The sequence below is a fragment of the Dipteris shenzhenensis genome, chromosome 9 (assembly GCF_047967505.1).
Source record: "Dipteris shenzhenensis isolate YYH24624 ecotype China chromosome 9, Dip_SZ_1.0, whole genome shotgun sequence".
Lineage (NCBI taxonomy): Eukaryota > Viridiplantae > Streptophyta > Polypodiopsida > Gleicheniales > Dipteridaceae > Dipteris > Dipteris shenzhenensis.
The window spans coordinates 2,159,768-2,303,946 of record NC_141604.1 but is presented as its reverse complement, the minus strand read 5'-3'; the positions used below and the strand labels follow the sequence as shown (position 1 = coordinate 2,303,946).

Genomic DNA, 144,179 nt, shown 5'->3' with positions numbered 1-144,179 from the left:
AAACAGGAATTACCTATCTACCCAAATGTAACTATGATGTTCTAACACCTAGTTTGTTTGGTTGGTGGTAGTAAGTGGACCCTGACCTTGAAACCTAGACTATCTGAGCATTCGATGTCTTTTTTCAATATTATGTTTGTCAAACTCAATATTATTAAAAAATCTTAATTTTGATCAAATTTTTGCAAACTCTAGTTGTTGCATTTTTCAAGTTAAATGTCTCAAACATTTTTCCCTTATATGTTTTCCTTTTTTTTACTTTTTATCCGATTGATGGAATTAATTGTATGGCTCAATTATTGATGGAACTTTTTAATCTAAACACAAACACACATGCGCATGCGTGCACACAAAATAAATAAAGCATGAGGTAATAGTTACTAATGCTCACAAGAATTCATGCTCTTTTGTTGTTTCCTTTCTTAGTCCTATGAAGAGCATTGACATGAGTGGCATCAAATGAAAATGATCTCAAGCCCTTAATGATAGGAAAAGGGGCCTTGAGGGCTTTAAGACTGCATGGGAGCTTTCAGAATTTAAAGGGATCTATGCTTACTTGTCAAATGGCACAAAGTTCATGCTTATCAACCACTAAAAAGATCCAAGAATGTCCTCTATGAGAAGGTCCAAACTACGTGCAACATTGGGAGTCCATGAAATCTATAGATAGTCACGCTCTAATAGTGTGCTTGTGTGATGACCATTGCTCTCATTGTCTATGACAACCTTTCAAGATGCAAGAGGGTGACTCCATTACAAATCATCTTACAAAGCTAAAAGATCTCAGAGATCAGATTTTGAACATAGATGAAACCATCTTAGATTACCATTTATTCAGCATTACTCTAAATTCTTTGTCCTCATTATGTTGTTTTTTTCCTTGTTCACTTAGTATCTCCTTGAGTGGGGGTAGACAAAATGCTTTCTTGGGCAAGTATAGAGGCAAAATGATTATAAATAAGGGAAGTGTTTGCCTATCAAGAAAATTAGGCTTGCCTAGGGACTTTTTTTAAACATGTTAGTATGCCCTATTTTTGGGTAGGCACCTAGGGAAGGAATCTTTGTTTTGTTATTTTATGAGGGCTATTACGTCGCCCTAAATTGGAGTAGTAGTTTTTAAAGATGCTATTATGCCCTGTTTTTTAAAGATGTTTTTAAAAAACCTTTTTTAAAGATGTTATTATGTGGTGTTTTTGGGTAGGCACCTAGAGAAGGAATCCTTGTTTTGTTATTTTGTGAGGGCTATTAGGCCCTAAATTGGAGAATCATGAGCTATAGGATACATTGTGCTTTACTATTTAGGCACATAGCATTGTGACATAAAAAGGAAATCTGGCCTCTCGTGAAGCCACGTGTCATTTCTTGAAACGATGTGTTGTTTATTTTATACATTGGTAAGAAATTCTTTCAACGTAATTCCAATCTAACTTCCTCGTTCTCTTCTTCTTGCCTTTCCTCATTGTAGATCAGTCCTTTCAATCTAAGTGCCCTTTCTTTTGAGATTTTCATCATCGATTGCTTTCTCTTAGTACCTTCATCGATTCCTTGAGATCGATAATCTACGTGCCCTTTTCTTGAGAGTTTCCTCTTCGATTCCTTTCTATTCATCCCCTCATCAACTCCTTGAGATCAACAAATCTGAGTGCCTTTTGTTTTAGATTTTCCTCATCGATTCCAGTTTCTTCGTGCCCTCATCGATTCCTTCTTCGAGAAGGGTGTTCCACACATCTGAAATTATTTCATATGCTACTCATGAAAATCTTTGCAAACCACCGTCGTGCAATCATTTTTTGCTCGTGAAAACCTTTGCAGACCATCGTGCAATCATTTTGTAAGAAGGACAGGATTTGGCAATTTGTGAACAACAAATTCTAGTGCAAATCTTTACAAGTACTAGATTGTTGTAAGCTCATCTCCTCCCTTTCCCCATTGTCTTGGGTACAACTATAGACTTCTTCTTGTTCTAGTGAAATTGTGTGCTTCATGTTGTGGTATTCATATTCTTGTGTTGTCTTTTAGCTGATGTAGCAAGTTTACAAGCCAACGGCTTAAGGCATAGGCTTCAAACATGGATAGTTTGCACTGCTAGCTCTATCATAAGGCCTAATTGCAAATTGTTTTTGCACTTGTGGCTATCTGACCACCCAAAATGGCTATCACCCTTTCTGGACACTCCCAGACCCTTGCACTTTCCTTTTTTTTTTGAGGGTCGCCTAGGAAATGTTTGCACATACGAGTTCCTAAACCTGTATACTCTTCGTGGCAGATATTACATCTCCACTTTGCGGTAGTTTACGAGCGTAACATAGTCTCGAGCTTTTGCAAAGATTCGGCCTCGTTTCTTTGGAGACATGCTCACATACTCTGTATGCACATACTAATAGATCAATAATGTGCAAAATTGTCAATTCCCATGTATAAAAATATTTCTACAATCTTGAACAAATTTATTTCCCGAATATGTGTTGCATGGAGAAATCATTTCACTCATTCTTATTCTGCCAACATTCAGTAAGTGCACTAGACCTCGAGACGGAGCAACCATCCAATCGTCTTGCCCCCTCCCGACATAATCGGATGGTTATAGACATGGTAATCCTGCCTAGGGACATAGGCATGGAATGGCAAATCGCCTTTTCCTACATCTCGCTCTTTCTCAAGTAGGCATCTATTTGCACTATGATCTTTCATGACATCATGCTCTGTACACAAAAGTTGGTATTTCACACATGCTAGTGCAGTAGCTAGCACTGCTTACATGCATGTGGCGGCCCTCGGGTCTTCCTCTCTCACCTTCTACTTTTCAATCTTAACCATTCGACACAATTATTCAAAGGATTTAAATGCATTCGTTCATGCTACAAGCTATCTAAAATATCTGGACTCAAAATATGCAAGGAACCAGCAATTGATCGATTAAGAACATCCATGGTCTGAATCATTGTTAAATTCCATTAAAATAGTTCCACATAGTAAATGTTCACTCATTTACATCTTCAGCTTGTACACGGGTGATTCAACTTTCTGCATTGTTAATGCCTTGCAAGATGCCAGCAACGGATTCGACACTTGGTCCCTCACATCTCTTTATTAGTTTATCTTCATTGCCAATCAAATGTTTTCTTATCCTCATGGCTGATCCTATAAGAACTTGGTTGCAGAAGTTGCACTTCCACTTTTGATGCCCTAACATTGTAACAAAATCCTGCAACACTTTGGCCTCTTCCTTGACTCTCATTTGGTGGTTGACGTTGGCCTACCCTAACCTCTCTGTCCGCCATGGTTGCTGTACATGTAAAAGAGAAAAACTATCTCAATTATTGATATGTTTTCAGCAACTTAAGACAATGTCACTAATATGTCATCAAAAACAAATGTACGTCTGCTAGACCTCAAGAGAGAGCAACCATCCAATTGTTTTACCCCCTCCCAACATAAATGGATGGTTATAGACATGGTAATCTGCATATAGAAATAGGTGTGCGATGGCAAGCTGCCTTTTCCCATGTCCCGCTCTTTCTCAAGTAAGCATCTATCTACACTATGATCATTCGCATCATCATGCTCTGTATGCAAATGTCAGTATTTCACACACACTAGTGCAGTAGCCAACAATACCTACATGTGCACTTATCAAGACCCTTTGTTTGAATCTACAAAGTGAAGGATGCTACCTAGGTTAGACATATCTAATGTAAGTTTATACATACATTTCATACCTATATAAGTGATGTTGCAACTCTTTGGATTCTCATTGTGTAATATGATAACATTGCTTTCTTGCCTTTATAAGCTTATAGTGAGATCTGTTCTGGGTTCTATCCATGCACACACACACACACACACACACACACACACACATGCTCACACACGCACGTCACAATAGATAGATATCAATTTTATCTTATTTCAAGTTGAAAGGACGGTGAATCTATCCATAGTTATCACACTAGCTACGTTATATTCTTTTGTCCATTAAAGGGAGCATACACTTTTTGTTTGTAGTTGCAAGTGCCATGGCTAGTCCAAAAGAATTAGCATTCTACTCAACTTCAAGGAAATGGATTGCTAGGGACTTTTTTTATAACAAAAAGGATGCAAAACAAGTTGGCGTTTATTCGACTATTGATTGCTCTATCCACACTGCAGAAAATAGTCATGTGCTTAGTCAAGGCCCCTAAAGGGACATCTTTCTTAGATTTCTTATTGCATGACGGCTTCATCAAGAGTCCAACCATAAGAAACCTTTATACTAGGAGGAGGAGCGGTTCAATTGTTAGTATCCTAATTATCAAATATGTGTGTTATTTAATAGCCCACAACAATCAAACAATTGTATGAGCTCTGATATCAACTCAAAAACCAAATTGAAGGGTTGAGAGATTATGATAACTCACACAAGTTCTTGAACATTACAGTGCGACGGTCTAATGAAGGTAGACATGCCCAGATCATGCCCAATGATGACATAGAAGCCTTTGTTCGGTCTTTGGATCTGGATGGTGTAAAAAGTAAACATTATATAGCTGCATTGGAGAAGCTGACATGGTTGGGTTTTCTATGTAGGCCTGATTTACTATATTATGCCTTTTTACTTATGAGATTTAAGGATGTGCCTACAGCAAAACACTGGGTTATTGCACGCCATGCAATCTTTTACCTCCAGAAAACAAGTAAGCTTGGATTGACATATGATGGGTCTACTATAGCTATAGAAATATATAGCGGTGTTTTGTGGTTGGGAGACCCAATGTCATGCCATTCGTTGTTATTCTTGTACATTGGCTGGAGGTGGTTTTAGTTGGTTGTGTGGTTTACAAGAGGAGGTTGCAATTAATAAAATAGACTGCTACTTGCATGGCCTCTTAATGGCCTCCAAAAATGTTGGGTGGACAACTAATACGTTGTGGGTTTACAACAAGAAAGTCCAATACCAATCTATGGCATCGAGACCCAAAGTCGATTGAAAGTTGTTTCGAAATTAGTCAATGGGATCATGCATCAACAACGTTACCCATACATGAGTCCATTGGTTGATATTCTTTCCTTGTGAAAGGCACAACTGAAGCAAATAGGTGGAAATAATGCACTAGGTGCTACTATTTGTAGGGACAATAATGATGAGCAAGGCATGGAGCTCTGTAATGTGGATGTAACTATGGCCGCCGAAATGGAAAGACTCCTTACAATTGCAGCTTGGCAATTCGACATCCCTTGTCTCAAAAACTAAAGCCAAACACATAGCATTATACAAACCTTAAATACTCGCTCTTTACAGCTGCATTCTCTGGATATAAATGTAGACTACAACATCCAAGCCTCCGACTTGCTTTGCCTTAATAAAACCAGAACCGTAGACCTAGAACACTATATCGACACAGCAACATTCGCTACTATTATAGCATTTGCAATAATGGGTACATCACTTTTGTACAAATGCAAGATTTCTTTGGTTTCACATCAAACATTTACAATTCCCAGCCTCGAAATGATCATAGACCGAATCTGAGGCAAGTGATGTTTATAGTGGCAATATACTGTACCGAAGTATGCAGCCTCCGAAGTATCTTGGAACAAATAGCACGTGTGTTACACCAAAGGCCATCGCTCTATCCAAATTTTGTGCTAGGGGATTTCAACATTAATATGCTACAACCTAATCAAAAGCAACTGCGACTACAAAATATCGTGGAAGAAAATCACTTGCTATTACTGAACAAAACCTCCACAACAATTTATGGGTCTCAAATTGACCACATTTGGACAAATGCACCTTTGATGAGTAGCTTCTTCGAAACAACACAAGCGTGCTGTTCTGATCATGACTCGGTCTACATCGCATACCAATTCCTAGCGTGGTTGCCAATGTTCAAAGAAAAATAGCTCACAATTACTGTCCAATACTTACATTTCCTTTTTTTTTAACAAAAAAGAACCGGTTTTATTAGCCTTTTTTCATACCCTAATCAATTTGATTGGAACTACATGCCCTAATATGTCTTCCATGTGTCTAGAGACCCGTGGGGAAATAGACACGATTGTGAGACCATCAAAGGAACTCATAATTTGCACAGTATATAGGGCTTTTCAAACAACCACGTGCTCAAAACAAGAAAACTTTCTTAGAGCATCACGATGGCACATGATTGGTCAAACCTGCATCATCCATAGTGAATCCATGATATCATGGTAAGAAGTAGAATAGGTGTGGGCCAAGAATGATGGGACTCTGCTCTACCAAGGTCTAGGTGGTGTTTAGGACGTTCAACCATAGGAGGAAGACTCTCCCATAGATGGTGACCTCCTAAATGTGGTCATCTACTAGTGGTAAGCACACCTAGAGCCAATCCCACACTTGTCTCCTTGAGGTCATGAGACCCACGATCGTGCCCACTAGAGCTCTATTTTGGAGTGATTGAACTTGTGTTTCTTATCCTATGGAGAAATTAGAACCTTGATAGTAGTGGGAATTGAGGGTGTTGTGCTTAACATGCCTTTTTCTAGACAAAAGTCACCACCAACTTTCTTTCCTTCAAGGCAAAGCAAAACTATGTGCTATGAAAAAGGAAGGAGGGGTGGACAAGGAGAGATGGAAGAGTGAAAAGGGGGAAAAAGAGGGACCAAGATCCCCAAAAACTAGCCTCAAGCTTACTCTCACAAACCAACTCCAAGCACTGAGAGGATTGACAAAAGGTTAACTTGAAAGTATCCTTCTGAGCCAAATGAACGTTACATCATGAGTTTGTGAGTACAATCTTGAGACACTAATAAAACAGCCCAAAAACATTGTTCCTAGCTAACCTAAAAGGCCGAGAGCCACGGACCTAGAAAGTGCACAAAAGGCAGTTTCCAAGCTATCCAAGGACTACGAACCAAGAAAACTTATAGATAATATTAACAACTAGCGAGGTGCTAAAAGAGGATCCTTGGAACAAAATCAAAGAATGGGGGAGCTTGTAGCAAGAAGGACCTTGGCATACATACCAAGAAATGCCAATTGAGCCCCCAAAAAGCCTATAATAAGAGGTTGACAAACCTTGAATATAATTCTTTGGCTCACTTAGGAAAATACGGGGCTCAAGGAACTATAAAAATCACTATGACTCGTAGAAAATTTACTCCAAGTACCCTCAAGTCCAAGAAACCTCCAAGCAACCACACACGAGTGGAACTACGGTGCCAAGGAACCAACCAAGCTATAAAGTGGTACTACACACTGACCTTCAATCAGGCTTGCTTCCAAGAGCCATCCCAAGTGACCCAAGGCTAGTGTAGCAACTTGCAAGGCCTACTATAGGAGAACAAATAGGGTCTTTGACCCTCATGTGAAGTCCACAGTCTAATGTAGCAACCAAGGGGGACTGCAATGTACTCTTGTGTAAATGTAGCAATAGAATCGGGAGGCCTTGTTGAGACTAAAGAGGCTAGAAGTGCCATGCTAGTCCATAGAACACGGAGGTGCTATCAAGGCTAGTGAGGCCATAAAAATTAGGGGGAAAGAGGTGAAATAGAGGGGCAAAGAAGGGTCAGAGGGAGACATGGTGGAAGCAAGAGTGATAGGGGGAAGGGGGGTAGCAAAGGAGCTCAAAGTTTAACATGTTGTGTTGTTTTCTTTAACTCTACTACATAATGCACTCATGGGGCCACTAACCATGTCCAGAGGGGGGTACAAGAGATAACCCTCATGGGCATGTGCCCTCTTATCATACATTATACCTTCCACATCCTATTGCATGAATTTAAATAATCAAATATTGTCAACTACATTTGATTAATTACATCCGTCACCCCCCCTACAAAAAAAACCACAACACTTCTCCCAAATTTTTAGTGGTCACTTTTGATTGATTACATTCCCCCAATAGCCATTGCATTTCTCCAAGATTTGGGATGCACAACATTGCAAGCTCTCACAAGCTTGGAGAAATCATGGAAAGGCTTGACTAGAACAATGTCCGTGAGTTATGGATTTTGCCCTTGCATCCTAGAAAAAATTCCTAGTATTGATCTGTGGCATACTTTTGTTGACTTAAAAGAGTCATAAAGCCTAGAGATTGCATCAAGTCAGTCCTCTATGTCTCAAAAGGAAGGACCTCCAACTTATCTTTCCCATTTGTGGAGGAGAATCAAGAAAGCACTTCAAAACATCTTTCCAGATGCTTTTTGCAAACATTAATCCATATTATATTGCCCATCAAGCAAGGGTCAGAATCCATAAAATCAAGAGGTGAAAGATATGTGAGGAGAGATCCTTCAATGGTTAGAGAAAGATACCACAAGGAGAAGAGAGGAACGGCAAAAGTTAAGAATACAATTGATAAGGGATTAGTTCCCTACATTATATTGAAAGGAAATATTTATTACCCCGTACTTTCCACCTCTTCAATTTAAGAAACCACAAGGGAATGAGAGTAAATTTTGAAGAAGAGAAAAGACACCATGTCATGGTGATCGAACCCCAACAATCACAACAAAATGGTTGTTGATTCACAAGTCAAGGGACAAAATGATCCAAGCAATGGAGCAAAAGCTTTGCGTGTCTCAACCACAACCTCTAGTATATCCAAGGCAATAAAATGTATGGTGTTTGCATTGTATGGTAAACTGTATAGCAAATGAGTGTCCAATTGTGAGGTCACGGATAAATGCACAATCAAATCCACCTCCTAGTCTATGGTGTCATATTTGTGTAGTCGATGGGTGTGATGAGAGCAATTGCATATTTAACATGTGAAACAACCCACCGGAATATCAACTAGCACCCATTGTAACATACAATCAACCAACATTTGCCCAAGCATTGCCAGCTCCAAGACTGAATCTTGTTCCTAGCTCCATAACTGCTCAGAATTCCAAATCCATAGCAATACACAAGAGCACCAAATCCCCCTCCTCTAGTAGTTTCACTACAACAACTTCTAGCCAAGGAAGTGGATCCACAATTTGAATATGACGCTAAGTACCCAATGTATTATGTGGATCCACAATTTGAATATGAGGCTAATTACCCAATGTATTATGTGGAAGGATCAGAAGGATTGATACTTGTCTATATGAATCAAGTTTGACCAAACACATATTGAGCATGCTACAGTTGTGGAGAGAATCACCAAACCACAAAGTGCTCCCATCATGGTAGCCATAATACTTTCCAACCACTCTGTTGAGATTGTGGCATCGGCCATGCATGTATTTTCCCCTCAAGTCCAATCTCCCACAATAAAATGAGGCTAAGACTAATGTTCCAATAGGCATCATTGGGGTTGATCAACAAAGTGTAGGACCCAAAAGCATTGTGTCACAAACTAGTAAATGTCCTCATGCAGCAACAAAAAGAGGCAACCAAATAATCAGTTCTTATTCAAGCAAAAAAACTTCTCTAAAAGAAAACACAAGCACAGATTCCTCCACCAAGTAAAGAAACATTGAGTATATCAACCTCTAGTTTGGATCAACTTATCAAAGAAGCTCCATACCCTAACACTAAATTGGAGAAGGCTCGATTTCAAGCACTCCAACAATGGGTAGAAAAGGAACAAGACCAATTCGAAGCTGGAAAAAAAATCACAAGATCCACTTTCTTGATGCTACAATTCCGATGCTTATGGTCAACCTTGAATGGGATAGTGACCTTGAAGAGACTATCATTGACAATGATGGGGATGGACCATGGGACCTGGAGACACAGACTCCAAATGCTCAACTGGAAGATCATATGTGTGACAATCATTTAGCCATTCTATATGCCCTCATGACTATTAAGTTGTCCAAAGTCAAACCTCAAAAGTTACATAACAATAGGAGATCCCAAAAGAAGGCCAAAGGTGGGAAACAACGCAAAGTCAAGGTTGGAGCACTACAATGAGTTTGAAAGAATGCAAAATAGGATTGCGGAGTTGTACCTCACCAAGCCAAACCAACAAACAACCGGAATCTCCTCAACTTTAATGGGACCCAGATGGTCTTGAAGAAGTGTGCCAAAAGATGAACCATTACTTGGGATATTTTGCTCTTGGAAAACTTACCCCACAATTCCCAATGTAAAAGGTTTTGAGAATTCAAGCCATATGTGAGAATGAAAATTGATCCCAACACTACCGCAGAAGAAATTGCCCAAGATACTAGAAGGATTGATGATGATACTATGCCCCCAATGATTATACCATGTGTTCAATCAGCTCAAAATAATTAGAGGTGGATATTCATGAAGTACCAGATTGCTTTAAGACTATAAAAGTGGTAGTGTCCCCATAGCAATGCCAAGACCACTACGGAAATTAGAAGTACTAGTATCAATATCCTGGCCCTTGAAGGGGAGGAAAAAAGTTAGTGCTCATTGGGAAACAACTCACCCAAGAAGAAGAAACAAAACTCAAGTCACTCCTAATGGAATATCGAGATTTCTTAGCTTGGTCATAGAAAGAGATGAAAGGAATTTCACCAGAAGTTGCAGTACATGCCATACCTATTAGAGAAGGTGCCCATCGTAAGGTATGTCAACCATATAGAACAAACCCCAAATATGGCACCATGGTGTATGATGAATTAGAGAAGCTCTTAGACGTAGGTTTCATCTATGGCATAGAGTACAACCATTGGGTTTCTCCCATTGTGATTGTTCTTAAGCATAACAAGAAGCACAGATATGTGTGAACTTAAAGAGTGTGAATGTTGCCACCAAGGGATAGTGATCCCTTGCCCCTAATAGAAACACTATTAGAAAAAAGTGGCAGGATCGGATATATAGAGCTACAACCAAGTGCAAATAGCTCCTAATCAATTTAAAACAACATTTGCAACATAATGGGGAATCTTTGCCTACAGAGTCATGCCATTCAAATTATGTAATGCCTCTGCCACATTCCAAAGAGTCATGTTCACTGCTTTCAAGTTATGCAATGCCCTTGCCACATTCCAAAGAGTCATGTTCACCGCTTTCAAGTCGTTATTCCAATAAGTTTCTACAAGTCTTCTTGAATGACTTGTGCATCCATTCCAACAAGAAAGACCACCTATAGTGCCTTGAAGAAATTCTCATCAAGTGCAAGGAGTATGGTATTTCCCTAATCCAACAAAATGCAAGTTCATCATCACCCCACGGAGTTGTTTTGGGACACATCACCTTTCAACATGGAATTGAAACTGACATGGACAAAATCAAAATCAACATGGAATTACGACCTCCATAGAATTCAAAAGGAGTGCAAATCTTAATGGGACATGCCAGCTCTACCAAAGATTCATCTTGTGGTATAGCATGATAGCCTGCCCTCTATACAAATTGTTGGTGGAATTCTTTTGGATGGTGGAGTGTGGCCAAGCCTTTGAGCTTCTAAAATGGTGCCTAATCTAACCCTCATAGCTCCCAGTTGGGATATTGACTTTCATGTCCACATTGATGTCTCCAAGTATGCAATTGGGAGCATACTTTGCCAATTTGGTGATCACAAGAAGGATTACCCAATTTACTTTGCCAGTCAACAATTCAATGATGCAAAAATCAACTACACAACCATAGAAAGAAAAGCACTGGCAATGGTTTATGGTGTTAAGAAATTTCAACACCATTTATTGGCAAATGATTTTGTATTCTACACTGACCATCAAGCACTACTATATCTTGTGAATCATCTGTGTACTACAGGAAGAATAACTAGATGGCATCTTTTGCTTAAAGAATTCAACCTCAAAATAGTGGTCCACAAATGTGATCAACACTATGTTGCCGATCAGTTATCCCATGTCATATCTAGAGAAGAACCCATTTGAGTTAAATCTGACTTGTCTAATGCCACATTGTTCCAAATCAAGGCTATCCTATAATGGTCTACTAACATCATTGAATACTTAAGGATGGGAAAACCCCCACCAGAGTTGCAACCAATGGAAGCCAACAAACTCATACTCAAAGCTGCACCATATCAACTCGTAGCGGGCCAATTATACAAAATAGGTACAGATTAGATCCTATGCAAATGTGTCATGCCACATGAAATCTCGCTCGTCATTCATGAAGTGCATGAAGGCATTGTAGGAGGAAACTCTGCTCGCTACCAAATTTTAAGAAATACAACATCTCCTCTCCAAGGGCACCAAGTTCCATAGGGATGGAATCATTCTTCATACAATCATAGACCCTAGACTCAAGGAAGCAGCTACATTCCTATCCACAATCTTGGGTGTCAAGTGTGGAAAGAATAAACCACTTCCACTCCACATATTTGTTTTGTTTAGTAGAAGCTAAAAAATATTGGATCCAGCATATGGTCATCTTTTGCACAAAGAAAATCCATGGTGCGTTTGGCCAAAAATGTAAAAGTCCCAACTTATTGGCAGTAATCATCAATAAAGAGATTCAAGGAAAGGAAATGGCTCTAGTATTGTCGCCAAAACCTCTTGAGGATCTCGACATTTTCATGTCACCCATGTGGGAACGATCCCGATCACCTTCTCGAGCCACATTGCCCAATGAGGATGCCTAGAGGAAAAACTACCTCTAATGGAGGTAGGGAATGAGGAATTGCCATAGGAGATGCTACATCTCAGTGCACAATTGCACCCAATAGGTCTCCATCCAGAGCAACAAGAGGCATTTAGTGAGCCACAAGGGGATCTATTGTAAGATCAACAACAAGAGTAATGCATCCAAGTGTCAGAAGTACTGATGGAGCAACCATACCCAACACTATAGGGTCGTCAGAGTGGATGCATGGGCACCTCATGTATCAACAATTTTGACAAACCTCATCATTGTCATCCATCTTCCAACATCAAGCCAACTAGATGCTCCAAATGTCAAAATATTCACTAGCTTGGCCAAGGAGGAGCATACCCAAGAATTGGAATGACAAACTATAGAAGACATCCAAGACCAACTCCACAAAATCAAGATAGAGGTCACATCACTTCGGGCCAAAATAACCAAGAAAAAGGTTGAAAAAGTGTGGATTAACCACTCTCTCTAAACTTAGGAGAAAGCAATGCTTCACATGAACACCACCCTCTAGCAGAGCCAAATACAACTGTTTGTAGAAATTCATACTATGACAATCCTATAGACTGCCAATGACCACTTCACTTTATTCCATGCTCAATAAATGGAGGAACTTGTACAAGCTAGGCTCATACTATTCCAAACAGTAGAAGAACTCTAGGATTTTCTTGTAGAGATACAATAGCCTTTGGTGGCATGCAGTTTTTGCATTGAGGAGCTCACAAGGGAATGGATTCTATTCAAAGAACAACTTGCCAACAATTTACAGGAAACCTATGCTCAAGCCTAAGTCTTGGAGCAATGGTCAAGTACTAATGAAGTCATTCCTCAACAAGAATAGGTCAACTTATCGAGGAAAAGCATAAGGGTTCATATACATCAGTCTATCATAAGTATAAGGAGAAGTCTGATGAGCTGCATTACCAAAAGGTTGCAATCTCAAAGCTTGAACTCCAATTGCTAGTGCAAACCGATGATGCAATGGATGACACAATAAATTAAGTCCCACTACAATGTAGGACTGTGCCTTACCAAGAGCTTGTGGTCGCTCTACAAGTAGAAGATCATCTCAGAGGATGTGCACTAATCCAATGGAAGTAACTCCAACTTAAGATCCTATTTGCTCATCCACACATAACATGGGAATGTTCCGTACGAGCAAAAACTTTGCACAAAAGTTGTCAAGACTTGTCAAAAGATTTTAAAAAAATATTTTGCATGTCCATCCATGCAAGGTTTACTACACTCAATTCAGATGCTTTCACTGCATATGTATGCCTCATGGGCAAACCTCCCCTCAGTTTCATAGGTGGTCTAATGCCCCTACTACAAAAGCTCTCAATCTTATTTACAACCATCTACTTTTGCAGCAAGAGATGATCCCATCTCACCAAGAAAAAGAAGTGTCAGAGGGTGACTTTGCCAATCTCACATCTAACTTGACCTCTCTCACCACTTCCTATGCCAATCTCATAACCATACTCCCCCTTGTTGCTACCACTCCTTAACCGCTCCAATAAAAACTCTATTTCTTGCACTACCTCTTTTCTCATGCCTCTCACCTCTTCCAACTCACCCAACAGTCTCAAACTTTCCAACCCCTCACTCCTAAATTTTTCTCTAATATTGCTAATCCCACCATCAAGGATTACCAAGTTGCTTAATCCATTTGCCAAAATTTCCCCCACTCCCCTCATATACCCTTCCCACTTATAAGACCCTTCCATATTGTTCCCCCATGTCCCCTAATCTCTCCATGCACCATCATCACCTCTGACACCAATTGAGATTACATCAACAGTCATGGACATGATCTTTGATTTTGAATATCATCATACTCCCATGTCGGATTCCAATGATAAAAATGATTATGATGTAATACCACTTCCAAGTAACCCCATCAAGGACCTTGAAAACAACTACTTGGATATGAAAACTCATGGCAGATGGACCCTTAACAACTTCCCAGTCAACATTCACAAGCATCAAATTATTTAAGCTTGGATCTGCAAGTTGGATCCCCAACCTAACAGAAGACAACCCAAGCTCTTTGATGTGGCCTTCTTGATGAATACCTCCGTGCACCTCCTTGTCTTAGAACCCATGCCAAGTTCTATGCAGTACCGTAATGACACTGTTGGGATGCCAACATACACACTTTGGGTGAGGATTGTACTATTAATTGGTTAATCTGCCATTGATCGAGCCACACTCTGGAGTAGTATGGAACATCCTAAGCACATCAATGATGGCATTCAACAATAGGTTGCACGCATGCAATGCAACATTGACCGCATCCTGTGACAAAGTGCTATCTTTTGCAAAACCATGAAATACATTCTTCAGGCTCCCATTTACATTGACCGCCATCTACTTATACTCTGTTTGAATCCCAATGGTTGGATCGATGCTCACACTACAAGCAGACTCTATTAAAGATTCATCTCCTTAGAAGCATGCCACACATCTCTTTTTAAACAGAGGGTGGATACAAGCTTCCTGAGAATTGAGTAGAAATTGTATGGTGTGAAGGCATTGGAACATGATCAACTAGCATGCCTCAAATTCCACATCCACTCAGTTACATGCATAAAATCCCAACTTTGTGATCACAATAGGCCATCGCGCGAGGATGGGTAATAAAAATGGTATGTTACCTATGTGTCAACATGGACTCAAGGAGCACAAAATGTGTGTTTCAAGTAGTGGCAAAGCTTCACTTGTACTTACATAAGGCTAGGAATGATCTCTCTTAGGACTCCTACATGTGCATCTTACATGCTATTCCTACATGTGTGTTGTAGATGCAGCATCTACATGTGCATCCTACATGAAAGTTCTATATGCCATTCCTATATGCACATCCTAGATGCAACTTCTACATGTAGAGAGAGAAAGTCCTATAATTCCTATATGCAGAGCGTGAAGCTCTGGAAACTTGTATAAATATCTCATGTTGGGATGAAGCCCACACTCTTTATGGAATTCTGTTGAGTTCTACTGTTGTGTTCTATGCAATTGTACCCATTGTCCATTCTCCCTTGCACCCTCACATCCAAAAGCATGTCCTACCCTTGTCTCCTACTCCCCCCTTCTCTAACCTTGCAACTCCTCCCTCCCCTCCCCTCTCTCTCCCCCAACCCCTTTGCTCTTACATCTTCTTTCTCACCCACTCCTACTCTTTCCCTAAACCCTTACGCTCTTTGATTAGTGCCTCAACCCTTGTCCTCCAAGATCTATGAGGGAGACAAGTTGTCCCACCATGTACTCTATTGTAAACCCTAGATCCCCTTTCTAACCTTGAATGTCCTTCTAAAACTTAAACCCCCAATGGAGACAAAATCCTTCATTACCTCAACCATGTTGCTGAGTGTTCCTTCCATGCAAGCATGTGCAATGGTTGCTTTCCACACTTGAGCCTACATCTCTCTCCGAAATACAACCCGTGGTTCTAAGATACATGTGTATACTACAACAACAATGACACCGATATATGTGTAGGAGACAAAAAGCCTCAGAACCCGGCACACCTCACATCCTATGAATGTTATGGAGAAGGGGCAACATTAATTGTGGAACTAATGGTAGATAGGCATTCACTATTTTTACAATAACTTTTGATCCGTAACGTAGATTTAGGAGCTTTTTTTGTTGTTGCTCTACAACTCTTTAGAAGAAGTTGGGGACTAAATTCGTAGAAAATTGGATAGAAAATGAAGAATATAATAGGAGGCTTGTTTTGTGTTAACAAGCTATTCTTCTATTGTATTAAAGATTGGACTTGTGGCAGAAGTGCTCCCTAGCATCAGCATTGATCCTCTTGTCAGATGTTAGCTATGCTTGTATTTACTGAAAATCAACTTTTGCAAATCCTAAGCTATTGTCTACAAGATGACACAAGGATATGGTTTCAGAGTTTTGTTTAAGGTGTTTCGAAAACCCAAAATCAGGATATTGAATATATAGGAGGTAAGAACTACATTTTGGTCCAATATTCATATGAACAGGATCGCAATCAAATTTTAAAGGAGATGCATCACCATCAACAAGCACCCAATCAATAAGTAGACCACTACCTAAACTGCTTTGCTAAGATATGGCAAGAATGGAAGGCTTCTTTGCATTTTGAAGTCCCACTCAAAGTACTGAAGATCGACAAATTTGTTGTTGGGCTCATGCTAAGTCTTAGGTTGAAGGTGGAATTGAAGAATCCTCATGTTTGATGAAGCTGTTGAAATTGCATGTGCTAAGCAAAATGCATCGGTTGCGTTTGATCAATGCGCTCAATTTATAAGGGAAGTGGTCTTATGCATCAAAGCTTATAAATCCTTCTTTGGATGTGTATGTGTTGCCTTATATGCCAAGCAACCGATGTATCACTCTCACAAATTGGTAATCTTACAAATATATCTTTCCAAAACATGTGTAATAAAGGAATCTTGGATGACCAGGTAAAGGTAGCATGTGATGTTTTGCCACATGACTCAATGCATGATGCATGTTATGGAGAGTTCCCAAATAGGGACATGTATGCACAAACCATTGAAAATTGGGAGCAAAGAGATTAAAAAATGGGCTACACTGTAGTTATCATTGATGATAGTGAAAATGACATTCTCTTCATGTCTAGCCTATCGGTAGAGTTTCTTACCACTTTAGATGACGCATATTCCCAGGATTGGATTTTGAATTCTGCTGCTTCATTCCATGTTACTCCCCATAGGGAATGGTTCTCCACTTATGACAATGGAAAGACAGGTTGCATGTATCTTGGAAATAAGTATGCATGTGACATAGTGGGAGCAGGTGACATAAAGTTTTCTTTTGCAAATGGGTCTTCTTTTGTTTTGAAAAATGTGAGACATGTGCCTAAGCTAACCAAGAGTCTCATTTCAGTGGGTTAGCTAGATGATGCTGGTTTTCAAACCACCTCTGGCTTTCAAAGTTGGAAAATTCAGAAGGGCTCTATGGTGTTAGCAAGAGGTGTCAAGTGTGGGACATTGTGTCCCTTACATGTGTCAGGGGTGTCTGATCATGTTGCTGCAATAACCGAGCACCCAAGTACTTATTTGTCACATTATCGATTGGGACACATGAGCCAGAATGAAATGACACTATTATGTCATTCGGGTTATGTATCGCGTTTGAGTTTTTTTGACTTTGAATTTTGTGAGCATTGTCTCTATGGGAAGTAGACTAAATCAGCCCATAAAAGAAGGGGAAAGAAAGAGCTTAAAAGGCTTGATTTGGTGCATTCAAATGTATGTGGGCCCATGCCTACACGATCATTAGGCGGGGTTGAATACTATGTGACATTAAGGCCAAGTGTGGGCTTATGCTATAGCTTGAAAGAGAGACATGTTCCAAGTATTTCAGAAATGGTTGTCTTTGGTTGAAAATCAATCAAGTAAAATGCTTAAATGCCTACGGACTAAAAATGGTGGAGAGTATCTCTCTCATGCCTTTCAACATTTTTGTGATACACGTGGGATCAAGAGGGAGCTCACGTCTCCTTGTACTTGAGCAAAATCCAATTGCAAAATAGGTGAACCACACCATTCAAGAAATGTTGCAATGTATTCTTTTCAATGCAAGTCTTTCTAGTGACACAACGAAGCTAATCCTAAGTCTAGGAAATGCATCTTTTTGGGTTATGGTGAAAGTGGAGAGTTGTCTATAGGATCTAGAAGAAAAGAAGATCATGCGAAGCCATGATGTGGTCTTCAATGAGAAGAAGATGCATAGGAAACCCATGAGGAATGTGGAAATGAAGAGAATCACTTTCCAGGATGTGAATCCACCTGCATATGTTGATAGAAAGTAATCTTTCCACGCACTGAATGTGCAGGAAATGGTGCCACTAGGTACTCCCATAGGTACACAATCAAGGGCAGATTATGGATCATCTATTGGTGGAAACGATGAGCCAAATGTGGCTAATATGCTGGCAGGATAGCAAGTTGAAATGCCCTCAAGAAGATTAGCTAGAGTGTCTAGACCGCCCAGGGTAGACTATCTGATGATTACTGATTGCGGGGAGCCTTCTCGCTTACTACAAAGAGGCTATGATGAACATAGATCAGTGCAAGTGGGAATATGCTATGCAATCAGAGATGAGTTCACTCGTGAAGAATAAGTCTTGGGACTTGGTTTCTTTGCCACATGGAATCAAAGATGCATTCACTCATGAAGAATAAGACTTGGGACTTGGTTTTTTTGCCACATGGAAAGAAAGCATTGCCACGTAAATGGGTCTACAAGATGAAGGTCACAGGCGATGATGTGCCTAAGTACAAGGCCCATTTGGTTATGATATTGGCTAGCAAGAACACTTATGAGCTGGATGCATTGAAGGCCAAGTTGCATGAGGCCTTTGATGACATGAAGGATTTGGGACTTGCAGGTCATATTCCTGGTATGTGCATCATGCATGATCGGAGTAGGAAATTTCTTTGGCTTTCACAGAAGGAGTATGTTACAAAAGTGTTGCAACATTTCAATATGGAGGGGGGGAAGGCATTACGTACTCCATTGCCTCCATATGTGAAACTGAGTCAGGCAAATAGTTCCCAATTAGATGAAGAGAGGGCCATGATGGCCAAGGTTCCTTATGCATCAGCAGTTGGGAGTCTTATATATGCTATGATAGCTACTAACTAGACATTGCATTTGCACTGGGAGTTGTCAGCCCCGGTATATGGCTAATCCAAGAAAGAGGCATTAGGAGGCAGTTAAGTACATCATAAGGTACATGAAGGGTACCAAAGAGATGTGGATCTACTTTGGCGGAGGAGAGATGTGTGTACTTGGGTACATAGATTCAAACTATGTAGGGGATGTGGATAGCAAGAGATCCACTTCTGGTTGTGTTCACCTTTGTAGGTGGTGCAGTATTGTGGATGTCTTGCGCACAGAAGTGTGTTGCTTTGTCTACCACAGAGGCAGAGTATGTTGCAACCACAGAGGGTTGCAAGGAGGCTATATGGCTTGATCGGTTGCACAGAAGTGTGTTGCTTTGTCTACCATAGAGGTCGAGTATGTTGCAGCAACAGAGGGTTGCCACTACTCAAGCCTAAGTCTTGGAGCAATGGTCAAGTACTAATGAATCCATTCCTTTATAAGAACAGGTCACCTTACAGATGAAAAAGCTTAAGGGTGCATAGACATTAATCTACCATAAGTATGAGGAGAAGTCTGATGAGCTACACTTCCACAAGGTTACAATATCAAAGCTTGAACTTCAATTGCTAGTGTAGACCAATGATGCAATGGATGCATGAAGTCCCACTACAATGCTCGACCATGCTTTAGCTTGTGGCTGCTCTACAAGTAGAGGATCATCTCAAAGGACGTGCACTAATCCAATGGAAGTACCTCCAACTTAATATCCTATTTGCTAATCCACACATAACATGGGAATGTTCTGTAGGGGTAAAAGCTTTGCACAAAATTTGTCAAGAGACAAAAACAATATATTTTTCCTATCCATCCATGCACAGTTTACTACACTCAAGATAGCAGATGCTTTCACTGCATATGTATGCCTTATGGGCAGTCCTCCCCTCAATGTCATAGGTGGTCTACTACCACTACTACAAAAGCCCTCAATCTTATCTACAAGGAATGACATGTCCACCATCCCCTTGCACCAGCGGATGATCCCATCTCACCAAGAAAAAGAACTATCGCAGGATGAATTTGCCTATCTCAAATATAACTTGACCTATCTCACCACTCCCTATGCCAATCTCGTAACCTTACTCCCCCTTTCTACGTCCCTGTGTCGTTTGAGGAATGGCTTCATTAGTACTGGACCATTGCTCCAAGACTTAGGCTTGAGAATAGGTGGCATGTAAATTGTTGGCAAGCTATTCTTTGAATAGAAGGAATTTCCTTGTGAGCTCCTCAACACAAAAACTGCATGCCACCAGAGACTATTGCATCTTTACAAGATTTTCTTGGAAATCCTAGAGTTCTTCTTCTTTTTGGAATAGTATGATCCTAGCTTGTACAAGCTCTTCCATTTGCTGAGCATTGATTGAAGAGAAGTGGTCATTAGTGGCCTATAGGATTGTCATAGCATGAATTTCTACTGACACTTGTATTTGGCTCTGCTAGAGGGTGGAATTCATGTCAAGCACTTCTTTCTCCTGAGTTTGGAGAGGTTGGTTCAACCGCACTTCTTCAACCTCTTTCCTCCCTCTTTCTCGACTATTTTGGCCCAAAGTGTTGTGACCTCTATCTTGATTCCGTGGAATTGGACTTGGATGTCTCCTATAGTTTGTTGTTCCAATTCTTGGGTATGCTCCTCCTTTGCCAAGCTAGTGAATATTTCTAACATTTGGAGCATCTAGTTGGTTTGATGTTGGAAGATGGATGACGAGGATGAGGTTTGTCAAAATTGTTGATACATGAGGTGCCCATGCATCCACTCTAACGACCCTGTAGTGTTGGCTATGGTTGCTCCGTTAGTAGTTCTGACACTTGGGTGCATCACTCTTGTTGTTGATCTTGCAGTAGGTCCTCTTATAGGTCATTGAATGCCATGATGTTGCCACATTGTGCTTGTACTGATGTAGCCTTTGATTCTTGATGCTTCGAATGGAGATCTATTGGGTGAAATTGTGCACCAAGCTGTAGCATCTCCTATGGCAATTCCTCATTCCCTACCTCCATCAAAGGTAGTTTTTCCTCTGGGGCAACCTTATTGGGCAATGTGGCATGAGGAAGTGATCATGATTGCTCCCACATGGGTGACAGGAAAATGTCAAGATCCTTAAGAGGTCTTGGTGATAGTAGTAGAACCATTTCCTTTTCTTGAACCTCTTTATTGATGATTACTGCCAAGGGAGTAGGAGACAAGGGTAGCACAAGCTTTTGTACGTGAGAGTGCAAGGGAGCATGGACAATGGGGAGAATTGCATAGAACACAAAAGTAGAACTCAACACAATTCCCCAAAGAGTGTGGGCTTCATTCCATCATGAGATATTATACAAGTTTGGAGAGCTTCACTCTCTACATGTAGGAATTGTAGGACTTTCTCTCTCTACATGCAGAAGTTACATCTGGAATGCGCATATAGGAATGACGTATAAAAGTTGCATGTAGGATCTGCATGTAGAAATTTCATCTAGAACATGCATGTAGGAATCACATGTAGGATTCACATGTAAAAGTTGCATTTACAACATGCATGTAGGAATCACATGTAAGATGTGCATATAGGAGTCCTAAGAAAGATTAGTCCTAGCCTTATGTAAGTACAAGTGAAGCTTTGCCACTACTTTACACAAGAGACTCAAATATACTTGGATGTAGGTAGCTTGAGCCAATGTGACCAATATGGAAGGAAGGGTTTGTTTTCTTTTGACCTAGGAGGATGCACAAGGCAAAGCAAAAAGAATGCTGCTGAATATGAATGTCAGCAGCTGAGGGGCGGGCAAAAATGATAGATAGATTTCGAGGACCCCAATCTCAAACTGTTAGTGGTAGGAACTAGGTGGAACTGATACCATTGTACATCTTAAGTCATGTTTTGTATGCTAGGACTATCTGTTTATTTGCATGATGATAGCAAGTGCTTGTTGATTGTGGAACTAATGGTACATGGCCAATGGAGGCATGGGTAAAGAGCATGCAACTAAAATAAACAATCACATTTTTTGTGATAACTTTTGATTTATAACTCGGTTTTAGGAGCTCTTTTATTGTTACGAAGTTGAAATCGATCTCTACAACTCTTTAGAAGAACTTTGGGCCTAAATCCATTAAAAACAAAGTAAAAAATAGAGAATATGATAGGCGACTCGTTTGGTGTTGACAGGTTGCTTCTATCTTGAAGCAAAGATTGGGCCTATGGGAGGAAGCAGTGCGCTTGTCAGATGGGAAATCAACTTTGAAGGATTGCCTATATTACGTTTGTGAATATTATGTTTCCAGAGTTGCGCAGTCTAGAGAGCATGGGATGTTGCAAGCAGTTGAGAGGTTGATGAAATATATAGGTTCTGGGTTCCTATAGGATGCTCTTATTGTATTTGTCAGTCGAAGAGCTGTTACAGTGTGGTCACGTTGAGTCCCGTGGTTTCTCTTATCACGAGTACTTGATCGGTCTATGATGGGCTAGGGATCCACCTTTTAAAAACATACCGTCCTCTCTCTCCACTCTCTCTCTTTGCCACATGGAGCCCCCCTTTGCTTAGAACCTGACTATCCTCTAAGTGCCAAGTGGAACCTTCTCTATTAGAAAATATACGAGTAACATGATCCGTCTACGACGGGTTAGAGACCCGCTCTGCTGGGTCTCAAGGAGGGATCTTAGAACTATTTAATTTCAAGAAATTATATTTCAAGTATCAAGACCCCCTCCACCGTGGGAACTACTTGGCTGTAGATTGACAAGGTGTTGGAGGAGGGTTGTGGGATGTAGATTGTGGATAACGAACAGGGGAAACAAGCACAAAAGCACTTAAAAGTTACTATGTAGAAGCATTTGAAAGGGTGCTCAAGAATTGAAGCGAGCAAAGCATGGCTGTAGCTCAATCTCGCCACCTTTTCACAGACCCTTTGCCAATCTCCTCATCACTGCCTTGCACTCATTCTGCTGCCCATCTCGCCTCCTTTGCACCTTCTCAATCCTTCTCTTCCTTGGTCCTTCCCTGCTCTGCCCCTTCTCTCTCCCTTAGACCATCATCTTCTTTCTGGGTACGCTCTTTCAATCTCATTTTTTTGATCTCTGCCTGCTGCATTTTGATCCCCATTTTGGTAGCACGCTTTCAGGCGCTTCTTTTAGCTTCTTAACTCATTGGGCTTACCTGTCCTCGTTGTGTCAAAAGAGTAAAACATTACGCTCTGAGGATTTGGCAGAGCAAATGAAGGAAATGGCCGCAGCTGAGAAGCGTTGGCGGTCCCAGGTACGAAAGCTTTTGTTGACTGTCTTCATTTTTAAGCTGCGCATATTCTTATTGGTGTGTGTCTAGTTCTTGCGTTTTCGCATTTATAACATACTTAGCTATCTAAGATTTCTAGTGATTATGGTTACGTCCATAGTGTATGTATTGGTTTTCGCTCTTTGTAGTTCCTGAATTTAGTAAATTTTAACAGGTTCGTGATGGAAAAGTTAGAGCCATTTCACCGAAGCAAGCGGGTTATGTATTACAACTGTCGGACCATTGCCTTCTTGACGTTCGTCCTTCAACAGAGCGAAAAAAAGTAAGTCGATGTCACGTCATGATCCATACATAAATCTGAGCAAGGTGGTTACAAACGAGAATTTATATGCTTTAGAATATTACATCTCTGTCGAAGGTAAAATTCACATTATTCTTTGCAGGTATTTGAACAAGAAGCCTGTAAATGCTAGACTAAACTAATTTCATAAAACTCCGAATTGCAGACTGAAAGCAAATTAGATTACACGGGAAGGGGAAAAAAGGCCCGGTGCCTCATATATCTTACTTTGAAGGTACTACAACAGAGAGCTATAATGCTAGACTAAGCTAACCCATCCAGACAGTTCAAATTGCAGACGAACCAAGTAAGATTGCATGAAAGGAGAGACAATAATACTCTCTTCGACTTGAACTACAGAATGCTTGGAGGAGGTGTTGCTAGATCCTTGGAGCTGGAGTGAAGCCATTTATCATAGAGGGTCTAGTCCCATGCCTTTGCAATTAGGCTGGTCAATGATGGAGCTTGAAGCAGGCCTCGGGTTTCTCATCTTGAGGTGACTGGACCCAATTAGTCTCTCTACAACGTATGTGAGTGCAAGTCTCGAAGTTGATCAAATGAAAGCTCTATCATATGGACAATGCTGATTGGGACTGGGACATTGTAGCCCATCTGGAGAAGATTGTGGACGTGCGTAGGAGGTTCATCTATGAGTTTAGAGGAGAAGCTACCCTAGCACCATTTTGGTACTGCTGTGAGGAGTTATTTGTGCAAATGACAACTGGTTTAACATGGGTTTCCCTTCTTGACAATCTATCAACTGTGGCATTAACATTGCTGAGGTTACTGCCGTTGTAACCTGTTACCTACGCAGCAATCATGCGTGTGACGATTCCATTTTATTATCTTGTAAATTGATTAAACCTTGGTGAAGACTTGCCTGTGCGCTTGCTGTATTAAATTCTGTCACGCAACTTTAACTGCCAATTGTTGCATCTCTCTTGAATAAAATGTGAAATTCCTGAAGAAGTCCTACCTATGTGCACATGATGGTCATTACTATTATTGCAGGGTTCAGCCTGCACCCAAGGCTGCTCAGAGTCTTTGGAGTTACTGTAATTCTTCTATGTTGAGTATGATGAGAGTCCTCTACGGTGCAGAACAGAAGGCGGCAGTCTACATTATGCCCCCTAGGGAAATACTCGCTCAACTTTTTATCTTGTAGTCCTGTGAAAAGTTCCATATGTCTATCCACCCATGGAGCTTGATTTGCACCTCTGGAACCTGTTAAGCTACTATATTATGTACCCATATAAGGCTTCATGAAACAAAAGATTGGAGAAGTGCTACTTAGTCCTTGTGGCTATTTGCTTATTGTTCATGTCCCCCATCCTACCATAATCAAATACAACTGCTGCAATGTATTGAAAAGTTAACCAGGCTGGTGGTCCCCAGCATTAATATGCGGGAGGGTATTGCTGGGTTTGGCAGGGATAATGCCTTCTAGTTGGATATACAGTAACAGCCTTTAGCTCCTTGTGCGCCTGCACATGGCACATAGCTGAATAAAATTGTCCATGTTTCGGAGCTATCTGGCCCATTGCTGCCAAAATCAAATAAGACTTCTATAAGATCAAAAGCAAGCAAGTTGGTGGTGGCAAAATTATGATGCTGTGGGGCTTTAAAAGATGTAGTGGATATGACTAGCTAGTGACCATTGGGCAGCCGAGGGGCTGGTGGAATGGAGAGTCAGCACTACCAATAACTTCGGATCTTGTAGTTGATAGGTCTAGTAGTAATCTAATATCATTAGCGAAGATAAGGGTATGTGCATGAAGAGGTGTGCAGCCCTTGAGACGGGTATGATGCTTTATGTGGATTACATTGCGTCAAATAGAAGCTTTCTCTTCTCGAAAGAGTGCCTCTTGCATAAAGTTGTGGCTCTCATGAAGGTTTGTGCGTCATGGGAAATCTCCCATTGAAAGGGTATACCCTTTCACAAGTGTACATTAATGGAACCATCCTTTAATCAAAGGTTATCGCCACGAATCGTGACCTCCCCTCCCATTCAAAAGAAGAACATAATGGAAAGGATGTGTCACGATCTTGGATTCAGGATGCTCATGTGTGAGAATGATGCAGAACTTGAGAGAGATTGGCCCTCCAAATGGGGTGAAAGGAGTGCCCACGTGAGTGTATTTAACTAGACTCTCCTACATGCTCATTTCAAGCCACAATTCATATGCATGTAAATGCCCATACTCACACACCATGAGACCTAATGCATATGTGCATATTTTATTATATTCAATTGGCCAATTTACAATGTTACAATCATAGGGTAATCGCGAGATTCCTTAGAATGATCCACTAGGATCTAATACAAATAATCATATCATGACATGCCCGCAACTTGTAAAATTGTTGAAGAAGCTTAATCCACATATCTTTTGACTTCAGTGTAAGGATAGCATGACCTTTATAGTGCAAAATAGAAGCTGTCTTGGAGTCGTCATCATCCTGCTCATCATCATCCACCCATTCAATGTTGGGCAAGCTTGCTTTGATCTTTGTCAATATTTCACTATATGTGTCCTCCTCTTTGTACCAATCTTCTGGGAGTCCCCCTATTCTAATCTTCAGCACATTATCACATCTAGCTTCGTGTTCTTTAATCTCTGCTTGAATATTTGACTTATATGCTTTGGTGTCCACTTCCACAATCACTTCCTTCTTAGCAGTTTGTACTTCAGTGTGAACAAGATCTTTGACTGTAGAGACTAGCTGCAAGGTAGCGGGGGAATCCTTACAAGATTTTACAGCCTCATCAATTACTGCCTGCTTACCAGGCCCTTCTAGAATGTGAAGTTGAGCTTTTACTTCTGCCAGTTCCAATCGTAGCTCTCTCACTTCCCGCTGCAGATAAAAGATTTGATCGTGTTGCCCAAGGATGGGTTGTTTTGAGCCTTCTTGTTGGTAATTCCGTGCATATGGAGAGGGTGTCATGGCTGCAATTGTAGAGTACCGAGTCTTGATGGATGTTGAAGGAGTTGAGGGAGTTGAGGGGGACTTGGAGGAGAGGGTAGGCCAGTAGTCCATAGTTGGCTGTTTGTTTGAACCCCTTAGCTTAACCTAAACCCCAGGTTGGGTTGGGGGTTTAGCCCAACTCAGGGTTAGGGTGGGTTAGTTGCTTCTAATAGGTACGGAGCAAGAGGTATGAATGGAGAGGTACGGCTTCTGTTGACGGGCGGTACGGTACTGGTTGCCTGCTAACGGGCTGTACGGATGGGGGGGAGGTACGGATGGCGGGACTGTATGGTACTGGCTGCCTGCTAACGGGCTGTATGGACGACGAAGGTACGGAGGTATGGACGGGGTACGGATGAGGTATGGAGGTATGGATGAGGAAAGAAGAAGAATATATTATCGTCCTCTGAAGACCAAAAATCGGCCTATGGGACCTGAAACAATACAAAACCTTGACATACATAAAGACTCCTCCCTCAAAGGGGAGGGTAATAAGAGAAACTACCTTTATGTCTGGGTGAGTTTCTGTGCTTGAAAAGCTTAGATACAAATTTTCCTAAAGCTGAGGGTGACGCCTTATGTAGCAAATCAGCCAGTCTGTTATGTCCCTCAAGAAGAGAGCTGAACTTTTTCCTAATGTGTGCATAGTAAGGGCATATCATTACCATGTGTTCTTCTGTTTCTAGCATACCCTGGTCACATAATTGGCATATTCTGCTCTCTCTTGGCATGTCTTTCCATCCTCCTATTTCAATTTGCAGCTGATGTGATCAGGTGCGAAATGAAGCCAAAGCCCTCCGCTTATGCATTGCCATAGGTGTGCAAATGTACTTCTGCGTGGCTGACTCCTCTGCCGTATAAGTGGGCCAATATTGGGGGTTGATAAATGTGCAGTAGTACTTGAACTTATCTCTATTTTTAGCTATTTGCCATTTCCTGTGTAGTGCATTCAGCAGGTCACGATGAAAAGCATCTTCATCTACCTCCTCTGGTGAGTAGTTCAAGTACTCCTCTACCTCCCACTTCCTGAACCAATTTCTCAGATCTAGTGCCCATCCAGATGCCAAAATCTTGCTCTTGTTTGTCTTTTGGGGCTTTTGACTTTCTCCCCATGCCCTCTTTGGCAGCCTTTCAGCATCCATGCCTTTGACCTTTGTAATGTATCTAAGTATCTTCTTTAAAGCATGTAACTCTATGGGTAAGCATCCTGTCTCTAGAAGTAGCAGAGAGTAGGGTGTAGTAGCCTTGATGCCAAGGTGTCTCCTAATAAAAGATTTCTGCATTTTTTCCAAATCATTCCATTTCGAGGATGATATACTCCCACCCCACACCTCTACTTCATAGAGCACTGTCTGTATCACATATGCCCCACAAATCATGTTTCGTACATGCCATCTTCTTGTATTGCTATTACTGCAGTCATTTTCAAATTGGTAATACTTTCCCCATCCTGCATCAAGTCTCCGTTGCACACAGCTGCTCCATTTATTATTGGCTGGAATTTCAATGCCTAGGTATTTGAATGAGTGCACTGTATCAACTAGTTGACCCATGTATGAGATTGAGGGGGGGTTGCTTGGCTGTATAGTTTTGACTGTCATGAGTTTAGTTTTGGTAACATTAACAGCCAGCCCACTTTCCAAACGGAATATGCCGAGTATATCCATCATTTGTTGCATCTTGCTCTCACTATTAGTGAAAACAACCACATCATCTGCATAAAGAAGCAACCAGGAGCTCGTTCTATTGTTGCTGCAACAAGAAGCTCGGGAAAAGAAGTATGATGGAACGGATGATGAAGCCCTAGTAGCTCAGAACATGAGCAAAGGCAAGGGCAAGGGTAAGCCTGGCAAAGGCAAGCCCAAGAAGGACAAATTTGACGACGAAGCAGAATCTTCAGATGAAGAGAACAAGAAGAAGAGGAAAAAAGAGAAGAAATGTTTCTATTGTGATGAGCCAGGACGTTTTGTGAAGGTGTGCAAAAAGAAAAAGGCTGATCCGAAGAAGGGGACTAGCTCAGAGTTAGAGGAGTCAGCTCAGTTGGTAGTTAGAGAAGAACTTTTCTTGATGGCAATCTCCCAGTGCTCCTAAGATTAGGTATATGGACCCCAGTATTACTGTTAGGATGTCCGACATTGAGAGATGGTGAGAAGAGGCGTTAGAATCTTTTGTGAAGGTGATGAACAATGATGAGTGCCTAGATCCATCTGGATGCTTGGCTAGTGTTGCTGACACAGCTAGTGTTGCTGGCACACAGTGGGATTCTTCGACGGGACATGAGGACGCAGGGTCAGACGGAGGATGTGACTTAGAGAGGGACAACACAAAACCACACATGGGGCTTTACGGTTCAGGTAATCTAGATTTATGCCTGGGATGTAATGCTGTTTGGTTGCAGACCTAGCGAGATAGAGAACGGGTTGAAATGGACCCTGAGAGCATAGTGTCTAGAGGACTTCAAGCTATTCGCCTATCATGAGGGGGACAATAGGATGTTGGTACCTAGAGTGCTCAAGTTTGAAGGGGGGCTCATGACTGAAGGAGGTGGTGCCATCAAGTGCTACTAAGGATGGACCTATGTACCAGACTAGGTGCTGAAGTAGAGCCGGACATGGCGGAGCAAGAGCCATTGGATGAAAAGCCCGGAAGCTACATCGACACCGCAATGATCCAGAGGGCTACGACACAGGAGTTATTGGAGCATCTTCATCGATGGATGCCAATGTGGTTGGTGAGAGGGGTTGTTGAATTAGGGTTGGCACCTCCCCACGGACTTTCATTCCTAACAAGCAATCCATACTTCATTAATGTGATGAAACCCAGATGTCAGAGACCTGGAGGGGCGCATGCTTGGGCAACAAACTCACATCGGATGGGCACAATGGGATAGGGGACCGGCCAGATTCTTTGGGACATGGATACGACTTCCTAGAGAGACAGAGGCCCGCAGACAGGCCCTCTCCTACCTTTGAGGAGCAGGTATCAGGATGTAGGAGATTGAGAAGGTGATCCCAGACTCCTGGTGGGAGGGACTACGGAGCCCCTGGACCCCCCATTACTGGCCAGGATAGTTCTCGCAGACAGGGGTACCACTCCGGATTCGCTTTTTTTGGGAGTCTCTTGGCTCCCCCTCCCCCCAGTATCATTTCTATCGGGTGGGACTAGGAGGCTCTTTGTAGGACGAGTCAGAGTTGGAGGAGGAGATAGAGGTGGACTTGGAGTGGGAGCGGGTTAGGATTGTGGGTCGCTTGGCAAGACTTGGTACATCGATCCCTCCATCATCTTATTGACCCCAGAGGGAGCGGTTTAGCGCCTTTGGATTTGGGAGGGTAGACCCTTGTGCGACCTTCAGTGGGATCAAGGGAGTGGTTTTGGCCCGCCCACATAGGGCACTTAGACCGGATAGATAAGGTCTCCTTCTCGTATACCACTGGTCTCCTTCGAGGGGGAACCACTGGCTAGAGCAGGATGCCCCATGTGAGGTCAGAGGCTGATTTTGGCCCCGCCTATGGACGAGTTTGTGCCGCGGAAGATCTCTTACTTCTAGCTGTTGGCACACTGAGGTCTACCCATCGGCCCCTGGCTAGAGCAGAGGCGGATTGATGGCAGATGCTCTGTGGAGTTCTCCTGCACGCTGCACATAGAATTTGGTTGGCGGCCGTCAAGATTGTTGCTAGCATGTAGAGGATGAGCATGGATTTCACGTGGGGGATGGTGGCCTAGCTCACGGAGGGAGGCCACGCCTTTGTGATTGACCCTGTCACGCCGGCTAATAGGATACATGGACAGGAGGTTTCCCGGATTGAAATCCATGACGCAGTTCAGCCCACCCGCTCATGCCCACCAGCTCTCTCGGAGGATGGTTTTTGGGAGACTGTCTCTAGCATCACTGCCTGGAACGTATGGGTGGCCAGTTGTAGCAGGGTGATGGGGGGTCAGTCGATACCTCCGACGGCTACTCTAGTAGCCATCTGGCAGGATATCATCTTCACATTGCGCGCCATTTGGGAGTGTGGTACTCCAGGCTTGAGAGCGACTGTCAAGAGGCGGGAGCGTTTTTGCCAGACATGGCCGGCAGGAGTTTTCTACACCCTTTCCGCAAGGGGTATTTGTTGGGCATATAGACCGCTAGCATGGGTGCTAGCTCTTGTTTCGGACTCTCTCTAGGCGATGAGCCGTGAGATCCGAAAACGGATGGTTGTTATTGTAGCTGGCAACCAGGTCTTTTCTTTGTTTTCATCAACAGCTCCTACTGGAAGTTGGTTGTAGGGTTTTTTCAAGCATTAATATAATTTACTTCTTCTTGCCAAAAAAAAAAAAAGTGATGAAGGAGATTGCAGCATTTGGAACATCATACACTCCTCCCCGATGAATCATGGTTTTTCCATACGCGTATGGTATGGATACCAAATGTTTGCAAACATCTGGAAAAAAGATGTATTCATACTTGACAGAGAGAAAAAAATTTTGGGGGGGGGGGGGGGGTTGAGATTTTGATGATGATGATGATCAGGGAGAGAAAGAGGAAAAACTTTACTGTTGAGACTCTACAGCTAGCACACTGAAGCTAGAGTCTTGAATTTGTAGCCGCATTCCTTTTTTGCCGGATCATTTCTTTTTGCTAGGCTTTTAGACTTTTCAGCTTTGATGCTTGAAAGTTGGAAGTTGGAATTTTTTCCTAGACTGGTCTTTTAAAGTTTTAAGCCTCATGACTCTTCAATCCTTGATCATTCAATATCTGGCAATTGATGAATTATGAAGTGATGAGTCTTTCAATGTTTGTGAATCTATATTCTATAATTGTTTATGGTTTAAGATATGTTTTTGGATTGCGTAAGTAGTGGAAATTTGAAACTTGAACTTGTTAATAACATTTCCTATACCTTCTGTTTTGAAAGTATGAAAAATTTTAGGGCCGCGTATGGTTCAGCGAGGGGCATTTTGCCATACTCATTCCATCATTCCAAACCCGTATGTGTATGCCATATGGAAATGTATGGGAAAAAACTATGAACATAATGATAGTGTACCTCAATGTATTTCGTACACGCATGAAACATTGGATTACAGGCAATGGCCAAAGCACTCTGACTGTCAATGTAGATGATATTAGAAGTCTTATGGTTGACATGAAGATTTGAAAGCAACTTCTGTAGCCAAACACACTCTACGGCAGCTCTAAAGGTTACTTTGTACTCAGCTTCACAACTTAAAGTAGCAACTATAGGCTGCTTCTTGCTGAACCAAGAAATGCATGAGGAACCAAGCATGAAACTTGCCACTGTGCAACACATAGGTGTCATAACAACCTGCCCAATCACTGGGCATCATAACAACCTACCCAATCACTGTCCATGTAGGCATGCAATACTAGGAAAGATTGATCACATAGAACAATCCCAAATGTTGCGTGGCCTTCAAGTAACGAAAAACTTTCTTCACTGCTTGCCAATGCCGTGTGTTGGGCTTGTGCACGTACATGCTTAATTAGGAAACGGCATACTTGAGATAAGGCGAGGTATGACATAAGTATATAAGGCAGCCCACAGCCTGCTGGTAAAGAGTGGCCCATTTGGGGGCACTCCCAAGAAATGGAAGCCAGATTCTAATGGAGTAGAAACCGGCTTACAATCTTCGAATTGGAAGCACTGCAAGAGCTGTCCAATATATTTGGATTGACTCATCATTATGCCCCCCTCAACATTAGCAAACTGGATGCCCAAATAGTAGTGTAACCTGCCCATATCTGAACATTGCAAATGATTTCTGCAAATCAGCTTTCAAATCTGCAATTTTTGGTGTATCGGGCCCAGTAACAAGCATGTCATCCACATAGAGGATTAAAATCCGTTGCCAAAAACTGTTTTTAGCGTTTTTCTGCAGATTTCATCGTGAAAAACTACTGTAAATTTGTCTGTACAAGTGCAAATCATACCTGCGGCATTTTGACCCAAAAAATAAAATAAAATCCGTACGACCTGTCTATACGACAGTATGGAATCACTGTCAAACCTTGTCCATACTGTTGACTCAATCTCTGATACTTTCTCTGCCAGTTTCAGCTCCGTTTCAGCTGTTATTTTCTGCTCCATGCTCTTTTCCAGCTCAATTTTGCTGTTTGGAGCTTGCATTTGCAGGATAGCTGTATTGACTTTGGGGCCATCAGATCTGTCATGTTTTTTGGGGCTTTTGGTACATTTGCAGTCTATTACAGGGATATTTGGCATTGGGAGCATTTGCCCTCTTTTTGGTGCAATTTCCCTGTTGGTCTATTCACATACATGGAAAACGCACTATTGTTTGTGCTGATTCTGGCTAGCTATTTGAAGACAAGAAACATGGGTGTGGGTTTAGTTCTTGTCAGGTGTCTCTTGATTGCATAGACTTTAAATTTTAGGCACATGTTCATCTTTCGACTCTAAAATTACTGAAAAGCCAAAATTGTCTCACCTTTCTCCAATCCGTCCGTCTTTCGTTTCTTTGCTCTTTTACCAAACCGGTAAAAAACACTTTGGAGACTGTTGGGCAGCTCCAAAAATATGTGTAGAATAGTTGCAGCTCTTCCGGGGCTGTTCTTGTATAGGCAATGGGCCAATAAGAGTCAGCGGGACTACTGGCTAAAGGTTCGGAGCAGGCTGAAACATAGGTCAAGTTCAAAATTGAGCTGTAAACTGCAAAAACGAGCTGAAGAGTTGGATGGGAGCTGAGCTGAAGGTGAGCACGCGGGAAGGCAAGTAGGAGCAAGAGAAGCTGCTCTGATACCATTGTTGGGTGCGGGAAGCAATGGAACCAAGATGGAATGCAAGGGAGCAAACAACAATCCAAAGGAACTGAGTGTACTTGCAAAATGGATACTGAAGAAAGTACAAGAGTGGCCAATATATGGCCCTAAAGTCGACTAGTTGACTAAGGACAAAAATATCCTAAGTGAACTAGGTGTACGACGACTAAATCTCCTATCTAGCCTACAAGGCCATACCGGGACAATTCAATTTGTTTACAATGGTGAGTATTCCAATAGGGTAGCAAGGAAGATTCTTGAGGATAAGCACTCTTACATTACTTTCACTCCTTGCACAGTACATGGGCTGAATAATCTCTTGAAAGACCTTGGTAGTTGGATTGGGTGGAGCCTTCCATTGAGATGGGCAATCATGTTGTTGCTTTCATCACTTGCCACCACTATATTTTGGGAATTTTTTGCAAGCTATTCCCAAAAAACTCTTGAAGTATTCTAACACACGCTTTGCTTGTAATTTCATCATGTTGAAGCATCTTTTTAAGGTGAGACTTATTTTAAGGGGCTTGTTATTTCCCACAGTGCTTGTGGCAACTTCATCTTCCCCGTTCACCTCTATTGGCATATGTCCATGTATTTTGATGATGTGGCATTCCCATCCGGGTCCACGTTCCCCCAACCCAAAATGTTGTCGTTCTTGCATTGGACGCTTGTGTTCCTTGGTAACTATGATATGATTCACAATTTTGTAAGCATTTTTGAAGGTTTTTATGCATTTGTTAAGCTCATGTTAGGCCTCTCCAAATGATGTATTTATACGGGGTCTGGGGCTTGCTTTATTATCTCCCTCATATTCCCCTTCCCCCCTCTCAAATGCATTACTTCCATATTTTGAAGGCTCTAAACCATATTTTTTCACTATGGCTTCTTCTGCATGTTGTTATTTAAGCCTTTACTTTATCAATTCCACATGAAACCAATCCTTTTCTAAATTCTGATTCTTAGTGCTCTTGGGTTACATGACACGAACGGTATCGGCACTGTATTTTAATTAGCAATGTAATGTGTTGCAGGCTTGGGTCAAAGATTCCTTATGGATTCCAATATTTGAGGTGGAAAAGGGCTTTGATTCGGGAACATTGTTCAGAAAGCTCTCGAATTTTTCTATGGGTCTGTAATGCTCAGAGTATTTTCCTCGTAAAAATTCTTTATCTCAATCTCTTTTTGATCATTTAGTCCCAAATCTCAAGAGAATGGATCAATGGAATTTAAATGGGCAGTTAAAATGTCAAATTTCTTATCACAGTGGAAAGCATTTACTTTTGCAAAGAATTTGCGGGTTTATCGATGCCAATGTTCATCGTAGACTAATTTTTCTCGTGTTTCATAGAAAGCATACTTCTTGTCTTTGTAGCTATGTGCAATTACTAAGGGGTTGAGATGGCATTTTCAGCCTCAACCTTGATTGTTTTCTATTTCCTTCTGAGGAGGGTTTTCTCATGCATCTCGTGATACTTAATAGAAGTCTTCTTTATATAAAAAAACTAAACTAAACAGGAAGCTTTTTCAGTTTATCCTTCACCTCATAAGCATTGAGGAAGATGAGATGGGCATTATTGCATGTAATCCATATAATGAATGCTGCAGTCTAAAATTTTATGGCGCTAATAGGTCTTGTTGTGATAAAGATATAGTGCCTTTGGGCTGGTTTCAGATTTAATGCAAACATGATGACAAATTGGGTGTTGGCAGTTTACCTGTGAAGTCCAAAGATTTGGAGGTTTGATTTAAGTATCATTATGGACATTGATGATTTGAGAAGGGATATCGTATTGCCACAGGCTCTGGGTTTATCTCACAAAGTCAAGACAAAAACTGGTTTAAGTCAGTAATGACGTTTTGGAAATTAAATGCCAATCATTACGAAATTACCAATTAAAAGATCTTAGATCTTAGAGCTTTTGAATGTAATATGTTATATGTTACTGCTAAAAGTTAAATGTTCATGGTTTAAGCTTCATAAGCAAATATGGTACAGGCTGATTGTTTAGTTCTTTAGATTTTGTAGATAATCATATAAGTATAGGTCTATAAGGTAGAGTTTCAGCATTTGTCGCCAAATAATATGTATGATATATGTATAATTATTGGAGGGTGGTTTAAAAAGCAATGGCATGTACCTAATGTGCCAAAACATGTTGTGATGTACTCGTGCCATTCTGAACTTTCAATACTCAACCTACAACCATAGTGAGTGGTGTAATTATATATTTAATAATTGGAGGCGTGGTTTAAAAACCAATGGCATGTATCTAACGTGCCAAAACATGTTGTTAGGTACTCATGCCATACGGATTCCATACTCAACCTGCACTGTAGTGAGTGGTGTATTCTTGGTAAAGTGCCATCTATAGTAACTGCTATCAAAATATTGCAGCTTGTACACAATGGCATCTGTGGACCCATGAATATGTTACACCTGGGAGATCTCGATATTTCTACTTTTATTGATGACTTTCTGTTTCACATGGCCTTCACCTTTAAAAATAAGTCACTTCTAATCTGGAAACCAAATAGTTTGGAAGTGATATGGGATGAATATATGCCAGATGTTTTCAAAGCATATATAAAAGCACGTGCAATTAGGTATTAGGTGTCTATGCTTCATACTCACGACAAAATGGTGTTGCATGACTCCTTTTGGGGGAGGCTGTAGCTACAGTCACACTTATATACCAACAGAGGGCATTGGAGAGTATCATTTTGTCTTTAGGGTATACACCCAAGATCAGTCATCTAGCGTTTTGATTGGCAGCATATGCTCTGTTTCACAACAACACAGGTCGAACCTTGATGACAAGGGAACGAAATGCATTTTGGTTGGATATTTACACTATGGAATCTCAATATTGGATGAATTATCATTGATCTGGATGTTGTCTTCGGAGAGAGAGAGAATGCAGGCATCTCTCATGCTAGATTCTGCCATCATTCATGATTGAATTTGAGCTTAATCAGAAGCCACATAATGAGGTAGATGATCCTAATTGTTCTGGAATCTGAACGAACATTTACGTAACTATGCTTCTATGCTTGCATAAAACACATTGAAGCCTATCATCGATACATCTGGGTTTGTATTGATTATGGCTCATCTATTGTCCATTTGTAGACTATGTGGCAGATATTTTGACAAAGCACAGGTCTTTGAACAGGCTAATGGATGAGAGGTCTCAAGAGAGGAGTAATATGACATGCTTAATTTGTACTTTTTTAGTTTGGGTGACTCTCATAGATTGCTGGATCTCCATGAGAAGCTAGGTACCCTGGGAATTCTTGAGACATTACTATAATTGCTTCAGCCATATCGTTGAGAGGAGAATTAAAGGGTACAATTGAAATGGTACAATAATGTAAGCTACTCAACTAAATTTTGACCTCCTAGCATGAGGTTTGAGTTTTCTTTTGTAGTCCAAGACCCTTTGTATTTTTTGTTGTGTTGTCGAACACATTGTCGTGTCTTCCTTCTCCACTGTCATGCCCTCTTGTGTCTTCATTGGGAGAAGACCTTGTCATCGGAAGTAGGAATCAAAGTGGTATATCATGCCTTTAGTGCCTTCTTTGAATTGGATAATGATTTTTCAAGTTTGTATTTCAGATATTCATATTCTTTGACTTCAAAATCTTATTCATGTAGATTGTTCCATATCTCCATTCAAAAATGTGGGAGAAATGCAGACTTTACATCCATTCGATGGTTTAGCTTCATGTGTGCCAATGGTGAAACAGTTATCACTAAGTTTATTCTGGCACAGGTGCAAATTTTTTTGTCTTTACTTGTTCATGTGCATTACCTTCTGCAGCCAATTTGGCTTTGCATATTTTAATTATTTCATTAAGTTTGGTTTTGTAGGAATGGTGACTTCTTATGAATTTGTATTTTTTAATGGATCAAAAATCTAAAATTGTACGATTATATATATTCTAGTCTTACAAATGTATATATAAACAAATCCCATGTTTGTTAAAATGGTGTTATATTTTTCTTCTATTGCTTCAATTTGATGGTTTTCTCTAGTTGCTTTTGTATATGATGTCGGGTCTTTGACACTCCACAACAGACAATGTATGAAGCAGTGTTGTCTAGCCTGACATTCACAAGTCTCTTTGCCTAGTATGGCAAAGGTTTAGAAGATGTTAACTATTTACATCATTGTTGTACTTCCAAACCTTTTTGCACTGTAATGATGATTGACTGATAGATGGGTGGTCTAGCTAATCTCTTGTAGCTTAAAAATTTTTTTTGTAAGCCTCAGGAATATTTCTGGTAGATAAGATCCTACATGACATGGTGGGTGCTTTGGCATGCTATCTAACACTACATCTCTGCTAGTAACTATCTTCTTTGCTGGTGGGTCCCATACAACTGACATTAAGTACACAAACAGCTTACATGTGCATCATCAATGAATGTAATATAACATTCACTATGTCCATGATGATGCTGAGCATGTGCCCCGCAACACGCAACATCTTTGTGTCAACAACTAATATTTCTTTTGCTCTATTCAACCACCTGTTTGAAAACGTTGCCTATATTACTTTTTTATGTTGCATTTGACAATGCCCAAGTCTTTGATGCTCTATTACCCAAGTCCTTTGAGAAAGGTTTCTTGTATGCCTTTTTATAGACAGAAATGTCAATTTGTGATCTGTGGTAGATCATAGGTTATGTACTATTTCTCCAAAATCAACATTGTATCAAAATGACAATGTCCTTTTGATGTCATAAAAGTACCTCAAAATGAGCAACTATGCTAAATAATGATGTGATATGCTTGAGGCTACCCACTTCTTGCTCCCCCAACCCCACCACTCACTTGTTCATGTACAACCGTAATGAAGGTATTATTGCAGATACTCAAATTGATGTCCACTTGTTGCGCAGAACACAAGTAGTCAAGCAAGGACATGCTAATAGTGTGTCAGATAGTTGCAGATTTATGCATTCTCTGCTTGTATCTTTAAGGAATCTTGAATTTGTTTGTTTCTTTTTTCTGTTCATTTTTTTGAACTTAAATAGTATCCGTTGTCTTTAAATTGTTCAATTCAGGCATTTCCACGTGCATACTCTATTTAAGCGTGCAAGACAGTGTAGCTAATATAATTGAAAACCATGCCATTGTGTTTTGAAGAGTGTGAGAAGAATGGTTAGTATTCTATCTAATGAGTTGTTTAACATTTTGCAGGAGGTTGGTGGAGTGGAATGCCTGTGATGAAGTTCAATGAGTGAGTTTGGTTTATCTCGCATCCAGGCAGATGCCTTTTTTTGGGGGGAGGGGGAGGGATTCCACACAAGATTTAAAGAACACTCTTTTCAGATGTTTAAGCGCATGTGCTTACTATATTTTGCATGCGAGTGGAAAATTCATGAAAAGATATGTGTGCAGAGGTGAACATAAAAAGGATGAGCTTATAAGCAGATGCAATATTATGCTTGTTTGCAAGAATGGGGGGACTCATTTTCAGATTGGAAAAGCCTAAACCTATACATTGGTTTTCAAATAATGAACCTTTTTTCCTTTTAGTCAGATTTATGAAAGCAAGGCGTAGTTTGTTTATACTGGTTAGATTTGTATTGGAGATTTGTCCTTGTATTAGGAAGTCCCCATGCACAACCGTCACAGGAATTCAGCTACCCACATTCTCCTTAGCACAATAATTTCAAGATTCCTTATATTGTGGAAATTTGGGTAAGCATTCGGAAATATTAAATGGTTGTAGGATAGTGGCTATTTACTGCGGAAAGGTCAACTCTTCTACCAAGAGATCACAACGGCCTTTCCTTTGACAACCATGACATGTGGTGACCTGGTTAGTCCTTGGGGGCAATATATAGTCCTTACAGAGAGGCAAAATGGGCCATGCAGCGTTTCTGAACATATGAGAAAATTTTCTTAGATTTATGTTGAAGATGAAGATCTGATCTCAGGTTTTGAAATAAACCTTTGTAAGAGAAGGCATTTTCATCCCTTCTCCCTGAAAAAGCTAAAAAATATCACTTTCAAATTTATGTTGTGTACTATGAATTGATTGGGGAGAGTATTATCTTTATAAATGGAAGGATTGTGCTTAAAACAGTTGTTTGTTCCAGCCAGTTTATGCCTGAGGTGACAGAGAAGGTACCAAGGGACTCAAATGTCATTGTCGCTTGCCAAAAAGGTTTGAGGTAATTACTTTTTTCTTGGCTAAGGATGTAGGATTTCCTTAAGTAAATTTCCTTTCATTCAGTATGCTTTATCTTTGCAATTGTATGATGTGCATGTGTGTGTTCACACACAGACACTTTTTTTTTTTTTGGTGGAATCTTTGAGTCATTATATCATAAAAAAAGCTATCCCAGAAAGGGAGAGCTATAATACATCAAGAGAAAATCTCACTGTAGGACAAATATACATCATGATCAAAGACACAAGATTGCAAGCAATCAAAAAGCAATTGCTGCAAAGAGTGTCTGAAGAAAGAGAAAATGGAAAAAACAGGATCACCAAAGACCCTATGATTACGATCCTTCCAGAGAGTCCAGAGTGCCCAGTACCGAACTCAAACAAAAAAGAAATCAAACTCCTGTCTGGATGGATGTACACCAAAAAGCCAGAAGAACTTGCCAAAAGCAATCTAAGGAAACTGAGCTCTCAAAATCTGCCCAAGGAAGTCCAAGAAAGCACGAGAGGAAGGACAATGCCAAAAGAGATGAGGCACAGTCTCTTTCGGAGCCAGACATCTGCGACAAATAGAGGAAGCAATATATCGTCGTGCCAAGAGCTGTCCATGGGGAAGAACACCCAACAAAGCTCTCCACAAGAAAACCTGTTGACGGAGAAAGAAAGAAAGAAATTTTATTAGTGTCTTCGGAAGACCGATGGGTCTATGAGACTGAAAGAAAACCTAATACAAATCACAGTAAGGATGGAGCTACTGAAACGAGCATCATCACCCGTGCTGAACCCTAAGTCTGATCATATATAATCGAATACATCTGGGTGTAACAATGAAAAGAAAAGAAAAGGACTGGAGCAGAGCGGAAGCCTCTGTATGTCATGTCGCCCTGGCTGGTGCATAGCCGATGATGGGACACTGGCGCCCCCCGTCAAGGTGTGCCATGCGTCTCGGTCTCCTAGACGAGGCTCGACACAAGACCAGAGCCACCGTGGCTCCCATGAGACGCATCTCAGGTCTAAACAATGACAGGAGGTCCCCCACAGTGATCTGTGTCCCCCCTTGATGTCTCGCGTGTCGTGCTGCGGTCGTTAGGTCAGGGTCTCTGTCACGTCTGCGGCTAGAGACTAGACGATCAATGTCACTCGATGGGAAGAACTCTGTGATCCTGCTCTAAGAGGTGTCTGATGATGTGGCCAAGCCTCGTCACCTGAGTAAGTACTCTTTGTGTCGGACTTCCTCGTGAATGAAGGCTGCGAGGCATCTTTGACCTGGGTAGGCGAGGAATCTGGAAAGGAGCCCGGAGCCGTCTTTGAAGAGGCAGTGGTAGTGACCTCGGATCTCGTAGTACACTGGGCACCTGAAAATAAAATGCTCCTCCGACTCAACCTCATGACAGTCGCACAATATGTCCCCTCTGCTCTACCGCTCTCTATGCGGAGGCGGTGTGATGATACCCGAAACTATCCGATGGAGATCCGTAGTGAGTGAGGCATAGGAAGCTCAGTGTACCTCGGTGGTGTGATGAATCTCTCCTCCGAAATACGAAGACAGTAATCTTTATAGAAACTCAACTTCACTGGGAGCTCCCTCGGCTCCAACCAGGTCCTAAAGGTGTGTAGCTGCAGGAGATCCTCTTGAATGACTTGGTTGGTGTGTGGCTCAATTGGGATGGTGGGTGGGAGTATTGGAGGGGCTCAATTGGAATGGTGGGTGGGAGTATTGGAGGGGCATCTAAACTGTACTGAAAAGGAGGTATCCTATCGATGTGGAACCCTAGTCTCACAAACCATCTGTGAGTCCGTGCATACCAGCATCGCTCGTCTCCCTCTGCTGCCAACTTCATGGAGGAATCGAGAGCCAACCATGGCAATCTCTATCTCCCTAACGTGCAGTCCCCATATGATCTAACCCGGTGTAGATATGTGATGGTCTGAAAGGCTGCATCTAGCTGGACCAAACTCGGCCTGAATGATGTGATGTGGTATAGACGGTTTCCCCCGGATCATCCATGAGAGCATGAGGATCTGCAGGCGCTCCACCCGTGTCCACTCTATCTCTGACATGTCAGGCCCCCAACAAGGGCTGCCATACATACCGGCTGGTCGGACCAAGGAGTCGAAGAGAAGAGCCTTGGTCCGAGGGTCCTAGAAGTGGGAGTGAAAGCATTGTCTCTCTAGCCGAGCCAGTGAGGCGTATCCTCTGCTCAGTCTGGCCTGCATCGCTGGTCTCATTGTGAAGATCGGGCTGGAGAAGATGACCCCCAAGTAAGTGTATGAGGATACGAGCTCAACTGGTGACCCACCGAAAGTAGAAGTAACTTGCTTCCGTTGCATGTTTGCTCGAGAGGAATCTTAGAATGCCAAATTTGTCTCAAACGTTTCCGCCACCATTTCATAGGACGATCGCCACCATTTCATAGGACGATTAAGATGCCAAAGCTGATTTGCCTTTTGTGAGATAAATGGCGAAAGAAGTAGAACTTTATAAAGAGAAGAGACAGTAATATGTGCAAACTGCAGAGGACGGTATGACAAGCCCACAGAAGAAAGTGTCCAGTCTTGAAGACGATCCTGTAGATGCAATGGAGAAACCGGCTGAAAAGGCTGGAGCATCAAAGTAATCTTATGCCAAAGTGGGCAATAATGCATTCCAAAGGCCAAATTTGGCAGTAGCCAAAGGAAAAGTCAGTGGAGCAGTAGCCAAAGGAAAAGTCAGTGGAATTCCAGCATCATCAACAACATCCTGAACCAAGCAAATCCCCTTGAGACTCAAAAAATACGAATGTCGAGGCTCCTGCAAAGCCAAAGGAAGGGCGAACACTCTAGACCAATGTATACTTTCAGCTCTGAAAGAGTTGCCCTGCAAGGAATCACTGCCATGCCGATCCAAGTGAGAAAGGATATGTTTCCAATCCATTAGCAAATGGGAAACCAAAGGACAGCCGGGGATTTTGCTTGTCACAGAACCAAAAAGAAACTCCCACTAGGAAAGCTGCCAATGACCAAAAGCTGGAGATTCAACATGCAAGAGTAAATGACAAATCATGGCAGCCCATGGTTAAGAACCTTGTAAAAACTGCAACATGAGTTTCCCCTTATGAGCAAGAATGTGCAGATGGATATTAAGAATATTAAGACCTCCATGCATCTTTGGAGAAAAAGTTGCTGTATCGGAAGCAAACGCAGGCTTTTTTTGCCATGGTGAGAACACCATAAGATTTGAGCACCTCAGACATAAAAGAGGCAAGATCAGCCTTGCTGAACATAATAAGAGGCAAGTAGAATTGAATATACGCCATCGGAATAGATTGGACAATTTGAAGACGAACATGTAGAGGCCAAGTTGCCAATTTCTAGTACTCCAGCTTTTCATGTACGCACACAAAAACACACACACACACACACACACACACATAGAGAGAGAGAAAGAGAGAAAGGAAGGAAGAAAGAAAGTTTATCAAAGTATTTGGAAGACTGCTGGGTCTATGAGACTGTAAGAAAGCTAATACAACAAGCTGAAAGGGTGGAGCTACTGAAACGAGTAGAGAAAGAAAGAAAGAAAGATCTATTAACATCCGCAGAAAGCCTCACGGGCTTATGGGACAAAGTGCAAAACATAAATCCTTACATCATCTTGATAAACCAGAGAGGGTCGAGGAGTGCTTATGGCAACTCAGCTCGAGCTTATTAAAGCACAATTCTAAGTTGTAGTCCTATATCAGGAAGGCCTTCATTACATCAGTTTAAGACTGAGGGTCTTTAGGATTAGATTTGAAATCTCGGATTAATGCTATTCCATCTCGATAGACTGCCCATTTTCCAGCTTTACGTGCGTCCTTGACTTTGGTGAGTTCACTATTCCTTTATTTGAGCTGAGTCGGAGTGAGCTCCTTAGATATCCATATCTTTGTACCCTTCAGCTTATTTGTTTGTCGGAGGATATTGACTCTGTCTATCCTTTCATTGAAATAAACTTGCACTTGTGTTCCCTTTTGAGCGATGTAGCTAATGTGGTTTTCATTTACGTGCGTCCTTGACTTTGGTGAGTTCACTATTCCTTTGTTTGAGCTGAGTCGGAGTGAGCTCCTTAGATATCCATATCTTTGTACCCTTCAGCTTATTTGTTTGTCGGAGGATATTGACTCTCTCTATCCTTTCATTGAAATAAACTTGCACTTGTGTTCCCTTTTGAGTGATGTAGCTAATGTGGTTTTCATTTTATTCAATTTGAGGTATATTCTTCTTGAGGCATATTATTTTCTCAATTCTGTGAGAGCTACATCCTCACTAGAGCTGCCACAACAATCTTTGGGCAACGCCCCAATGCGTAGTATTTTCTTGTTATGTACTACTTACTGTTTCCTGCTCTTTAACTTCTGCATAGACATCTGCTTTATTAATTTTATTGCTGGCCACAATAGCCATCTCTTCCTTGGCTGAGCTAACATGAGACTTGATCATCTCTTTGACCGTAGAAATGAGTGTTGGTGTTGGTGGGGATGTGCTGCATTTTTCCATAACCTCTGCAATAATCTCTTGCTTGTCCTTGCTCTCCATCTCCTTCACTTTTCTTCCAAGAGCTGCAACCATAAGCATGAGCTCTCTAATTTCATGCTGTAGGTAGTAGATTTGTTTTTGTGGGTCTGATCCAATCCTTCTTTTGAATGTCAATGCATAGTGGCTGCAATGGAGGAGTACGAAGGCTTGTTGGTCGGGGTAGAGACGAACAACTTCGTCCTGGGAAACTCCATATTGATCTGCATCAATATGAGAAAACTCCTTTGTTGAAGCTAGCCCCTAAGCTAGGTTAGGGGTTCAGCCCAGCCTAGGGTTGTGTGAAAAGAAGGCGAGCTGCTCCTCAAACCGCTGCTGCTGCTACAAAAGAGGACGAGCGAGGGTGGAGTGGAGGCTGACTGAGGGCTAACGCAAGCTAGCGGAGCGCCAGTGGAGGGCTGACGGGGAGCTAGCGGAGGGCTAGCGGAGAGCGAGTGGGGGCTGACAAAGGGCTAATGGAGGTGGAGCAGGGGCTGACTGAGAAAGAAAGAAAGAAAGTTTATTAAAGTCTTCGGAAGACCGATGGGTCTATGAGACTGTGAAAAACCTGGTACAAACGAGCTGTGGTGGTGGAGCTACTAAACGAGCATCCACACCAATGCAAAATGCAAAAAATGCAGAATGGTGGTACTAAGTCTTAAGTACAAAACATTGCAATGAAGGGGACAAGGGCCAAATTTGGAGAAAGGGGGATAGACTAGCAGAAGGGGAGAGAGATAGGGGAAGAAGGCAGGAGAAAGGGTCGGAGAGAGAGAATGAGGTATGAAAGAGAGGGAGAGAATGAGAGGGAGTAGGGAAGAGAGAGAGAGAGTGAGTGAGCCTAGGCAAGCAGGAGGAAGGAAGAGTAGATAGGATTAGATGTCACATCAAAGTGTCCTTGTACATGAGAGGATGGTACTTATATAGTACCTCCTTAGCCCTTTAGACCCCTCTATCTTGCAAACACCCCAAATACTAATTATCCTATACTAACTTGACCCACTTTTGGCCTTCATTACAACCATCCCTCCTTTATTAAAAAAAAATTTGTCCTCAAAATTGCAGGTGATGGGCCCCCTACTGTAAAGAGGACATACGCCGTCATGCATACCTCCTGCACCTTGGGTGTTTTGGCACCTCCAGGGTCATGGGGATGGTAAGCCCTCCTGCCAGGATGACCATCATGAAACTCCATAATCACATAAGTTCCAGCTGTCCCCATGTTTTTTGTTCTGCACACCACATTGTGCTTTGCTGTGCACTTTTCTCCACATGTAAAGCATTGATTGCTTTGCCATATACCCTCAATGGTAGCTTCCATGAGCGCTTCAATGAGCTGTCTTTGCATTGTAGCTCTGGTTATGCTATCCTTGCCAAATGTCAAGAACTGAAAATCATCTTCATTATGGCTGCTGTATTTGGACTCATAAGCTTCTTCAATACATACCCCAACATGCCATGGATCTAGAATTCTGACAACACAGGCCTCCAATATTTGCATGCTAGTAGCATACATGTCTTTCAGACGGCTTCCGGGTGCATCTAGCCTGCGAACAGCCAAATAATATGAGAGAGACGAATTAGGGGTCATGAAGGCATGGTCCCACAATCTTTCCTTGTCATTGGATACACCAAAGTCCAACCCCATGACAAAAAAATATTCAAACATATTGTTTGAACCTAATGTGGTAGAACAAGGAGGCGGCATTGGATAAAACAAAGCAAATGTCAGATCCTGTGTGACCTCCGCTTGCTTCATGCTGAAAAGGGTCAGCTGTCCATGGTACTATTGTGGTTCGAAGACAGCATAAACATGCCCATCCCCCAAAAGCTATCAGCCATGTGCAACCCAAAGTGCATGTGGTGACCCATAGTCTTGAGTGTGCATGCCATATTGACTGCATCTGAGCACTATTGAGCAACTCATCTTTGCCATAATCTACTAACCAAGCTCCAGTCAAGCACTCTAATGAGTAGCCCTTCTTTCTTGACGGTGAGGCATGAAATTGCATATGTAGATATGCTGCAACCAAATCTGTAACAGAATTACGATTCCCTGGTCGCATGCTTCTGGCCCTTTTCCCAAACAACACCAGCAGGTTGCATGTAACATGAACATTAAGTTTGGACTGACAAGGCCTAGCCATACATTCTCGTGCAATCATTCTATTCCAAGTGGCTCCTTCAAGCTCAGTTAGTTCTTTTGCAAAGTTGCCTCTGCTTAAGCTCTCCATATAAGGGACAATTCCCAAGATTGATATCATGGTATGGTTTCCAATCAACTAATAAATGAGGTTCCATAAATCCTCGTTGTGAATGGACTGAAATAGTGACAATGCACATACGGCTGTGTAATGCATTACCCCATGAAAAGAATCGCATGAAAAATTTCAGATCCATAGCCACCATGCTCATATCTGGAAGTATAGTGGCTTCATTTCCGTCCAAGCTTGAAAGCATGTCTATCAAGCAGCCACTCATTTCAACAGCATGATTCCCGGGGCTGGACGGCTGTAATTTCCTTCTAACATGACACCCATGAGGTCTTTGAAAGATGCCCTTGTGTAGGGCTTCCAAGATGAAATCCTCATTGTCAACCAAGCGTGGGCATGGTGCATGCTATCATAAAGAATCTTGCCCTCATTATCCATTGGATAAAATCTGAAATCTCCTTCCAAAGCTGACAGCCATTCTTCCTGCTTATTAGGATTCTTGGTTCCTCCTTTGAATCTGTGGTCCGCCAAAATATATCTTGAGTGTCTACCACACACTGTCCGACCAAGTCGCTGCCATAATGTAAGAAAGACAAGTTAACCCTGACCTTACATGGTAACGCCCACATAGGCATGGTGTTGTTTTGACAAGGCAACATCAATGTCCCACTTGGCCTGCAAACTCATGTGCACCTTGGGCATGTGGCGTCCTTCCACATAAATCTGTCCAGACGGCATTCGCTGTCCAAGCTGCGTTTGATGTTTTTCCGACTCTATGTAAAGCCTCCTATCTGATTGAGATTGAGGCCAACTCCTCTCACAGGCATTGTGCTGACATAGAGCTGAGAAATAAGTCCTCAACTTCTGTTGTGGCAAGTCTGCCTCATTGCCAACTATAGACTTACCTTGGTCTCTTGCAATAGCGCTTCCATGTGCACCTTTTCCATCAAGTTGCATATCTGCATTACCTTGCTGGGGACACAAAGTATTTAGACCAATGTGGTTGTGCAAGGGCTGCCCATTTTCAAAACTGCCATAACAGCCATCTTCCTTTTTCTGTCCATTGTCTTCATAACTTTGGCTATCCTTTTCAGTTTGTACTGTGTACTTGCAGCACGTGTCATTCCTACTGGTCATGAACATATACCATCTAGGATTGTCACCCTTCTTGGCCTGGTTTTCATTCCCACCACTAAGTTCAGTTCTAGATGAATGCATCTCCGCAATTGCGTGCTTCATAGACATGTTATGTAAGTTGAAGAGTTCAAATTTTGATGGCCCTTTGAAAACTATGTCCCCAAATTTTGCAAGTGTCAATATATGGCAACAATAATTATGGCGTGCTGTACACTGCATGAGGACATCCTTACCTTGCTGTTCAACATCTGCATCTTGTTTTCTATCACATATGTTCTCAACATTGCTTTGCTCATCAACTATCTTTTCAACCATTAGGCCTACTTCATTGTCACTGTTATGTAGGCTTCTGCCATCATGTGGGCTGCTGTTTTTATTTTTTTTGCCGAAAAAACAGTGCTAATTATATTACTTCGAGAGCAAGATACAAAAGGTCAGCTTGTAGCTGACGGGCTGCGTTCACAAATCGGACACAGCCCTAAAAGGTAACAAAAATAAATCACTCTCTCACGGAGGGATAAGGCGAGTGTGAATGAACAGCCATCGGGGTGGTGAGTAGCGCCACCGAAGGCCCTGCGAAGTCTGCTCGAAGAAGAGGCCCTGTGTGTCCCAAGCCCGGAGGAAGCGTCTCCGCTTCTCCCGACCGGCCCGGGAATCTCCCTGAATCTGGTCCCACTGGCCTCTGAGGGTATGAATAATCTCCAGTCATGATCTGGGCAGTCGATAAGGAGGTGCCACCGAGGATTTGCGCGCAACGCGAGGTCCAAATGTGCCACCCTGCGATGCTGCTAATAATCTCCCAGACTAGCTGCCTCTCCTGAACTCCTGTATCAGCCTCTACTAGGTACTGCGGGATACCCTCGAGCGGCCCCCACGTCCCCTGTGTGATAAGGAAAGTGGGGTCCTGCTGGCATGCCTCGAATAAGTGATGAAGACCAGGTGCGGTGCTGCACCAACAGAACGCGCCCCAAGTGATCAAACCTAGCTCCGGTGCTGCGCGAGTAAGAATCTCGAAAGTCCACCTCCACACTTCCTGGGCGTGAGTGCAGCTCCACAGGCAGTGTTTTGGTGACTCCTCATCCTCATGGCAGATCTGACAGCGTCCGTCCTGGCCTATCTGCCGCAACCAGCTCCCCACTGGAAGACCTTTGTGGGCAAGAAGCCACAGGAAGTAGGAGATCTTCCGCGGCCACCAGCTCTCCCACAAGGCCTTCCAGAAGGCCTGCAAAAAGAACCTGGAAATACCCTGTGCATACCAGCTGGGCCGCTGGGTGGGGGGGCGGCTCTGCATCCTCCCAAGAACTCGCCTGCCCAAAGTCGTGCTGTAGGCAAAGAAGGAGGTCGGCCCTTGTCCTGTCACAATCTCTGGCCAACTCCACTCTCTTGGGTCCCAATCAAGCTTTGACAAGGCCTGCCCCTCCCAGAGCCAGAGTCGCCAAAGCTGCATCTGATCCCTCTCCATGCTAGGATCGGTACGCCAGACCTTCCCCAAAAGGCCTACGACCCGAACCCTCTGCCATGGGAGTAGGGGGTCGATGAGCGCATCCTCTCTTCTGAGTCGTCCATCCCCCATGACCGCGAAGAAGGAAATAGAGGAGTCGTCCATACGTCCTGCGACCACCAGTGGGATGCCACGGGGGGTGAACTGTCCCAGCCAACGGTCGTCACCAGGCATGAGGATCTGAGGCTCAGGTGGAACCAACCAATCAGCTGGGATCGCGTCGTCGATCTCCGTGCGTCTCGCCTGGGCTCCACGTGCACCTCCAGCTGCGTCTGCGAGATCAGCCGTCTCCAAATGTCTGTACGTGTCCCTCCAAACTCGAAGGGACCGGGCTGGCCCCCTCATCCAGCCATCCCACCTGATATGTGATCTCTCCCCCAACTGAAGGCCCTCGGCATCTCTGACCTGATCATTCCAGATAAGCGGCTGGCGATCGATCTCCTCCTGACAGCTAGGAGGGGACTGAATGAGACTGAGGCGGAGCCGCCTCCAAACCATGAGGCGGCTACGAACGAGTGGGGAACGGGGCTGAGTGAGCGGGGCAGAAGTGAAGATCCACCTGAGGGACGAGAGCCACTCTCCACCTCGGTGCGGGACACAAGAACCGACCCCCCGCTGAAGTAGCATCTTCCACGTCTGCCCCCCCGGGGTCAAACCGCGGATGACTAGCTTGCCTAACAAGGCCTGACTCTGAAGCTCTGGATCGATGACCCCTAGGCCACCCTCAGCCTGCGGAAGAATGATGTCTGCCAAGCAACCCTGGCTCTGGTATCTCTGAGGCCATCCTCCCCGGACCAAAGGAAGTTCCGAACCAGCCTCCTAAGCTGTGCCACGCTGGATCTCGAGAAACACCAACAGGAAGCCACATACCAAGCCGTGGCTAGGAGGACCTGGTTGACTACCAAGGCATGACCTGCAAGGGAAAGCTTAGCAGTGCTCCAGAAAGCCAGCTTCCGTCGGATGGAATCTAGCACCGGGAGAAACTGCTGAGCTGGCGTGATGTCCAGGCCGACCTGAAAACCAAGGTATCTAGCTGTCTGTCCCCGTGGGATCCACCTGAAACCCAAAAACCTCCCCCACTGAGAACACGCCCCGGGGTCTGTGAGAAAACCAACTGATTTGTTCCAGTTGATTTTCGCACCAGCAGCCGAACAGAAGACCTCCAGGGCCATCCTCACCCTCTCCAGCATCATCTCATCGTCTTGGACATACAGGGCTGTGTCATCCGCGTAATCCGAGTCCAAGAGCTCCGTGTCCTTCCGGAGTGGAAGGCGAACACCCCTGATCCCTGTAGACCTCGCCCGAAGGTAGTAAGTCATAGCCTCGGCGAAGAAGAGAAACAGGTAAGGAGCAAGGGGGCAGCCCTGACGCACTGATCTCTCCAAGCTAAAACGCTCACCCATCCTGCCTCCAATGATGACTCTACTAGAAGCTGTCCTGTACAAGGCTGAAATACCCTGAATCCAACCTGCTGGGAAACCTAGCAGAAAGGACCAGTCCACTCGATCGTAGGCCTTCTCAAAGTCGAGAAGTAGGATGGCAAGGTGTGATCCGCTGTGCTGAGCCCACTCCGCCGCCTCTGAAAAGGTGAAGACATTATCCAGGATACTGCGATCCTGGACAAAGCCTGTCTGAGTGTCATGAATGAGGTCTGGGAGTAGAGGCCGAACTCTGGCGCTGATCATCTTGCCGAGGATTTTGTAGGCAGTGGTAAGGAGAGTGATCGGGCGCCACTGACGGATCTCCTGTCTTTCTCCTCCCTTCGGGATGAGGCAAATCAGTCCCGAGGAGAGGCTCTCTGGCATATAACCGCTGCTGAAAATCCTCTGAAGAGCTGCTAGGAGGGGCTGATGGATCTGGTCCCAGAAGGAGGTGAAGAATGCCCGGGATAGCCCATCCTCACCTGGGCATTTCTGTCCGTCGATGGCCATCAAGGCCTCCAGCATCTCAACCGTGGTGAACGGTGCCAACAACGTCGCCTGCATGCTAGGCTGGACCAGGGATGGAATGTGCCTCCACACCTCCTCACGGGCACGTCGAGTACGGGGGGCAAGCGGCTCCTGCTGGAAAAGGGTCCTGTAGAAGTCGGTGGCCAACCCCAAGACCTCTCCCGGATCCGTAACGATGTGTCCCTCCGCTGTCCTGAGACTCCGAAGCTGATCACCTGCAGCTCTCTGGCCATGCGTCCTGAAGAACTCCCTGCACATCCGGTCACCCTTCCGACCCCAGAAGGAGAGAGAGGCGTGATAGGAAAACTCTGAGCGACGCTGGAGTGTCTCCTCAAGAAGGGCTCTGGCTCGAAGGGCCTGGATCCGAAGCTCCTCCGAGCCTGGGGATGCCTACTGGAGTCGCTGAATGGAGGCGAGGTCCCTCCAAAAAGCTCTCTCTCTACCCCACCAATCCTGTCGAACCTGTAGGGCTGCGAGCTAGCAGATCTGGCTGGACTCCTGCAAAGCCTGCCACCGAGCCAACTAGATCCACGCACTCGCCCCAGTCTCTGTCCCAAAGATTGCATATACTGCTGCGCACGTCCTCCCTCGAGAAAATGGAGTCGGGAATCCGGCATGAGCGGGGGGGAAGGGCCTGAGCTGCCGAGTCTAATGATAAGAGCACAGGCGCATGGTCGGAAAGTGTCGTCCCTGGAACTATACCCGCCTGACCGCCTCTGCTGATGGCCCAATCACTAGCATAAAATCTATCCAGCCTCTCCAGGAGTCTGCCTCCTTCCCTGCGGAAGCCCCAGGAGAAGTCCAAGCTCCCGTGCCAACGCCGGAAGGACGGGTCTCGCCAACTGTCCCTTCCTCCTGTCGCAAAGATAAAAGAGTCCCAAGCGGACTGCTCTGCCTGAGACATACCTGTAAACTCCGGTCCTCTGCCCTGCTGGTCCTCCAAGGTCTCCAGATTGTTGAAGTCACCTCCAACAATCCAGGAATCCATGTCTGGGAGAATCCCTGTAAGTGTCCTCCAGAAGGTGGCTCTACAACGGAGATCTGTGGGAGCATAAATGTTGAGGATTCCAACTCTGGAGCCCTCCAGTTCCAAGCCTACCCAAAGGGCACGGCCTGGTATCAACGTGCCATGACCGAAAACTCCCTGGGCTAGCTACTCGCCCACGGAAGTACAGACACCACCACTCCTCCCCAGTGCGCCGATCGAGGGCTCCCAATAAGTGTGGGAGCATCCAGGGAGAATCTTTTGGCATCTACGGGAGTGAGCCGCAGAAAGCTTGTGCTCCTGGAGCAGAAGTACATCCAAACGACCAATCACTGCTGGTTGAAGTTCCTGTCTCAAAATGAGCTTCCTAGGACCACGGGTGCCAGAAGAGTGAAACCCGTTCACATTCCAGGATACGAGGTGTAGGCTCATGGTGAGGACTGGGAGGGTGCGAACAACTGTCTGCTCGCGGTCGAAGTCGAAGAAGAAGCTGACATTTCGGAGTGGAGGCGCTAACGCTTATGGGAAGGTTTGGAGGGGGAAGCGGGGTCGTCCTGCCCGTCCTTCAACACCTTCAGCAAAGGCGAGAGGCCTTTGGTACCATGAACGAAAGCTTTCTCGAGCCAGCTCGAGATCTCTGAGGTGGACATCCCGTAGAAGGCACGGAGTTTCTGAGGAGTCCAGGCTCTGACATCTTGGGGGAGGGGCCAAGACAGGGGGGGCCTGAGGATCACAATCAGTCTGAAGCGTTTGGCGGCGCAACGCCACTGCAGGCGCACGTCACCCTCGGACCACTGAGTCTCGAGAAGCTGCCCACCGGACGGGCCTATCCAGGAGCAAACCTGAGCATGCGTCTGCTCCCTGAGAGCCTTCCAGACCGAGTCGTCTGTCCAGGTCTCGGTGCCGTCGCTAAGGAACGTGAAAGCAAAGCTAGGGCCATCCCTAGGGGCCAAGGCGGCTATCTTCCCATCCCCCCCTTTGCGGAGCAAGAAGATACTAATGTCGAGGCAAGCAGGGAAGGTCCCGAGGTCGGCCACATCCAAGTAGTCCCAGGGGCCAGATCTGTAAAAGTCGCGGGGGAGCTCTCTCTCTTGAAGCTGAGGCCCGTTAGAGTCTGCTACTGAGGGGCTAGCGGACAGAGAAGCCTGCTCCGGTGGTGGTGTAGACTCAGGGTGTCCTGCCAGCGGAGGGGGAGGGGGAGGAGGCTGGGGGATAGGCAACTCAGACTCCTCAGGGGCGACTAGCGGAGGAGGAGGAGGGGGAGCGGGGGCTGCCCTCGGCTGAGGAACCGTCGGTGCAGCTAGCTCTGCGGGAGAGCTGAAAGAGGCAGGGGGGGGAGGGATGGGGATGCATCTGGAACTGGGGCTGAGAAGGAGGGGGAGAAGACTGAGGAGGACGAGGAGGGGGCTGAAGCTGCGGGTCGGGAGATATGGGGTGCAGTTGGGGGATAGGCTGGGGCTGAATGGGAAGAGGCTGGGGAGAGGAAGAGAGGGGGACCTGAGGCTGTGGAGGGCGGGCTACCATCGAAGAAGATGCTCTCCCAGGTCCCTGGGGCGGCTGCCTGTCGGGTCTCTGAGGTGCAGCTGCAGGTTGGGTAACCTCTGCCTCCTTGCCTTTATCAGAAATCTTCTTGTTCTTTCCTCTTTTCCTTCTAACCTCAGTCCAGCCGCCAGCTAACTCTGGTCCGGGCTCCGGCTGCCTCTGCTCCTCCTGGCGTGGCTGCTCGGAGGGGGGGGGAGGGGGCGGAGAGGGAGGGGGCGGGGGAGGCCGAGAAGAGCTGGCGAAGCGTGGACAAACAGCCGCCAGGTGCCCAAAGCCGTGACACCTCAGACACTGTCCTGGCTGTCCGGTGACTACCATGCTCTGGGTGATGCTGCCGGCATCTATCACGATCTCGATCATTGCCGAGAGAGTCGCAGGATCCGCCACAGCCACACGGACTCGGGGGGCTCCTGCCGTAGTCACCGCATCGGCGAAAGTATCGTGCATAACCCAGCCAAAGTGGGAGCCCAGGTCCCTGACAATCGGCCGTAGCTCAGCAACAAGACCTGGAAAAACTAGCGTCACTGGATGGCGAGGTATATGGAACCGAGCATCAAAATCCGCTGCGCTGAATCCACGGTACCACGGGACTATCATGATAATCTTTCCATCCACTGACGTGGGGGAGCCAGCAATCAGGTTGCTCGCAGCTTTCGCATTGGAGAGTTTGAGCCAGAAGATGCCCCTTCCCATAAGTGCCACCTCCTCAATATGGCCGTCCTCTAGCATGAGAGTGGACTGGAGCCAGTCCCTGATGGCTGATCTGGAGGGGGAATGTCCAATGACTCTGCCATAAACAGAGGTAAGGGCAAAGTCATTGGCAACCTCCTGAACCTGAGATGATTGTTGCTCTATCAGGATGACGCGGTAGGCATCTGGAGAGGGAGGGTCCGTCTGGGCCTCCGGTTCCGGGCAGGGAGCCGCCATACCGCCAAGACAAACTGCGAGGCTTCCGATGAGGAAGAGGCTGCCACCCAAAAAAGGGGGGGAGTAGATGCGGGAGGGTGGAGCCTGGGTGTGGCGGGAAGGATGGAGGGCGGAGGGCGGAGGAAGCGGGATGGGAGGACAGGAAGCGGAGGTGGCGCGGGGTGGAGGAGTGGGGGCGGAGAGCGGGTGAGGTGGGGAGGTGGGAACGGAAGCGGGGGCGGGGGAGAGGCGGAGCGGGGCGAGAGGGCGGACGGGGAGCGGGGGGAAGGGGTGGGACGGAGGGGCGGGGTGGAGCGAAGGGGCGGGGGGGGGGGGCGGGGGCAGAGGGCGGGAGGGGAAGGCGGGGGTGGAGCGGAAGGGCGGAGAGGCGAGAGGGGGCGGGGGCGGAAGGCGAGGGGTGAGGGGGCGAAACGGGAGGCGGGGGGTGAGCGGAGTGGTGGCGGGGCGGGGTGGAGCGGAAGGGCAAGGGGAAAGGGGACGGAGCGGCGAGGGGGGTGAGCGTAGCGAGGGGGGGGGGAGCGAGGCGGGGGTGAGGCGGGGTGTGAGGGGTGAGGGCGGAGAGGCTGCGGTGAGGGGGGGGGGGTGAAGACGGAGGTGCGAGGGGGTGAGCGGAGGTGCGAGGGGGGGGTGAGGTCGGAGGGCAGGGGTGAGGCGGAGGTGAGGCGGGGGTGGCGAGGGAGGGCGCGGCGGGTGAGGGGAGGTGAGGGCGGAGAGGTAGGGGCGGGAGAGGTCGAGGCGAGGAGGAGGGGCTAGGGGGGGTAGAGGTACGGAGGGGGAGGGGGAAGCTCGCAGGAGCACCTTGGCTGCTGTTTTTATTTGAGTAGCTATTACCACAAAACCCTTCTGCATGTGCAGCTGTAACCGCCTGAAAACAACCAGAATCTTGTCCTGGTTACAGGGCAACTTCCATGGCTTTGAAGCATGACTTGGCTGTGTACTGGGGAGAGGCATAGCATGGATGGGCTGCATAGCTCCAAGAGACTCTTTGGGTGGATCAATATCCTTCCCATTCCCATCTTTTTGGTGCATAGGAGGAAGCATGGGCTGCTTTCCGATCATACTCTTGGGTGCTCCTGAAATGACAGCATTTGGTTCTTGATGTTCATAGCCATTTACGCTGCTATTTTCATTAGAACACTCCTCCCCACAATATCCTTTAGTATTTGCAGCTGGAATCACTTGACAAATACCATAGTTTTGTCCTGCATCCTAAGGCATCATCCATGTCTCTACAGCATTGTTAGGATGCATGTCAAGGAGTGGCATAACATGGCTGGACTGCTTTACAAGCATTGGCCTGACTGCATTCTCCCCAGATGTTGGGTGTCTACTTTTATAGGCTTGCATAGCCTTTGGCATCACTCCCCTCGGCATCGTAGCTCCAACAACTGGCTGCTCTATGGCATTTGTGTCACGACAGTTAGCATAGGACATCGTTGTCAAATCGAACAGCTGAATATGTAAGGTACAACCACCATCATATATATCCCGACCTTGCAAGCTGTTTCGTGCTTGCAATGCACTAGCTTGTGAGGCATAGTGTAGTTCAGCTTGCAGACCATTTAAACTCCGATGCATGACAATCTTCTGAATAAGCCCAAAAGGAGAAAATGCTCGGTGCAACACATCCAATGTAATGGGGTACAGCAGATTGTGGATTGTAATCAAGAGGATTCCATTAGGCTGTGAATCTCCCTCACGTTGAAGCTGCCCCAAGTTTTTTGCATGCTGGCCAAAGCCCTGCATAAGCTTCCCAAAACTAGAGGCATGTTGCCCCTTGTTCCATCCATAGGCATGTGGCTGTCCCATACTATGTAACAAAGCTTTGCTGCTGTCCCACTGTGCCAAATACATGCACATGTGCTCACTTTCTGCCTGTCTCAAAGCTCAAAATGTAATGGAGAGGCTAGGAAGAAAGTGCCAAAACACGCTTGAATGTCCATGGAGAAGGCTCGAGAAAGAGGTTGATGAAGAGGCTTCAAAATGGAGCTTGAATGGGCTGTGAAAGGCCTTGAGAAGAGGCTCGAAAAATTGACTTTCTTGCCCTTTTTTTTTTTCGGGGGGGGGGGGGGGAAGGGGGGTTCCCTGTCACCTAGGACTGTTAGGACAGCACTAACCTAAGACCTCTATGACAGTTAGTACACTGACTTAGTCTAACCCAACCTAGCCTACTAATTGAACCCTAGTTAGGTTGACCTAATTGACCAACTAACCTAACCTAGCTAACCATACCTAACTAACCTAACCCAAGTAACTAGCCCAACCAACTAACCGACTTAACCCTAGTATAGTCTAACCTAAGACTTAGGTTGCGACGAAACGTGATGGACCTCATGGCGGCGTGGCGTGGCGGGCGACTGCGACGGGTTGGCAGGGCGGCTTAACGGTTGAGTCAGCGGATTGTGGCAATGGTGTGGCGTCGACAGGAGATGCGTGGTAGATGTAGGTGATCACACAACAGGCGAGGCTGGACGGGTGATCACGCAGCAGGGATAAATGGGACGAAACGGTGCTCCTCTCTTCGAAGAATTGGATCTGGCGCTCCTCTCTTTGACGAACATGGATGATCTGGTATAAAATCATGTGCACATCAGGACCTAACGTATCCATGTAGTGGGCAAAGGGGGATAGTGGCTGAATTGGTGAAGGCCAGAGATGGCAGGAGAGGGGGAAGAGGAGAGGGGAGAAGGAGGAGAGAGAGAGATAGGAGGGAAAGGGGTAGAGGATACCCTTATGCAGAGCGTGTGGCTGTTGGCGTGGGCAGAGATGGGCGCCAATGTCATGACCAACATAGATTTGGGGTTCAGAGATTCATGACCAGGAGTTGACGCTGATTTGGTGAAGCTTGATTCACGTGGAGCTGATGCCAACGACTAGTAAGAGCCGTCTTCTTCCCAATAGCGTGGTTGTGGGAGCGCCAATACTCTAGGCATTTGTCTTATGGGTGGACAATTCTCTGCTTGTGAGCGTCGACGTCAGTTCGGTGAAGCTAAGTCAATGACAGAGATTCACTTCCAGCAAAGATTCAGGTTCGGTGTACTACTTTGCTTGTTGCAAGGGAAGAGAAGTAGGTGCCAAGAGCGATGCTCTGATACCAATGCAATGAAGGGGACAAGGGATAGATTTGGAGAAAGGGGGATAGACTAGCAGAAGGGGAGAGAGAGGGAGGCGAAGGGTTCAAAGAGAGAGAATGAGGTAGGAAAGAGAGGGAGAGAATGAGAGGGAGTAGGGAAGAGAGAGAGAGTGTGAGTGAGCATTGGCAGGCAAGAGGAAGGGAGAGTAGATAGGATTAGATGTCACATCAAAAGTGTCCTTGTACATGAGAGGATGGTACTTATATAGAGGTTGGAGAGAGAGAATGAGGTAGGAAAGAGAGGGCGAGAATGAGAGGGAGTAGGGAAGAGAGAGAGTGTGTGAGTGAGCGTAGGCAGGCAGGAGGAAGGGAGAGTAGATAGGATTAGATGTCACATCAAAAGTGTCCTTGTACACGAGAGGATGGTACTTATATAGTGCCTCCTTAGCCCTTTAGATCCCTCTCTCTTGCAAACACCCCAAATACTAATTATCCTAACCCCCACTAACTTGACCCACTTTTGGCCGTCATTACAAACATAGTCATGTCAGTGGTCGACTATATATCAATCCCATCATCATCATCATCATGTGGGCATCAGGGTGGATGAGGCAATGGGGGCATGAAGTCGGTGATAGAGTGTTGTCGACCACTCACAGGTGCAGCCCTGGCACGTGTCCTGGTCGTAGCAGGTGAGGGGGGGTTGAGGTAGAGAGGCTGAGCGGGTGTGTGTGTGTGTGAGAGAGAGAGGGTAGGCTAGGGAGAGAGAAGATAATACTCAAATGGAAACATAATGAAAGTGAAAGGAAATGGAAATGAGCAATAGACCAAAATGGAAAGACTCACATTGATAAAGCTTGATGTAGACTCCTTGAGAGAGAGATATAGAGAGAAAGGAAGAAAGAAAGAAAGAGAGAAAGAAACAACAACCTGAAAGGGTGGAGCTACTGAAACGAGCATAGAGAGAGAGAGAGAGAGAGAGAGAGAGAGAGAGAGTCATACTAACGTCCACGGTGGGAGGCCTCACAAACCTATGGGAAGAAATGTAAAATGTCAAGAAGACTTGCAACATCTAGATAAAACCAGAGTTGAGGAGTGCACATGGCATCTCAGCTGGAGGTTATTATAGCACACTTCTAAATTCTATTCCTATCATAAAATGGCCTTCATTATATGAGTTTAAGACTGAGGGTCTTTAGGTTTAGATTTGAAATCTCTAATTAATGCCAATCCATCTCGGTATATTGCTCGTTTTTTAGCTTTGCATGCATCTTCCACTTTAGTAAGTTCGATATTCCTTTGTTTGAGCTAAGTTGGAGTAAGCTCCTTAGATATCCATACCCATGTACCCTTCAACTTGTTTGTTTGGCGGAGGTAAAGATACTCTTTCTGCCCTCTCATTGAAATAGACTTGTAGCCGTTTTCCATTTTTGGAGATGCAACTAATGTCATTTGTATCCCACTCAACTTGTGCTATCTTCATCTTGAGGCATGTTGATTGTCTCTTCTTCATTGGTCCTCCATTATCTTCAAAGCAGCCAAGGCAATCTTCTGATAATGGCCTCTTGGTCTTTTACTCCTACATAAAGATCTTCTCTATTGATTTTGTTGTTGGCCACAATGGCCATCACTTGAACTCGTGCTCTGTTGTGCTGTACGGATGAAGTAAGTGTAAAGTGCTTTGCGTTGTAAGAGAGAATATACTTACGGCAGTTGGCTGTATGGAGCTATGACTAGATATATGGACGACGTCTGTACGGCAACGACCGTACAGAGCTGCAGACAAGGATTGTACGGAAGGTGCGTACAACTATACAAGGACGAGAGGTATGGGCGACGTATGAGAGCGAGAAAGACAGAAAGTCTATTAATGTCCCACGAAAGACCAGCATCAGCTTGAAGCTGCCAATAAATACATCCCATTTAATGTGCTGATCCAAGATCATCAGTTGTGTAAGGATATGTCTAAGGCTCTTGTGATCAGACTTAATGAGTAGCTAGAAGTCATAAGATAGTGCTTCTAGAGTTTAAGGGCATGAACTATGGTAGCTAATTCTTTTTTTTTGCCGAAAAAACAGTGCTAATTATATTACTTCGAGAACAAGATACAAAAGGTCAGCTTATAGCTGACGGGCTGCGTTCACAAATCGGACACAGCCCTAAAAGGTAGCAAAATAAATCATACTCTCACGGAGGGATAAGACGAGTGTGAATGAACAGCCATCGGGGTGGTGAGTAGTGCCACCGAAGGCCCTGCGTAGTCTGCTCGAAGAAGAGGCCCTGTGTGTCCCAAGCCCGGAGGAAGCGTCTCCACTTCTCCTGACCGGCCCGGGAGTCTCCCTGAATCTGGTCCCACTGGCCTCTGAGGGTATGAATAATCTCACTCCAAATCTCCGTCATGATCTGGGCAGTCGATAAGGAGGTGCCACCGAGGATCTGCGCGCAGCGCGAGGTCCAGATGTGCCACCCTGTAATGCTGCTAATAATCTCCCAGACTGGCTGCCTCTCCCGAACTCCTGTATCAGCCTCTGCTAGGTGCTGCGGGATACCCTCGAGCGGCCCCCACGTCCCCTGTGTGATAAGGAAAGTGGGGTCCTGCTGGCATGCCTCGAATAAGTGATGAAGACCAGGTGCGGTGCTGCACCAACAGAACGCGCCCCAAGTGATCAATCCTAGCTCTGGTGCTGCGCGAGTAAGAATCCCGAAAGTCCACCTCCACACTTCCTGGGCGCGAGTGCAGCTCCACAGGCAGTGTTTTGGTGACTCCTCATCCGCATGGCAAATCTGGCAGCATCCGTCCTGGCCTATCTGCCGCAACCAGCTCCCCACTGGAAGACCTTTGTGGACAAGAAGCCACAGGAAGTATGAGATCTTCCGCGGCCGCCAACTCTCCCACAAGGCCTTCCAGAATGCCTGCAAGAAGAACCTGGAAATACCCTGTGCGTACCAGCTGGGTCGCTGGGTGGGGGGGCGGCTTTGCATCCTCCCAAGAACTCGCCTGCCCAGAGTCGTGCTGTAGGCGAAGAAGGAAGTCGGCCCCTGTCCTGTCATAATCTCTGGCCACCACCACTCTCCTGGGTCCCAATCAAGCTCTGACAAGGCCCGCCCCTCCCAGAGCCAGAGACGCCAAAGCTGCATCTGGTCCTGCTCGATGCTAGGGTCGGTACGCCAGACCTTCCCCAAAAGGCCTACGACCCGAACCCTCTGCCATGGGAGTAGGGGGTCGATGAGCGCATCCTCTCTCCTGAGTCGTCCATCCCCAAAAACCGCGAAGAAGGAGATAGAGGAGTCATCCATACGTCCTGCGATCACCAGTGGGATGCCACGGGGGGTGAACTGTCCCAGCCAGCGGGCGTCACCAGGCATGAGGACCTGAGGCTCAGGTGGAACCAACCAAACAGCTGGGATCGCGCCGTCGATCTCCGTGCGTCTCGCCTGGGCTCCACGTGCACCTCCAGCTGCGTCTGCAAGATCAGCCGTCTCCAGATGTCCGTACGTATCCCTCCAAACTCGAAGGGACCGGGCTGGCCCCCTCATCCAGCCATCCCACCTGATATGTGATCTCTCCCCCAACTGAAGGCCCTCGGCATCTCTGACCTGACCGTTCCAGATAAGTGGCTGGCGATCGATCTCCTCCTGACAGCTAGGAGGGGACTGAATGAGACTGAGGCGGAGCCGCCTCCAAACCATGAGGAGGCTACGAACGAGTGGGGAACGGGGCTGAGTGAGCGGGGCGGAAGTAAAGATCCACCTGAGGGACGGTAGCCACTCTCCACCTCGGCGCGGGACACAAGAACCGACTCCCTGCTGGAGTAACATCTTCCACGTCTGCCCCCCGGGGTCAAACCGCGGATGACAAGCTTGCCTAACAAGGCCTGACTCTGAAGCTCTGGATCGATGACCCCCAGGCCACCCTCAGCCTGCGGAAGAATGACTATCTGCCAAGCAACCCTGGCTCTGGTATCTCTAGGACCATCCTCCCCGGACCAAAGGAAGTTTCGAACCAGCCTCCTGAGCTGTGCCACGCTGGATCTCGAGAAGCACCAGCAGGAAGCCACATACCAAGCCGTGGCTAGGAGGACCTGGTTAACTACCAGGGCACGACCTGCAAGAGAGAGCTTAGCAGTGCTCCAGAAAGCCAGCTTCCGTCGGATGGAGTCTAGCACCGGGAGAAACTGCTGAGCTGGCGTGATGTCTAGGCCAACCTGAAAGCCAAGGTATCTAGCTGTCTGTCCCCGTGGAATCCATCTGAAACCCAGAAATCGCCCCCACTGAGAACACGCCCCAGGGTCTGTGAGAAAACCAACTGATTTGTTCCAGTTGATTTTCGCACCAGCGGCCGAGCAGAAGACCTCCAGGGCCATCCGCACCCTCTCTAGCATCCTCTCATCGTCCTGGACATATAGGGCTGTATCATCTGCGTACTCCGAGTCCAAAAGCTCCGTGTCCTCCCGGAGTGGAAGGCGAACACCCCTGATCCCTGTGGACCTCGCCCGAAGGTAGTAAGTCATAGCCTCGGCGAAGAAGAGAAACAGGTAAGGAGCAAGGGGGCAGCCCTGACGCACTGATCTCTCCAAGCTAAAGCGCTCACCCATCCTGCCTCCAATGATGACCCTGCTAGACGCTGTCCTGTACAAAGCTGAGATACCCTGAATCCAACCTGCCGGGAAACCTAGCCGCTCCAGAGTCCCCTCCAAAAAGGACCAGTCCACTCGATCATAGGCCTTCTCGAAGTCGAGAAGTAGAATGGCAAGGTGTGATCCGCTGTGCTGAGCCCACTCCGCCGCCTCTGAAAAGGTGAAGACATTATCCAGGATACTGTGATCCTGGACAAAGCCTGTCTGAGTGTCATGGATGAGGTCTGGGAGTAGAGGCCGAACTCTGGCGCTGATCATCTTGGCGAGGATTTTGTAGGCAGTGGTAAGGAGAGTGATCGGACGCCACTGGCGGATCTCCTGTCTATCTCCTCCCTTCGGGATGAGGCAAATCAGTCCCGAGGAAAGGCTCTCTGGCATCTGACCGCTGCTGAAAATCCTCTGCAGAGCTGCAAGGAGGGGCTGATGGATCTGGTCCCAGAAGGAGGTGAAGAATGCCCGGGATAGCCCATCCTCACCTGGGCATTTCTGTCCGTCGATGGCCATCAAGGCCTCCAACATCTCATCCATGTTGAACGGTGCCAACAACGTCGCCTGCATGCTAGGCTGGACCAGGGATGGAATGTGCCTCCACACCTCCTCATGGGCACGACGAGTACGAGGGGCAAGCGGCTCCTGCTGGAAGAGGGTCCTGTAGAAGTCAGTGGCCGACCCCAGGACCTCCCCCGGATCCGTAACGATGTGACCATCCGCTGTCCTGAGACTCCGAAGCTGATCACCTGCAGCTCTCTGGCCATGCGTCCTGAAGAACTCCCTGCACATCCGGTCACCCTTCCGGGCCCAGAAGGAGAGAGAGGCGTGATAGGAAAACTCTGAGCGACGCTGGAGTGTCTCCTCCAAAAGGGCTCTGGCTCGAAGAGCCTGGATCCGAAGCTCCTCCGAGCCCGGGGAAGCCTGCTAGAGTCGCTGAATGGAGGCGAGGTCCCTCCGAAGAGCTCTCTCTCTGCCCCACCAATCCTGTCGAACCTGTAGGGCTGCGAGCTGGCAGATCTGGCTGGACTCCTGCAAAGCCTGCGCCACCGAGCCAACCAGATCCACGCACTCGCCCCAGTCTCTGTCCCAAAGACTGCAAATACTGCTGCGCACGTCCACCCTCGAGAAAATGGAGTCGGGAATCCTGCATGACCGGGGGGGAAGGGCCTGGGCTGCCGAATCTAATGATAGGAGCACAGGCGCATGGTCGGAAAGTGTCGTCCCTGGAACTATACCCGCCTGACCGCCTCTGCTGATGGCCCAATCACTGACATAAAATCTATCAAGCCTCTCCAGGAGTCTGCCTCCTTCCCTGCGGAAGCCCCATGAGAAGTCCAGGCTCCCGTGCCAACGCCGGAAGGACGGGTCTCTCCAACTGTCCCTCCCTCCTGTCGCGAAGATGAAAGAGTCCCAAGCTGACTGCTCTGCCTGAGCCATACCTGTAAACTTCGGACCTCTACCCTGCTGGTCCTCCAAGGTCTCCAGATTGTTGAAGTCACCTCCAACAATCCAGGAATCCATGTCTGGAAGAATTCCTGTAAGTGTCCTCCAGAAGGTGGCTCTGCATCGGAGGTCTGTGGGAGCATAAATGTTGAGGATTCCTATTTTGGATCCCTCCAATTTCAGGCCTACCCAAAGGGCCCGGCCTGGGATCAACGTGCCATGACCGAAAACTCCCTGGGCTAACTGCTCGCACACGGAGGTACAGACACCCCCACTCCTCCCCTGTGCGCCGATCGAGGGCTCCCAATAAGTGTGGGAACGTCCAGGGAGAACCTTCCCGCAGCTACGGGAATGAGCCGCAGAAAGCTTGTGCTCCTGGAGCAGAAGTACATCCAAACGACCAATCACTGCTGGCTGAAGTTCCTGTCGCAAAATGAGCTTCCTGGGACCACGGGTGCCAGAAGAGTGAAACCCGTTCACATTCCAGGATACGAGGTGTAGGCTCATGGAGAGGGATGGGAGGTTGCGAACAACTGTCTGCTCGCGGTCGAAGTCGATGAAGAAGCAGACATATCGGAATGGAGGCGCTGCCGCTTATGAGAAGGTTTGGAGGGGGAGACGGGGTCGTCCTGCCCGTTCTTCAACACCTTCAGCAAAGGCGAGAGGCCTTTGGTGCCATGAGCAAATGCTTTCTCGAGCCAGCTCGAGATCTCTGAAGTAGTCATCCCGTAGAAGGCTCGGAGTTTCTGAGGGGACCAAGCTCTGACATCCTGGGGGAGGGGCCATGACAGGGGAGGCCTGAGGATCACAATCAGTCGGAAGCGTTTGGCGGCGCAACGCCACCGCAGGCGCACATCGTCCTCGGACCACTGAGTCTCGAGAAGCTGCCCACCGGACGGGCCTATCCAGGAGCAAACCTGGGCGTGTGCTCTGCTCTCTGAGAGCCTCCCAAACCGAGTCGTCTGTCCAGGTCTCGGTGCCGTCGTTGAGGAACGTGAAAGCGAAGCTAGGGCCATCCCTAGGGGCCAAGGCGGCAATCTTCCCATCCGCATACTGATGTCGAGACAAGCCGGGAAGGTCCCAAGGTCGGCCACATCCAAGTAGTCCCAGGGGCCAGATCTGTAAAAGTCTCGAGGAAGCTCTCTCTCCTGAAGCTGAGACCCATCAGAGTCTGCCACTGAGGGGCTAGCGGACAGGGAAGCCTGCTCCAGTGGTGGTGTAGACTCCGGGTGTCCTGCCAGCGTAGGGGGAGGGGGAGGAGGCTGGGGGGTAGGCGACTCAGACTCCACGGCGGAGGCGACTAGCGGAGGAGGTGGAGGAGGAGGAGCGGGGGCTGCCCTCGGCTGGGAAGCCGACGGTGCAGCTAACTCTGTAGGAGAGTCGAGAGAGACGCGGGGGGGGGGGGATGGGGATGCATCTGGAACTGGGGCTGAGGGAGGAGGAGGAGACTGAGGAAGAAGAGGCGGGGGCTGAAGCTGCGGGTCGGGAGAAGGGGGGTGAAACTGGGGGAGGGGCTGGGACTGAGTGGAAAGGGGCGGGGGAGCGGGAGAGAGGGGGATCTGAGGCTGTGAAGGGCGGGCTACCGCCGAAGAAGAAGCTCTCCCAGGTCCCTGGGGCGGCTGCCTGTCAGGTCTCTGGGGTGCTGCTGCGGGAAGGGTAACCTCTGCCTCCTTGCCTTTATCCGAAATCTTCTTGTTCTTTCCTCTTTTCCTTCTAACCTCGGTCCAACCGCCCACTAACTCTGGACCGGACTCCGGCTGCCTCGGCTCCTCCTGACGTGGCTGTCTGGGGGGGGGGGCGGGGGCGGAGGGGGCGGGGGCGGGGGGGGTCGAGAAGAGCTGGCGAAACGTGGACAAGCAGCCGCCAAGTGCCCAAAGCCGTGGCACCTCAGGCACTGACATTGCTGTCCGGTGACTATCATGCTCTGGGTGATGCTGCCGGCATCTGTCACGATCTCGATCACTGCAGGGAGAGTCGCAGGATCTGCCACAGCCACCCGGACTCGGGGGGCTCCTGCCGTAGTCACCGCGTCGGCGAAAGTGTCGTGCATAACCCAGCCAAAGTGGGAGCCCAAGTCCCTGACAATCGGCCGCAGCTCAGCAGCAAGACCTGGAAAAACTAGCGTCACTGGGTGGCGAGGTATACGGAACCGAACATCAAAATCCGCTGCGCTGAATCCACGGTACCACGGGACTATCATGATAATCTTTCCATCCACCGATGTGGGGGAACCGGCAATCAGGTTGCTCGCAGCTTTCTCATTGGAGAGTTTGAGCCAGAAGATGCCCCTTCCCATAAGGGCCACCTCCTCAATATGGCCATCCTCTAGCATGAGAGTGGACTGGAGCCAGTCCCTGATGGCTGATCTGGAGGGAGAGTGTCCAATGACTCTGCCGTAAACAGAGGTACGGGCAAAGTCATTGGCAACCTCCTGAACACGAGATGATTGTTGCTCTGTCAGGATAACGCGGTAGGCCTCTGGAGAGGGAGGATCCGACTGGGCCTCCGGATCCGGGCAGGGAGCCGCCATACCGCCAAGACTAACTGCAAGCTTCCGATGAGGAAAAGGCTGCCACCCAAAAAGGGGGGTCGAAGCGGGAGGGTGGAGCCTGGGTGTGGAGAGGACGGTTGCGGAGGCGGAAGGTGGAGAGAATGGAGGGCGGAGGACGGAGGGGCGAAGCGGAAGGCCGGGAGGCGGGGGTGATGCGGGGGGGTTGGGGGAGTGGGGACGGAGAGTTGGTGAAGTGAGGAGGCGGCGGGAGCGGGGTGAGGCGGGGCGGGGCGGAAGGGTGGGGGTGGCGTGGTGGAGGAGTGGAGCGGAAGGGCGAGGCGAGGCGGAGTGAGGGGGCGGGGGGTTCGGGGGCGGGGGGGCGGGGTGAAGGGTGCGGGGTGCGGGGAAGACGGGGGGCGGAAGGGCGGGGGGGGCGGGGGGGAGGGGGGGTTGGTGTGGCGAGGGGGCGAAGAGGTGAAGCGGGGGGCGGGAAGAGCGGAATGGAGGCGGGGGGGGGCGGGTGAAGCGAGGGGGGACGGGAGGGTGAGGTTGAGCGGCGAGAGGGGGGGTGAGGTGAAGCGAGGGGGGGGTTGCGTGAGTCGAGGTGAGGCGGAGGGGGGCGGGGTGGAAGCCTGAAGGGAGCGGAGAGGCGAGGGGGCGGCTGAGACGAGGGGGGGGGTGAGAGCGGAGGCGAGGGAGAGGCGAGGTGGAGGGGAGCGGAGAGATGAGTGAGGAGGCGAGGGGCGGCGAGGGAGAGGCGGGTGAGGGGGAGGGGGGGCGGGGGGCGAGGGCGGAGGGGCAGGGGGTGGGGGTGGTCGAGGCAAGGGGAGGAGCAAGGGGGGGGGAGGTAGAGCTAGCGGTGGGGGGGGAGGGGAAGCTCGCAGGAGCAAAAATATCAAGCTTATGGTAGCTAATTCTTTGTCATACGTGGAATAGTTTAGCTCTACTTGTTTTAACTTATGTGACTCTAGTGCAATTGGATGGTTGTCTTCCATGGGCACATAATCGAAACATTGTCCAAAATCATGAATGACTATGATAAAGAAAGGTCTCATGAAGTCTAGCATGGTCAAAACTGTGTTTGGGTCATTGCCTCTTCAAGTCATTACAAAGAGAAAACATGAGTCTTATGCAGAAATTTGATCGATCGATGTGTCTTGTGCAATAATTTCTTAACAAGTTTAACAGAGAGGGTGTGTTGTTGAGGATTGCAAGAATAGCAATATAGTTATTGCAAAAGGATGCAAAGTTGGTAAATCAATCAATCACATTGTATTGTGACAATATGAGTAGCATTCAGTTGGCTAACTACCGGATGTATCATGCAAGGACAAAGCACATAGATTATGTGAGGGAGAAGGTTCTTTCCAGAGAGGTTGATTTGACGTATGTCAGGATAGATGTGGCTAACATGTTCACAAAGTCATTGGGTGCAAGGAAGCACCGAAAGGTTTTGAACATGTTGGGTGTGATAGAGTTTGGGTTGAGCTCGAGGGAAAGTGTTGAAATAGTGAGCTCACCACATGATCACCCACTTGTGTAGTGGGCCCTACATCCATTGGAGTGATAGTTTAGGTGGCTGCAGCATGATTGATGGTAGCCCTAAACCTAACAGCCAGCCGCATACTTAGTTGCCTCACCCTTGTTTGGTGTTCTGGGGGGAACTGTGTTGTTGTGTAGAGGCGGTGTATAATTGTGGAGCTATTGTGTGTGTAGAGGAGCCATTGTTGAGTAGTTGTATTGTGGCCAAAGGGCTGTGTATGCCTCCACCTCTCTTGTGAATGAGGAGCTCCTCTCTTGTGTGTATACTTATGAGATTGTAGAGCTCAAGCTCCCCCCTCTTTTGCTGCATCATCATTGTTTCTGTCTTGTTTTGTTTCTTGGTATTAGAGCTCCATGCATCTTTTTTACATGGTATTAGAGCTTTGCGATTTTTACATATATGGGCTACTAGCTAGTATTGGTAGTGGCTGGGATAGTGAATGAATAATTATATTTCAGAGGACTTCCTTTAGGAGGTTGTATACTACTCTAAATGTGAGTATTATAGTTCATTCATAGACTGAAGGGCCAAACTGAACATATCGATTAGGTCAATAAGAATGTGGTATGAGCTACGTAAACGGCAAACAGATTGGAATAGTATCTACCCATACCAAAATTTGTGTATAGTAGTAATGCAGACCATTCTACAATAGGTTTTAGTCCATTCACGGGAATGTATAAATTTCAACCTAGATTGTAGTGGAGCTTTAAAAGGTTCATACACCTAAAGATTTTCTTGAAGAAATGGATTGAATGCTTAAAATAGCTAAAGATAGTGTCAAAGGGCCCAAGATATAGAGCAAGAAGCTATATGCAGATCCATACCATTGAATGGTGCAAAGAAAGTTTATTTTAAAGTTCTTTGGAAACCCTTAAAGCAAGTGAATTCCCAAATTTGTCTCTAGGTATTGTGGATGATTAATAATACTTAGAGAATTGGAGAACTTGCCAAGCCTCAAGTTTTTCACTTTTTTGGATTTAAAGAAACTCGGTGACTTGATCTTTTTTTTAAAAAACTAGCTGATGATGATAGCGTGGTGCGAGAAGATGTCCTAGTTGAGCTTATTGAACCACCTTCTTTATCACACAAACCAGAATGAACTTTAGATAGAAAAGAAAATTGAATAAGACATATATATCTAGATTTATTTAAGTAGAAGATAGACTAGAGAGAGTTCGACATGGGAAAAGGTAAGCAAACACCAAAGAGGTTTACTGATTTTCTTTTCAACGATATAAACATTTTGGACTCATGGATCCGGTTGATTGATCCAGACTGGTGATGGGATATCTCAAGGTGTATACCTCAGGCACACCTTGGTTTCTATGTGTGAGTGCTAGAGGCACAGTTTGGTGGTGGAAAGCCACATAGGATGATTGAGAGAATCTAGGAGCAGATTGAGGAGATGATTGTGGAGCTCTGAAGTCATCAGTGATGTCAGTGAGCATGTATGAGGTACCTACTTAAGGACCTCACTCTTCTTCATTCCATAATGCAAGTATTCTGAGTTTGTGTCCACTCTTTGCTTTTCTTTCAGTTTAGCCAACATGGTATCAGAGCCCTTTGATCCCCCTTGAGCCCATTTCTGCCACATCATCTTCTTCTTCTTCATCTTCTTCTTCCTCATTTTCCTCCTTCTTCCCAAAATCTTTGAGAGCTTGGTTCTCTGCCTACAAACGACCATTGCCCAAACCCTCTGAGCTGCAAACTCCTCTAGTATGGGCGAACTTCCACCTGCAAGCAATTGAAAAAAAAACGTCTCTGTTGGCTGCCATTCTCCAAACAGCGCATTTTTTCGCCATTCTTCTATTGCACAATACTCCCTGCTTGCTGCGCCATTGCTTGAGCCCTCTTAGGAGTAGATGGGTGACCTCAAGACGAAGATTTTGAGTCATTTTTCAGCTCATTTGGTTCAGTAACGAAGGAGAAATTGTCAAAACTCAGGTTCAGCCTGCAGCAACTCCCCCGGGCAATAGCGCGCGCCATTTCGTCCAACCTCTGTGGTGGATCCTCTCTGGTATATGGGCTTTCTTTTGCTTCAGAAAGCCCTCTTTTCCTTGCTTTGAAGAGTGAGCTACAAGCCCTCCAAGTTCAGTCCTTTGGTTTTGACAAGTTTTGGAAGATGATGCTACATAAAATGCTACTCTAGCACTTCTAAGTTTTCGAAGTTTTCAATAGCATCAGTACAAGTGTGGCTTCAGTTTTTCTTTGAATTGCTAGACCTGGTTTTGATTGGAAAGTATTCATTTTAGCCACCTCTATGAAGCATGTAAGAAGAAGCATCATTGATTGAATATTGGTCACTAGTCTTTGCTACATCAAGTGCTTATATTTTGGAAGCCTTTCAGTTATTTTTTGCCTTGTAAGAGAGAAAGACACTGCCCAATATCTGGGTTAGACCCTCTCATGGCTACCCTATTGAATCTAGAGAAGTTCAATGGAAAGGGCTTCCACACATGGCAGATGAAGGTGAAATTTGCATTGATGAGGGAGAACCTCTGGGGACTTGTCAAACCGACTCCAACCGCTTCTTCTACAGCCTCCAATGCTGGAGAATCCTCAACTCCGACACGCCCGGCAAGGGATCCCGCTAGAGAGGAGAAAGCATATGGTATCATTGCTCTTGCTTTAGGAGATGATTATATTCATCACATCTCTGTCTCCTTCAGAAGCTTGGCAGAAGCTTGACATGATTTTTGGTGCTAGCTCTCACATCTCTAAATTATCACTTAAAATCTCTTTCTTTGAATTGAAGATGGTTAGTGGTACTACTTTGGCAGCTCATGTCAACTATATGCGGAGTCTTATGACTCAATTAGCTTCTATCAACTCTCCTATTACTCCAGATGATGCTATGGCAGTGTTACTTAAGAGTATGCCTGAAGATTATAATCACATAGTTACTACTTTGAAAAATCTTCCTAATCCTAATCTTGAAGGTATTATCTCTGCTCTCCAAGAAGAAGAAAGGCATATGGAGCTCAGGAAAGGCAATGACACTGTTTATGCTGTAAAAGTTCAGAAGGGCAAGTATGCCCCTTGCAATCACTGTGGAAAGACAAATCACCTTTCAAAGGACTGCTTCAAAATTAACCCATGCAAACACTCTGGCAAGAACAACCATCATGAGAAGTTTTGCAGAGTCAAAGCAAAGACTGAAAATGCAAATCTACTTTTCGTTGATGAGCCTCCACAAGATGAGGCATCCTTTGAAGATTATGCTTTTTAAATCATCTCTATGTATGCTCTAGATCTCTCTTTTTATGTCAAGGTACTCAGCCTGGATAGTCCTCCAAAATGAATGAAATAAACTATTGTGTTTTGTGTGTTTTGTAAACACCTCTGGTCACCTTATGATGTAGGCCATGTGTATGTTTTGCTCCATGGTACCTCCTGCAGACATTGTGTGCATGTACATGCGGGGGAGATAACCATTGGAAGGTCTTTTTGTATCCCTTTTGTTTACCTTACACCCATGGGAACCCTTGCTAGCATGAGAACCTAGCCATAGATTTATCCTTGACCACCATGAGATGGCATGAGAAACTATGAGACTAGATGTATCCTTGACATAGCCTGAGGCATTCCCTTGAGGGGGGGTTTGATGGGATATCTCAAGGTGTATGCCTCAGGCACACCTTGGTTTCTATGTGTGAGTGCTAGAGGCACAGTTAGGTGCCCACAAGCACAGTTAGGTGGTGAAGAGCCACATAGGATGATTGAGAGAATCTAGGAGCAGATTGAGGAGATGATTGTGGAGCTCTAAAGTCATCAGTGATGTCAGTGAGCATGTATGAGGTGCCTACTTAAGGACCTCACTCTTCTTCATTCCATAATGCAAGTATTCTGAATTTGTGTCCACTCTTTGCTTTTCTTTCAGTTTAGCCAACAACTGGGTGTTCCAAATTTCTGGACTATCGATCTGGACTAAAAGATTCGGGAAAATTGAGTGTACAGCAATTGGCATGGCAGATTTGCAGGTGTGTATTGCCAGGGTGGGGTATATGACAGCAGATGGGTGCAGCAGAGTTGCTGTACGTGGGTCATTGGAGAAAAGGGGGGGGAGGGGGGATGTTTTGCGGGTTGAATGGTACTGCTTGGCGCGGGTCTGCTGGAGGGGTTGTAGGCTTTGGGGTGCCCTTGAATGGGGTAGCCTTGGTGAAGGGTTGGGTATCATTTGGACTGCCCTTGTTTGCTTGCCACCCCTTCTTGAGAGAGAGGAAGGCTGCTGCTGCATGTGTATGCTCCTGGATGCCTTGGTGAAGAGGGCTTCAGTGGGATGTATAAACTAAGGCAAAATCCTCCCTTTTATAGGGCATTCCAGCCCTAAACCTGGCGGACCAGGTTCAGCCAACCAGCCAACCAGACCAAGCCGACCTGGTCAACCGATTTGGCCATTTGCGTTGACCCGACCATCTGCCCAAAGGAACAAATTTATGTGACAATGTGGCTAGGATAGAAGTTTTTAGAGCTGGCTTCAATGACACAGGAAAGCTTCCATACGGTTTTGTGTTGAGAAAACCATACTCAACAATCAAGGCTGTTTTCCATACGTCCTACCTGGAAAAATGCCCTTTTAGGGTAGAAAAGTGGACTTAATGATATGCTATATAGGTTGTGGAATTGGTGAGTCACATCTGGAATTACCGGAACTCCTTAATTTTTTAGAAGCCTAAATTTGCAGGATCACTTCAGGATGAAGTGCTACTGGATTTGACAAGATCTATTATAGCCAAAAAGCATCGGTCATTTAGTATACTTGCAAGAATGATGAAATGATGTTAGGCAGAGATTTATTCTCTGATGCTAGATCCTTATGATTTTGCCTTCCTGAATCAGGAGGCTGTATCCCCATCCTTTTTTGTAGCTGTTCTTCTTTTTAAGTAATATATTATTGTCTTTCCGCCAGATTTTTTTTAAAAAAAATCAAGGCTTTTTGTTTTTCTCATTATTGATTCCGTGTAACTTATGTTTGATTGGGCAGATCGTTGGCAGCATGTGAGCAGCTGTACAAGGCTGGCTACAAGAACCTGTTTTGGATTGAGGGTGGTTTAGATGCTTCACAGGAAGGAGTAGGTTTTGGTTCCTACCCTTTTCTGACATGCTTTTTCTGCTTAAAGATGCTCGTTGATTCACGGAAACAAATGTCATCCAGGTTGTTCCTAATGCTATTTTTTACTCGTCATTTTGCTATGCAGGATTTAATTAGGGAGGGGCCTCAGCCTTTCAAGTTTGCTGGTATCGGTGGAGTCTCAGAATTTCTAGGGTGAGAAATGTCATGGCTTTTCTTCTTGAAATATTGTGCTTACTCCTCCCCTGATTTGTTCTCTTTTTCTTCCTCTCGCTACCATCCTCACTTCTGTACTCATTACTTGAGATGAAATGGGCGTCCCCACCACATGGTTCACTAAGTACTTGGTCTGGAATGTGTGATCTTACAGTTCTTGATCTGTATTTCAGATGGACAGATGAGCAAAGAGCTGCAGGTGCAAAGGAAGGTTGGACTTATCGAGCAGTGTTTTTTGCCCGGCTGGTTTGTGTCTTTTTCCTTTTTTATGTCATGATTTACCGAACAGATTGCTGAACTTTTTGGTGGATGTGTAATGCTGAATGTAAGTTTGTTTTAAAACAAAAATTTAGAAGGGGGGGGGGAGGGGGGGTTGCTTGTGCTGAGAGAGAGAGAGAGAGAGAAAGAAAGAAAATTTATTAAAATTCTTTGGAAGATCAAAGGGTTTATGAGACTAGAAAGAAACTGATACAATGAGCTGAGAGAGGATCCACTCAACTCCGGAGGGAGGTGTCGATGTGCGGCGTGCGCGCCGATGTGATGGCGTGTAACTTGTGATAGGTTGCTGGCGAGTATCCACACGTGTGGTCCGCTGTGGTCTCCTAGCTATAGCCCTGCATTGGACAAGTGCCAAAGTCATTTGGGTCAGCCACCCAGTCCAATGAGCATGGAGGGAAGGTCCGATCTATGCCTCAGTGTGCTAGCGAGTCTGGTGTCGAATACAAATGAAAACCAAAAAGTCATGAACATAACGGCAATGGTATCTAGAAAGAGAAACTCTGAACTCTCGAAATGGGAGCTTGCAAGGGCATCAACTTTGGAGGGCGGCGTCGATGTGCGCGCTGATGTGATGGCATGCAACTTGTGATAGGTCGCTGGCGCAATGAATAGCTTCCACCTTCTCCTCCCTACTAGTTTAATGGGGTAGGCTCATCTAATCTACCCACGTGCTATACAATAGCTATTCACATTATCTACCTGGCAATGTTGCCTTCATGAATATTGCAAGGCAAGAAAAGTACACAAGGTGCAAACACAACTAATGCATATCATGCACTTTTCACCCTATCGCATCTCTATAGAGGAAAAGTCCACACGTGTGGTCCGTTGTGGTCTCCTAGCTATAGCCCTGCATCGGACAAGTGCCGAAGTCATTCCTATGGGTCAGCCACCCAGTCCAGTGAGCATGGAGGGAAGGTCCCCTAATGTGATTTGTGCCTCAATGTGCCACCGAGTCTGGCATATCTGGCTTGGGTCCTCTAGGTCACCGTGTGGGTCTTGCCTATCGGTGCTGTATGGCTAGAAAAACTCAGTGATCGTGCTCTAAGTGGGGTTTGGCTGTGTGTCCCGATCACCCATGCGTGGTCTGAGCAATCTCTCCGTGTGTCGGACAGACTCATAAATGAAGGCCATCAGGCATCTTTGGTTTGGATAGGATAGGAAACTTGATAGGGAGCCAAGATTATCTCTGAAAAGGCAGTAGTAGCAACCTCTGATCTCATAGTACACAGGGCATCTGAATGCAAAGTGCTCCTCTGACTCAATTTCTTGAGAATCACATAAAGTGCAGATGTGGCCCTCTCTGGGTACCCTCCGCTCGACCACTCTCAATACGAAGGCGATGTGACGAGACCTGGAATTGCCCTATCGATAGCCTCAAGGAGGGAGGGAGGTGAATCCGTGTATACCCAGGTGGGTCAACGAATCCCTCCGCCGAAATCCGTAGGCAATGGTCTCTGTTGAAGCCCAGCTTCACAGGAAGCTCATGAGGTGCTAAACACTGCAAGTCAGGGTCACGGTACTCTGAGTCTCATAGACCCCACCTCCCTATGCTGAGGGGACCCCCGATGCTCGTCAAGGACCTATCAAGGGCTGCTTGTCTCAAACTATTGCCCACTTCCCCTCATTTCAAGCGACATGCGGTTGCTACTATAGAAGGATACGCCTCTTCTGCACCTAGAGGGGTGTAAGATGCTCATCTAAGTGGATCTCTAGGCATGCAGTGTAAGATGCTCATCTAAGTGGATCTCTAGGCATGCACGTAAGGTTGAGCGTCTGCGTAGTGTCGCGAGGCAAGCCTGGGCGTTTGTGAAGCAAATGATGAGAGGCTATTCTTGTTTGGGGTCTCGTCGAACGCGCTAGTCCCCCTCAATCCTGTGCTCCTGAACTCCAAGAGTGGAGGTCACGAATTCAATTGCGTCATCCATGGCAATAGTAGCTATTCGTGGGATGCCACGTACTCTGACATTAAGAGCCTTGCTGACCCTCTATTGCTACTCTAAAATAGTGGTTAAAACGGTGGCCTTTGCGGGCTCCTGTTTAGCAATAGGGCTGCAAGGGCTAAGTACGAGGGCTTTCTTACAAGTGTTGAAAAGGCAAATGATTTCATCTTGGGGAGCTCCATAGTGGCATGCATAGATCTGAGTGGCCCATTGATGGACCTAACTTCTAGGTTAGGCCAGCTGTTCAGCCCAATCTGGAGTGACCTTACTATTCGTGAGCTAAACCTGCAACTTGGACTGAGAAAAATGAGCTGAGTTTTTGTGATTACATTTGGGATAAGGTACGGAATCAAGTAACTCATACAGACCACTGTGGGCCGGGGCAAAGGGCTCACTAAGGCCCTTGCTGAGTACTAAAATGCTACGCTAGTACAAAATAGCAAAAAAGCAGCAAAATAGCATGAGGGTGGCATGAAAATATCAAGTGCTCAGAGCTAGAGTCCCAAGTGCATGAACCGGCTCCACGTATCCAGGCTCCATGGTGGCTCTCTGATGAGATGCAAAGAGCTCATGTATCTGCATGTGTTGGGTTGTCTCCCCTAGTGATGGAGGGCGTGGTCTCCTCGATCTCTGGGTCCAATGGGCTATGTAAAGGGTGACGCTTCGCCTCGGTCGATCTCCCCTAAGGAGAGCTGAAATAGGTTGAATCTCGATTGTGTGTGCTCTAGTCGCCTGTCGCGTCGTGTACGGTCTCTGTGTCCCTTGTCCAGCAGTGCTGTGTCAGCACTCTCTTGTCCTCGAGATATTGAGGTCTAGTGATGAGCCCATCCTCCGATACTCTCAGAAAATGGTCATCGTAGAGCTGGGTCTTGGTGGGGAACTCCTAGTCCCCCCCCCAAGGGCGAGATGTGTGGAGCTGGAGGAGATCGAACCGTATGATGCAGTTAATCTCATCCCGTGGGATCAACTCGGGCGGTGCATCCATGTTGTACTGAAATGGGGGAAGCCTATCCACCAATCTGAATGCCGTGACTGGCAAACCATGCTGTACCTACCCCACTCTCTGCTAGTCGTATGGAAGACTCTAGTGCCAGCCTCAGATGTCTCTCGCAAGGTAGGTCCCAAACTCTGTGGAGGAATGTCATTGTCTGAAAAATGGCATCAACCTGGAGAGGGGTCATGGCAAACTGAAAGAGAGAGAGAGAGAGAGAGAGAGAGAGAGAGAGAGAGAGGCTGATATGTGACGACTTGGACAAACCTGCTCTGTTGCTGTACGGCTTGTACGGCCTTTGTTGTACGGGTTGTACGGTCTGTACAACGAAGGAAGACTGATATCCTCGGGGGGGGGGGGAGAGAGAGAGAGAGAGAGAGAAAGAGAGATCCACAAAAAGCCAAAAATTCCTACAAGACTCCAAGTTAGAAAAACATCATGAAATTAGTTCCTATGTATAGGAACTTGTTAAGCACATTCCTAGGATCTAAAGGAAACTGATGTTGAAATCGAGAAGGAAGGATACATGCTAAAAGTGTGTGTAGTGGCCCTTGGTGTTTCCTATCAACTACCAGTCATAAGTGAGCTAATATGAGCCTGGTTAGAATCTACCAAGAGTCCTAGTGTCTTTGAAACATATGGAAGATCAAGTAGTGTAGTCATCTATGCCACCTAGTAGGATGCACCTGTGAGCATTGTTGATAGGTAACCCAATGCCTCGAATGGGGAAATAGATGGAAAGGAGGGAGGGAGATCTATTGGCCATCCTTTTGAGACCAAAGTATGGCCTATGGACAATGGAACTAGTACAAGCACAATCAAGGAAACAAAATGCACCTATGTGCACTTATCTCTCATTATGGGCATGCTATGAGGTTTGCAAAACACTCCTCAAAGAAGACTTGTAGCTCCTTTACCACTACATTCAAGGGTACATCTAACTCAAGCACAAGTTGTTACTTTTTGAGTTAATCTCAGTTTGCAGATTGTGTGTGATGTAAGGACCAAGCTACAAGAGGTGATTCTGTATTGTATAGCAAGTGTATAAGGTGCTTAAAGCCATTTAGCAAATGGCGGTGCCTATTTTCACCTATTGACTAATTGAAGAGTTAGGAAAACTCAAACTATCCCTATGCCAAGGTTAGTTGTATAGTGACGCTTGTATAGTGATGCCTTAGGCACTCCAATTGCTAGTCTCCCCATGTAATCTTTGTGAATGATGTGAATTAACAGTATTGCACCTCTTACTTGTCCATATGTGCATTGACCTAAGTTTGTTCGTTCACTCTAAGGTGTGCTTGTCTTTTTTTGGTGTGGGAGTTCTAACACTCTATGCTAGTTACCATCTGGAGTATAGAGTAGGGTGTGGTATTGTCACCTTAAGAAAGACTTATGGTTTATTTCAATATCATCCCAAGTCTCTACAGTCCCAAACCCCCTGACCTGCAAAACAACTCCTCAAAAAGGCCTCATAGGTCATCTTGTACTACATCCAAGGGTACGTCTAATTCAAGCGCAAGGTGTTGCTTTTTGAGTCGGTATCAAGTGCAAATTTTGTGTGATGTATGAACCAAGCTACACGAGGCGATTTTGTATGTATAGCAAGTGTGTAAGGTGCCTGAAGACATTTAGCAAATGGAAGTGCCAATTTTGACCCACTGACTTATTAAAAAGTTGGGCAAATTCAAACCATCCCTAAGCCAGAATTAGCTGTAAAGTCGAGACTGTCTGGCTTTGGCAGCTATTGACAGACATGGGGCACTTGCAGAATGAACCAACAATGCTTCGGTGCGATAGGGAAAGCTGCATTGGTATTCCACACAACGTAGTATTCCATTATGCTACTATCGTAGGTACTGTGCTGAGATGGCTTCCACATCCACTATGAACTGTGGGACTGAGTTTGGATTAGCTTTTGAGAATGCTTCCTCCTCATCGTTATCCAGACCGCCGTCCACCATGTTAACTATTTCTACCAGCATTGGATGCATTGCCTCATCCAACAGGCATGCCACCGCCATTGGAGCACAAATCTTCGTCTTCCCTTTTCACATTGACAGGGTGTTCAGTTCCCAGTTCCATTTTACCAGAGCTTGCCGCAACCACATGGAATGCATATGCCTTTATTGTGCATCATCTAGTTACCATCTAAAGTGAGAGTAGGATGTGGTATTATCGCCTTAGAAAAGACTTTATGGTTTATTTCAATATCATAGCGAGTCTCTGTGGTCCCAAACCTTCATCGTATAGCAAGGTTTGCATAACAAGTACTACTCACAAATGCAATGGAATTATATCATCTTTCTTGCATCTATTTGTCATGTTTTTATTCTCCTATGAAATTTTTGTATGCACTTTTGATTGGGTGCGGTGACAAACCCAAGCTGCCTCCTTCCAGTTGTTGAGATTGAGTGATTATGATTCGGTTGATGGTTGGATGCCATGGCCATTGTCTTTGACAAGGTCCCCTTTGCTTTTTATCATGCTCAAAACTAAGATGCTTCATGATGTTGTTCGGAATCTAAAAGAATTATCCAAGGAATCATAACCATCTTTAGAGAAGCCAAAATGGTGACCTTTGGCCTTGGAGAATAAAGATGAATATCTTAGAGTGAACCTCATATTTTTGGCAAGGCTAAAGAAAGGTTATGTATACATTAAATAGACTAGTTGCTTGATTAACCCTTTTGAAGACCTTAGAGACGTCCTTCACCTTCGAAGTGCCATCAGAAACTCAGTACGAAGACCTTTGTATAAATGGATGCTGAAGTATGTGTGGGTGCATGGATTTGAATGTGAGAGCTTATGTTTATTCTATGGTCTACACCCACTGTTGCGTGCTAATGACGTGAGTGGGGATGTCGTAGTAGCTAGTTTCTACTATGCGTGATGGAGTTTATGGTTTCAATCTTATGAGTGACTATCATGATATTGAAATTGCACTGTGTATATTTTTAGAGGATGAGTTTAGGCATGTAGAGTTTATGGTTTCAACCTTATGAGTGACTATCATGAGATTGAAACTGTGCTATGGTTTCAATATTATGAGTGACTATCATGAGATTGAAACTGTACTATGTGTGTTTTCAGAGGATGAGTTAGGGCATGTTCCTAGATTCATCTAAATATATTGCCTAGAGAATCGCAGATATCTAGGTCTATTTGTGATATTTAATGGAGGTGTGGGGAGTCATGACATGAGTCAATCCATCATCATTCCAAATTGACGAGAAGTGTTGTCTTCTAGGTCCCCATCTATCAAGATTTATCTACATACATACATACATATTTGTATTTGTATTTATATTTACATTTATATTTATTTATTTATGTATACATACAATACATTCAATTAAAGATTGAGTGCCTTTTGATTTACCTATAGAATCATTCATGAGTGCACTTTTTTTTAAATATAGTACCTGATTGTCCTCCTCGGTGGCTGCTTTTACCTCACTACTTAAGTTATTTGTTGCTTCTCAATTTTGTGTGTGTGTGTGTGTGTGTGTGACATAGAGAGAGAGAGAGAGGTGATGATGATGATGATAAGGATGCATTTTTGCTTTCCTCAAACACCAAATTTGGACCAAAATGAACTTTATGTGGTGATTTAAAAAAAAACACAGATTCCAATGTCCATAAGAAGACTTATTGTTTTACATTAAATAAGGCATGAGAGGTTATGTCTAGTGTCTTGCAAAATTCTCAGTAGTGGCTTCAACTTCTTCTAGATTTTGTTGTTTCTGTTTTGGTGTGACGTTACGTTTTTCTACTATCCATAACTTCGTACCTTTTGACCTGTTTGATTTAACAAAGAATGACAATCATATCTTCCTTCGTCTTGAATTTGATGTATGCTTTTTTTTTCATCTCCCCAACCTTTCCTATCTCACCTACACGTTGTAGATCCCATTTGACTCTATAGGTACCGCTTTCCAACTTTGCTACCAATTGTAGGTCATCATTTTTCTCATTGTAACAATCTTCAAGGGGAAGAGAGAGAGAGAGAGAGAGGTCTTGCCAACATGTAGAAATTATAGGAATGACAAGTTGGGTCCTAGAATTTGGAAAGTGAGAAAATTTCTTGATGGATTTTTTAGGTGGGCATTGTACTTCTGGTGGATGCACTTTTCTTGGGAGCTCAACAAGTCGGACAATCTTTAAGACACTGATAAAAAATTATGTCCCAAAATGTATGTTTTAATTTAGGGACCAAGCGGTTTGATTTAAATTACGATGCATTGCGCCTTAGTAAAAGACTCTTGATACTTTAGGTAGTGTATGAAATCAATTAAAAACTTTGAAATTTGATAAATGTGAACGTTTGAGATTTTTTACATCATCGCTTATGCTTCAATGGTTGCTTTTTGCTTTTGCATAGCACGTCTCAAGTGAATGAAATTTACTTGCTGTAAGATTTGAAAGATTATCAAGGGAATTGAAGGCATCAACATTTGTTGCAACATACAATAAGACCTCTTAATATCTAATGCGCACACATTTCATAACCACAACCAAGATTTCACCAATCTCTTGCATAAGATTGATATTTCTTATATGAAGAAAGATGCATTTACAAGCATGTCCTCGTAACCATCTGAAGTTCAACATATTGTGTATTTCCTCCTAGTGGTACACATGTGGAAATTCGAAAGTGTAAGAAAAAATCATTCCACCGTGAATGAGAAATTGAGTAAATCTTGAGAATCCCATTTTCTTTTAACAATGCTTTGTTTTGGTTGTCTCATCCCTCGAAGATTAAAGAATTGCCTTTTTAAGATAAACATATCATTTTGGAGCAAATGTTTTCGATCTTCACACGTGGAAGTTTTATCGATAAAATTTTAAAATGAAAATACAAAATAGAAGAAATTAAGAGTTGTATACATTAATTACAGAGTGCTTCGTAGTGCTACTCTTGCACAATAATGAACTTACCATTGTCTAGGTAATTTTGTAATTGAGTCACTAAAACTTTTTTTAAAACAAAGTAGCCATGGCAAAAAAATAAGTTGAGCAAATGACAATAAGCTACTTTATAAATCTCTTGAACTTCAAGATGTGTACAATGTTGGGGTATTGAGGACATAAAATTTGTTGTCCTTCCCGCATGACCTTCAACATTGTGATGCAATGTTGTTATTTGATCCTTTTTGTTTAATTTGCTTAAGGGATCCTTTATAGTGACCAAATTCAAGATAGGATGGTTAAGGAAAGGCCCTTGCAACATGCTCGGTCAATGGATTTATTGACAAGTTAATAAAACGTCACCTTGAAGTGAGTTGAGTGCAACATTGCCTATTTTGGACTCATCTTAACAATACAAGTATGAAATATATATAATTGAGCATCACCAATGGCTAGCACTCTAGGCTTTGGGGCCATCTGAGTCCCTAGGCAACAAGTCCACAAACTTGAGTTCCATTTATTGCATGTCCTTCCTCTATTAGTTACATTTTTGCCATCTAGATGAGTAGTGTTATTGAATCTCTCATGCAGGTAATCATACATGCATGTCTATGTCCCCTTAGCATGATGGGACATTAGGAAGCGTTGAATAAACATGCCTAAGGTGCTCAAGAATTAAGAATTCTACTTCTTGTTGAGCATGCTATGTTATAAAAATTAACTAGGAATGACCAAAGCCATTAGATTGGGGATGGATTTATGTGAGTCTAAAGAGAGATGGGTTGAGGATCACACCAATGCAATGGAATGTTTGTTGGCCCATCTTGCTAATGACCGCCGATATGAAAATGGAAAGGGTGTAATTTTGGCTTGAAATGCAACAATATTGAAGCATGGTTGAGTCAAGATGGACAAAATTCAAGAAAATGCAACATAGAGTAGCATGTTCCATAATGGGGAGTCAAAGACAAGAGCCACAAAATAGGCACGAGAAGGCTTGGTAAGGCTTAGAATATGGAACATAGTGTGACCTCCCAACAAGCCTCTTCTAGCCTGTGAGTGATATTGTGGTGATTGAGACAAGTTTGCGAAAGGATAGAGGAATCTTGGGAGGGATGATAGAGAACGTCACAAAATCTCAATAGCTTGCAGAGAATAGCCCTACAGATAATGAAGTAGGTAGTCTAGTGGTTGTAAAGGAACACAAGAAGGCTAGACAAGGGCTTAGGCAAGGGAAGAGATCTTGCCAAAAAAAGAAGAGAAGCTCAACTATAGTGAAACTTGATGTGTAATTGGATGAGTTAGAAATTGGAGTACATGAAAGGGAAATGGAGAAAAGTGCATGACACAAGAGCCTTTCAACACCAAAGGCAATGCAAGATTCACCAAAATATCGTCATCACCAATAATAAAAGTGAAGTTTTAGGTGTACCAAGGGTTGGAGATTGAGAATTTATTTAGTCGTGTTCAAAGCCTTTACCAAGTATGCATTATGAACATATTCAACATGAAAAACATGAGCTACCTTAACATGCTCAAAAAATAGATGAAAGCAACATGATAAGTCTTGCCTACTTAAAGGATACTTATTTGAAAACACTATGAGAGGAGAGAGAAACCTAAAGAATGAGAAAGAAAACCATGAATGAGAAAGGTCTTCAGCTGATTTCAAATGGAGCTACAAGGGGAGGCAGGAGCTCGGACTTGGAAGATAAAAACATGTGAAATGGAGGGAAACTCAATGAGACCTAGTAGGCTTCTGTACCAAAAGGTTCAACTACAAGGAGAACATGAGCATGGTTCTAGTTTGGGGACGTTTTAGGGGTGAGGATAATGAGGAGGACTGACAAGGTTAGGTCGGTTACATCAATTTTTTATTGTGAAGAGCCAATGAGATTTTTATACATTTTTTGTAAATAAACCTAATTTCTCCTAGAAATAGGGAGCCTCTACTATTATAGAGGTGGCTACATGGCTGAATCATAAAAAAATAAAAACTAATCATTGGTTGCACCTTCTATTGACATTCCAAATCAAAATCTCATCTCTAAGATCTTATTCTTAAAAAAATGAATGAAACCAAAATCCATAGATTAATGCATAATAAGATCTAAATTTGATTATAGTTCTGGTTTCCATGAATAGTACCTTATTCTATAGAATACACAAAGATTTAAAGACAAAATCAAATACAAACAAAAAAAAGGTCATACCTCCATGTAATACCGATTGAGTGTTCTCTTTCAAGGATGAAAATGGTTATTCACCAATGAATCATACTTTTCTTGCATTCATCAAGGTAAAAAGGCACCACAACCCTAATCTTTGACAAAGACTAATGAATCTAGAATAGATGAAGACAATAGCTTGGGAAAAAAGAGAAACGTATGCATAAAGAATGCATATAAGCTTTTGTTGAAAAACACAATGAGAGAACATGCAGAATGAGAAAGAAAAACCATGGGTGAGAAAGATTTTTGAGCTGATTTCAAATCAGCCTGGAAGAGGAAGTGGGAGCTTGCACTTGGTAGCGGTGGAAGATGAAAATGTGTGAAATAGAGGGAAACTCTGTGAGACCTAGCGAGATTCAAAGTTCTGAACAAAAGGTTTAACTAGATGGAAAACATGAAGATGGTTCTAGTTTGGGGATGGTTGGCGGTGAGGAAAATGAGGAGGACTATCAAGGTTAGGTTAGGACTATCAAAGAAATTTTTATTATGAAGAGCCAATGATAACTTTTATCGTTTTTTTGTAAATAAACCTAATTTGTCCTAGAATTAGGGAGCCTCTGTTATTATAAAGGTGTCCACGTTGAAAAATCACATTGAAAGGTTCCATTTTCCCTTATCTAGCCCTCTAGCATTTTAATAGTTCTCTATAGGGCCCCTTTTTTATGTCAAAATGTTTGTAATGTTTGTTGATTTGGATGAATTTTGGTTCTTCTTATGAACCCACATTGCTTTCAAGGACTGCTTGCTCTTTTGTGTTTTGGCCATATAGCTAATTGGTTGATTTGACAAGATGACTCTTCTTGGACTACCATTTGTCCCTCTTGATATTCTATGAAACCCTTTGGGAAGGCCATCTTTGTCTCTTTGTCTTACACTGACATTGCTTTTGCTACCCTCATTGCGTCAAATAGTGACTATTGGCACAATGGTAATTGTGAGAAGCTTATCTTCAATGTCCGAGGCATACACCTCTTCTACTTCCAAGCAATCATACTTGCATCCATCTGGATGATGTTCTTTTCCATCGGTATTTGCGCCATCAATATTCAAACATCTTGACGATTGTGCATGGAATGGTGTCATATCCCCAACTTCCAACACCTTGTCTCCTCTCAATCATGGTCTTCATAATAGCACTGAGGATTCCTACTCATTCTCCATCTTAACCATGAGAACTTGACCATGAAGTATACTTCGCTAGTCTCTATGCAAATAAGTCCCTGAGCATACCCTTCAGCATTACCTACCTCTGGACTACCATGCAAATTTTGAAAGGATATGGCTTCAAGTTTTTCAATTGGAGATGCTTTTGGACTTCCTCAAAGATGATGTTTACTCTAGAGCCTCCATTTGTCATGTGATTTTGAATTTTGATGATGATCATGGATACCTCTTCATCCCAAATACTTGTTTAAGTCACATCCACCCTTGTGCTCAATGGCTCTGCTATATGTCGTTCATTAATGAGGGATTTGGAAAGAACTTTGCACACTAGAGATTGAGTTCTAGAAGTTTCCCAATAGATATCATCACGTTCAATTCCTAGAATTTCTCTCAACCTGCATTGATTTATTTTGCACCACCAGAATGCCTTTTGCATTTTCTCCACTCCCAGATTCATTCTTTCATTTGTTTCGTTTGATTACACTTTGGCTCATTGGTCGTTTGAGGAATTGGTGGCATCCTTGGCTCATTCGGCTTTTTTGACTAGAACTTTTCTTGTGACTACTTTCCCTTCTAGTTTTGCGACGACCACTCTCATAGTTGGTATTTGCTCATCTTGGTTGCTTTTTTTTTGTAGCATGTTTAATTGCTTGTTTCACGATCGACATTCACTTTTGCGGTGATCTTCATTGTTGCAGAAGTAACATGTCGTGTGGTATATTTTAGTCTTTCTCCTTGCTAGGGACTTTTACCCTCCCTTTCCACTTGATCGACCTCTGTGGTTTGTTTGTACTTATTGAACTAGCACTCTTTGGTTGTGTGGCCCAAGTGATTGAAAATATATGACCATCCACCTATGGCACCATACTTCACCTTTTTTGGGAGCATCTCGTATCCCCATTTCTTTCAGAACCTTTTGTAGCTCCTGTTTTGCGATCTTGGTGTCTTTTTTGACTACTGGATTGTCTTCCTTCGCTTATTGTCGGCCTCACAAATCTTGATTATAGATATTTTGTGCAACAATTTATCGTACGTCTTTGCTAGATAGGTTATCTCCATGTTAGGTAACTCTATGCCATTTGTAGAGACCACTCAATAGCCAGGATCACAACACCATTTTGTCTTCCACATTGTTTACTTTGTTGGTAGCATGTGTCTCCGCTGCAAGGTGACATGTGCATAGGTCATCCAAATATCCGCCTATGTGAAATCACAGGCTTTTGTCCTGTCCATGCTTCATAAGGATTAGCTATCTTCAGTACAAGTGTGGGTCCTCTCTGAGCACATAGGATTGCATCCAACCAAAACTTTAGGGCAAAGACATCTGGTAAGTTCCATCAACCTCCGATTCTTTTACTTTCCAGCTCCATTTTGCAGAGTGTATGGCATTGTGCACTGATGTATAATGCCTTGACCTCCTTAAAAAAGGGATGAGTTCACAACTCCATTGTCTTGTGCATTCCATTGTCATGCTTTTGGCCTGTCCATGCTTCATAAGGATCAATTGTCTTCAATGCAAGTGTGGGGAGCACATAGGATTGCATCCAACCAAAACTTGTAGGGCAAAGAATTACCGTTAAGCATGCATTTGGTAATTTCCATCAACGTTTGATTCTTTTACTCTCCAACTCCATTTTGTTGCGGAGTGTATGGCATTGTCCACTGACGTATAATGCCTCAGCTTCCTAAAAAAGGAATGAATTCACAGACAATGGAATGCTCGACACAAATCATACAAATATCTTTCTATTACTATATCCCCCTGGGATTTGGAAGTACAATTAGCTTTTCAATCAAACTCAAATCTCCCACTACTTTGCATTAGGAACAAGAATGGCTGTAACTACCACTTGTCCACTCCCTTATATACAAACCCTTCTAACAAGGCATGGTGAGGGTTGTGGTACCTCTCTAACTTAATAGATGTAAGAAAAGTGCAATTCAATGGTGGACTACTATTTTCATCCTTGAAAGAGAACACTCAATTAGTATTACATGGAGGTATGACCTTTTTCTAATTTGTATTTGATTTTACCATTAAATCTTTATGTCATGAAAACCAAAAATAAATCAAGATTTAGATCTTCTTGTGCACTTATCTTATGAATTTCTGTTCCATTCTATTAGAATAATATTTCAAGTTTCATTAGCTTGGTTATGTGCATAGGAAGTGTAACCAATGATTAGTGTTTGTCTTACCATGAGCTAAAATAATAATTTTGCTTTGTTTTAGGGTCTTACATTTTTTACAAGGTTGAGACAAATATGGAGGATTCATAAAAATCAAGAGTACGATGCTACATTAAAAGCCATTTGATATGATTTCGTCAGATGTAGAAAACAATATGCTTTAAAAGCCTATAATATCAAGATATAGTGCCTTTCTCCAAGTTTGATGAGTTAAAGCTCCAAGACTTTCCTCTTTTAATTGTCAATTTTCTTATTTAGAGCTATAAATTCAATTTATTTCAATATTTTAAGTAGTTTGAAATGATGCTTAAATATAAGTTATAAAGTAGCTTTTGATTTTAGTTTAAGCATACTATTTCTTTAATCAATTTTTGAAAGATAGCTATCAATAAAGTATTTCTTTAAGTATACTATTTCTTTAATTCATTGTTGGAAGATGATCATCTATTTTCTTGTTTGGACCTATGAATCCAATTCATTTCAATAGTTTAAGTAGTATGAAATAATGTATAAATAAAAGTTATAAAGTAGCTTGTGATTTTAGTTTAAACATTTGATTTCTTTAATCAATTTTGAAAGATAGATATCAAGATAGTATCTTAGTTTATGCATAGTATTTCTTTATTCAAAATTTTGAAGATAGATAACAAGATTTGCATTTATTAAATTCATGTGGTTATTCTGTTATCCTTGATTCTTGAATGTAGATTTGTATAGAGATCGGAAGAGCTTTGTTGAGATCCACCGACTTCTTATACTTTGATCTCCTTTTTAATCTCTATCTTTATTAGGAACTGTATCGAATTATTTACACCAAACTTTTAAAATTTATATGAGATCAAAAAAATATTTTGTTCTTTGTCTTAGAAGTAGTGAGTATTGAATTTTAGTATTTTTTCTTTACTTACTTAGTTATAGTAGATTATCTGAAGAAGCAATAGTTTTGCTAAGGGAAAATTGGTATTTTTTTTCGATGATTTTTAGGCCTTTGCTTTTTTTTTAAATTTGGGAATAGGTAAGATGGAATTGAAAAATGAGTATTGAAGTAAATGATTGAGGAATGGAGCCCCCTAGTATACATTCATCAGTCAGAATGTAATTCACTACATGGGGCTACTATAATATTAAGAAAAAGAATTCAAAGAATGTATCAAAACATTGGAATGGGAGAATTCTAGACTTTGAGATGAATTTTAGGGGCAAAATAGTAAACAGGATCTACGTTTGGCACTTCTTCACATGGAAGGGTATTTATGTTCAATGGAGACCTTCCATATCAGAGACCCAATGGGTTCCTCTCATTCCCATGCTAAGTGGAATTTGTAGGAGGAGGCAATTCCATGGTGCGGGGATCTTTGCCTTCCCTTGATTAGAAATGTCATTTGTGGTAGCTCATATACTAAAGTAACAGCTGCCCTTGATTGGATCTTAAACCATTCACGTATGATTGATCGACATCCTTTGTGCATGAGGAGATCATCATTGAATATGAACCTCAAACAATTAAGAATTTTGTTTGAGAACCTTTCGAGTCTGTTACCCACCACTACATTCAAGGAGTAGCCATTCGAGTTGATTAATGGAATAGGAGTGAGACTAGGACGCACATAATGAAGCCTTTTTTTAATATACATGTAACATACCAATATTAAAAAAAGAAATTTTGATAAATCTAAAAAATTAAAAAATTCTTATCTTAAAAGAATTTTTACTCAATTTAAGATACGCACACGCACACACATAAATGTATTATATATATATATATGTGTGTGTGTGTATGTATGTATATATATATGTGTGTGTGTGTGTGTATGTATGTATGTATGTATACATGTATATACATACATGTATGTATGTATATATATATACATGTGTGTGTGTGTGTGGTATATATCGATGCTTATATCAACAAAATAGGGGTTTTGAGTTCTAGGCATTTAGGATTTGTTCACTTTTCACTATTAACCTTCTTGCCACTATCCTTGTCACGCTAGTCCTCAACATCTGCTAATCTATTGACGTATTTCACACCACTTGAGATATCCCTAATCTATTGCCCTAGTTTACACTATTGCCTTCCTACTAGATGATGGATTACTCTAGAGTAACATTTGAAGCTTGGACATCATCAATCAACTCCATAGCTGTGAGTGACCAAATATACCCAGTCTTTTGCAAGTCAATCGAAGTAGAGAAAACTTTGAGATCCTTCCTACATAGAGTAGGATCCAAAGCTTAGATGTCATCAATTGACTCATAGCTTTCAGAGACCAAATATACAAAGTCTTTTGCAAGTCAATCAAAGTAGATGATACTTTGATTTGCTTCCTCCCTATTGATCATCCCTCCCTCCAATTCTTTAATAGGCTAGCGGGGCTAGCCAATACATCCAATTATCAAACTATATTCAACAATGGTCTCTATAGATCCTAGTCAAAACTTTAAGAAGGTTATTGGTAGGGTCAAAAATATACCTTCATCTCTATTAAAGGTGGAGTCTGCACCCCTCGATCCATTGTCTCTCTATGGTGGATAGAGAGAGGTAAAACCCTCACTATAGTCACACTATCCTCACAATTTGAGGAGGATCCATGAGTATCTTGATAGAGCATCATCGATAAATACTTCACATGCTTGCAACCTAGAAATCGAGCCAATAGGACAAACTATGGATGTTCAATATAGAGGATTGAGAGTCAATTCATCCATTAAGTATACCTAATCCATGTTCAACTTTCATCATCCTCTTATGCTATTATTGTAGCACAGATGCAACACTTGGTGTTATTTGACCCCATTCCAATAGATGGTGAACAATATCTCACCTTGCTAGTTGTTTTGGAGGCTACTAGCCTCTAAGAGGATGAGGCCCTCTGTCAAATGAGCAACAATGTATTGATGGATCTCATTGACATTGGAATCAAAGTCAGTGATCCAAGGTATATGACATTGCATGATTTAAGGACACTAGCCTCAAATACATGGACACAATCTTGGCTACTCACAATAAGCAACTGAATTTGTCATTACAAAGTAGCAAATGTTTGAAGAGGAGTTCCAGGCATTCTTATCTTCTCTATTCAATCCAAGATCAAAGGAAGCTCGCACCTCAATGTAAGGTAGTTGAGATCCACTAGGGAAGATTATTGCCCTTGATGCACTAAACAACATCATCAGAGATGAAGCTAAAATGGTATACACTTGACAATCGAATCTAATATTTCATAGCTTCATTGCACATGCCAGTATACTTAAGATTTGCTATAAGATTTTATTGTTCTTATATTTTGAAGTTTCTTTAAACCCATGCATTGCAAGAGGTTGCAATATGCACCTCCATCAATTTCATGTAAAAATGCCTCTAGACCCCTTAATTGTTTTATTGCATCATCATGGGTCCTGTTGATCAAACCCAATTGAAAATTTGAACAAATTTTGTTTGAATGCATCAAAACCCTAATTAAGGTTATAATTATTGAAAACTCTATTTTAATATACTTTGAGGAGTGGAGTCATAGAGATGATAGGAACCACATGATCCAATTTCATGAAAAACAAAATGCCTTTAAACCTTTCATTTATTACGATGGATCTACAGGCCGCTCTTTCTTCTAGCTCCAAGTTATATGCATCAGTGATAAACAAAAAAACAAGCTTCTCAATACCACAAAGGTGTACCCTCATGAAGGGAATAGCCAAGATTGGTTTCCAAGGCTTATTCTTTTCTATAATGTCCCAATTTTGTGGCTTGGTTTAGTCAATATACCAAAGTCTACCAAGCCTTTATGTCCTTACCTTTTCTTTCTTTTGCTCTTTCTACCATGCACAATGGATAAGGGTCCTTTACATTTGCTCCATGTGAAACATGTAATACATTTAATAGTTTTCAATTGAGCAACTAGATGCCACTTTAATTGGTAGGATCCATAGCCTTCAACATCAAGTAGCTCGCAATGTTATGTCTATTTATTGCATTAGGAATATCTATTTGGTCAAAGAGCCACTTCAAAACTTCACATGATTCTTTAGGGACCTTAAAAAAATATGATAGATTACTTTCCAGTAGGTCTTAAATTATATTCAATTCTACAAGTATAAAAACAAAATAAATGTTACCTCAAATATAGCTAGCCACCTTTGCATGTTGAATTCCCAACAAAAAGGGGTACTTTCAGATCATTATTTTAGGTTTTTTGACCGTCAAATACCATTGGAACTGCTTGCAACCGTTCATTCCCTATTGTGGTACTTGCAAGACAACATTACATGGGGTGACTCGGTTGCCTATATTGGAGGAACTACAAGATGAAAATGAAGTGGCTGATTTGGCCAGTTTTATCAAGGATCAAGTAGCCAAAATTGTTGTTGAAAAGGGAAATCCTCCATCAACACACATACACTTTTAGAGAAGCTCATATGAATAAATCAACACCATTGGTAGCGGGTTAATTCAATTTTTTTGAATCAAGTCCAATTGGGGCCACTCCAAATCTTCTATAAGCTTTTACTTTCTATTTCAAAAGTGAACATATACAACATTATAGACTAGGATTGAATTGTGCTAGCCACACTTAGAGATATCTCTCTTCAACAAATGTGATAATTGTAAAAAATAAAGCCAAAGCAACAAGGACGTACCAAAGACTACCATATAAAGAAAGGAGCCGACTAACCATAGTCCTTCAAGATCTTAAAAAATCAAAATGTTTCCAAAGACTACCATATAAAGAAAGGAGCCAACTAACCATAGTCCTTCAAGATCTTAAAAATCAAGATGTTTCCAATAAAAGTCCCCACTATAAGATTGTACTAACAAAAAAACTTATTCTCATTGTAGAGAAGTAGTTTTAATTTTGGAGGCTATACACCACCTCTTTCTTGCAAATCCTGCACGTTTATTGACATTTATTGACTTTGGATTTCATCGATTGATTAGGCCTAAGCAATTCCTAATATTTAATATATCCTTGTTTCCCAATATTTTTTGGTGATGTTTTATGGTAAGGCTTACCCACCCATAGAAATTTGTCATTTGGTACCTTACTCTTCCATTTGGAATGTTTTGTTCCTCAGTCTATTAAATCTTCTTCTATATATTTTGGAGTGACTGCTTCTCTAACTAAAATGTTACTTTCATGCTTTCTAAGTCAATACTTTGCTAATATTCATCCTAAAATTTTCACCTTATATTAGGCTCTTTCATTTTGGCATGGTTTGTCAACATCAAATGAACTTGTTGTGAGAGGTAACTTCTTTGCAACGTAGACCTTTCTTGATTACTTACTCTTTACTTGATATGGTACCCATCGTGCTCGGAATAGTTCTCACTTATTAACATTTGATGCCTTCATTTTTCTACTAATTCCTGTATACTCTAGAAATACCTACTTGGTTACCGCATAAATTCCACTCTTATTCAATTGTGTTCTTTGCTATCCTCAAGTGTCATGGCCAAATTATCACATGGCAGCTCACCTAGATCTTTTATTAGAAATTACGATGTTAACTTGGCTTTAACATTAACAAGGAAATATCCACAAAATACATAGATGTTAAGTACTAAAATATCCTCCTAGTTTGAAGGATGTAGAGAGAAGGCTCTATGTGGAAACCATGTTGTTGTTAAAATGCATCAATCTTGGCATTCCATTGCCTAGGAACCTGCCTTAAACCATAGAGAGATTTTGTCAATCTACATTTTCTGTGACGTTGTCTTGTGTTAGATATGCTCAATGCCCCACCCTCTTGGTAACCATGAGTGGTCCAAGGTGCTCAAGTTGTAAGGCCCCCATATGAGGAGAAGCCATGTGTGAGCTTGGGACACTGGATGGATCCTGACTTGCATGTCAGATGAGGTCTATCAATGAGATTGTTGATGGTAGAAAGGTGATCTATGTGAGTCTAGCCTATGGGCTAGGCAGGGTAGGTAAGCTGGTAGCACAACGAGGCACATTGTCTTGATTGTGTGGGAGCCCCTTACTCTTGCTGGGGCCTCTGGGGGCCAGCTAGCCCCTAGCTGGGGGGTCCCACGGGGGCAAGTGGCCCCGGTGGGGGTTCGAGGGCGAGAGCCCTCGAGGCGACGGTATAGGAAATATTCCCTGAATATTCCATGGACGACTAGTCGTTTCTACCGACTAGGTTGATTGGTTGGCTCCACCGACTAGGTTGACTAGTTGGTTCCACTGACTATGTTGATCCGACTACCGCCCTCATAGCTATAAAGAGGCGACCTTCCCAATCCATTGTACCAGATCAGATCTTCCAGCAGAGATCTGCTAGCTAGTAGCTCTTCACCTAGTATCTGTCTAGATTGCCATCTAAGCTCCACTGTGGGAGCGCACGGGTGGTTGTACTACATCAATATTGAAGGAAAATTTTGTTTATCTCTAGTTTGCTGTGTACTCTCTATTCTTTGTTCAGTTTCTGTTCCGCTACGCTGTGTAATTTAACATCTTGGAGCTGCTCCTTAGGTTGATGCGTGTAAATCACATCATTTGGATACCCATTGAGAAAGGTCTTTCTTAGATCCTATTGATGGTGAATTGAAAATGGGTTGCTATGGCAATATTAGTTCTCACTTTTGTCATTTTAGCTATAAGAGCAAAAGTCTCCTCATAGTTTGTACAATAGTTTTGAGAGTAACCCTTTGCAACAAGCGTAGCTTTATACCTTGTATGCTGAACATCTATAGAAGGATTGACTTTGTAAACCCATTTAGAACTTATGCATAGTCTTCCTAGAGGCAATTCCTCAAGTTTCCATTTATGGTTGTCCATGATTGCTTGGTATTCCTTATCCATGGCTGCCCACCATTTGACATCGTTACGACTTCTTGGGATGTGGAAGATTCATGGACCTCGTGACATTTTCCATACAAGCATAATAGCTTGTATAAGCCAACATGTCATGTACCTTTCTTCCTTGGGTTGATATTTTGATTTGTGCAGAAGAACTCTCTATGAAGTCTATATTAAGAACAACTGTTTGCATATAGCATTCCCTTTTTTAGGGATGATGTAATCATGGAATTTGTTGGAAAATCCTGTTGTGTGACTGTATAGTATTCCTTGCTAGTGGAGTGCCATTTGGCTCACTTCTAAAAAGTAGGTGGTTACCATTATGGGATTTTTACATAGTTAATATAGGGTTTTCAAGCTCTCCCATAACTTGTATGCTTTTCTCTCATCACTATATCTAGTGAGAAGACAATTTTGAGACTTGGCATCTAGCTTCAATCTCAAAGGAATCTCAATTAATATCATGAGATGAGGATAAGTAATACAACCAAATCATGAGAAGTTTGGGGCTTTTAACCTAAAAGCACCTCCCTCAAGCGCAATTTTTTGTAAAATGATAGTAAGAGAACTATTCATGAAATATACTACAACATTACATGCTTTTGCCCAGTAGTAGTGTGGGAGATGCTTCCCTTCCTTCATCCATTGGGTTCTTTCTAAAATTAATTTTGTTTTTCCTCTTAGACACAACATTTTGCTAGCTTATGTATTTGCATCTAAATTCTCTTCTAATCCCATGTTGCTTGTAAAAATTGTTGAACGTGTGTGACTTGTACTCACCACTATTATCACATCTTAAGGCCTTGCTCTACATGGCTGTCTACTTTTCCACAAGGGCTTTGAAAAATTGAAAGTATTACATTTTCCTTACAAAGAGTTCTAGAGAAATCATTAGTAAATGTTATATATTACCATTCCTACCAAATGACTAATGTGAAGCTTTGCCCCAAATTTCTATATGCACTAATCTGTATGCCATTCCTACTAAATACATGTTGTGAAGCTTTGCCCCAAATATCTAGATTCTATATGCACTAATTGTAGGACATCTATAGTCCAACATTTAGAAGTTGGAAAAGGACATCGATGTTGTTTTCACTTATACTATGACTCACACATTTGACATGGATCCTACAAAAAAGAGGTAGTCCTGTGACATAGTTAAGTCTCATAGAAGCAAGATAGTTATAATTTAAATGCCCAATATTTTGTGCCATAAGATGCTAATAGTGTGAATGCTATCCCGAGCTACATTGTTTGCTTGGTGAATATGTGTAGGCATTCTAAATAGTATTCTCACCTTAATGCCTCTAGCAAAAAGCTTATCCTCTCCTATACACCTCTTTTATTGGATAAGACAATCATATTCATTGTACATCATCTCTCCAACTAACAACAAATCCTTGGTAAGATTTAGAACATGTAAAACACCATTGATGACTTTTTCATGGCCCTGTCTACTTTGGATGGGAATTGAGCATTTAGCTTGATGCCCATTTGCAATGAGTACATGTTTTTTAGGATCGTTATGTGGTCGCAAAGATGAGAACCACTCTTCATGAGATATCATATGAGTTGTAGCTCCAAAGTCAACCAACCTCTCAAACTGATCACTGTCATCTCCTACAAGGTCTCCTTATATGGAGATAAATATCCCATAGGGAGTTGAGCTACTTTGACCCTTATGTAACATATAATGCCGAGATTGTCTAAAACATTGGCCAAAATAGTCCAAGCTGTTACAAGACTTGTGCTATCTTTGACAATGGGAATTATCCATGCTTGATGTTCACTTTGATCATGTAAAGAGCTTGAGTTGGTTTTTCATCCCACTCAACTTCAACGTCAAATCTAGTCTCCATCTTGAAGTTCTACATGCCAAAATTATTGTGACCCAACCTATAAGGCTTAAGGCATTTCCAACTAGTTTTTCGAATATTAGATTGCATTTAGTAATCCGCTTAGTGGATGAAGTGGAGTTAGTAGGTATTATCAATAGTCAATAAATGTTCATTGAAATGTTTTCATGAAGCTGCCAAAGTGTTTTCATTGAAATGTTTTCATGAAGTTGCCAAAGGGTTTTCATTGAAATGTTTTCATGAAGCTGCCAAAGGGCTTTGCAAGTTTTTAGTGAAATAGTACATATTTTATGTCACATAGTCTTTTGTTCAATTGAATCCATCCACACTTTTACTTAGGATGATTTAGAGATCCTTGGGGGGGTTTAAGAAGGAGATCATGGAAAGGGTAAAAGGATGAGGGAAACCTTGGAATTGAAATTAAACACTTTTTGCCTTTATAATCATGGAGATATGGATTGAGAAATGCAAAACAAGTTACACTTAAATGTGAGGATTTTGAAACTAGACGTTGATACCTTTTGCTATATTCATGAACTTAATATGGGTGATTGATGATTCATTTATATGGAGTAATGGCAAACCTTACATAAGTTACACCTATGCTAGTGCTAGGAAATTTTAGAGAATTAGATTGTTTTCAAAAACATCAAATGATAAGACAACATGATGATAGCTTTAAAAAACATTGAATGATAATAGAACATGTATATAGTTTTTTATTTGATTTCTTCTTAGACATTAAAGGGCCGGATCCCCCCTTGAGCTAGTACTATGCACCATTCAAAGAGGGGGAAGGGATTGGAAAAGCAACTAGTCCCCACACTAATAGAGATTGAAACGATTAACCTCTATGTACCCATTAGATATGTACTCACTATGTACCCACCAGATATGCTTTATTGCCCATTAAATATTCTTAAAGATTAGACATGTTTTACCATAGAAAAACATCCATTTTCAACAAGGGAAAGATGATGAGAGAGGGTCATGCCATGGTCAAGATATTATGAACAAAACTTTAGTTGGATCTAAGGTTACAAAACAAAGGGGAAATTCATTCAATTGGCCTTGTGTTAATCCTTAGTTGAAATCTTGCCCATTCTCTAAACTAACTTTGGGTCCCCTACACATACATGGCAAGAGAAAAAAAATGTGAGACAGGCAATGAGGAATGGATCTCAAAGCTCGAGAACTCTAAGTGTTTCCCAAAACCGATTGTATTTCCTAGGGTGTGCATGTGTGTGTGTGACACACACACACACACACGCACACACACACACACACACACACACACACACACACACATAGAGAGAGAGAGAGAGAGAGGGGGGGGAGAAAATCTCCTCTTAAACCACGTGCATTCATGCCCTCTTGTTTGTATAATGATCGAGCGAAAAAGGAAAGGACGCAAGGTCGAAAGCTAAACAAAAAAACGACCAAAAGCTAAACAATTAATCCCACTTCTTCTTCAAAATTGCATGCACCACCACATCTTCACAAAATCAATTCAAAATTTACTCTAGGAATATATGCAACATGAAAGAAAGATCATATGAAAATCTAAGTGCTAGATTTGAAGGTTGTGACCCAAGTTAGAGAGCTGAGGTGTATTAAAACCCAGGTGAGCAAAGCGGGGTCTTCTTCCCCAATCGATATAAGTCGGGTTTTCTTGTTCTGTAAGTACATCTATAAGTATTCACACATAATAGTTATCACTCTAGCTGGAGCAGCAGCAGTTATCAGCTATCTACGCCGTTGCTCCACCCCAGGAGCTCAGCCCAATTCGTTCCTTGCTTTGCACATCACCCGCAGCGCAATCACTCCTCCAAGGTATTTTCCTTTCCTTCTCCCTTTCATCAGGAGCTCCAGGTTTTTGCCCTTGACAGACGAAATCGTAAAATTATTGTTTTTCCGGAGCGCCTATCAAATGCATGGAGATGCCAAATTAGGGTTTTGGTGGTCTTTGCCTCCACTCGGTTCTACATCATCTTGCGACCAATGTCGGTTTCTTGTGCCTGAAATTGGAATCGCGACACCTCAGAGACACGTATTTGGGAGCTGTGATGTGTAGTTGCGCGCAACATTTCTTAATGGATTTTGTCGTTGTACTGTCTGTCGCAGGTGCTCAAAGAGCTCTTGTCCTATGAGTTATGGCTTCTGATTGGGGAAGGGCACCCTTGTGTGAAATCGATGCTTTGCTCTTCTTGTATTCTCGTCTTTGCTCTATTTAGCAAGTAAAAGTAGCCCGGTGAAAATGTATAGACCAGGCGGAGATCTCCCTCAGTTTAGGCCAGGCGGTATTATACCTCCACCACCGCAGATGATGAATATGGTACCCCCACCCCCACCTTCTTTTGCTCCCCCTCCCTTACCAGCAAGGCCTTTTATGGTGCCTCAGTTTCCTGGAAGGCTTCCAGCATATCCCCCTCCCCCTCCCGCTAACCCTAACCCTCACCTTCACCCTCTCCCTCACCCTCTCCCTTCCCCTCCTCCACCTTTACCGTCAGGGCAGCCCCTACCTTTTGTTCCACCTCTCCCACACAGCCCCCCATCAGAGGTCCCCCCTCCTCCTCCAGCTGGTCCGCCTCCATCCCCCCCTCCTCTTCCCTCAGATGAGTCCTCTGCCATCGATTCACTGCCTCGAGAGCCTCCAAAGCCCAGGGATCCAGAAATGCTAAAGAATATTGAAGTTCTTGCAGCTTTTGTCGTAAAAAATGGTCCTCAATTTGAGAGTATGGCACGTGCAAAGCAGGCTGGGGATCCAAAATTTGCATTTTTGTTTGAGAGCGATGTTAGTCCCGAGGCAGTTATTGGTCATGAGTTCTACAAATGGAAGAAGCAGAATCTCGAACTGCAGCTACGATTGGAAGATGAAAATAAAGGCAGCAAGCATTTGGATTCAGGAAAGTTTTCTGGACGTATTCAACAGACAAATCGTATGTCTGGGCAGACTGAAGAGGTTCCAGGGTCACCAGCAATGTCGGATATGGACATGGAAGGTATGCAGCTAGATTCTTTTTCAGTAGCTTTGTGAAAAAAATTGAGACCTTAAAGCCACAGGAAATACAAGGAAGTATGGCATGCGATTATCATGGGTCAGTGAGTTTTTCATAAAATTTCTCTTGGTTTTTATCTCTTTGCTAGTTTTCGGAGTATTTAATCCAAGAAAGATTTTGTGGAGTGCGTGTCAAATTGTGATCTGATGTTGTTTTGTCTCCAACAGACGATTTTGCAATGCCATCACCAAAGAAGGAGCCTGTTGGACAACCACGGGATGCCAAGGTGGGAGTTAGTGTAGAAACGGAGCAGGGATCTTCAAGAAGGGCTGCACCTTCTGCAGAACAAGATTCGATTTTTCAAAAAAAGGAAGGGGGGTTAGGAGCTGAGAAGCCTTTTGATATGCCACAGCATCGAGATTACCCAGGGTTTTCTGAGGGTTTAATAATGAAACCGCCTCGAGGAGAACATTCACAGACAGTGCAGCTTGCACCTCCTGCTGTAGAGGATAAAGAGCATCGTGAGAAGGCACCCTTTTTCAACAGGGCTGAACCTCCTCTATGTAGGCTGACAGTCGCTCATACTGGCCCGATTATTGATAACTATTTTAGTGATACCAGTGATGCTTCTGGGGATTGGGAATTGCCAGACAATGTGGACGAGACTGGACCTAGGCCGTCAGACAATAGCAGTTCTCGGATGGAGCAAGACAATGGCAATTCTCGGACAGAGCATCATCTACAGAGAGAGCAGGGGGCCCCAATTCTGGATCAAGAAGATAACATGCCCCCAGTTAAGGGAATCACCGAGGATGCAGATAAGTTGAAGTCGAGGTCTCCTGATCTGCCAGTGAAACAAGCTTCACCTGTACCTCGGGAGCGGTTAGGAACGAAAGCATCTCGATGGGGAAGCCCCCAGCCTTTACAAGTGCTTCAACCTCCCAAAGAAAGCAGAAAATATGACAATTTAGCTGAAATGAATATGAATGAACCTGTCCAAGATGGTGGAGAAGAGGAATACGTTAGCCCAAGGCGAGGTAACAGTTTAAGTGATGCCAGTGACACTCCGAAGGATGTGTCAAGACCAGTCAGCCCAGAGAGGACTGGAAACAGAGGTTTAGAGTATGACAGATCTGGTGCAGATTCTTGGCAACGAAAGGATCAGGACGCTGTGACTGTTGATGAGTTTGGGAGACTAATCCGGGATGGGGCCTCAGAAAGTGATTCTGATGAAGGTCAACATCGGCAAAACCGAAAAAGAAGAAGCTACAGCCGAAGCCGAAGCCAAAGTATAAATAGAAGTAGAAGTCGAAGCAGAAGCAGAAGCATAAGCCGTTCACCTGGAGATGCGCGGTGGAGAAGACATAGCTTTAGCCGTTCTCCCCGTCGAAGGGGAAGGTGGAGCAGATCTCGCAGGTCAGGAATCTCTAATTACGGATGGTTAGTTCTATTGAAATAGTCTTCTTGTCTGTTGCTAGGCTCTTACTTTGTATATTTGTATCTAGGTTTTATGCTCACAGCAGGTCATACAATGTGTTTGTACAGCCGATCTCCACGATGGCGCAGGAGCCGTAGCAGGACACCACCACCAAGAGATTTGAGGTGGGGAGGCCTGGGCCGAGGTGAGCGGGATTGGAGAGGTGATCGTGAGTTCCAGGAAAGAGGAAGAAGAGGAGGAAGAGGAGGTGGACCTAACATTTGCTTCAATTATGCAAGAGGCAGGTGTTTTAGAGGGAATTCCTGCAGGTTCCTTCATCAGGATAGGAAACCTGTTGTGTATGAGCGGGATGCTTGGATGCAAGATGTCCCAACTGGAAGGCCTGAGGGAGACGCTAGGATGGAGGATGCAGAGGTTGAGAAGGAAGTATTTGTAGCAGGAATTTCAGAGGTGGAAACATTTCAGAAGGCAGATACTGTTTCAGAAGTGGAAACATTTCAGAAGGCAGATGCTGTTGCAGAGCAGAATGCAGACGAGGAAGCTGATGAACTGGTGCTTCATACAGAGATGGTTGCTGTTGTTAACGCAGACACTCACACACAAGAGGCTAGTCAAGGAAAACCAGAAGATAGTGAAGAATTGGAGGGTGCGGAGAGGCCAGACATGAGAGAAGTGGACGTTGAGGAACCAGAGGTGAGAGAAGTGGAGGTTGTTGAGGTGTTGCAAGAAGTGGAGGTGTTTGAGAAAATAGAGGAGAGTACAAAAGTGGATGTGGTTGAGGAACCAGAACCTAGCCCAGAAATCGTAGGGACAGAGAAGGTGGAAGCAAGTAAAGAACTGGGATCTGCCAAAATAGAAGCTGTGATGGAAGTGAATGTAGAAAAACTAGAAGCAAATGCTGTCACTGAGTGGTCTCTGCTAGAGGAAGTCGGAGCTTTACCTGTTGCCCCACCTCCAGGCCAGCCTCTTCAACATGGAGCTTCCAGGGCCTTGATTCCTGAATCAACATCCTTCCCTGCAGTCTCTCTCCCTTCATTGATGCCTTTCCCACAGTCGAGGCCCATCGGGCAATCCTTTCCTGTTGGGAACCCATCTCTTATTGGTCAATCATACATGCCCATTAGTCAGCCCTATCCCCCTGGAAACTTGGCACCTGGTATTCAGCAACCTAACTCCTTGCATCATCCTTTACCCCTGCCTCCGGGGAATATACCACCTTATGCTCAAATGGTTCCTCTTAGACAGCCCATAAATAACACTTACACAAATACGGGTAATAACTTCTCCTCAGGAAATCCTAATTTAGTACAGCCATTCCCTTTTGGAAATCAGCAGCCAAATTCAATGAGTGGAAATCCAGGTCCTCGCCAACCTTTTCCCGTCGTCAGTACGGGTCCAAGCCAGCAAGCTTTTCTTCCCACAGCCTCCATGCATCCATTGTCAGCTTTTTCTCAAAGTTATGGGCCACCTGTGCAGCCCGGTTATGCAGCCTCCTTTCCTGCTCAGCCTGGCTTTGTGCAGAATTCAATCCCCACGCAACAGCCCAATTTCCCACCTCAAAATCAGCCATTAAATTTCCCTTCAAATCCTCCCAGTTTACAACAGCATGGCATTCCACCTAGTTCAGGGAATATTCTCACTTCTGTGCAACATGGCTTCAGCTCCACACCTTCCTTGCCACCACAGCAGTATCTTCTCCCACGTCTATTTGCAGGTGACACCTCACATCAATTCACATTTCCAATGAACAATGGTCCGCAGGATGTTTATTCAAGGCCACCAGCCACATTGTCTGCACCAAGTGTTCAGACTCCTACGTCATGGGTGCAAGCTGGATCCCTTGATTCTTCAGCTCCATCAGTGTCAGCATTGCCGCCTACAACAAGGCGATCTTCATTGTACTCTTATCCTCTGACAACTATACCTCCTCTTTCAAATTTAATCAAACTGTCTGGAGTGTCCAATCTATCAACTTCTGGTGATCAGTACGATCCTTTGTCTGACAGTCTGGATCCGGATCCAATTGGGGGTTTAAAGTCAATGACTCCAAACTTTCTTAAGACAGCTGAAGAGGGGAAGTCCTTAGGTGCACTGTCAAACACAATAGCAACCCATCTGGAGAATGTAAGTCCAGGTCTGGATGGGGAGAAGGTTTTGATCCGCAAATCAGACAGCCTTGAGGCAGAAGTTGCAACTATAAACGAGGCAGCTGCAGACCCAGGGGTTGGCATAGTTGAGAATGTGAGTCCTCCTGATGATCATAGGAATTGGAGTCCAGGGCAGCCAGGAGAGGGTGCAGAGATTGGGCAGGATCAGGCACAGTCTAAGGTCAAGAAGAGCAGCCGTGGGTTGAAGCTGCTTAGATCTGCAGTTGCTGAATGTGTGAAAGAGCTCCTTAAACCAACTTGGAGAGAAGGGCACATGAGCAAGGAGGCATTTAAAACCATTGCCAAGAAGGCAGTGGACAAGGTAACAGGGACTTTGCCAAGTCATCATATCCCAAAATCACAGGAAAAGGTTGATCAATTCATGGCGTCATCTCGCACTAAAATTTCCAAGCTTGTACAGGTCAGTGCTTCCTTCTAGTTTTGTGTATTTGTTGTTATACATTGTTGAACTTCAAATATCTTTCCCAAGCATGGGAAGCTTTTCATCTCGAGGCTTCGAGTCTAGATTTGACCTGGTGGCTTGTTTTGTTTCAAAAGAAGGCGGCACAAGCACTAAGTCCCTGTATAAGAAGTGAAACTGAAATAAAATCTTCCAATAACTTGTAAAAGAGAAAGGCCAGAGGAGTAAATTGGGAGGAGAGGGGAGAGAACAAAGCCAAGTGAAGGTAAACACATAGGGGGAGGGGAAGCTGATTGAAATGGAGGAAAGGAGAGAGGTGAAAGAGAGAAAGTGGCCAATAAATGTAGGGGATCAAGGTAGTATAATTAAGGTAGTCTAAGCTAGGGCTATCCGCCCTGATTAGCAAAAAGTCAGCATGAATCCATAGTTCCTTACGGGGACAAAAATGGTGTAGTATAGCGTTGAAGATGGGTTATTGAGCTAGTTGGGTGAGGCTCATGCTTTTTCACAATGCAAAATTTGGCTCTGTTTTAAAAAGACACATGTTTGTATTGATAACTAGTTGGACTTTGTCTAAAAATTGATCTGATGTTGTGCAAAACTAAGTTGCTTATATGAAACATGAGACTAAGCAACTACTTTTCCATTTTCCACCATATGGTGACACGGGTGTGTACTTTGTTGTTGGTTTTTAACTCTTGGAGGGCATATATGTGGCTCTTCAAATCTTCTAAAAATGATGGAAGTGAGGCCACGTATTTGTCAAAAGAAATATGTGCTTGCAAATCAAGAGAGAATGTGGTTGTCAACTAGGAGTATCTAGATGATTACGTTTTTGCAATAGAATGGTATTTTGGCATTCAAAGGTTGTGTCAATGCTATCAAGCCATTAGGTTCTACTTGAGAAACTTATTGCCAATGCTGTTGAAATCAGTCATCCTTTCAACTCTAGGAATTGTGCTTAAAGGAGAGCTCTCTCCTCTAGTTTATGGCAAATTCGTAGTTCAAGGATGTGTGAGAAGTGCAGCGGAAATGAACAAAAGAGAGAGAGAGAGAGAGAGAGATAGCATGCCTCAAACACACACACTGAGAAGGTGAGAAAGGGGAGAGGCACAGGAGGACTGCAAGTGATCTCTGGAGAAAACGCCGCTACAACTGGGGGAAAACCATGGAAACAACGGGCTGCTCGAGAGCTCGGAACACACAGCTCAGCAGCCAAGTGAACTGGGAGCACGAGGAAGTGGAAGAACTGCTCCACTACCCTGCTCCTCTGGTGCACAACAGGGCTGGCTCTGCTCCTGTGCTAGGCCCTCCAAGAGATGATGCACTGCTGCTCCAGAAGATGGAAACAAATGAGGGGAGGGGGCTCTATAAATAGGGTCAGCCCCTGCCTCATACAACCGACCAGTAGGCGGGCTCATGGCCGACCCCCTGCCCTAGGCCACTGACCAGCATAGAGGGTGGGCCGACCCACCTCTGCCCTCTATAAAGGGTTGGCACACAGCCCTACTGCACCTCTAGGGGGCCGACCCCCTCTGCCCTGGGACCTGCCACAAGAAAGGCTGCCACGCAGCCATATAGAGGCTGCTGAGTGGCCGACCAGCAGGTCAGACCACCTCAGCAAAGCACGCCTCTGCTGGGGCCTGCCAAACTGATGTGGCAGTCGGATATGCTGCCCCAAAGGACTGCCTACAAGGCCACCTCTCCTGGCCTACCAAGGGCGCCTCCACAGCTAGTCACCATGCGTACATACGGGCCGTACTAGGCTGGATCTGAGCTGCCCTGGTCTGCTCTTACTCTATCCTCACGGAGGGCGGGCACACCCACAACAAGGCCTTCTCTTTGGACTAGCCTAGCCTAGCCTCACGGGGAGCGGGCACATCCACAAGCACTGGCCCTCTCTCACTAAGGTGACATCTGGAGATGTTGACCTCCAACAGGATGTTATGATGGAATGGTCATGTAGGCTAGTTATATCAGCATTAACCTTTATGGTGCCACGGAGGGGTCATTTTTGAATTCTGACCGTCGTTAAGCTGATGTATCCTCTTTATATTCTCAACTTTCGATGGCCCATTTGTGGGTTACACTTCAAGTTTTCATATGGTATCAGAGCCACTCTTTGCTTTCCACTTGCCAGTTAGACCATGGAAGGAGGATCTACCACAATTAGCTCGCTAAAATGATGTGAGCATTTTGCTTTTTCATCTTGGCACTCTCTTCTCTCTCTAGATCAACCCTTGGCACTTTTGTCTCCTAGTTAGTCTCACCAGACTTTGTTGTCATTGTGTTGGTCTCGGGTGTATTTGTCCTCCGTGTCCTTAGACATCTCCTTCTAATCCTCTTTGCCTTGACTTCCCGATCTGCTTCATTGTTGTTGGTCTCTTCTTGTTAATCGATTTGGTTAACAATATGTCACCGCTGGTTGGTAATGTCACTTGATGGATAGTGGCAGGTCCGTAGAGCTAGGATTGTGCCTTGGGCCCAAGATGATTGTAAAGAACGAGGAAAGAGAGTGGTATAATGATAATAGGGTTGGCCCTTCCTTCAAAAGGTGGCATGTATAAAAGGCCAAATGGTATAAAGATAATGGCTCTCCCTTCAAAAGGTGGTATGTATAAAAGGCCAAATGGTTGACTTTGGTCTTCACTTGTTGATTACACACATTGGAACACAATCTCTTTTTCTCTTCTATAGAGTTGTCTCTTGTTTCCTCATAGTGTCTTTCATGAATGACATGTTCTCTTCTCCTCTTCCCTTCTTCTCCCTTCTCCACTCCCCTCTCCCCTCCCTCTTCTTCTCCTTATAGATTCATGATTGCAACAAGTTGGGAGTCGCTAGAGTGATACTAGTGGATGGCATTTGCATGCATTGCTCTCAACCTATAGTTGCTTGGAGTACTCCATCGGCGTTCTTGTAAGATCTCCACAACACGTGAGTCACCGTGGGACTAAACATTTTTGGCGCGATTGCCAAGGAGTTCTAGGTGTGCTTCTCTTGCTATCTATTAATTGCCCAACGCTGAGTGTTGTAGAGAAGAGCTATTGGTTTTGGTGTATATTAAGGCGTGAGTGGAAGAGAGGTGTTGGAAGTCATTTGGAGTGATTTTGAAGTGGTTTTGGTGTTTTTTAGTGTTCAAAGTTAGTTTATGTGATTACTAAGGTGTGTGTGATAGAAAATCCCAACAGAAAACTAAGAAATGATATACCGCCTTCGAATCTCATAGTATGCCAGACATATGCATAGAGAATGCTCCTCTATCTCCACCTCCCCCAATGTGCAAAGCCTAAGCACTCTCCTCACATTTTGTTGCAAATTTTCTAGTTCTGTTGATATCCATGTCAAATCAAATGCTAGGATCATCTCACAGATTACATATCCATTGCTCTCTCGATATGCCAGCAACTATACCTGCTCCTATCCCCAATTGATGGGATGAGGCTATCATCTATCCGATGGCAATCCTCAATGAATGTGAGATGCGTTTGTCCTCCAAGTATGAGGATCTGATGACCAATTTGTCCTCTGCTACCCTAAGGAAGTGGTCGCGATAGAATTGAATCTTGGTGGGGAACTCCTGGTCCCCTCCCCAAGTCCGTGCTGTGTCGAGCTGTAATAGATCCAATCGTATAATGCAATTGATCTCATCTCGTGGGATCAAGGAGGGCGGGCATCCTATCATGAGGGCATGTATTTTATGCTGGCTTGCATGTGGGCTAGACCCTGAGAAATAATGCGGGCAGGGCGTTGGGTTGCAAAGTTTGGGAACCATCTGGTCTGGTCGGATCTGGGGAGATATGGTCGGAATAGAGGAGGTGGCTGGTCAAGCGGAAAAAATCTAAAAGCACTTGGGCATACAGCGGATGTAAAAGCTCACGGGCTAGGAGAAAGGATTCTGTACGGCAAGGGCTCTGCTGGTCATCACGGGAGAGCCGGTTTGCTGGCTGTGTATGGACGACTAGTAAGGTCTGTGTACGAATGTGCCTACGCTGGTTTCCGTATGGTGTGCACACGGGCTCATAAGTGCTTGTACGGACTGCCTCAAGTGTATGTATGGACAGTGTATGGAGGACATAACTGCAGCGTGTAGAAGCTATATGGACTGTGTACGGCTGAGACACGGTTCACGCACGGCTCACGCATGGATTGATTGTGAACGGACACTTGTACAGGCTGCTTCCACTTAGGTACGGAACACTTTGTTGCTGGTGTACGAGCTTGTACGGCCTATTCACAGGCTGCTCTATGTGCTGGTGTAAGTCTGTATGGATGAATTGCTTGTACGGTTTGTGTACAGAGCAAGTACAAGTGTACGGCCCACTCTAGACAGGTGTGTGCGGCCTAGGTTTGGGCTGCTTACAAGCATTAGTACGGCCTCTGATTGGGTAGCAGCTCTCGTGTCAGAGTGGAGGTGATAATCCTCCCTCTTGTTGATGTGCATAAGCTCGTGTATGAGCTGTATATATTGCCTTGGAATAGGCTAGTCAAGTTTGCAATCACCCATTATTTTGGATGCATCAGTGTCTTGGAAAGTACTTGTAGCAGGCAGAGGGATTGTGTGATTTAGAGAGAATTGCCAGTAAAAGTTTTGAGGTTGACAGTTTTGGATGCCTATTGCTTGATGTGGTGAAAGCAGAGCCCATTAGGGCTGATGCATGGGTTAATGATGCCAAAGTGGTATCTTGTTTCGTGTAGAAACATACTTTTGGTTTCTTCAAGAGATAGGTCACATGCAGGCAATGGATTTTTGGTCACATGCAAGAGATAGGTCACATGTTTGGTACAACCTCGTTGCTAATTAGGCAAGGGTCGGGAATCCATGCTTGAGACGGCAAGTATCCTTGGAACCCAGAGAGGGATGGTATAGGTGTGACGGCCATAGTGTTTGTTGTGTTGTGATGCAAGTTCTCTTCTGGACAAAACAGGTGAGATATATGCTGCCCATAGGGTGAGAGACTATTGGTGGTGACAGTCTTGAGCAGTGGAGAAAGCTCATGCATGATTTCTTTTTCTGCTTTGAGCAGATAGGTGTCTAAACTAGACACTAGTGACAGCTATGGGGGACTGTGTGGCTGAGGGTGGTTATAGTAACAGTTCCAAGCTGTGTGCAAGCTTTTTGGAATAGGAATGGGGTCCTATTGCCAAGGGTTGGTGAGAGCAGTGAGCATAGGGTGAGAGACTATTGGTAGTGACAGTCTTGAACAGTGGGGAAAGCTCATGCATGATTTCTTTTTCTGCTTTAAGCAGATAGGTGGTAAACTAGACACTAGTGACAGCTGTGGGGGACTGTGTGGCCAAGGGTGGTTATAGATGTTAGAAATCAAGAGGGAATGAATCACTCAAACCTCCACCCAAGATCTCTCCAACTCTTACACACACTCAACTCAGATAGATGATCACAGATGCAACAAACACTCTCTCAGAAATAAATATGGACGGAGAGAGAAAGAGAGTATATTCATCTGTTAGAAAATACCCAACAGAGGGTACACGTAGCGGAAGACTTATAGTAATGCCCAGGAGCTCACACAGTGTGCGGTGTGCGTGTGGAATCACAAACTTCTTTACTTATGTGCATACAACAGATGTGCAGACTCATCAATAGACAATGAACCAACCAGATAGAGAAACCACCAAAATATATATTTCCATCCACAACTATGGACACAATACAAAAGAGACAGATCCAGAGTCCCACCAATGATGTGGTCCTCTGATCTTACCACAAGGTCCTTCTCCTATCTGCTGGCTATCTCTAGACTCGAGCCCGCGTGCTCCACCTGGAGCTTCTGTAGACTTTCCGTCCAGATCACAACACCTTGCTGTCTTTGCACCAGCCTAGGTGGGCAGCACTCTGAGCTAGGTCTGCAGCTCTGCAGCTCCCTTGTCACCCTCTGGATAGAGACCCACAAGTGGCTGATCTGCTGCTCCTCCTGCTCCCTGAACTGCTGCACCAAGTGATGTAGTGATCTCAGCACCTTGCTGCCCTAGATGACAGCCAAGGTCCCAGCCCTTTCCTGGCTAAGTCTGCAGCCCTTCAAGCAACTCTCTATCCTCCTGAATGTAGGTCCAGAGGGTGGCTGCCTGCTGCTCCTTTCTGCCCTGGATCTGCTGGAAGCTGGATGTGAAATGAGGCCTGAGGCCTCTCTTTTTATAGGCCCCCCAAGGGGGCTGGAAAAAACCGACCAGCCTGGTACAGACTGGCCGACCAGTCTGTGGCTGGTCCAGCCCTAAAAGGGCACACTTCCCAGGGCTTTCTGGCCCAAACTTCCAGGGCTCTTTGGCCCTCCTTTCAAGGCAAGTATCCAGCCTATAAAAGGCCTGCCTCCTGCCCACTGACAGCCACATTTCCTGCTGCAGATCTGGGCCTGCACACCCTGCCATATCTGCGCCTCTGCCAGGCCCTCTTCCCAGCCACGTGTTCTACCCCGTACACTGCTGATGTCATCATGCCCTGCCAGGTCAGATCTAGGGCTTGCTGTCCCCGCCTTCTGCTTCTTCCACAGGTTCCTTCCTTTGCAGCCTTCTCCTCTTGTGAGGTGCTGCCCATGTGGCAGCCCCCTCTCTCTTTCTTCTCTGGGCATCTTCTGTCCTAGGTCTCCCTCCCCCACGCTCTCCTCATTTGGGGGCTTACAGATGGGGAGGTGACCTTTCCAACATCATCCACCAGATGGTGGGCAGAAAAATATCTCCAAGGGAGCAGTACAAAACACAGTAAAGTGCTGGAGAATATTGGTGGACTCTCTCTCCTGGTGCCTCTGTGTGAGGCCTAGAGCCCCTTTATTCCTGCTGTTGCAGACTGCAACCAGCCCGTGTGCTGGTTGCCTATGATGCCGGCGTGAGTCTCTCTCTCTCTCCCCAGCCCTCCTACCTCTCACTGCCCCTTGTCCCCTCAAATCGGGGGCTCACAGGTGGGCACAGTGAGTTTCTAACACCTCCCCCTCAATGTCACAATTGTGGGCCAATCCCCATTTGTTTGATGCGGTGCTCCATCTGTTCTCGAGGAAGTGCCTTCGTGAAGAGGTTGGACAAGTTGTCGGCGGTCGGGCAGTACATAAGCTCGATCACGCCGTTGATGATGAGCTCTTGAACAAAGTGGTAATGAACTTTGATGTGCTTGGTCCGCGCATGGTACACTGGATTCTTGGCAATGGCTATGCAACTTTGATTGTCGCACATTAGCACTGTTGCGTCCTCCTGACACGTCCATGTCCTCCAGAAGCCACCTCAACCACAGTGTCTCACAAGCTGTTGTACACGCGGCTCTGTACTCTGCCTCTGTAGATGAAAGGGCTGTTGTGGGTTGCTTCTTACTCAGCCAAGAGATGGCACTAGATGCAAGTAAAAAACAATACCCTATTGTTGATCTCCTGGTGTCAGCATCACCCGCCCAATCACTGTCACAGAACCCGCCTAGTTCGATGCCTTTGGTATAGGTGATCTCGTAGGTGCAAGTATCCTTTAGATACCTCAGCACTCGTAAACCTGCATCCCAATGACTCTTCTTGGGAGAAGCAGAGAACTGGCATAATAGCTCAACTGCATAACAAATATCAGGTCGAGTATTGGTAAGGTAAAGCAAACTTTCTACCAATCGTCGGTACAAAGGAGTATCGACCGGCTGAGATGTGTCGTGAACACTTAGCTTGAGCCCGACCTCCATGGGAGTTACTGCTGTCCTGCAATCCTCCATTTGAAATCTCTTCAGAAGTTCTCTGCAATATTTCTGTTTTACTTCTATCCCAAGGAAGTAGTGTAATAACCCAAGGTTAGTCATCTCAAACTCAGACATGAGTAGCTCCTTGACCTGAGAAATCTTCTTGACATGGTCACCTGTCAAGATAAGATCATCAACATAGAGGATGAGTACCAATCGCAACCCCTTCTCAATGAACAAGTAGAGGTTTGCCTCAGAAGGGCTCCGACTTAGCCCTATCTTCTGAAAGAATACATCAATCCTTTGGTACCAAGCTCTGGGGGCCTGTTTCAGCCCGTATAGCGCCTTCTTCAACCTGCAGACCTTTAATGGGGACCCTGGATCTTGAAAGCCCGGTGGCTGCTCTACGTATACCTCCTCCTCCAGGGTTCCATTAAGGAATGCGGACTTTACGTCCATTTGAAAAATAGGCCACTGGAATTGGGCAGCAAGGGCAATCACTGTCCGGATAGTAACCATGTGAGCTGTAGGAGCAAAACTTTCATCAAAATCCATGCCTTCAGTTTGAGCAAACCTTTGACCACTAACCTTGCTTTATACTTATCCAAGCTGCCGTCTGATTTGTATTTAAGTTTGTATACCCACTTAGTGCCGATGACTTTCCGTCGCGGAGGCCTAGCTACTAAGTCCCAGGTATTGTTCTTCAGCATAGCATCCATCTCTACCTGCATGGCAGCCTGCCATTCTGGATGGTCCTTCGCCTCCTCGAAGGTCCTTGGCTCTTCAAGCTGAGCCACCAACGCAAAATTCACGGATGGGGTCTTCTGAAGATGTTGGGACCGTCGCAATCCGGAACTGCTACTCTCAGGTATTTCGGTGACCCGAGAGTCTTCCAATGTCCGTAGGTACCATCGGGGCAACCTCTTCTGCTTCTCATTGGGAGGAGGAACAAGAACTGCTTTTGGAACATCCTGCTCTTCCTCAGTATCTTGTGGAACACCAGCTTCCGATTTTGCCACCTCTTGGATGGTCAACCTGGGGCAGGGTGGGTTCAGAGGTTGAACAATCTCCTCCTCCTCAATCTGAGGCTCCTCCTGGGGTTCAGGTTGCTTTTCCTCGAAGACAACATCCCGACTGACAAGGATCTGCTTCTTTACTGGGTCGAAGAGTCGATAGGCCTTGGATTCTTCGCTATACCCAACAAAGATACATTTTCTGCTCTTGGAATCAAGCTTGGTCCTGTCTTCCTTGTGCACATGCACCCATGTGTTAGAACCAAAAATGCGAAGATGAGTGATAGAGGGCTTCTTACCATAAAATGCCTCATATGGAGTCTTGTCCTTGACGGCCTTCGTCTTGGTCTTGTTGAGAATGTGTATGGCTGTATTGATAGCTTCACTCCAATAGGCTTTAGAAAGGTTCCTACCTCGGAGCATAGCAAGCCCTGTCTCCGTGGTGGTTCTATGCTTCCTTTCGGCTACCCCGTTTTGCTGAGAAGTATGTGCTGTGGTGAGTTGTCGCTTGATCCCATGCTCGCGACAAAATGTGTTGAACTCATTTGAGGTGAATCCCCCCCCCCTGTCTGTACGGAACGTCTTGACATCCTCCCCTGTCTCTTTTTCAACTCTGGCCTTCCAGTCCTTGAACTTCTCGAAAGCCTGTGACTCTTTGGCCAAGCAATACACCGAGGTCATTCTACTGAAATTATCCACAAAGAGAAGTGAGTACCTGGATCCTGCCCACGATGCTGTAGACATTGGGCCACAAATGTCGGCATGAACCAACTCAAGAGATTTGCTGGTCCGAAACAAGGCCTCTTGTGGGAACTTATCCCTGTGCTGCTTGCCTTCTAGACAAGCCCTACGGACACCATCCTTGCCTGTAATTGGTGGAAGTCCATCCACCATCTTCGACTTTGACATTTCAGCCAAGGTTCCATAGCTGACGTGACCGAAGCGCTCATGCCAAAGTTTGGACTCTTCATTGTCTTCATGAATCAACATTGCACTGAGGCGGTACAGTCCGTTCTCTTCAACTCCTTGAGCCACCATCTGTCCATTTGCTTTGGATGTCACGGTGACCTTGCCATCTTGAAAGAGAACTGCCATGTTGTTTTTGTCCATCTGACTTACAGACAGTAAGTTCTTGCAAAGGTTGGGTACATAATGTACTCCAGAGATATCCTTCTCCTCACCCGCGGTTGTAATGAAAGGAATGCTACCGATGCCCTTCACAGGACACGTCCGGCTATCCCTGATAGAAACTTTGGAAAGTACTTTCCATGGTTTTGAACCAAGTCTTTCTGTTAGACATGTGCTTTGAAGCACCGCTGTCAACATACCGACCCTCTTTTCCTTCACTGATTGCATACGCTGAACAATGTTCACTGATTAAAAACAACTGTCCAATCGTCACATTGGCAGAATCATTCTTAGGCTCTTCTTTGTTCCTGGCTTCTCTCTTCCGCTTCTAATCTGCTTTATTCTTTCGGCATTCTTTGGCGGAGTGGCCAAGCTTTTCACAGTAAAAGCACTTCATTTTCTTCTTTCGGTCAGCGTCCTCTGACTTCTTGAACTCCTTTGGCTTGCCTTTTCCAGGCTTGTCTTTGGCCACTAATGCCTTCTCGTCGGTTTGCGTAAAGAGTTTCTCTCGAGCCTCCTCCTGAAGCAGGAGTGGGCCAAGCTCCTCAAAGGTGATTGGCTTAGTCCGTTGACCCGCAGTGACCGTAGTCACAAAACCTTTGAAACTCCGTGGCAACTTGTGGAGTGTGAGCAACGCCAATTGACTCGAGTCCACCTTCTGACCAATTGCTGCGAGCTAGTCCCGCACGACTTTCACCTTTGTTAGATGGTCATGCACACTATCACCCTCATTCATATCAAGATTATAAAGCTGATGCTGAAGAGTAATGATACGGGCTGTATTATCGGTCTTATACAGCTCCTTCAGTATGGTCCACGCCTCTGAAGACGCCTCTGCCAACTGGATATGAGGAATCACAGCATCTGCTGTCGTGCCAATTAGCATTGCTAAGGCTTGAGCATCCCTCTCCTCCCATGCACTGAGTTCATCTGCACTTGCTTCAAATAAAACTTCACCTCTTTTGTCCACAATGTCCTCCGGCTTCTCCTCGGTCCCAATCACTATCTTCCACAGCTTCCGTGCCAACAGATGGCTTTGGATCTTGACTTTCCAGATTGGATAGTTCGTCCCATCGAGCTTTCCAGCTTCACCAAAATTGGGAGTAAATGAAGAAGGAAGATGACTGGAGAAGGAGGAAGGACGAGCAATGGGTGTAGAGGCTTCTGAACGCTGATCCATCTCGGTGAATAGCAAACTGAAAAACTGAAGCAAAAAAGATGTACTGACCTCCCGTGCTAGCCTGAGCTGAAAACAGAATCACCTTTCTGCCAAGGGACCCCTTCCTTCAGAGAGTGCTTTGATGAAGAAGAGTTGAGAGCCTATGGCTCTGATACCATGTTAGAAATCAAGAGGGAATGAATCACTCAAACCTCCACCCAAGATCTCTCCAACTCTTACACACACTCAACTCAGATAGATGATCACAGATGCAACAAACACTCTCTCAGAAATAAATATGGACGGAGAGAGAAAGAGAGTATATTCATCCACCAGATGGTGGGCAGAAAAATAGCTCCAAGGGAGCAGTACAAAACACAGCAAAGTGCTGGAGAATATTGATGGACTCTCTCTCTCACCAACTGCTCCAGATCTGAGTGCTGAACACAGCCTTGGAGAGGGGCTTTCAGTCTTGCACTGGATCCTGGAATGAATGGAGGAGTAGGCCAAGCTTGTATAGCCACTGCCCAGGCCCCTTGAGTTGACCGACCAGCAGGGTCGGTACCCTGTCTGGTGGCCGACCACATGGGCCCTAGAAAACCGACCAGGGTTGGCCCTGGTCGGTGGCCCTAGTTGGGCCGACTTGGCCAGCCACAGGCCCTTATTTAAGGGCGCCCTGGGCGGCCAGTCAATGCTGCTCTTGGTGCCTCTGTGTGAGGCCTAGAGCCCCTCTATTCCTGCTGTTGCAGACTGCAACCAGCCCGTGTGCTGGTTGCCTATGATGCCGGCCTGAGTCTCTCTCTCTCTACCCAGCCCTCCTACCTCTCACTGCCCCTTGTCCCCTCAAATCAGGGGGCTCACAGGTGGGCACAGTGAGTTTCTAACAATAGAAACAGTTCCGGGCTATGTGCAAGCTTTCTGGAATAGGAATGGGGCCCTATTGCCAAGGGTTGGTGAGAGCAGTGAACAGCAGAGGCTATGCATGGTATGTGGAATCCCTAGATGCAAGAAAGAATGTATCCTTTTATGTAGCCTGAAATTCAAGGCCTCTCACTTAATTGAAGAAATATTGAAAAGGGTGCCAAAGGTTTGGGGCCAATCTGTGTCTTTATCTTGGTGTAAGGGCACTCTATGTAGGCCATCTTCTGGTGGTTCTAGTGATGTCCTATAGGCCATGGCATGTGCCTTGTAGGCATAAATATAGGCACTTATAGTTTTAGTGCCTTTTAGGCCACATAGGACACTTAGTCCTATGTGACACCTAGGACACTTAGTCCTAGGTCTAGGTACAAGTACTTTGTACTCTTTCTTTTCTATAACTAAAGATTGACTTGACGGCTAAGACTCTATCGACTCTTTGCACCTTGCTCTCTCTCTATCATCTAACGATCCTACAGTGGTATCAGAGCCACGTTCGACTCGTTTCCTGCCCTTGGATTTGCATCTGGTCCCTGTGCCACCATCCGTACAGCCCGTACGACTGTACGGACGTCCGTACAGTTCCCGCATCAGAATCTATACGTCTTCTACTAGTCGCTTCCGTACGTACTTGCGTCGTACAATCTGCAACAGAAGTCAGTACATAGGACACCTACCGTACCTGCGTTGTCGTACAGCTTGCACACAGGACACCCGTCTACTTGTGTCGCTGTACAGCAGTTGTACCAGCGTCGTATCTTCCGTACTGTGCCGTACATCTTTTGTACAGCTGTACAACAGGTCTTGTAACTGCAATGTATAGATTCTGTACAGTGTACCTGCACCCGTACAGTCAAGTACCTGCATCCGTACACTGCACGTACTTATTCTGTACAATGTAGTCTGTACCTGTGTTGTACTTTGTACATGCACTGTACCTGCTCAGCATGCTGTACCTGCACCGTACTTGCTTTGTCCATACAGCTTGTACCTTACAGGACATCATCAAAATTTGGGGCTTTTGAGGATCTTTGTTATCCTTATCTTCCTTCTACTGTTTAAAATTATAGCCATTTCAACAGTTTGGAAAGCCTACATCTTGAGGTCTATATTCAGGGACAGGTGCATTTTTGCAGTCAATTTGTGGACAGCAAGTCCTAATTTTACAGTTGCAAGCCTTGAGGCTATTTTCTTTGGGATTTGGTCTGCAATTTCTCGTTTGATTGCATTACATTGGGTCAGATTGGAGAACATTGAGTCACATTTGCAGGACATTGAGTCAGATTTTCAGACATTGAGTCTTTTTTGCAGGACATTGAGTCAGATTATCAAACATTGGGTCACATTTGCAAAAATTTCAGCAAAATTTGGGGCTTTTCTGTATTTGCCCTCTATTTGGCCTACTTGCCCTCATTAAATTTGAGGCTTTTGCCAGATTTGCTGTTTTTGCAGTGAACATTGCCTGCCACAGTCACATTTGGGCCAGATCTGCATTTGCCCTTTGATTTGGGTTGGAAATTTGCAGATATTTGCTGTCATTTTTGGACAGCCAGCTCTTTGCAGTGATAGCCTTGAGGCTTTTGGGTTTGCAGGTCTCTTTCAGGGTATCACATTTGCTATGGCTGGGAACAATCAAGATCTATTTGGCATTCTTCGTGAAAGATGATAAGTTGGATGGCACCAACTATCCGATGTAGTCTTATCCTCATGAAACATATTCTTGTTGCAAAGCATTTGTAAAATATTGTTTCTGGGGTTGATCTGAGGCCAGCCAATGCTAGAGTGGTTGCCTCTACTGCTGGTCCCTCTGCAGGGGGTACTCCTCCTGATGCCTCATCTTCTAGCACTGCTGCTACTGCTCTTCCAACTCAGGAACAGTCAAGATGGGATGCAAGAGATGCAAATGCACATTCATGTATTGCTTTATCATGCAAGAGAATCATTATTCCACACATCCGATCTTGCAGAACAGCAAAGGATGCTTGGGACAAATTGGCTTCTCTCTATCAGATTCGCAATGAGGCACGTGTTGCATATTTGAGAAGGCAATTACAGGAAGTCAGTATGAATGAAGGTGACTCTATGGATGCATACCTGACAAAGGTCAAGGACCTCATGGAACAACTTGCGAACATTGATGAGGTGGTGCCAAGTTCACAGCTTGTCAGTACCACACTGAATGGACTGCGAGATACATATCAAGGGTTTGCTACAACCCTTCGATTAGTGGCCATGGGTAATCCATACCACTATTCTTTTGATCAGCTAGTTACTTTGCTTTTGCAGGAAGAGCAAAGTCAAGCTAATAGACAAGCCATTATTCTTGATCATGCATTTGCTTCCTAGCAGACAGGAAGAGGCAAGGCTTCCAAGCGTATGGGCAAGCCTAAATCTGCGCATAGCAGCTGTAATTCCTCCCATGCATCTAAAAATACATCAGATAAGTCAAAGAAGAAAAGATGCAACTATTGTCGCAAGCCTACATTTCAGAATGCAGGAAGCGCATTGCTTCGGAGAAAAAGAAAGCAGGATTGACAGTTAATGCCTCACATGCTATTGAATCCCGTGAGCCAGCAGATGCTTCACATGCACATGCTCTTCAGGATGATTGGGCATGGGCTGTCCATTGCTCATTCGATCCCTCCAAAGCTGATGCACTCTTTACTGCTAATGACGCTCAGTCTTGGTATTTTGATAGTGGTGCCTCCAAGCACGTCACATCTTGCAGACAGTTGTTTCATTCTTTAGCAGATGCACCTCGAGGGGGGACTGTCACATGTGCTAATAATGCTTCCTATGCTGTAAAAGGAATTGGAGATGTACAGCTCACATCCATTTCAAGCCATCCTGTCACTTTGACTAATGTTCTTTTTGTGCTTGGAATTGAAGTCACCTTGATTTCAATTTCAGCAATTGCCACCTCAGGTTTCAGAGTGATTTTTGATGGCTACAGATGCCTAGTTTACGATCTTCGTGATGACAATGCCATAGTTCTCACTGGCACTTTGCAAAAGGGGCTTTATCACCTTGATCATCACTTAGCTGCACTTTCTATTGAAGCATTTGCTATTTCAAATTCACAGCTTGTTGAAACTCATCTTTGGCATGAGAGAATGGGTCATCTTAATTATAGAGCTCTTGCAAAGCTACACTCACAGCAGATGGCAAATGATGTACCTCAAACTCACACAGTTTCCAAACATGTGTGTGAGGGTTGTCTTGTGGGTAAGATGCATCGGTTTCCTTTTCAAAAGAATTGTTCAAAACTCTCACAAAGGAAATTGCAGCTAGTACACAGTGATGTCTGTGGCCCAATAAGGACAAATGCCATTGGGAGGTACAAATTTTTTTTGACTCTCATTGATGATTTCGCAAGATATTGCTGGGTATATCCGACTCTCATTGATGATTTCGCAAGATATTGCTGGGTATATCCGACTCTCATTGATGATTTCGCAAGATATTGCTGGGTATATCCTTTAAAAGCCAAATCTGAAGTTTTCTCATGCTTTTAGAGGTGGCTGAATATGGTTGAGAATGAATCAGGATGCAAGCTTGTCACCCTCAACACAGATAGTATGTCAAAGGAGTTTGATGCATTTCTGTCTTCACGGGGCATTGTTCACTTATGCACTACTCCTTACACTCCTCAGTAGAATCCTGTTTCTAAAGGAAAAACAAGTCCACAATGGAGATGGCTAGATGCATGCTTAAGGCCAAGTCTTTGCCCATTAAATTTTGGCTTGATGCAGTGATGTGTGCCAACTATGTGCTAAATAGATCACTTACAAGGGCATTGAAGACTGTTATACCTTATGAAGCATGGAAAGGCAGGAAGCCTTCACTTTCACACATGAGAGTTTTTGGGTCTCTTGCATATGTTCATGTACCATCTCAGCTGAGACATAAGCTTGATGACAAGGCAATCAAATGCATATTTATTGGTTACAGCCAGGAGAGCAGAGGGTATCAGTTATACCAACCAAATAGAGGGAAGATTATTGTCAGTAGAGATGTAATCTTTGCTGAACATTCAGCTTCTCCTCTTGTGGACTGCAAAGCTAAGCTAGATGTTGACATGTTTGATGCCTTTGACTCTTGGTTACCTCTGCCTTCATCAGAGGAAGATGAGGAAGACTTTGACCAGCAACATGAGCCTCCTGCAGACCCTTCAACAAGCAATGATCAGCCAGTACCCCATGCTGATTTGCAGGTTTCTCTTCCAGCACAAAATGATCCCACTATTCATGATGCAGTGATTGAAGAAAGAGCTGTCAATAGACAGCAAAGGCAAGTTCCCAGATGGCTTCTTGATACATTGAGGGACAGCACACAAGATCAGCCTTTTGCTGCTTGGACAAGATCAGGGAATAGACAGATGCATGGTCACTTTCTTGAGTTTGCACTCCTTGCTATAGCTTGCAATGAAGAGCCTTTGTGCCATAAAGATGCTTTTGACAGCAAAGAGTGGATGGATGCAATGAGAGCTGAGTTACAATCCATTGCTAAAAATGACACATGGGAATTAGTAGATCTCCCTCCCGGCAAGCATGCCATTGGTACCCGGTGGGTCTACAAATTAAAAAGGAAATATGATGGCAGTATAGATCGATACAATGTCCGTCTTGTTGCGAAAGGGTATGCCCAACAACGAGGCATTGACTTTGAGGAGACCTTTGCTCCCACATCAAGGATTACTACCATTAGATGTGTCATTGCCATTGCAGCCCATCATCATTGGCAAGTGCACCAACTTGACATCAAGACTGCTTTTCTTCATGGGGATCTGCAGGAAGAAGTCTATGTTACACAACCTCCTGGCTTTGAGGTTGTTAATTCTGAAAACAAGGTATGCCGGCTTAGAAAATCCCTTTATGGTTTGAAGCAGGCACCCATGGCATGGTATGCCAAAATTCATGCACACTTACTATCCCTTGGTTTTCAGAATAGTCCTACAGTAGTGCTGATCTTATATGTGGATGATATGCTCATCACGGGCCCAGATACTCAGCATTTTGCAGCTTTCAAGGCTGATTTGCAGCAGGTTTTTGAAATGTCAGACATGGGACAGCTCCACTATTATTTGGGCATTCAGTTTGCTCATGTTGAGGGGGGTATCATGATGTCACAGTCCAAGTATATTGGACAGCTCCTTGATCGTTTTCAGTTCGAGGATTGCAAGCCAATTTCTACTCCAGTGGACCCTGGCTTCAAATTCTCAGCTCATGATGGGAGCCCACCATGTGATATCACTCTTTATCAGCAGGTTGTTGGATGCCTTATTTATTTATGTCACACCAGACCTTACTTACAGTATGCAGTATCTCAGCTCAGCAGATTCATGCACATGCCCAGTTCACAGCATTGGCAGGTAGTGAAGAGAGTCTTTAGATATCTCAGAGGCACTCAGGATTTAGCCCTCTTCTATGGTGATCAGGGTTCACTTACCATGCATGCTTATACGGATAGTGACTGGGCAGGATGTTTCGACACCAGAGTGTCACATACCGGCAATTGTTAGAGTGTTTGGCTTCGAGAGTTACTTACAGATCTTGGTATTCGCCAGACATCCTCCACTATTGTCTACACTGATAGCCAGAGTGCTTTGGCCATTGCGCGTAACCCAGTGTTTCATGCGTGTACCAAGCATATTGAAGTTCACTATCATTATGTTTGGGAGTGGTTGTCAGTAGGAGACATAGAGTTGTCCTATCTTCCCACAGAGGACAACATAGCAGATATGTTTACAAAGGCACTTCCTCGTCCCAAGTTCGAAGTCTTCCGACAGGCTTTACACTTGGTTCCCTTTGTTACATGATTTGACATCCCTTGTACACTCATAGGTGGCTATTCCTTTTGGATGAACATGTGCCACCATGACCATAGAATACCAGGTATTCTGAGACGTTTCTAGAGTACTTCAGCCCATCCCATGGAGGGGGGTTTGTAGGCCATCTTCTGGTGGTTCTTATAGGCCAGGGCATGTGCCTTGTAGGCATAAATATAGGCACTTATAGTTGCAGCCTGCTGGTATTGTGATAATTCTTTCTATCTTAAATGGTGCGTTTGCCCTATCAGCTAGATTTAGATTTAGATGCTCGTTGGGGAGAGACTAAAATGAAAACGTTTAGACTTCACAAGCAGTTGTAGCTTGATTGAAGAGATTTTGGACTACCTTTTGATTAGCCTTCTCCTTTAGTGCTAGCCTTCGTCATGGCTGAGTCTGCCCTTCACCTTCGGAGTGCTGACAGAAACTCAATACGAAGACTTTGTATAAATGGATGCTCAAGTATGTGTGGGTGTGTGGATTTGTATGTGTGTATACTATGGTCTACACCCACTGTTGGGTGCTGATGACGTCAGTGGGGATGTCATAGTAGCTAGTCCTTGCTATGCATGATGGAGTTTATGGTTTTCAACCTTGTGAGTGACTATCATGAGATTGAAACTGCACTATGTTGTGTTTTTAAAGGATGAGTTTGGGAATGTTCTCGGATTCATCTTGGTATAGGCACTTATAGTTTTAGTGCCTTTTAGGCCACATAGGACACTTAGTCCTATGTGACACCTAGGACACTTAGTCCTAGGTCTAGGTACAAGTACTTTGTACTCTTTCTTTTCTATTACTAAAGATTGATGTGATGGCTAAGACTCTATGGACTCTTTTCACCTTGCTCTCTCTCTATCATCTAACGATCCTACACTCTAGCTCCCAATCTGCCAGTTGTATATTTGCTGAATTGTTGATATAACAATATTGGTTGGTTATTTGTAGTCTATTAACTGTACTGAAAGGACAGTAGTCGACTCATCTGGATCCCGTGGCTATCAAGCCATCTTGAGACACATGCACACCAACCCCACTATCTACGAGCCTTTCATGATGACTTTGGTGCCAATCTCGGCAATCTCCAGCTAGGCAAAGCTCAAACCCTATGGATATATGTCACTGTATGAAAGTTGGCATCAATGTGGATGGGTGTCGTGGCGAATTCTGCTTGTATAATGTGATGAGGGACTGAGGGCGTACTCCGTATCGAGAGAGAAAGAAAGAAAGATATATTAACGTCCTCGGAAGGCCTCGCGGGCCTATGTGACAAAGTATGTCCAAAAAAAGATAGCTCGTACAAGCCTCGTGGGGCTGAAGTAAGAGCAAAGGGTATGCTAAGGCCCTCATGCTCAAATGTAAGATGAGGTCTGAGACCTAGAAATCGAAACCCGGCATCATGGTAGCTCTCCAGTGTGGTGTGAAGATATTTCGGATCTGCGTCTGTTGGGCTGTCTTGCGTTGTGGAGGACGTGGTCTCCTCGATCTCTGGATCCGATGTGCTATATCAAGGGTGATGCCTTGTCTTTGGCGATCTCCTCTGAGGAGAGCTGAGATAGGTCGGGACCTCAATTGTGTGTGCTCTGGTCCCACTCTGTGTTGGTCTATGTGTCCCTCGCTCGGTGGCGCCATGTTTGCTCTCTCCCTTGATCCCATACTGTCCTCATATCAGCCATCTCCTCCTCCACTCCATTGTGTCTTGGGGAGAGAGAAAGAAATAAAAGAAAGATATATTAACGTCCACTCGAGCCTATGGGACAAAGTGACACCACAGAGAAAAACTCATACAAGCCACAAGGGGCTGAGGCAAAGGGCATGCTAAGATCCTTTGCTGAGTACTGTGCTAAAATAAAAAGAGCTCAATGGCTCAAACAAAAACAAGTACAAAAAATATATCATATCATGTGCTATCTGCTATCTGGAGCAGGTTGAGAACTGGAACTGGAAACTCAAAAACTGAAACCGGGCACTGTGGTGGCTCGTCTATGAGTGGTGAAAATGTCTCAATTTTGAGTCTGTCTGGCTGTCTCATGCTGTGGCATCAGGGTGTGGTCTCCTCGATCTCTGAACCTATTGAGCTATGTTCAGAGTGACCCCTCGTCTCGGGCGGTCCCCTGTGAGGAAAGCTGTGATAGGGCAAACCTCAATTGAGTGTGCTTTGGGCTCTCTCCATGTCGTGGGTGGCCTATGCAGTCCTCTCTCGGTAATCCAGACTGCCTGCATAGCAGCTAGCTCCTCCTCCACCCCATTGTGTCCTGGAGCTGACTCGAATGCATAAAAATCTATGACATGCCGCTGTCTGTGGTCAGCCTCTGCATCTTGTAGTGTGATCGCCTCCTGCTGCTCTCCAATCTGTCGTGGCAATGCCGGCGCATCTCAAGCAGGTAGAGTCCAATGTGGACCTGGTCATGGAAATGGATTGAGCGTGATAGTGGGCCGAAGCCACTCCTATCCCGATAGAGGTAGTGGTATCATCCCCGGATCTCGTAGTAGGCTGGGCAGGTGCAAAGAAAGTGTTCCTCTGTCTCAACCACTCCCAGTGTGCATAACCTGCAGGTCCGCTGCTCTGTAGGCATACGTGCTGCTCTCCTTGTCTCAATCCTCAGCTGATGGGATGAAACCCGCATCTGCCCAATGGCGATCCTTATCGCATGTGAGACTCTTCTGTCCTCAAGATATAGGGGTCTGACGATGAATCCCTCCTCTGAGACATTTAGGAAATTGTCATGGTAGAACTGTGTCTTGGTGGGAAGCTCTTGATCTCCCCCCCAAGCTCGAGACATGTGGAGCTGGAGAAGATCTAACGGTATGATATGGTTAATCTCATCTCGCAGGATCGACTCAAGGGGTGCATCCAAACTATACTAAGAGAGAGAGAGAGAGAGAGAAGAAGAAGAAGAAGAAGAAGAAGAAGAAGAATATATTATCGTCCTCTGAAGACCAAAAATCGGCCTATGGGACCTGAAACATTACAAAACCTTACATACATAAAGACTCCTCCCTCAAAGGGGAGGGTAATAAGAGAAACTACCTTTATGTCTAGGTGAGTTTCTGTGCTTGAAAAGCTTAGATACAAATGTTCCTAAAGCTGAGGGTGACGCCTTATGTAGCCAATCAGCCAGTCTGTTATGTCCCTCAAGAAGAGAGCTGAACTTTTTCCTAATGTGTGCATAGTAAGGGCATATCATTACCATGTGTTCTTCTGTTTCTGGCATACCCTGGTCACATAATTGGCATATTCTGCTCTCTCTTGGCATGTCTTTCCATCCTCCTATTTCAATTTGCAGCTGGTGTGATCGGGTGCGAAGTGAAGCCAAAGCCCTCCGCTTATGCATTGCCATAGGTGTGCAAATGTACTTCTGCGTGGCTGACTCCTCTGCCGCATAACTGGGCCAATATTGGGGTTGATAAATGTGCAGTAGTACTCGAACTTATCTCTATTTTTAGCTGTTTGCCATTTCCTGTGTAGTGCATTCAGCAGGTCACGATGAAAAGCATCTTCATCTACCTCCTTTGGTGAGTAGTTCAAGTACTCCTCTACCTCCCACTTCCTGAACCAATTTCTCAGATCTAGTGCCCATCCAGATGCCAAAATCTTGCTCTTGTTTGTCCTTTGGGGCTTTTGACTTTCTCCCCATGCCCTCTTTCGGCATTTATGCCTTTGACCTTTGTAATGTATCTGAGTACCTTCTTTAAAGCATGTAACTTTATGGGTAAGCATCCTGTCTCTAGAAGTAGCAGAGAGTAGGGTGTAGTAGCCTTGATGCCAAGGTGTCTGAGGTCTAACCGTATGATACGGTTGATCTCATCTTGCGGGATTGACTCAGGAGGCGCATCCATGTTGTAGTGAAAGGGGGGAAACCTGTCCATCTGGATACTGTGCCTGGTATATGCGTGCATACCATGTGTTTGCCCCGCTCTCCGCTAGTCGTTTGGATGACTCTAGGGCCAACCTCGGAAGTCTCTAGTGGGGTAAGTCCCAGACTCTGTGGATGAAAGTCACTGTCTGAAAGATGGCATCAACCTGGAGAGGGGTCATGGCAAACTCTGCCTGTACTATCTCATGTGGGACTGAGGGCTTACATTGGATCATACTTGACCCCATCGTCACCTGTAGCCGCTTGAAGCCCCTCCAGTCTATCCTCGGAAGATCGCATCCTCGGAACGGTGCTGCATACATGGCAGTCGGTCGCACCAGTGTGTCAAAAAGCCCGCCCTTCGTCGGTGGATCTTGGAGTGCGCCTAGAAGCACTGTCGCTCTAGTGTAGCCAAAGCACTACGCCCTTGTGTGAGCCGTGCTTGGGCTGCATGGGTCATCGTGAAGATGGGTCCTATGAAGACTGCTCCCAAATATGTGTACGACTGCACTATCTCCACTGCCTTACCACTGTAGGTGAAACTAAGTTGACGAATCACTGCTCGTGAGGTGTTGAAGATCATAACCTTAGTTTTCCCAAGGTTGACTGTCAGGTCTCTCTCTCTGCAAAACACCTCTAATGCCTCCAGGTCTCTCTTCAGCCCCTCCGGCAAAGAGGATATAAGGACTATATAATCAGCATATAGCAATATCTGTATGAGGAGATCACCTAGTAATGAACCCTCGCCCCCTAGGCGATCTATGAAAGATGCGATATCATCGATGTAGAGTTTAAAGAGAGTCGGTGAGAGAGGGAAGCCCTGCTTCACCCCAATGGTGCTCTAGCTTCCAAACTTTTGGACTGCTGTTCTTGCATATTTGTCAGGTTACCCCTGCTGCTACTATTTTTTTCTCTGATGTGTGCATAGGTTCAGCATTTTAGGTTCATTGCAAAAAAAAAGGTTCAGCATTTTAGGAGCATGTGTTGCTCATCTTCTATCTCCCTTGTGGGGCAGATTTTGCAGATTCTTTCCTCTCTTGGTATCTGGGGTCTTGCCCGCCTGCCTTTCTCCATCTCTAGATCATGTGAGCTGGTCCTTATTTTGTAGATTAAATGCCTTTTGAATATTGATATATCATCTGCAAGATTTTTCTGCATTGTCATACCTGTCCATCAGGTTAATTTCCTGCTTATAGAACTGCATTTTTGTCCTTGGGTCTAGCCATAATTTTTGTAGCATTTTCTGCATTACTAATTTTTCTGACTTCACTTGAGTCTTCTGGTATATCAGCAGCCTTTATGCCCTCCTTTATGCCCCATAGCTCCATCTATTCCTCCCCATCTCTGTACCAACCAGTGGTCTTTGTAGCCTGTGTGTTATCCAACGTGCATCCATCTTTTCAAGCTTGTTGAGGTATTTCATGTATTGGCATAATGCTTTTCCTCCAGTGGTATCATACGCGAGAGAGAGAGAGAGAAAGAAAGAAAGAAAGAAACTATTATTATCGTCCTCTGGGGGCCTGAAATCGACCCATGGGACCCAATGGAATGTTACAAAAAGTCTCCTTCTATGAAAGGAATTTCAAGGCCTTCTTGTCAATGCAATCTTTCCAAGGCTGTTGGAAGTTCTTGTAAAGTCATTGGATCTATTTGCATGGCTTGTTAGAAGTTTTTGTAAAGTCATTGGATCTATTAATGTACATCTGAATGCTTTTTTATCCTTTCTCATAGGGCTACATTGACAAGTATTTGAAGGTCTAAAAGGCAACGGCAAGGTCAGGGATTGAGGAAGCAATATTCTCATTAGCTCAGGTTTAGAAGTAACTGAAGATCTGGGATAATAGAGTGATGCCAGGCTAGGCCTTTGGTTGTTGGCCTATGCGCTGCAGAAGGTAAAATGCTCTTCTATGATATGAGTCCTATACCACTAAAGAAGTACGCATTGTATTTTAATCTGAGGTTTGAACTCATTGGAGATTGTACTCTGTACAGTTTGTGCTGCCTGTCTGCGTATGTGATAGTGATGATGAGGTGCTAAAGCATACCCTTAAGACCCTTTCAAAGAGGCGGTGATTCAAACCAAAAAGGGGAGCTGAGATTCAGAAAGTTTTGTTGGTATCAGCAATTGACAGGGTCTGTTTACTGGAAAAGTATGCATGGAGAAGAGTATTTTGTGTTCTTTGAGAAACTTTATTGAGGATCTTGGTACTATCATGTGCATACGTTTCAGAAAATTAGGTTGATCTGTTTTCTTCACAAATGCCAGTCCATTTTTATATCTGCTTGAGTTTGGTAGATACACGAATAACAATTTGTTTACAGGTTGCATATGTGCACATGCGCACACGTGCGTGCATGCGTGTGTTTGTGTGTGTGTGTGTGCACACGTGTTATTGTGTGCATCTGCATGTGCTTTTGTATGTGGGTGTGCAGGCATGTGGGGATGTACACGTGGGGGAGGGGTGTGTACTTGTTCTATTGGAAATGCTCAGGACCATATTGGAGCATATCAGCCGATTTGTAATTTAGTGGGGAGTGGTTTGTGAAAAGACCTCTATGTAATTCTTTAAGTTGGTTAATTTTTGGATGTGTTGTTTTGATGGGTGATTAGAAGCTTGAATCTTGCAATGTATTAAGTTCTCCAGGACCATTAATCTATGTTTCAGAGAAAAATATTGAGAATGTAGCTAATCCTTGAAGTGTAGGAGGTTAACATCTTGGTTATTGCATAATTCTTATGTTTATTTTGGTTGGCATGAGGGGACTATTTTCCTTTGTACAAACCTGTTTTTATCAAATTGAAAGTGCAACAGCTTTCAATGGTTACAATGGTGGTGAATTCTTTTTGCTAGCCTTACACACATGAGGTCCTTTGTGTGCTTAGACATCCGCACATTTACAGCCAGTTGTGTGCATGCATGGATGCACTTACAAATTTGCTTTCTTTTTGAGGTGGTTTTGATAATTGTTAACATCTTTTTGTTTTTTAGCTCAAATTTAGGTTATTTTAGTACTAGTTGAGCGACTGCAATGGACTAAACTGTCAATTATCAACAGTGGACTTGTGTGGTGCTCATCAGGGAATTGAAGGCCCTTGACTTGTGTGCAATAGATTTAAGGGCTTTGAGCATTTTTTTGAAACTATTACTGTCATCTTAGGCATGCCATCCTGCAAGAGGGCAAGCCGTCCTTGCAGTTGGCTCGAAAGTGTGCACCCAAGGAGTCGATGATATTTAAGGGCTCTACAGGATAGCTGCTCCTTAAGGAGCCCATTGAGAAAGGGGATTTGGGGCTGATAAAGGGGACGAGGGGCAGCAATGAAAGGAGTACAAAGGTGAGAAAGAGAGATGGGGGGTGGCTCGAAGGGGCAAGGGGGAGTAAAGCTAGCAACAAGGGGGCTGGGGTAGCCAAAATAACGACAAGGGGGCAGGGTCGGTAGGGTACACAATGGGAATTAGGGGGAGGGGCAGACAACAATAGGGCAAGCTGAGGAATGGGTTCGAGGGGAGACAGTTCCCAAGGTCTATGAGGTAGAAGAAGTAGCCTGAGAGAAAGGGGGAGGTGTAGCAAAGAGAGAGGGGGATGTGTAGCAAAAAGGGTCAAGAAGCAGTGCCAGTGTGGGCATTACCAACCGGGCATGGCCATTGACATTACCAAGTGCCAAGTGTTTTTAGCAGCAGTGCCAAGTGACATTACCAGTGTGGCCGGAGAGCAGTTTTGGTTGTTTTAACCTTCTAGGAGTGTGTGAAGGCAGATCCCATATATGATGTAGTAGATACGGTCAAAGTAATAGTGGTAGTAATGGGAAGTAGCAGTGTGCACAGGATTTGGTAGTGCAAGCTGAAGGGAGAGATGAGATTGGTTGGCTCCTGGCATCAGGGTATTGAACTCTGAGGCTGATGAACTGTGCAGTGAAAGCAAGAGATGCCAGGAATCGGGATGTCAATAAATACTGCTCCTGGATAGCGGGCGCAGGTGGCGACAAGCACTGAACCTCTTGTAATACGTCTCTAGGCATTGCCATTTGTACCATCCTGGCCGTCCTTCTAGTCTCACCATCTCAAAGGCCAGTAGCTGAGCCCCTTGTGAGTCACTTGCCTTCATTTTTGTCCTCCCTCCCCTCTTTACCCACTGTTGATGGTAGTTCTTCTCTTCCGGTCTTTTTTTCTTGTCCCAAGACTATCTAGTAAGCAACAGTGTTAATAAGGATTGAAGAGGGTGAACATGATTTTCACGGAATGGTCTTTGCCCCCCCCCCCCCCCCCCCCCCCCCCCCTTGATTTTTTGGTGAAAATTTTGTAGCTTTATATTACAGAAGCACTATCCCAAAACGGGATGTGGAAGAATGGAAGAATACATCACGAGAAGATCTCCGTATAAGACACACGCACCCACACACACACGCACGCAGCGAGAGGGAATTAGGAGGAGGGGCAGAAGACATATTGAAAGCGGGCAGAAGGCAGCTTGAGGATAGGGCAAGCTGAGGAATGGGTTCGAGGGGAGGCAGTCCCCAAGGTCTATGAGGTAGAAGTAGCCTGAGAGAGAGGGAGTGGCATGGCAAAAAGGGGCAAAAATCTGTCCTTTCTTGCATTGTACCACTTATCAGTGCTCTCTGGTGCTCCGTTCCTTGTTTGGTTGCCCTTGTTTTGGTGCTTAGAGAGCAGGTTTGGTTGTTTTTATCTTCTAGGAGTGTGTGAAGGCAGCTCCCCTATATGATGTAGTAGACACGGTCAAAGTAATAGTGGTAGTAATTGGAAGTAGCAGTGTGAGTAGTCTGCACAAGACTGGTAACGCAAGCTGAAGAGGGTTGTGAACTTTGAGGCTGATTAACTGTGCGGTGAAAGCAAGAGATGCCAGGAATCAGGATATCAGTAAATGTGCTCCTGGATAGCGAGCGCAGGTGGTGACAAGCGCTGAACCTCTTGTAATACGTTTCTAGGCATTCCCATTTGTATGTGCTAGCCGATCCCCTTGTGAGTCAGTATTAGTGGTAGTAATTGGAAGCAGCAGTGTGAGTAGTCAGCAAGGATCTGGTAGCGCAAGCTGAAGAGAGAGATGAGATTGGTTGGCTCTTGGCATCAGGATAATGAACTCTGAGGCTGATGAACTGTGCGGTGAAAGCAAGAGATGCCAGGAATCAGGATGTCAATAATAGTGGTCCTGGATAGCGGTGATTGCATCACAGGCACAGGTGGCGACAGGCGCTCAACCTTTTGTAATACCTCTCTAGGCATTTCCATTTGTATGTGCAAGCCATCCCCGTGTCTCACCATCTTAAAGACTAGTAGGTGAGCCCCTTGTGAGTCCCTTGCCTTCATTTTTTATCTCCCTCCTCTCTTTAGCCATGAAGGTAGCTCTCCTCTTCTTGTCTTTCTTTTTGTCCCAAGGCTATCTAGTAAGCAAGAGTGTTAATAAGGACTTGTCAAGCATGTACGCGGGATAGTCTTTACCGCACACCCGCCCCCCCCCCCTGCGCGCGGCCTTCTAAGGTATGTCCCTTATAATCTTCTTCATACTCCGTAGCTTCTGCATGTATTACAAAGGTAGGTTATTCTTTCCTCCTTAATGGAGAATATTGAGTTGTCCATATAGGTGTCTCCTCCACTCGCGCATGAAAAATACAGTATAGTTGTTTGAGTTATGTCTGTTAATCTTACAACACATTGTCGTTCATTTGTGAGGGTGAAGTAATGCAGAGACTCTAGAACAGAAAAATCTCCACATTTTTCGATAATTGCTTGAATGGCATACCTGGATTTGGTTCCAAATTGGGCATTCTACACTTCTAGTATATGATCCACTGAATTATTGAGAAACAAGCCTCATTTTATCACTCTGGGGGCATCTTTATGAGGTGAAACTTGCTTTGGAATAACTTCTGGTCTGAGAAGTATTCTCACCTTGTCTTTATCCAGGCAACCTTTTAGTCTTTCTCTTGAAAGCTGGATTATAGCTTCTTGGAGGCAGTCAAGCACAAACTTGGGTTTGATGCTCTCATCTGTCCCTTGATGTGGGTTGCAGAAGAGGCTGAAGTCTTGCACCTGAATGGTCTACGAGGGAATGCATGGGATTATTGAGAAGACGTAAATATAAACAGAGTGCAGAAGGACCTGGCAAGCATCCAATTGTATCTACTGCAAGAGAATTGAAGGCCCTTGAGATTCATGGGAAAGAGCTGTTGGAAGGATGGTGAGTGGCAGCTACATGAAAGTGAGTGTATGTGGCTCACTTTTTGTAATGCTTATTGGTTAATTTGAGTGGGTAGGATTAGGGAGAAAAGAAACATGAGAGTTAAAGATTTTGCCGTAAGTCATGAGTGCAGTTCCTAACCTTGTTGGAGCACTTGTGAAGCTCCCTTGGCAACATTGCAAAGCAGGTGGAGAGTTTAATTTGGAATTGAAATTGCCAATGACTCGGGAGCAGATGGAAATTTGATTTATATGTGAGCAAAACACAAGCTTCGTACCTGGACAGTGTGAGGGCAATTGTGGGCCCCTCAGCTGGAAAAGAGGACTGTACGCTGTAGCTGGATTTTTGTATGATGCAAGATCTATACCATAACTCATAATCATTGATTTTATTTTTTATATTTGAAAGCTCAAAATCTCATTAGATGACACAATTTTTATTTTAGTTCTCATTGGATGGCAGGATGGTCAGACGTAGGAAATAAATACATGTTTCTTTGTCATGATCAACTTGCTTATTCCCCTATTGTAGTTCGTTTGTTGGTATGCTCTTGGGGACATGTCCTGACTAAATTAGCAGAATGCATGGGACAATCCGTTGTATATTGCTGTTCTATTTCGAAAGCAAAAGAGAAACCAAACAGTTATGCTTTATGCAAACATGGTAAGTATCGTAGTTACTTTTGTAACGTCTGTTATTGAACACACAATTTTCTCAATTTTCCTGTTCTGTCCTTTTTAAAGAGTGCAAATATGCCATATACCAAGGTTATGATTAGTTTAGCATCCATTCAGCACAAAAACGTGCTTACTGTGTGAACTGATTTGTATGACCTTGAATAAGGGGCATAGCCTTGATCAACTCATATGCCTGAACACAGCCTTGGAAATCTCCTGCTATCATTGGTATAGTCTATTTTGTAGTGATGTTTGATTTGGCAGTGTACTAAATTAATTATTCCTGGAGGTGTTTTGGGGCTTCCTTTGCTGTTGTGCATTAGAAACTGGAAGCTTCTCTCTCAAGACTCTGGCTGCTGTGAAAAGGAGTAATTGCCCTATTTCAACTGATGTTAGAATTAGTTCAGTTGTTTAGCGTTGTCACAAAATGCTTGTTCTCACCTTCAATTTACATAGCACTCACATGTTTGATCAAAGAGCACTCTCAAAGACGCAACCATTTGGAGTTCTACCTCTCGCAAATCATATGCAAAATATCATAGTGAAGTATAGTTACATGGAGGTCAAAACCTTACATGGTAGAGGATGTAAAGAATTTACACGTGCCTTACTTGGAAGTTCCTTTGATCTGAGGTATGTCATCTTGAAATGCTATTGTTTTTTTAACTATAGCACTTGCTACTACATGGAGTCTTTGGTAGAATAATTTGTTGTGACAATCATGATCTGGAGTGGACCCACTTGCACTTGATTCAAAAAGTTTGAATCATCCCCCTTGCCAATGGTGAGGGGGGGGTTCCCTTTTGGACAACACTACTTAGCCTTGATAAAACTAGCCAAATCACCACGCTATATTTTCATCTTGCTCTTCCTCCAATTTAGGTGATTGAGTTGCCCCATGTAAAGTTGTTTTGCAATTATCTTACCATGGCACGAACGCTTGCAAGCACATTCAATGGGATTTGATGTTCACAAAACCCAAAATAATGATGTGAAATAACCCCTCATTATTAGGAATTCCACATGTGGGCTTTATCCATCAGATGGATGATGGAGCCTAGTACTTATCCTCCCAAATGTGCTTCAATAGAGCTTTGATCTTTAAATCCATCCCACTAGACACTAGTAAGCATAGAAAATGGACATTAATAGGTGAAGATGATGCATAGTTCGGGAAGAGAGGAACTCTTAAAATTGAAGATGCCACTTTCCATCCACTTGAGTGCCCAATTGAACATTTTATCATATGTTTGACCTTGACAAATCTAACTTTTAGTAGGATATTTAGGTTAGGCATTACCACTACTTCAATCGAATGCACCACCATATGTTCTTTGATTCAAAAACATCCTTCTCCAGTCGAAGGACTCTGTAGGAAGAAAATGTGTGAACATCAAAGCACATGTGGCAACTGGCACCTGTGTTAAGGTACCAGTGTCAATTAGGTGCCGATTTTCTTCATGCATCGCTTTGGATGCGAAAGCAAATTCTATTATTTTGGGTGCTTTCTCTTGAAACAGAGCGACGATGCCTTCGATGGAGTCTAACTAATCGTTGCATCATTTGCTCTTGAAGCTTCAAATCTTTTGCGCATTTGGGATAATCATTGGCATAATGCCCTCCCTCATAACAGTAATAGCAAATGCAAAATCTAATCTGGTTTCCTTGTCATCTTGGTCGATCTGTGTGCGCCCATCTTTCCTTCGTGATGGTGGGATTTTCTAGGTGACGACTAGTCCTCTGAGGAGGGCATGTTCCTCAGTCGGGTTCATGCTTTTCCTCTTGGAGCAGGTTGACTTTGCGTACTTTAAGAGTCTCTCCGCACCCTTCCATGGTCGTAATGAGGGGATCATAGGATGGAGGCATGCTGCCTAGAATCGTGAATGCTAACTAATTAGTAGGAACAAGGGTGCTCACTGCTTGAAGTTGACGGACCAAAGTCCACTAGATGGTGAGGATGCTTCCACGATCTTGATTTCGTATGTTTCATGGAGTGTTTCCCAAGCCTCGTGTGCATTGTTGCACTCTTGAACTTGACTTGCCTATATCCCCCTTGAGTCAAGCAGATGATGAGCTTGGCTTGCATTTATTTGTGCGTAGAACGTGAAGGTTGCAGCATTTGGGACGTTAGTGGGCATTGTCCTTGGAACTGTGAGCATTGGGATGACGATTGGAGTGCTAGAACTAGTTGCTGGTTCTATAGTTGGCGTTGGGGCCGTCGAATCGCTTACTGCCTTCTGATTGGTTGCTCTGAGCCTTTTTCTTCACCAGTGACAATGCACTAGAGTCCTTTCTCCTCGAGCACCTTTCCAATTTTCCATTTCCATAGAATGTAGTTCGGCCCTGCAAGCCGTTTAAGAACGTGGAAATTGAGCAGTGTAATGGGGTCAAAGGCCATGTTGATAGAGTGAAGGGTGGAGATGAAAAGGGGGATGGACTGCGATAGGTGGCGGGATGGATTATGATCAGCACGAGCACCCATAACACCATCGTGAGCAAGCAATGAAAGAGTTAAGCAAGCAAGTCAAAACGCAATTGAGATGAGTGTGCAAAAGACGCTGCGTCCATCTCATTCATCATTGTAGAAGGAGCTATTTATACATCAACTCGCCCATTTGCGCCTTGCTAGCTAACACTAATAACTAGTTACAGTAATAATTAGTTAGCTAACACTAATAACTATACTAACTACCTAGTGGATATCAATCAATCCTCTAAAGTAATGTGGTTTTATGCATAGTGACCGCACACAACTCAAAAGTTCCCATCAGTTTCACTTCTTGAAGGGCATCACTATCTCCCACAAAGATCATTTCAAGCTCAGCATGGTCCTCCAAACATAGGCCTTTTGTGTAGATTGAGATCAAGATTTATAGCATCGTGTTTGTTTCCACTTCGCTCTTCATTGATGCATGACCTATACTACCAAATGGCAATTCTCATGGCCAAAGAGGACAAGGAGAATGAGTGACTCTTTGTTAATCAAGGTGGTGAGGACTTCAGATGGATGGATTGTAGACAAATCATGAGAATTCACGTTCATAATTGCCAGTTTTTGTCTTCTCTACTGCGGAGGTATGAAGGATGGAGGGGCATTGGGGATCCATAACCTAGACTTGTTTCATGAAGATGTATGAACATCTTGGTGCTGGAAGATCACGAGGACATCCTCGTCCATATGTCTTGCCGAACGATTCAATATGTAGATAGATATGCTCATCGGTATGATTTTGACGAAGAACAGGAAGAAAGAAGTAGCGCTGTCACTCTCCCACATCAAAAGAGGATTGCAAAACGGAAGAAGGACCACCCTTTTTTTTAAAAAGGGCTTTAGAAAATTGCAAGTTTTTGATTTCTCATTCCTATGTCACCTGGATCCCCTGCTTGTGGCATTCTTGTGATTTCCAACAAGGGTCCTGTGTTTGGAGGACTATGTTGAGCTTGAAAGGATTTTTGTGGGAGATAGTCAACCCCTAAAATTAGTGAAACTACTAGGGGACTTGAGCCATTTGTGGCCCCTCCATAGACAACCACACTGCCTAGTTGAAATGGGCATGCTCCCCAATTTGATGAGGCTAAACATAAAAATTCTTCTAAACATCCGGACTTCAAGCAGTTTCCATGACTCTTGTGTTTGAGGTATAGGTGGATTTGCAACAAGCATGAAAGTGAGCTTGGGGGTTCTTCGGTAGAATTTGATTTTATGATCGAGATTGTGAATTTTGACTGTAAGCATGTATGGGTCTGTGAGCGGATTAAATGGTGAGAAAACAGGAGTTGAAGAGATGTACAGCTATAAGAGCATTTCTAAGAGAAATGTTGTAGCTTGAGATACTCCAAATGTTGCATATTCTAGAATGTGATTCCATTCCAGTTCAAGACTTGGTAGATGTTTTGAGCACTCCCCCGGTTTTCCACTATGCCTCCATCCTCACCATGCTTAGTTGGTTACCATCATGATGTGGTAGGATTGTGGCAACGAGTAAGTTTTTGATCCTACATGTGCCAACCACTTACACAACTAATGAGAAATGACGCCCTGTTTGTGTGGGCAGAGGAACAAGAAAGAGCATTCTGGAGAAGATGTTGGTTGTAGCCTCAATATTGCAACTGTTGGATTGGAACTTCAACTTTTGCATCTTTGTTGATGCATTCGACATCTCAATCCGAGTAGTCCTAATGCCAAAAACGGAAAAAGCATGGTACCAACCTGTGTATCACACATGCCACACATAAGCAGAGTAGAACTACTCAGTGATAGAAAGGGAATGCCTTGGGATGATCTATTAGTTATTCCCTACAACAAGAAACTTTATTAGGTATTCCTTGGTATTAAAAAATCTTTGCCTAGCATGAGGAGGAGAAGAAACCGCATTGAAGCTACCACTAGTGACAAATGATGTTCTGGACAAATTGTTCAACAAGCATCCTCAAAGCTCATAGAGTTGGTGATAGTTCCAATACATTCAACAAATAAAGGATGGGAGGAAGATCCACAGCAAGACAAGTTGCTTAACAATCAAGAATGCAAAGCAAAGTAAATCAACCACTTTAGAAAGAGGCATTTCATTGAGAGCTAAGTCCTATTGAATATCTATAACTAGATATGCGAAACGTGCAGTCTGATGAAGAAGGCTTACCACCTATCCAATCATCTGTTGTGCAAGGCATGAAATAATACAATGATGCATACATGCAAATATTTTATGCATGCCCAAGCCCCCAAGCATATTGCAATGTGCATAGATTTGGAAGTCAAGAAAATTTAATGGAACATCGAAGAAGATAAAGCATCAAAGACCATTACCCAAGCAATTTGAAGGGGAAATAAAGTGGAAAGAGAATCAATTTGCTTAGGGATAAGTTCGCAAAAGGCAAAAGAGGTTAGTTGAAGAAGGAAGCATCATGCTGAAGCGATTACAAAACGAATGGATCGGTTGACCAACAAAAAAAATATCAACCTCAAAGCATGCATGTAGATTCTCAGGGCCCAAGTGGATTAGGCAACAAGTAGAGTGCCCATGTCTCAATCTAAGCTTAAGGAGGTGCAATCCAACCTCACAAACAAGGCCTCTAAAAGTTTTGATAGCATCCAATAATAAAAAGAGGTATGAGCTAAGGTGGAGGAGTAGTTATAGTTATTGTTTGAGCCTTTTGAGCCTTCCCAATTTGACACTCTACAAAGGATGACCAAGGTCTATAGTCAACATCTTGAGGAGTGACAACTATGACTATAGCACTAGGGACCTCCTATAATAAAGGCCAAACAAGATAGCAGTGAATAGACATAAGGGGGGAACTCACAATATCTTTTCCATTAGATTGATAAAGCAATGGATCAAATGAATGAATCTTGATGGAGTAATAGTGCATCGTAGAACTACGAGTGAAAGACGCCACTCGACTGATTGATTTGACCAAAGATGAGACAAAACCTAAGCCCAAAGCTAGATACAAAGCCAATCCTAACATCTAACTTGTTGCCTCTTGCACAAGACAATGTACTTTGTTGTTGGCCTATTAGTTGCGGCAATCGGAGGCCCAGACATGACAGCTTGTGTCTCCCATTACACTAGGATACTGTGATGAACATAAAACAAGCATGGCACGAGGTCTACATTGTGAAGATGAGGAACATCAAAGAGGCAATAACCCACCATCAACCCACTCTCTTGGACACGATCACAAACATGGTGATGCCACAAATAGAAAGGCGATGGATAATGTACTACAAGTTGGCCAAGGATTGCTACCATGAAATGTATCAAATCTTAGAGTTCAAGGCCATCTAGACTCTAGGATATGTTGTGAATGATTATGGTGAACCAACCACTCCAAGGTGAAATGAAAATTCTTAAAGGCACCTTATGAGCTTGTAGAGAGTTGTTATGACACAGCTACAACAATAATTTGGGGACAATGTTGAACCCCCAAAATGGAGGAGTCTAATGAAGCAAAGGATCCAATGAAGAAATTTAGAACAAGGCCACCTATAGGCCAAAATATGAGTCATTTGAACTGACATGCTGTTGAACTACGAGGAAGGCAACGCACTCAATGGAAGACACCATGAAGCACGTCCCCTTTATAGACTAGCCTAACATAGGAGCCCTCCAGGATTCCAATTTCCAAATAAGTTGCAAGGTCAAAGAAAACAAGTGACGCTCTACTAGAAGGTGCCCAAAAACTTGAGCAAAGGAGATGGAGAATAAAGAAGGCCAGAATAGCTTGGTATGAACTATTAAGGGAAGTGAGTCCACCTCACATTGGAATGGTAAAAGACTTTCAAGTCAATGATAGTTTGTAGTAGTGTTAGAGAGGTCAAACTTAATACATGAGCTATATTACAATCCTATTGGCTCTGTGGACTTCAAAGATCCAAAACTTTTAAACGATACACCATTTTCACGTGGAATCCATTGGAAAAAAATTGTAAATTTTCAAAGAAAAATTCATCTATGCAAAACGGTATGTCTCCTACTAGTGAGTGAGATAGTGACTAAGAGAAGAGAGAGATAGGAGGCAGTGCATGAGATACTAAGGGAGAGATAGAAAGGAGACAGCGCTGAGTGCTGAGGGGAAAGAGAAAGGAGATGGAGGAGAAGACATTTGAGCCAAGGAAGAGAGGGGGAGGGAGTGAGAGAGAGAGAGAAAGGAGACTAAGGAGAGAGAAAGGAGACTAAGGAGAGGGCATTTGAATTGAGGAAAGGGGGCGGTTGAGTAGAGGAGGAGGAAGGGAGAGGTCATTTTATAGAAGACAGTGGTGGATTCATGAAGGTTCCCATGCCGCCTTAATTATTTTGAAAGGACCTTCACAACCTTTGTTAAATCATTCACGGTCGGGTGACTCACTAATACTTATAGGAATTTTGAACATCATGGGGACCTATTCATGTTTGGTAATTTTAATATATTGGAACACAGAAGTGATAAATGGGAGATTTTGGGAAGTATTATCATAGGATCTCAGGATCAAAGGAGGTAAAAGACAAATTATTCCTAATAGATGTTTGTCAGGAGGATAAATTCAATTAGTCCAATAGACAGTTTGGTGATGTGCATAGAGTGGGTAGACAAGATAGGAATTATGTCATTAGCTAGCTCTATGATTAGTGTCCTTAAAGTCAATATCAATACTTATGCCTCTTGCATATTATGAGGCTACAAGCCTACTATGTTTGTATGTAATTTTGGGCTTGGACAAAGGGGTTCCTCTTGTTCAACGCTGATCCAAAAATATTCAAGCTCAATATTGAGAGGTAGAAAGTATCTAACCTTTGAAAAATGGTCCCTATGGGCTCTTAAAGTGTTAGTTCCAGTTGGGAGGCAATAGTTTTGGGCACCGTGCTTTTTTTGAAGCAAGTCAAAAGAAATTGGTCCTGCAAGAGCCAGGAAATGGCATGCTTTGGAAAGCTAGATTGTCGACGTTAGAGCAAGGCATGGTTTGGTATTGAAAATGATCCAAACCAGCTCCTTATGTTGAGGAACAAGCATAGAGTCAAGGAGATTATCTCAAGGAGTAGCGGGCAGGACGGATTGATATTGCCACCAAGGAGACATCCAAATTAATCGGAAAGAAGAATGTTTAGGAGGAGAAGCCCTTGCTTTAAAACATAATGGTGGTCAGCTAGGTATCTCTAAGGAATGACATCTAGAGTTCACCTTTCAACATTTTCCAATATGCACTTTACGTGTACGCCAACTTTCAAAGAACTAGAAGATTCCATATTGAAGTGTCAACAAGTGAGAGCTAAGTGTATGGCTTGTTTGAGAACCTATATCTAGAAGGTCCTCTTAACCTGAATCAACTTGATCATGAGCACATGCTAGGTAAGAGCGCTGGGGAGGATGGTGCACCATTGAATCTTATAAGGAATTCTGGGAAATTATAGGCCCTCATCTATTTGACTATGGGACATCTCATTTGACTGTGACAAGGGAGTCTAAGAAGTGGTTCTCTTACTTCTAACATAAAGGGGAAAGTCATAAAGCTCATTTCTAAAGGGGACAACAAGGAGGAACTTAAAAATTTGATGCCTTCGACTATGCTCAATTGTATGGTGGCCAGCAAATTCCTGTGCAATCTTAATCTCCGCTAGGCAATGTAATTTATCGAGCAACAGATATAATCATGCCACTGGCATGGCCAGTTGGATGCATGTAGATGGGGAGTACTGTTACTACCAGTTCATGGTAGACACATTTCGATGGGCCTTCGGTCTCCCCACTATCTCCCTACCATTTGTGAAGCTACGTACAATGAGAAAAGGCTAGCCACATTTGTGAACTACAAAACCAATGTGCATAGGGGTGGATTCCCTATCAACCTCATTCAGAACGTGGCATTGGCCAAAGCAGTTCGAGTTGTTACTCTGCTAGCACGGAGCCTCACAATGTGGTGATGCCCAACTTCTTGGACCACCCCCACAAACTAGAAGAGACAATCTAAAATGATTTTTCCTATCAGGAAATAGTTGGCATCTAGCACACAGACAAAATAGGCAACCCCATGTTCCTCATGCCCACCTATCCGACAAACTTATTCCAGAGAGGTATGGTGATGTGGCAAGGGAAGTCGATCTACTCTCAGCCTCCTCTACTAGATCTATGCCAATGAAGCCCTCGCCCAAATGCAGGAGGGAGAGCTAGCAAGTCCAAGTAGAAGAAGAATCTACTAAGAGGAAGTAGGAGGAAGAAGCAACTATTGGTGGACGAGGGAGAGGCCCAATGACTTAGGGGAGAAGAAGCAACCCAAAAGCAGTGCTAGGATCTCCTTCAGTAGCAAGAGGAATTGGAAAGGCTCCGTGCAGAAGAAGCTTGAAAGAAAGCAATAGACAATGTTGGTCGAGAGCATAGGCTAAAAAAGCCCATCGAAGAGCAGGAGAGGAGATCATTGACATGACCCAGGAGCCACAAGAGCCTAGCACTCTCAAGGACAAGGTCCCAGTCTTGCAAACAAGACTCCAGAGGCAGACAAGACTTACCAATGCCATCTCAGAAGTCTTTAAGGGGATCCATCAACAAACAGATGTACAAAAGAAGTAGGCAGAAGAGTTGCGCAAGAATTGATGTAGCCCCAAGAATGGAAGAAAGAAAAACCATGCATAGGAGAGGATCATGAGGGGCAATTAGGCAATAGGGAAATGGGCGCAAACCCTTCGCTGGCAGCATAAACATCCAAGCACGAGACTTCCAAAGCCACATAGACTAGTGGCCATTCAAAAGAAGGAGGGATCGAACCAACAACAAAGGAGATGAATAATGTAAGCCCTCAACATCCATGAATGAAGGGCAATAAAAGTAAAAGGTCAATTCATTGTAGTCATGCAAGCTACCACCACGGGGCAAACTGGCAAGGAGTGCAAGATGAACCTGCAGACTTGGCTCACACGTCATAACGAGATTTATGAGAAGGATATAAGGTGCATCAAGCAATTGTGTGAACTGTTAATAGGCTATGGGGCCTCTCAACATAGAAATGATCTAAAAGAACCCCTTAGCTATCATCACCTAGGACATGGTGCCAAGCACATTTGGTAACCACTCACCAAGGGCACAACTATAGTATATTCCCACTTGCCCTGTCCACTGCATTTTAGACTGACCAAGCCTATTGAAGGGCTATGCTGAGGAGAATAAGTTGAGCTTCCAAAGTTCGAACCGTGGTAGAAACCTATCAAAACACATTGGTGAGCAATAGGTTGTCTGCCAATTGGGTAGTGAATCTAAAAGCCCTCAAGCTGATTCTTGGAGGCTCCTCTACTCCGGCAATGCTATATTTGGCAACATCCGCAAGCTGTGAAGCTCTTGTCACTAAGCGTCGATAAGGTTTTCTCAGATACTGATAGCATCATAAAATTGGTATTGCGGATCTTGGCGAGATGATTGGCAACATATTGGATGCTCTCAACTTGGGTGGCAAAAGCGCACAAGAGATAAGTATAACGACTGAGAAAATTTCATTTTTTATTGAGTGTAAGAGAATTTATTTGCTTCCGCAAAATGGCACAACATCTTCCACCATCTACTACAATTCAAGAGCAAATTAATGCACTTCACCTTCAACTTTTGCAAGAGAGAGATCAACGAGAGAAGTTAGAAAAAGAACTTGAGAGATCTAAGAGCAAGAAAAGAAAGAGACATGCAAGAGATGAGAGTTCATCAGGATCTGATTCTGAGGGAGTGATTCATAGAGCTGTTAAATCTGCATTGAGAGAGAAAAAGGAAAATAAAATTAGTGGAATATCTTTTACTTTTCAAAAATATGATGGGAAGAAAGATGCAAAAATTGTTTTAGCATGGATTAGTTAGCATGATGATTATTTCCAGGGTGAACGGTTTCTTAAAAAAGATAAAATTAAATGTGCTGTTAACCATCTTATTGACAATGCGGCACTATGGTGGAATGTGGTCAAAACCCGACCAACTACTTGGAAGGAATTGAAGAAAAGATTGAAGAAAGACTTTCTTCTAACACAATAGAAGTTGAAAGTCCGTCAACAATGGGATAGTGTACATCAACTGGAAAAAGAGAATGTTGCTATATATGTTGAGAGATTTTGGCAATCTCTCATTCAACTTCAAACCATAGATAGGATTTGTGAGAAAGAGAAAAAGAGAAAATTTGTATCTAGTCTTAGGGCTAAAATAAAACCCAAGATCAACATGGTTTCATCCTCATTCTTTAAGTTTGGCCACATCACTTGCTACAAGTTGTGAAAGAAAGAACGTGATACCCAAGGATGGAGAAAAGAGTAAACGTTTTGTTCCTTTTTATAAGAGGGACAAGAAGTTTAAGTTCAGCCTGTATTCTTGCTTTATGCCATTGACTACATCTTCAAAGGACCGTGACAAATCAAAAGAAGAAAAGAAGACTAACTTGAAGAAGGGAACTTGTTTCAACTGCCACAAAGAGGGACATTATGCAAATAATTGTCCAAAAAAGAGGAAGACATCAACTGCAAAGATTAACGTGATCGACGAAGTCAAGCAAAAAGGTAACACTTGTGACTCAGGTAAATCAGGTAAGTTTTCTCCTTACACATTGCTTAAAATGAAGGGGAAAATAAAGGAGATAGAAATTGTTATTCTACATGATGATGGAAGTACACATGATTTCATTCACGAACGATTAGTAAAAGCAATGAATCTTAAAGTTTCACCAACACAGTACAACGTTAAAGCTGCTTTTACTGGAACTAGATATAACTGCTTGAATGAAGTGAAAGATTTGGAACTCACGATTGATCCATATAAAGAAAAGAGAAATTTCTTAGTGGCTTCTCTAAGTGGAAAGATATAATTTTGGGAATGCCATGGTGACATCAATTTAATTTTGATGTTGACTATAACACTCACCAAATGTGGATCACACACAAGGATAGTCGAATTTGTTTAAAGGGACAAATAAAGAATGAAATAAATCCTTTGTTGAATCACACACAAGCTAAAAGGGCTTTTAGGAAAGGTGAAAAACCATTTCTGGCTTTGGTTAATTCGATTATGGCCGTGCAAATTAAATCGAATGACGATTATAAAGATTATATCTCGTAATTTTCAGATTGTTTCTTAGACAAATTACCCCCATGTTTACCCAAGTCTAGACCTGAAGATCATCACATAGAGATTTTACCTAGAAATTCACCTCCTTGTAGAGCTCCATATCGAGTAAACATCTTAGAAAGACAAAAGGTTCAAAGAAAAATTGAAGAATTGCTGGAAAGAAAATTGATTAGAGCAAGTAGCTCCCCATATGGTGCTCCAAATTTTTTGGTGAAAAAGAAAAATGGCACATTTAGGATGTGTGTGGATTATAGAGCACTTAACAAACTTACAGTATCCAATTCCAAGAGTAGATGATTTACTTGACAAGTTGAGAGGAGCTAAAGTCTTTAGCAAGATTGATCTTAAATCTAGTTATCATCAAGTTAGAATGACGGAAGAAGATGTTTACAAAACTGCTTTTAGAACGCAAACGGGTCATTATGAGTTTTTGGTTATGCCATTTGGTTTGACCAATGCTCTAGCTACTTTTAGTAGAATGATGAACCGAATCTTTTTAAAGCATCAAGATTGTGTCGTAGTATTCTTTGATGACATATTGGTTTTTAGCAAAAATACTGAGGATCACAAGGAACATTTGAAATTGACTTTTTCTCTTTTAAAAGAAAACCAATTATACATCAATTCTGAGAAGAGTCTATTCTTTCAAGATCACATTGAATACTTGGGTCATATCATTTCAAGTAAAGGTATTCAAGTAGAGCCAAAGAAAGTGGAATGTATAGAAACCTGGCCAAAGCCTAAAGATATACATGAGTTAAGATCATTTTCAGGCTTATGTAGTTACTACAAGAAATTCATTAGGAACTTTGCTTTCTTAGCAAAACTACTGAGCTATCTCCTAAAGAAGACTACAAAGTTCATTTGGACTTCCAGCCACATGAAAAATCATTTCAAGCTTTAAAAGAAGCTTTAGTCAAATCCCTAGTACTTCAGCTATCGAACTTTTCACGACCTTTATTTGTTGTCATAATAACTAATGCTAGTGGAACTGGGATTGGAGCCACGCTTCTGGAAGACAATAATCCGATAGCATTTGAAAGTAGAAAGCTTAAGCCAGCAGAATTCAATTGTAGCACCTATGACAAAGAATTGATAGCAGTTGTACATGCCCTAAGAATTTGGAAGCATTGTTTAATGGGCTTAGAATTTTTGATCGAGACTGATCAATAAAGCATTAAGAACATCTTGACGCAACCATTGATTTCTGATAGACATATCAAATGGGCTTCTTTTATTCAAAGTTTCAGCCAATGATTCAATATCAGCCCGAAAAAGAAAATACGGTTGTAGATGCATTAAGTCGTAGACTTGCTTATAATAAATGCAAATACTTATCCCAATTTCTACCTTCAGCATTAGTATATATCCGCTGCATATCCAAGATAGTATTGTTGGTTACCTCCGTTAGGTTGCGGAATGTTCCCTCAACCTTTCAGTGGGCAAAAATGGAAAAATATGTGCCCTAGGATAGAGAGTTCACATCGCAAGCACTTCACACATTCAACTTCTGCAAGAACACATAGTAAACAGAACTGCAATTTATTATAGTAGAAAAAATATTGAATAATGTTTAAAATGTTGCCGTAGGTTTCCCACTGTGATGAGGAATCTCTACTCTATCAAAGCTCCAGCTGGATGTGCATTAGAGGGAGGCTTAGGTAAACTAGGCTGGGCAGGAGATAATCTGAAGAGGCACCGGAGTGAGGAGGAAAACTATAGGAAATGAGTGAGGAGGATGGCTGTGTGTAGGGGCAGGCCTCTGCTACTTACAAGTTTTAAAAGGCTAGGAGCAGGGTCTTTTCCTAGAGACCATGGAGATTACTTTTGCACAGCCCCTACAGCTTCTGTTGTTGCTGCAATCTTGTGTGAGACTGCAAGAAGAAGAAGGTGGATCAGCCCAAGAAGGAAAAATTTGAG

The 144,179-nt window shown here is 44.2% G+C and overlaps 2 protein-coding genes across 5 annotated transcripts; both read left to right on the top strand.

The window, feature by feature from the left end:
• The first annotated feature begins 22,925 nt into the window (after positions 1-22,925).
• On the top strand, positions 22,926-80,418 carry LOC147898065 (Rhodanese/Cell cycle control phosphatase superfamily protein). Its single transcript, XM_087379621.1, has 10 exons — positions 22,926-23,195; positions 23,327-23,404; positions 23,595-23,702; positions 34,500-34,596; positions 38,676-38,715; positions 39,581-39,655; positions 72,600-72,687; positions 72,814-72,881; positions 73,076-73,148; positions 80,216-80,418. Exons 1-10 carry the CDS (start codon positions 23,019-23,021, stop codon positions 80,285-80,287), a joined length of 876 nt encoding a protein of 291 aa, XP_087235747.1. The 5' UTR covers positions 22,926-23,018; the 3' UTR covers positions 80,288-80,418.
• A 16,492-nt stretch (positions 80,419-96,910) lies between these two features.
• On the top strand, positions 96,911-130,417 carry LOC147898064 (uncharacterized). 4 transcript variants are annotated; one of them, XR_015541483.1, is made up of 6 exons: positions 96,911-97,097; positions 97,389-98,266; positions 98,491-99,679; positions 99,809-102,269; positions 125,560-125,720; positions 129,853-130,417. XR_015541483.1 is itself a non-coding variant. In XM_087378762.1 (5 exons), exons 2-5 carry the CDS (start codon positions 97,522-97,524, stop codon positions 125,587-125,589), a joined length of 4,425 nt encoding a protein of 1,474 aa, XP_087234888.1. In that variant the 5' UTR covers positions 96,911-97,097; positions 97,389-97,521; the 3' UTR covers positions 125,590-126,269. The 4 variants fall into 4 exon arrangements, 1 of the variants encoding a protein (XP_087234888.1); XR_015541484.1 differs by having other exon boundaries at positions 129,747-130,417; XR_015541485.1 differs by lacking the exon at positions 129,853-130,417 and adding an exon at positions 125,821-126,270.
• Positions 130,418-144,179: the final 13,762 nt, after the last annotated feature.

Excerpts from the sequence above, each read along its gene's own strand:
- LOC147898065 (XM_087379621.1), top strand. The coding sequence starts at position 23,019 with ATGGCTGTAGCTCAATCTCGCCACCTTTTCACAGACCCTTTGCCAATC. Across the intron at positions 38,716-39,580 it reads CCTGTGATGAAGTTCAATGA|CCAGTTTATGCCTGAGGTGA; the intron begins GTGAGTTTGGTT and ends TGTTTGTTCCAG. Across the intron at positions 72,882-73,075 it reads GGAGTCTCAGAATTTCTAGG|ATGGACAGATGAGCAAAGAG; the intron begins GTGAGAAATGTC and ends TCTGTATTTCAG.
- LOC147898064 (XM_087378762.1), top strand. The coding sequence starts at position 97,522 with ATGTATAGACCAGGCGGAGATCTCCCTCAGTTTAGGCCAGGCGGTATT. Across the intron at positions 98,267-98,490 it reads GTCGGATATGGACATGGAAG|ACGATTTTGCAATGCCATCA; the intron begins GTATGCAGCTAG and ends TGTCTCCAACAG. Across the intron at positions 99,680-99,808 it reads AGGTGGAGCAGATCTCGCAG|CCGATCTCCACGATGGCGCA; the intron begins GTCAGGAATCTC and ends GTGTTTGTACAG.